Source organism: Panicum virgatum, chromosome 5K (assembly GCF_016808335.1).
Source record: "Panicum virgatum strain AP13 chromosome 5K, P.virgatum_v5, whole genome shotgun sequence".
Classification (NCBI taxonomy): Eukaryota; Viridiplantae; Streptophyta; class Magnoliopsida; order Poales; family Poaceae; genus Panicum; species Panicum virgatum.
Genome location: NC_053140.1, coordinates 23,694,336 through 23,838,514, shown reverse-complemented (window position 1 = coordinate 23,838,514; position 144,179 = coordinate 23,694,336). Strand labels below are relative to the sequence as shown.

At 44.9% G+C, this 144,179-nt stretch overlaps 5 protein-coding genes and 1 pseudogene across 16 annotated transcripts; 3 read left to right on the top strand and 3 right to left on the bottom strand.

The window, feature by feature from the left end:
• Window positions 1–35,040: 35,040 nt before the first annotated feature.
• LOC120709805 lies at window positions 35,041–50,211 on the bottom strand (annotated as a pseudogene).
• A 5,257-nt stretch (window positions 50,212–55,468) lies between these two features.
• Window positions 55,469–56,303, top strand: LOC120709502 (protein EGG APPARATUS-1-like). Its single transcript, XM_039995171.1, has one exon. It carries the CDS (start codon window positions 55,670–55,672, stop codon window positions 56,054–56,056), a length of 387 nt encoding a protein of 128 aa, XP_039851105.1. The 5' UTR covers window positions 55,469–55,669; the 3' UTR covers window positions 56,057–56,303.
• Window positions 56,304–62,058: 5,755 nt separating this feature from the next.
• On the top strand, window positions 62,059–63,095 carry LOC120709501. The gene has a single exon (XM_039995170.1). The coding sequence runs from the start codon at window positions 62,256–62,258 to the stop codon at window positions 62,853–62,855; it is 600 nt and encodes a 199-aa protein (XP_039851104.1). The 5' UTR covers window positions 62,059–62,255; the 3' UTR covers window positions 62,856–63,095.
• A 24,280-nt stretch (window positions 63,096–87,375) lies between these two features.
• On the top strand, window positions 87,376–120,235 carry LOC120709500 (uncharacterized protein DKFZp434B061-like). Of its 9 annotated transcripts, none has more exons than XR_005689698.1 (4): window positions 87,380–87,897; window positions 88,014–88,074; window positions 88,476–90,653; window positions 91,339–91,625. XR_005689698.1 is itself a non-coding variant. In XM_039995167.1 (3 exons), exon 3 carries the CDS (start codon window positions 118,842–118,844, stop codon window positions 120,120–120,122), a length of 1,281 nt encoding a protein of 426 aa, XP_039851101.1. In that variant the 5' UTR covers window positions 87,376–87,897; window positions 88,014–88,074; window positions 117,799–118,841; the 3' UTR covers window positions 120,123–120,235. The 9 variants fall into 9 exon arrangements, 2 of the variants coding, with proteins under 2 accessions (XP_039851101.1, XP_039851102.1); XR_005689699.1 differs by having other exon boundaries at window positions 87,381–87,897; window positions 88,858–90,653; XR_005689700.1 differs by having other exon boundaries at window positions 87,381–87,897; window positions 88,834–90,653.
• Window positions 120,236–123,215: 2,980 nt separating this feature from the next.
• Window positions 123,216–124,451, bottom strand: LOC120709499 (protein DMP10-like). Its single transcript, XM_039995166.1, has one exon. It carries the CDS (start codon window positions 124,437–124,439, stop codon window positions 123,591–123,593), a length of 849 nt encoding a protein of 282 aa, XP_039851100.1. The 5' UTR covers window positions 124,440–124,451; the 3' UTR covers window positions 123,216–123,590.
• Window positions 124,452–134,551: 10,100 nt separating this feature from the next.
• On the bottom strand, window positions 134,552–140,578 carry LOC120709498. 4 transcript variants are annotated; one of them, XM_039995162.1, is made up of 13 exons: window positions 140,384–140,578; window positions 140,155–140,236; window positions 139,994–140,058; window positions 139,846–139,920; window positions 139,504–139,584; window positions 139,248–139,403; window positions 139,059–139,154; window positions 136,856–138,957; window positions 136,542–136,750; window positions 136,323–136,444; window positions 136,205–136,243; window positions 135,875–135,940; window positions 134,552–135,740 (listed from the first exon to the last, which is right to left on the bottom strand). In XM_039995162.1, exons 1-13 carry the CDS (start codon window positions 140,537–140,539, stop codon window positions 134,862–134,864), a joined length of 4,128 nt encoding a protein of 1,375 aa, XP_039851096.1. In that variant the 5' UTR covers window positions 140,540–140,578; the 3' UTR covers window positions 134,552–134,861. The 4 variants fall into 4 exon arrangements, with proteins under 4 accessions (XP_039851096.1, XP_039851097.1, XP_039851098.1 ...); XM_039995163.1 differs by having other exon boundaries at window positions 136,323–136,447; window positions 136,548–136,750; XM_039995164.1 differs by having other exon boundaries at window positions 136,548–136,750.
• Window positions 140,579–144,179: the final 3,601 nt, after the last annotated feature.

Here is a 144,179-nt window from a genome sequence, read left to right as displayed (position 1 = left end):
CTGTAGATTAGTGCCAAACCAGAAATTGATCAACGAAAGTTACAAGGAAATGTGCCAAATCATGTACGATTCGTTGACTAGGCAAAGTTACAAATCCTACATATTCATACCATACAACTTTGGGTAAGCCTTGATCGACTCAAACCTCTGTTATATTACTAAATAAATACTAAGCTGTCTAATACATTTATGTATATATCCTATCTATATTTGCAGTTATCATTGGATTTTACTCATACTTTCCATAGAGACTGGCAATCTTACAGTCTTTGACTCAATGAGAAATCCAAAGTCCGCAATCCAACATATCATAGACCCCTTGAACAGGTAAGTTCAGTTTGCACAATCAAATCCTTTTTCTATTAATAACAATTCCTGAATATCAAACTTAACTTTGAGCACAGGGTTTGGAAAAAATTTGTGAAAAATAACAAAGGACGTGGTCAATGGAGGCCCGAACTGAACGTTAACATGGATTATCCGGTATGTTCATTCATAAAGACTTGTCTAGTTAAGTATATAACCCCAAATTGTTCTAAATTGACTAATTTATTTGTTTCTCCTTAAGTGTGCGAGACAACAACAAGGAACTAATTGGTGCGGGTACTACGTATGCGACTACTTGCACATCATGACTCCATGCGGGAAGGCTACTAATGAAGAAACGAGAGTACGTCCAAACCGTTCACTAGTATATTTTCATAATTGTACTAACGCACATAATGTTAATGCTTTTTTCCTAAATGATGGATGTCTCAAATGGGGGATGATTGTTACTCTACTGATCGGATCAACACCGTGTGCGAGCAGCTCGCCGGATTCATTTTGAACGAGATCTTGGATCCTAGAGGCGAGTTCTACCCCGACGGTCACATCTATAGAGGACTTCCGTCAACCTCCTGAGGGGACTAGTAGTTGGACGGCTAACATGACTTGTACATTTGTAAATATTTTTAAACATTATGCCTTAATGTTTGTAAATTTGTAAATATATTAGTTCATCTAATTAGCTTAATTATATGCTCGCATTTCACTTTTAGTTAGTTTCAAATATTCTCTGAAAACGAACACGAACGACCAAAGAACGTAGAGTACAGTAGAGCTTGAGTGCGTTTGGCAATTATAAAAGAATAAACAGTAATAAATATAACAAACAAAACTGGATTTGGGAAAAAAAAGGAAAAAGGTCATTGGTACCGGTTGGAAATACCAATCGGTACCAATGGGGCTGCCACCTTACGTCAGCGTGGCAGCCCCTTTGGTACCGGCTGGTATTTCCAACCGGTACTAATGGAAGCCTAAGGCACCGGTTGAAAAACCCGGTGTCTTAAGTCGAGGCCATTGGTCGCGGTTGCGGGGCACCGGTTGGGAAACCGGTGCCTTTGGCCCTTCTCAGCCGGTGCCCAAGGCCCGTTTTCTAGTAGTGACGTATTCACAAACTCTATGAGTGGCCAGCCTAAAACTATTCTAACTGGTATGTCCCAAGCCACGGCCATTCCTATCTTTTTAGCAATAGTATGTTTCTAATTCACCCGTTCTTTCGCTCCATCTGTAGATTAGTGCCAAACCAGAAATTGATCAACGAAAGTTACAAGGAAATGTGCCAAAACATGTACGATTCGTTGACTAGGCAAAGTTACAAATCCTACATATTCATACCATACAACTTTGGGTAAGCCTTGATCGACTCAAACCTCTGTTATATTACTAAATAAATACTAAGCTGTCTAATACATTTATGTATATATCCTATCTATATCTGCAGTTATCATTGGATTTTACTCATACTTTCCATAGAGACTGGCAATCTTACAGTCTTTGACTCAATGAGAAATCCAAAGTCCGCAATCCAACATATCATAGACCCCTTGAACAGGTAAGTTCAGTTTGCACAATCAAATCCTTTTTCTATTAATAACAATTCCTGAATATCAAACTTAACTTTGAGCACAGGGTTTGGAAAAAATTTGTGAAAAATAACAAAGGACGTGGTCAATGGAGGCCCGAACTGAACGTTAACATGGATTATCCGGTATGTTCATTCATAAAGATTTGTCTAGTTAAGTATATAACCCCAAATTGTTCTAAATTGACTAATTTATTTGTTTCTCCTTAAGTGTGCGAGACAACAACAAGGAACTAATTGGTGCGGGTACTACGTATGCGACTACTTGCACATCATGACTCCATGCGGGAAGGCTACTGATGAAGAAACGAGAGTACGTCCAAACCGTTCACTAGTATATTTTCATAATTGTACTAACGCACATAATGTTATTGTTTTTTTCCCTAAATGATAGATGTCTCAAATGGGGGATGAATGTTACTCTACTGATCGGATCAACGCCGTGTGCGAGCAGCTCGCCGGATTCATTTTGAACGAGATCTTGGATCCTAGAGGCGAGTTCTACCCCGACGGTCACATCTATAGAGGACTTCCATCAACCTCCTGAGGGGACTAGTAGTTGGACGGCTAACATGACTTGTACATTTGTAAATATTTTTAAACATTATGCCTTAATGTTTGTAAATTTGTAAATATATTAGTTCATCTAATTAGCTTAATTATATGCTCGCATTTCACTTTTAGTTAGTTTCAAATATTCTCTGAAAACGAACACGAACGACCAAAGAACGTAGAGTACTGTAGAGCTTGAGTGCGTTTGGCAATTATAAAAGAATAAACAGTAATAAATATAACAAACAAAACTGGATTTGGGAAAAAAAAGGGAAAAGGTCATTGGTACCGGTTGGAAATACCAATGGGTACCAAAGGGGCTGCCACCTTACGTCAGCGTGGCAGCCCCTTTGCTACCGGCTGGTATTTCCAACCGGTACTAATGGAAGCCTAAGGCACCGGTTGAAAAACCCGGTGTCTTAAGTCGAGGCCATTGGTCGCGGTTGCGGGGCACCGGTTGGGAAACCGGTGCCTTTGGCCCTTCTCAGCCGGTGCCCAAGGCCCGTTTTCTAGTAGTGACGTATTCACAAACTCTATGAGTGGCCAGCCTAAAACTATTCTAACTGGTATGTCCCAAGCCACGGCCATTCCTATCTTTTTAGCAATAGTATGTTTCTAATTCACCCGTTCTTTCGCTCCATCTGTAGATTAGTGCCAAACCAGAAATTGATCAACGAAAGTTACAAGGAAATGTGCCAAAACATGTACGATTCGTTGACTAGGCAAAGTTACAAATCCTACATATTCATACCATACAACTTTGGGTAAGCCTTGATCGACTCAAACCTCTGTTATATTACTAAATAAATACTAAGCTGTCTAATACATTTATGTATATATCCTATCTATATCTGCAGTTATCATTGGATTTTACTCATACTTTCCATAGAGACTGGCAATCTTACAGTCTTTGACTCAATGAGAAATCCAAAGTCCGCAATCCAACATATCATAGACCCCTTGAACAGGTAAGTTCAGTTTGCACAATCAAATCCTTTTTCTATTAATAACAATTCCTGAATATCAAACTTAACTTTGAGCACAGGGTTTGGAAAAAATTTGTGAAAAATAACAAAGGACGTGGTCAATGGAGGCCCGAACTGAACGTTAACATGGATTATCCGGTATGTTCATTCATAAAGATTTGTCTAGTTAAGTATATAACCCCAAATTGTTCTAAATTGAGTAATTTATTTGTTTCTCCTTAAGTGTGCGAGACAACAACAAGGAACTAATTGGTGCGGGTACTACGTATGCGACTACTTGCACATCATGACTCCATGCGGGAAGGCTACTGATGAAGAAACGAGAGTACGTCCAAACCGTTCACTAGTATATTTTCATAATTGTACTAACGCACATAATGTTATTGTTTTTTTCCTAAATGATAGATGTCTCAAATGGGGGATGAATGTTACTCTACTGATCGGATCAACGCCGTGTGCGAGCAGCTCGCCGGATTCATTTTGAACGAGATCTTGGATCCTAGAGGCGAGTTCTACCCCGACGGTCACATCTATAGAGGACTTCCATCAACCTCCTGAGGGGACTAGTAGTTGGACGGCTAACATGACTTGTACATTTGTAAATATTTTTAAACATTATGCCTTAATGTTTGTAAATTTGTAAATATATTAGTTCATCTAATTAGCTTAATTATATGCTCGCATTTCACTTTTAGTTAGATTCAAATATTCTCTGAAAACGAACACGAACGACCAAAGAACGTAGAGTACTGTAGAGCTTGAGTGCGTTTGGCAATTATAAAAGAATAAACAGTAATAAATATAACAAACAAAACTAGATTTTTGAAAAAAAAGGGAAAAGGTCATTGGTACCGGTTGGAAATACCAATGGGTACCAAAGGGGCTGCCACCTTACGTCAGCGTGGCAGCCCCTTTGCTACCGGCTGGTATTTCCAACCGGTACTAATGGAAGCCTAAGGCACCGGTTGAAAAACCCGGTGTCTTAAGTCGAGGCCATTGGTCGCGGTTGCGGGGCACCGATTGGGAAACCGGTGCCTTTGGCCCTTCTCAGCCGGTGCCCAAGGCCCGTTTTCTAGTAGTGACGTATTCACAAACTCTATGAGTGGCCAGCCTAAAACTATTCTAACTGGTATGTCCCAAGCCACGGCCATTCCTATCTTTTTAGCAATAGTATGTTTCTAATTCACCCGTTCTTTCGCTCCATCTGTAGATTAGTGCCAAACCAGAAATTGATCAACGAAAGTTACAAGGAAATGTGCCAAAACATGTACGATTCGTTGACTAGGCAAAGTTACAAATCCTACATATTCATACCATACAACTTTGGGTAAGCCTTGATCGACTCAAACCTCTGTTATATTACTAAATAAATACTAAGCTGTCTAATACATTTATGTATATATCCTATCTATATCTGCAGTTATCATTGGATTTTACTCATACTTTCCATAGAGACTGGCAATCTTACAGTCTTTGACTCAATGAGAAATCCAAAGTCCGCAATCCAACATATCATAGACCCCTTGAACAGGTAAGTTCAGTTTGCACAATCAAATCCTTTTTCTATTAATAACAATTCCTGAATATCAAACTTAACTTTGAGCACAGGGTTTGGAAAAAATTTGTGAAAAATAACAAAGGACGTGGTCAATGGAGGCCCGAACTGAACGTTAACATGGATTATCCGGTATGTTCATTCATAAAGATTTGTCTAGTTAAGTATATAACCCCAAATTGTTCTAAATTGAGTAATTTATTTGTTTCTCCTTAAGTGTGCGAGACAACAACAAGGAACTAATTGGTGCGGGTACTACGTATGCGACTACTTGCACATCATGACTCCATGCGGGAAGGCTACTGATGAAGAAACGAGAGTACGTCCAAACCGTTCACTAGTATATTTTCATAATTGTACTAACGCACATAATGTTATTGTTTTTTTCCCTAAATGATAGATGTCTCAAATGGGGGATGAATGTTACTCTACTGATCGGATCAACGCCGTGTGCGAGCAGCTCGCCGGATTCATTTTGAACGAGATCTTGGATCCTAGAGGCGAGTTCTACCCCGACGGTCACATCTATAGAGGACTTCCATCAACCTCCTGAGGGGACTAGTAGTTGGACGGCTAACATGACTTGTACATTTGTAAATATTTTTAAACATTATGCCTTAATGTTTGTAAATTTGTAAATATATTAGTTCATCTAATTAGCTTAATTATATGCTCGCATTTCACTTTTAGTTAGTTTCAAATATTCTCTGAAAACGAACACGAACGACCAAAGAACGTAGAGTACTGTAGAGCTTGAGTGCGTTTGGCAATTATAAAAGAATAAACAGTAATAAATATAACAAACAAAACTGGATTTGGGAAAAAAAAGGGAAAAGGTCATTGGTACCGGTTGGAAATACCAATCGGTACCAAAGGGGCTGCCACCTTACGTCAGCGTGGCAGCCCCTTTGGTACCGGCTGGTATTTCCAACCGGTACTAATGGAAGCCTAAGGCACCGGTTGAAAAACCCGGTGTCTTAGGTCGAGGCCATTGGTCGCGGTTGCGGGGCACCGGTTGGGAAACCGGTGCCTTTGGCCCTTCTCAGGCGGTGCCCAAGGCCCGTTTTCTAGTAGTGACGTATTCACAAACTCTATGAGTGGCCAGCCTAAAGCTATTCTAACTGGTATGTCCCAAGCCACGGCCATTCCTATCTTTTTAGCAATAGTATGTTTCTAATTCACCCGTTCTTTCGCTCCATCTGTAGATTAGTGCCAAGCCATGAGGGCTGCAATTTGCCACCACTATCCCAATGGTGAGGCATACACTAATGGAAATCGATGCATCAATGATGAACAGCTTTCATCACAGAAAGATCCAAATTCGTCGTGCAAAAAATCCTAGGACGAATTTGTGACGATTAATGATGAAATTCGGTTCGTCAAAAATGGAGCATCGAGTTAGGTCTGCCTTGATGAAACAGCCAAAATGTCACTAAAATGATTTTTTCAAGAGGAAAGGAAATTTTGTGGCGAAACAAATTTTGCTTCGTTGACGCGTCGTTGAAACGTCACTTGACGCCCGGATCCATGTGTGCACGTCCGCGCTGGCAGGCGGCATAGGACACGCTGGCACTCCATGTGGCTTCGTCCACGCTGGCAGGTGACGTGGTGGGCAGCACGTGTCCCAAAAGAGGGTATCGGCATGGCGAGCTGGTAACAGTCCACGTGGCGATATGAGCAACTGACACATGTCAGTTTGTTTTACGTCGCGTGTCATCTTCCAGTTTTTCCATGTGTCCTTTCTCGATTCGGCCATGGGTCATTCTCTCAGTGACCCACGTGTCATTTCCTTTTTTTTCCACGTGTCGTGTACCTATTGGTCCACGTGTCACTTTCGAGGTGCTGCACGTGGCGTTTCATGGATGTTCCATGTGTCGATTTCCGGTTGTTCCACGTGTCATTTTCATACAGGTGCACGTGGTGCTTTTGTCACAGAACCATTTCATCATAGAACCATTTCGTCCCGAAATGTTTACCAGGCTGGTTCAGGCTGGCGCCAGCCTCATTTTTATCATTCCATTCTAGCCCAGCCAACTATTTCAGCATAGCCAGCCAAACGAACTGCATTCTGTCACAGAAGAAATGATGCAGCAGGAAATTATAGAAAGCGAGCCACATAAGTTACAACGACATATAGTTCATCACACCACTACAGACAACAGATATATAGTTCATCACAACACAACAGATAGTTCATCGCACCACCAAAATAGTTCAGAACCCACAAGCATCGGATGTAATGATAGGATCAGGGCTGAGAAGAGACGCCAGCAATGCTCGACTGAAGATTTTTTGAAGGACGAGATGGTTCTCTTCCTGTCGCTTCTTCATGTCCTCATATAGTTGTTGGGTCTTCAGCAGCACTACCTCTGCTGCTTCAATCCTCTTCCTGACCTCAGCAAATTCTTTAGTGATGGCAGCTTCTTTTTGTTTTTGCGCAGCAAGTTCTTCAAGTAGCGCTTGTTCCGTAGCTGACGGAGGCTTCAAGGAGCGAGTGGATAAACCAGCATTCTTGAAGAAAGTGGAGTTGGAGCTGTCAGGCGAGATGACCTTGGAAACCACCTCAGCACTACTCAATGGAGCCTGCCCATCAGCTATAGCTTCTGCCTGTATAGTTTCCATTGACATCTACAAAATGGATAAATGAACTATTACTTTACTGATTGTAGTAAAAGAAAGTAGTGTATCAAAAATACTGGGAACAAAGGCAGATTGGATAGTTGCTACTAAATAGTGTTAACATGACACACCATAGAGTGAAAGGGGCAGCCATGAGCCATGCATATTAAAACTATATGATGCAGCATGTATAGAGCATTGGAAAAATGGTGACAAAAGCCTTGCAGAAACAATTAAAAGGCGTATTTAATCATGAAATTCTAACTGCGGCTAAAGAACTGGAATTGCAAATCTCAACAAAACTAGTAGAATCCTTGAAGAGCAAGGAATCATGCAAGGGGACTTACAACTAGTTCTCTAGCGGCATCACTCATACCATTCTTGTGGTTGGTATGACAGACTTTGAATGCTTCCACAGCATCGAGTTCTTCATCAGTTCCCTAACTGGCTCATGGGATTCCTCCCTGTTGACTTCACTGCCTTCGGTATCATTCTTCTTGTTATTGTGCTGATGGATATACCAAAATGGTGGTCAAACAAATAGCGAAACCATGATGATCAAGCAGGAATAACTGATAATAGGATTTGCTACATGTGTGTGTGTGTTTGTGTGTGTGTGTGTGTGTGTGAGCTCATTTCTTTAACAAAGCAAAATAATAAAAAGCTTCCATTACAAGAGTGTTGAGACTTACATATTCATGCAACTGGGCAACATAGCAGCAAGATCCTGTTGCTTGAGGCCACTTGACACATCCACGGTTTTCCTTGTTCTGGTCAGAGACTCCCTGCATGAGAAATTATGTCTTATCTAGTCGCCATCATACGTACATATTTCAAAGAACAGCAAGAGCAATTACCCTGTTGCGCATATTTGACCACTTATCAACAAGTTGAGACCACTGTGCATTAGTCATGTAGGTGACAGGAGAGGTTGTGGGGATCTCATTAGCAGGGCGGCCAACAAAATATTTCTTCTTCAACCTATACCGCCTCTGCCGTATGGCTGACTTGAATACACTGACACAAGCATCTTTTGTTGGCTTGTGGCTTGGGTCAATTGCTAACCTTCCCTGGTGATTAATTGACATCCGAGTTACATGAGGGCCATATAAGAGTTCAATGTAAAAGAGGAACTAGCAGATAAGCACTCACAGATAGCTTTCCCACGAAGCCATCAAAATGTTCTATATGTTGCTTGTATTCTTTCCAATGGGTCAAGACAGGAACTTGACCCCTAACAATAACACCAGCCTCTGATGCAAACTTGGCAGCTTGCATCGGATCATGCGGCCTTACGTTCCCCTCAGCAATAGTTACGGGCAACCTTCTCCCCATAGCTTTGGTCATCCTATCAAGCATAACTCCCCTGGTTGCTTCGCTCACCTTCCTCGGGCCACCTCTTTGTGTAGGTACTGCAATTCAAATTCATATTATTGATGAACAAGTATACAAACATTAGTGCAACAGTCTTGAGGGTAACATAACAACCAACCTTCGGATATGGGACAATCTTCAAGGTTGGGATTGCCCTCGGTCTCATCTTCATCCAGGCCGCCATCATATGCATATGACCAGTCCCGATTTTCTAGAACTGGTGTCGATTCTTCCTGCAGAGCATTATCATAACCAATACTATTTGCTGCCACTGGTGATATGTTTTCAGACACATGCTATTCAGGTGCTCCTATTATGTTCAGCCTATTCAGTATCCTTGATGAGCCTGCATTAACAACTTGTGCTGGTGGGATTGACCTAACCCTCTTGGATTGTCTGCCTCTAGGAGCCATGACAGCAAGTCTTTTCTTCTTCTTTTCAGACACCTTCCTACGCCGAGTTCGTATAGGGCCCTGTTGAATTAAAAAAACAATTGTTTAAATGAATAACTCAGAAGCAGTATTTTGTATTGCAGATATGTACTCCACGCACTAGTGTAGCTTCTATAGGCATTGGAAATTTATGTAATCCCGCATCCCGCCCCCTCAGCCAAGATATAAAATGCACCTCATTTGCTAGGGGTGTCGCCTCCTCTTCTAAGTCTGTATCGTCATCTCCATCATCAGGCTCCTCAATTTCAGGGATATAATCTGATAAATCAGACCCTTCACCCTGCCTAGCATTATTGCCAGAGCTCTTCCCCTTGGTACCTGAACCTCCCCCCTTTGAAATTGCTTTTTTGGTTGGCAACGAACTAAGAGTTGATGCCAGACCACTAAGGCCAAGCTCCTCAAATATTCTATTGTTATCCCTAATGTTGACATTCTGTTGCATTTCATAATCACAAGATGACTCTTAAATGTGCAAAATAGATTTTAAGTGTTAGTAACCTATGTTCAGAGTAGAGCAACCATAATTTTGTTGAAAAGCAGTCCAGAGTGCTGAAACACTGTGAGACCAGAGCATACAGTAATCCATAGCAAAAGGTACCCATAGAGAATAAAAATGTTACTTTTTTTTACTTCCCCTCCCCCCCTCTCTCTCTCTCTGTCCTGATCTTGTTCAGTTGGCTGTGCCTGGTGGCTGGTACTGATTTGTTGTGTGACAAAAGTACTTCTGGCTGGCTGGTGACTGGTGGCTGGTGGCTGGTTGCTGACACGAGGGCGAATACAGACCACTATAGGCTCCATAGAGGAGGAGGACGAGGGGAAGGTTTGTGCAAAGAGGATGGATTTTGCATACCTAGACCGGCCATGGTCAATCGTCGAGGTAGCTGCTCGTCGAAGGTATTGGCCTACGGAGGGAGCAGCTCCGGTGCGGAGGTAGTGGCCAACGGGGAAGCAGATCCAATGTGCCGGTACTAGCTGACGGCAAACCAGATCCGGTGCGGAGGTAGTAGACGACGGGAGAGTGGCTCCGGTGCTGAGGTAGTGGCCGACGGGGAAGCTGCTCCGGTGCGGAGGTAGTGGATGACGGGGAAGCTGCTCCGGTGCGGAGGTAGTGGCCGACGGGGAAGCAGCTTCGGTGCGGCGGTAGTGGCTGACGGGGAAGCAGCTCTGCTGCGGGGGTAGTGATGACAGGGAAGTAGATCTAGTGCGAAGGTAGTGGAAGCTCCGTCACGGTGGCCTTTGGTGCAGTGGAATGGGGAAAGGTGTGAGGTGGAGGCGGGGACTGATTCAAGGGGCAATTGATATAGTGCACGGGGGAAGATTGTCATAAATACCCTTGAGAGATGGGGTAGCGGTGTGCCTTTTGATTGAGGGTAGAAGGGTCATTTCCTGGAAATGGTTTCGACTTCGGTGGCGTATTTGCCGCCCATAGAAAATTTCGGACCGGATGCCCCACTGACCAGAGGACCCCACGTGTCGGTTCGAATTACATCCCAGATGAATGGTGCGCGCGATTGGCTCAAATCCAAAAGTGGTCCTATGTAGTCCATATTTCTCTTTTCAATCCTTAATAAAAACTTGTAACTGGTATTTCTCCCTCATACTAACTCGAAATTTAATGATTCTTTTTTGAAATTTTATATTAAATCACCCTCTTTTCATTAATTTGTGTTATCCCAAAGTTATATACTATTATTTAGATCTTGTACATATCGCGTAGTTTAGTACGCATAAGTACTTAAAAGAAACAACACAATTTTCAAAAAAAAAATGCAAATATAAGCTCATATTTGGCATTTGTAAGGTAAATACGACATTGTGTCCAAATTTGAAGTGTATATGAGTTCACATGTATTGTTGTGCTATGGAAACTTAAAACATGGTGTTGAGTTATAGGTAACCATGTGGGTGATGTACTCATTTTTGAACAATGTATGACCCAACTTTGTCAAAACCACTTGATTTTTTTTACAATATTATGAACCTACATTATGTTGTTGTATTAGTTTGTACGATTTTTTGACAAACTTTTGATTTTATTAATTTTTTGGTAGTTCCTTAGACATAGATGTTTGAATTACCCATACCAACCAATTGAATATTCATTCCATATGTAGCACTTAGCTTATGTTGCTATATATGATCCTGATTATAATTTTTCTGATATTTTATGGGTTCTATTGGAGGGACACGTAGTTCAATTTGAACATACTTTTCAAATTACTTGAAAGGTTAAACAGTCAATATTTAGACCGTTTGGTTAAATGGGCCCGAAACCTACCTTGGGCCTTTTTTCAGTCCAGTCCGATTTTTCTAGTCCAGTCCGATTCCTCGTGGCCATTCATCTGCCCATCGACAGCTGACGATTCAGATCCCAAGTACGGCCGCAGCAGGTTGCCGGCTCGGTTGCTGTTTTCTGGCGCGGGTTGACTTCTCGTGGAAGCCACGAACTCATTTATTCAAATCGGTTGATTTCTCGTGGAAGCCATGAACTCCTTTAAATCGACATTTGCAGGACCATCGGCGTCCTCACCATTTCCTCCACCACTATCTCGGCATGATGCATGGAGGTTTGTCGTCTCTCTCTAGGCGCTCGCACCACTCCGACAACGCCAGTGACCTCTGGCACCCGCCGTCGTCCACCGATGCATGCCGCGAAGGGGCTGCGGGCTCCCCACCGCGTTCCTAGCATTCTCCAGCGGTGGTAGCACCGTTGTAGCGAAAATGGCCTCTCATGCCATATTTCAATATAATGTTTTGGCGATTGATGACACACGCAACACTTGAACTAATGTGTTTGCTTAGATGATATACTCAGGCTTTTAGGTTCAAGTAATGACAAAGAGAAGAGAGGCGAAGCTAGGCCCGAAGGGCCGCCCCTACGGGGGTTCCGCTACCCGCAAAATGTACTCATCGGTGCAATGACAGAGATGGCCTGCGGGCTAGGGTTTGGCACCGGATGAACCGACGATAGGAAGTTTGAATACGTCGGTGCAATGGCAGAAGCAGTCCAAGAAAAATGCATACATCGGATGAACCGATGATGCACCGGTTAATGGCGTCGGTGCAGTTGTCCAGAGAGTTTGTTTTTCAAGGATCAGAGGACAGTTGCACTCACCGGTTAAACCGACGTTAACATTACATACACCGGTCGATTGCGTCGGTTGATTGCCCGTACACGTAACGGCTAGTTTTCAGTGGGCAGTTTAGTATCACCGGTTAAACCGACGATGGCAATTTGGGGAGCATCGGATTAACCGGTGTTAAGCACATTTCTGGCAGCTTTTCTCCAACGGCTATATTTGCTTGTGCTGCCTATATATACCCCCAAGGCCGGGTCATTTGAGTGAGATGGAGTTCAAAGAAGTATACTAGAGCTAAAGATCATCTCCAAACCACCATAGAGCTTCATTGTACATCATATAGGCTTAAGCACACTTGTTAGAGTGCTTAGTGCTTGATTAGGGATTAGTTCTTGCGAGAGCTCCCTTGAGAGAAGTCTTGCTGCGGCAAGCAAACACTTGTACTCGTCGTGTGACCCTCCGACTTGGTGTGGAGTGGCAACGACACTTTGTGCGGGGAAGGAGGCCCCTACTTGGTGTTAAAGCTCCAAGATAGTGAAGACGGTGCCGTGGTGACGCTTCGAGATAGACGGTGGCGGTGACCTCGTCTTTGTGACTTGGTGTCACTTAGCCTTTGCTTGTCGGGAGCCTTGGAGGCGTGGCAAGACGGTGATCAAGCGAAGAGACTTGGTATCACACTTGTTCTTTGTGAGCAAGTGGCCGTGGACGTAGGGAGGGACTTTGGTGTCCTAACCGAACCACGTTAAATCGTGTGTCTTGGTGTCTTCACTGGAGTTTGCATATCCTCTCCCTTACCGCTTTACTTACCGCATTACGTTTCCGCATTTACTCTTTCTTGCTTACCTTTACTTTCCTAGTTAGTTTGATTAGGATTGACTATAGGTTGCAAGTCTTTTGGGGTAAGTAGAGGGTAGCATAGATAAACCTTAGTCATAACTAGCATGTGTAGGACGTGTTAGGTTTATCTTATGCAATTAGATTGAGCCCTAGGATAGAAAAGCGATTAGCGACCCTATTCACCCCCTCCCCCTCTAGGGTCGGACACCCCGGTGATCCTTACAACCGTCCTCGTCCACCTCCACTGCTTCGTCGCCGCTCGGGATGTTGTCCTTGTTGACACAAAAATCAACACACTGGAATCCGAGCGCAAGTGTTCGCCAAGCTCCGGAAAGTCAACCAAGCGTGCCAGTCAATTTGACCTGTATTTGACAAGGAATAAAATAAAGTCAAATTCGAGAGCGTATCGGCTGGAATTTCGAATATCTCTCACACAGGAGTATCGGCAGGCTATGCCGATACAGATAACGACAAGAGAGTATTAAATACGTACGTGTAATAAATAAACGCGTCAGCAGAATTGGCCGATGCGAAAAATGACAGAATCAGCCTAAAGTAGCCGATTGTGTGTATGTAACAAAATCTAAGCTATAAATCTGTAACTCAGTTAATATAATGCTCAAAATAGATCTAAACTGGCTCTTAAGATAACAAGATGTTAATCCAAAAACCTAAAGCCGATCTAAGATGCTTCTAGCAAATAGATGTGATAATGGCCAAAAAGCATAGGAAAACCAACAAATCTAGCTGATATCGATAAATTGTGAATAAATCTAGACGGGACAACAGCGATACGCCCGGAAGTTAAAGCCTAGATAAACTCAATAACTTTTGAATAGATGTGAGCGATACGCCCGGTAGCTAAAACTAAAACTAAACCAGAGCGGGTGAATCAGCATCTTCAAGGCATATTCCTCTAGTCCATCGGACGGGCTCCATCGGCCGATTCCAACCTTGTTCATCTTTTGGTTTCTTTCAAATCGGCCACCTTCTTTTCATCAAAATCACCTTCCTTGTCACGTGTCTAAAAAACGGTGTCAACACATGCCCCCCAGTTTCGGAGTAATTTACCTGTTACTCCGAAATTAATGTCAATCATGATTACCAACATTCAAATAGATCTTTGTCTTCTAAACGGACGACACATCGAATCTCCATTCTACCCCCCGGGCAAAGGTTATAAATATCTCCGTCTTCCCCCTCGTTGGCATTTTTCCGGTAGCACCTCTCGCTCAAGAACAAACTGATTCCACCGCCATCCGCGCAGCTGAAGCACCCTCTTAGGGTTCGAAGACTCAAGCTCAAGAACCGCAAGCCCCAGCAATGGCGTCCGCTTTCGAGATCCCAGAGGTACATTCCCCCTTCTCATCTGCACTTTTACTTTTGATTTCCCTTCCAATTCCACCATTCGCATCTCTTATTTTCGCCTTTATTTTCAGAATCTTAGGGGTAATGCAATCATTCTGCTAGAAAATCAACCCAGCATGATTTGCTTAGGTCCCATGGGAAATCCAGATCCAACTAGCATAATCAATCTAGAAACCAACAGGATTCCTCTGAAGTCCTCTGATATGAACCTAGATTGGACTCAGGCCTTTAGATCTTGGCCGAGCGTCACCCCTGGGTGGAGGAATTGGTTCCACAGGATAGCTAACGTTTAGAGAACCAATTGGGAACAGTATGATATCGGCCAATGCCAGGATAGCTAACGTTTATAGAACCAATTGGGAACAGTATGATATCGGCCAATGCCTGAATTTATCTTTATCGGAGATGATTAGAAATGAGCCGATGCTTATATTGGCTTCTTACTTTTGGTCTGATGCTATCAATGCTTTTATGTTCAACCATGGGCCAATGACACCAACCCTAATGGATGTCGTGATGCTTACCGGCTTGAACATCCATGCCCCTGATAGACCCTTCCATCTGCTAGAAAAAGCCTCTTTTAAGATTGAAACAAAGAGCATCGGTGGATGGAAAGGGTATATCGGCAAGAACATTAACACCAGATCTGTATCTGTCAGAGAGGACACTGCCTTTCTCAATATGTGGCTTGAGAAATTTATCTTCTGTGGCAAAGCAGTTGGCCCAACAAACAACAATCTCAAGCTGCCAGAAACCCTGGCCACTGGCAATTCTGTCCCCCTCAGCAAGCTTCTCTTGGGGTCAGTCTATCATCTTCTCCATCAAGTATCAGTCAGACTCAGAACAAACCAGCTGATCACCAACTTGGGAGGCCCTTAGTGGTTCATTCAGTTGTGGCTGCATTTGTATATGCACAATACCATGGTGGTTGAGCTATCAGAGATGGAATTCCCATCAGAGAACTTCTCTGAAGAAGAAGAAACAATCACTCGTCGATGTATATCATTCGGCGAAGCAGCTATCATGATTGCCAATGACCCCAAGACTCTTGGTATAACTGACTTCTTCAAGTGCTTCTACAATGGCTTCCCAGAGACTTCCACTATTTGGTTTGCATATCATGATGAGAATACCAGTTATGAGCATCCCTTCAAATTCCAGCTTGATTCCTGGAAAACTGATGAAGAAGCCACCAAGATCATGAAAGAGATAATCTCCCCAAGAATTCTGCCAATTAACTTTACAAATGGTAAAGATGTTACCATTTATGAATTCTATAACCCATCAGTGGCAGCCAAACAATTGAGATTCGGCCAAGTACAACCTCTCCCTTTCTTTGCCGGCAAAGTCCAATTCAAAGGAGCTCTTAATAGCGCCCTCTCTTATAATCGGCTGAAAGACCTAGAGCTTGATGTAGACATGGCACTTCTGGCCGATTGGCATATTACACCCTTTTGTTATCACCCCCTTCACCCAATGGTGGTCTGAATGGCAAGAGCACATATTCTGCAGAGCCGCCAATCTCTATTGCATTGCCTTGAACGAGAATTATCAGTCAGCCGATAACGAGGTATAAAATCAAACCTTTTCCTCATGTTGCATTATAATATCCTTCATCTGTTTCTAACAATTATCTGAATAGGGCGATGGCATTGACCCTCCAAACATTAGCCGAAGCGGTCATCCAATCAATTACGCCCTGCCAGCCGATAAACCCAATATCGGCCACGACGCTCCGACTTTGATAGATGTGGCTGCTGGGACAAAACGCAAATTACCTATCACCAAGGTAACAAGCCGCAAGAAGAAGAAATCCCTAGGCCAATCTTCAGTAATGGCAGCATCTCTAGCAAACCCTCCTTCATCATCTTCAAAAGGTAATATCTTGAATCCTCTTGTGATCTCATTTTATCTGAACACTGATTATACTCTACTTTTGTAATCAAGATACTCCTGAACACCAATCTGGAGGAGAAGAAGAAGATTCTCAGAGAACGCCTCTTCACACGCCATCAACCATTTAGGTATTCATCAGATAATCAAAACTTTTTCATAATATTGAATTTCTGTCATCACTTTATCTATTTCTTCAGGTACAACATTCACCTTCGGCTCCCAAGAAATTCAAGGCCGATTTCCCACTGATACAGGTATAATTTCCAAGCTTGCTTATAATTACATCCTGCATATTTCTAACCATTACTCTTCAGCTTGCCAACCATGCATTATCTGAATCATTTGGCCAGCCAAATATTGCAATCTCGAGTTCTTCATCACAATCCTTCATCCCCGTTGGCTCCAATTTTGATGAGATACGCTTGAAACAAGTAAGCATTTTCCTTTTTGACTGATCTTGTCACTCTTTTGTCTCCATCGGTCATCTTAATCTTACCCTCCTTTCAGGCACAAGAATCCCCAGACAACAGTCTGTTTTCTTTTCAAATTGGAGCCATCTCCCAGGAAGAAGGAGAAGAAGCAACATCAGCCGGATCGGCCACGCTATCTGACGAAATTAAGGTCAAACTTCAGGAATCTCTTCATTTTCTGAACCAAGACATTGGCCAATTGATCAAGAATGCCCAGCTGATCAGTACCATCCTAGAAGAACTTGAGGGTAATCTCCTAGAAGCGATTAAAGATGCACTAACCCCTGCAGCATTCATCGAGAGTCATCGTGTGCAATTTCTCAAGGCCCAGAAACAACTCGCCGATCGCCTTCAGCAGAAGGAAATCATCAAGCATGGGGACAGCTCCAAAACTTTGGCAGAATCGGCCGTTGGTGAAATCAAATCTCTGAAGGATACCCAAGCCAGCATTCTGAGAAACAAGGTTGTGCTAGAAGCTGAACGTGATCATCTTTTGCGAGAACTCAAAATAGTAAATCAAGCAATAGACACTGCCGATCACGATCTCTCCCAGATCCCACCAGCCATCGCCAGACTCGAAGAAGATAAACAGAAACATGCTTGTGAAGCATATCAACTTCACAAGAGTCTTCGGCCGATTCCTGGCTCATCGGCAGACAATAGTCAAGTAATCGAAAACATTGACCAGATCCGCCTGCGCGCGATAAGAGTAATCCGGGAAGCTCTAGGATTACTATAAGAACATTCTATGTATTATAACTCTCAAAATTTGCAAACAATTGGATCTAACCCCAGAACTTGTCTGTTTATGACTTTTTTTGCTCTAAGGGCGACTCATATCGTGTCGGCCAAGTTACAACCGATGCATTCAACTTGCAATCGGCTTTTATATATTTTTGCACTAAAGGCAATACTCCTTAGTATTGGCTATAACTTACAAAATCCGAATGATGCTATAATCGGGCATATCTTCCATTGATCAAGACTCATCTGAAGAATCTTCAGTCTTTACTGATGTGACTTCATAATCAGCCATCCGAAATAAATCCTTCTCCCATGCTTGACCAGAAAGACAGTACATCCGATCATAACTCACTATATGAGCTTCAGCCGATGCCACACTAAACGACGAATTGGCAGATACTATCTCAACAGCATCATCAACCCATTGAATTAAACATTGATGCATAGTGGATGGAATACAACAATTGGCATGAATCAAATCCCGACCCAATAGTAAACTGTAAGAACCTTTGCCATTAATAACAAAGAAAGTAGTGGGAAGGGTCTTACTGTCAATTGTCAGATCAACGCATAATGCCCCCAAAGCAGGAGACACGACTCCTTCAAAATCTTTCAGCATCATATTGGTTTTCGTCAAATCGTCCTGGCTTTTCCCAAGATTGCGTAACATAACATAGGGCATTATGTTCACGGCTGCACCTCCATCAACAAGCATCTTTATGACTGGTTTTCCATCAACGAACCCTTTCAAAAACAATGCTTTGAGATGTTGCCTCTTTTCATCTTCTGGTTTCTCGAATGTTGCCGATAACGGCTCCAAATTCAACTAAGCCATAGCTTCTTCTAATTCTGGCTCGCAGTCTTCATCACATGTTGCCATAAACTCTTTCAGCATTACGAAAACCATATTAATTGGCGCAGCCGATGACCCAGAATCTTGATCATCATCGGCTCTTGGCTTAGCACGCCAGACTTGTGTCTTGTCTCCCTTCTTGTTTAGAGTTTGCTCTTGCTCTTCCTCTATAATCTCCAACTGGCGTAGCCTCTAAATACGTCGCTTCTGAGATCTGGTCAAACCCCTTGGACACCACTGAGGTTGACCTGAATGATCAGGCTCACGTTCTAGATCCCTTCGCATCGGCTGATTGTCTTGCACTCTAGCATCGGCCATCTGTTCCAGCCGATCGTGTGTGGGTACTCTTCTTCCAGCAGGATCACGTAGCATGGTCCTGCCCCCCAGTCAATCATGCATCGACACCTTTTTTTCCTAGCCGATCATGCACAGGTATGCATTCACGTTGATATGGTTCATCAACATGACGTGACCTCTTATACGATCGGCTGCCTTGACCATTGCATACGGGACAATCATATGCCGAAGGCAATGCCAACCCTTCTTCCCAATAGTAGACAAAGAAAGGACACCGCCAATGATCTTTCTCAAGACGTGCCTCTTCCTCTTTGCGTTGCTGCCTTTCACAATCACGCTGATACTTGTTCAATAGCATTTGGGATGTAACACGTCTACGCGGTGTCGATGAACGCTCAGCCTCATCTTGTGGACTCTTCCCTTTGACCTCATCAGCTGCTATCTGCGCTTTAGTATCAACAGCTCCAGATTTCTTGGCTGATGATGATGTCAGAATCTTGGCTTGAGAAGGACCTTTGTCCCTAGCTACATCCACCATATTTGTAGCGAACGGATGTCCGTCGATCTTCATCGTCTTCTTGGGAGTCTCAAACTTCAACTTCCCTTGCTCGAAAGCCATTTGAATTTACTGCCGGAAGACCTTGCATTCATTCGTATCATGCGACGTGGCATTGTGCCACTTGCAGTACTTCTTGTTCTTAAGCTCGTCTTCCGACGGGATCTTGTGGTATGGCTTTAGCTTGATCAAACCTTCGGACAATAACAAGTCAAAAATCTTGTCGGCTTTGGTGATGTCAAACCCGTAAGTTTCAGGCTCTTTCTTTCCGAACGGACGCGTCACCGGCTTCTTGCTGTTTTGTATCCACTCAGCCGATGCGACCGTCTCTTGCTCCTCTTTAGAATCATCATTAGCAGAGTATTCCACATAGTTATCTTCTTTTGAAAAGGTTTCTTAGACTCATAAGATCCAGTCTCTCCTATCATCCGACTCACGATCTGGCTAATGCTTTCAAACTCTTGCAATGCAGACTTGTCTTTAATGTGTGGCAAGAGCCCATTAAATACTGCATCGGCCAACTGCTAATCAGACAGAATCAGACTATAGCACCGATTCTTGACATCTCTGAACCTCTGGATAAAGGCAGCAACCAATTCGTCGTTTCTCTGTCTCAAACCAATCAAATCGGTCAATTTTAAATCAGTAATTCCAGAGAGGAAGAACTGATGAAACTGTCTCTCTAAATCGGCCCAATATAATATGGAGTTTGCTGGTAAGGTGGTGAACCAAGCAAAGGCCGATCCAGACAAAAACAAAGAGAACAACCTAACTCTGAGCGCGTCATGGTTGCCTGCTTCTCCCAACTATAGAAGGAACCTATTGACATGTTCCATTGTAGAGACTTCTCCCTGCCCTGAGAACTTTGTGAAGTCAGGAATCTTGTGTTTGTGTGGGAGAGGAATCTGATTGTAAGCCGGAGGATAAGGAGTCTTGTACATAAGAGATTGTTGCTTTGGCCTTAAGCCAAACTGCTCCCTCATCACTTCAGCTATCTTCGCGTTCGAATCAACTTGCTGATCATCCGCTGGCATTTGCTGAGGAGAAGCCATGCTTGCTGTATTTATCATCATTGCAAGCTGCTGAGCTATATGATTCATCGGTTGTTCAGCCGATTGCATCTGATGTGCCTGTTGAGCTACCCGATTAGGTGTCTGCTGGGTCACTGTCGGCTGTAGAGCCAATGGACTAGCCGATTGTTGACTAGTAGTATCCATGTATGGCACATTGACATATCGTAATTGTCCAGTCGCCTGATCATGGAAAACCCAGTTGACTCCTTTCTGTTGAGGAGACTATGAAAGTAGGATTTCTGTAGGAGACTGGGGTTGGAGCATAATTGCGAGACACTGCTGCGGGGTCATCGGCGGTGGTGCCGATGCAATGGATTGTGCAGCCATCTGTGGACTCCATGTGCCCTGTGCATTCAGCTGTGCTGCCGATGCATTCTGTTGGGATCCCATCGGCTGGGTGGCTGATGGATCATTCCGAGCAGTCATCGGCTAAGTAGCCGTTGCATTTGACTGCATCTTGGGTGGTGTAGAGAAGAAATCAGGAGGCATGCCATACTCAGTGGCAGAATTCCATCCTTTTGGAAACACGAAAGCAGACCCATCTTGCACAGATGTGGTAATAGGCAGAGTAGTTGAGTAGATAGGATCTGCTGTAGCCGCCGACGCTACAGTAGTAACTTGTGGTGGTGCCAACTATTACTTGTCCCTACCTGGCTATTTGGAGCTGACAAAGCTGCTGCTATAGATATTTCCAATGGTGTATACTGCATCTGATTTGGCTGCATGTAACAAGGACCCACGCAACCTGGAAACGTGCCTTCAGTAAAAGTCTTGACCACCGCGTTGTGTACCGTGTTGCCCATGACTGTTGCACCTTGATAAATGCATGTGCCACAGCTTGACTAATTGCATCTATCATCTTATTCTCACGCTGCGCTTCTGTCAACGGTTGGAAGGATGGGAGATTAAACTTCTTAATCACATCACCAGATCTGGTGACGCTGTGTGACTTGAGACATTCGCGTTTAAAATTCTCCACCCTCTCTTCATATTCCTTCCTTTGATCTTCTTTGAGTTTTTCTTCAGGAACAAGAACGTAATTTTCTTCACTGACATCAGATTTTTCAGTAACTTCCACCATGTTGAAACTTCCAGTCCCACCGGGCGTGCCAAAAGATGTGTTGACGCAAAAATCAATACACTGGAATCCGAGGGCAAGTGTTCGCCAAGCTCCAGAAAGTCAACCAAGCGTGCCAGTCAATTTGACCTATAATTGACAAGGGATAAAACAAAGTCAAATTCGAGAGCGTATCGGCTGGAATTGTAAAGTCAAAAAGTGCAAAGGAATTGTAAAGTGTTTGTTGTATTGGATGTGTATCAAGTTTTTCCGGTCCCTTACAACTGATATATATATAGCCTAACGCTATCGAGTCCTAGCCGATTACGGCAAAAATTACTTGACTATAAAGAAAAGACTTCCTAATTTAAACTATACTAAAATATTACAACCGAATCATCAAGATTTTCGCAGAGTCCGGGTCCTCTTCTCCTTCCTCGACTTCATCAGCAACTCTCCATCAGCCGAGCACCAGAGCGGGCGAATCAGCATCTTCAAGGCATATTCCACTGGTCCATCGGACGGGCTCCATCGGCCGATTCCAACCCTGTTCATCTTTTGGTTTCTTTCAAATCGGCCACCTTCTCTTCATCAAAATCACCTTCCTTGACACGTGTTCAAAAAACGGTGTCAACAGTCCTCCACGGTCAACATTCCTGCTGAGGCATTTGACTCCGACTCCGACATGCAGACGGAGATGGATCTGGACGATGACTACCAACGGGGCTATCGCAGAGCGGTACCCCGAGGCCTGCTCTGCGCATCATCCGCCGTGGTGATGGCACCATCCGGTGCCCTATTTGCCCCGGCTTAGCGAGCCGATGGACTAGGCCAAATGAGCTCAGGGATCATGTCGTCGTAAAGGCCAAGTCCCGCACCCTGAGGGAAGACAACAAGAAGAAGTACAGCCAGCACCGAGTCCTGGCTCAGAACAAGGATTGGATGTTGTGAGCACTATCACAGTGTGCACACTTAATTTGTGTTTGATTAGGAAATCCATCGGGATTTGATCTCCTTTGCTGTGTATGCGTTCAAATTAATGTAATCGTGTTGTCCAATTGTTTGTTCAATTAATGTAATCGTGTTGTTCAATTTTTGTTTGAAGACAGCTTTGTTTTAGTACAACTATGTCTGGATTAATAATTTATTTAGTTGTCATGACATTGTGGTACGATATTTAAGCTTATTGGATGGATATAATCATTACAAGAAATTTCGCATTGTGCAATAGCTTTGAACAGATAGGGGATGACAATTCAGGGATACAAACATTTCACAACTTCATTGACCATAATGTTGCACTAATTAGTAGGTCTTTGTTCTTCGCCTTAGCAAAATACAGAGAGGGGCAACAAGCCCATTGGTAATGTTTGTCTGGACTACGAATCGTAGAAGCATCTGGCCAGGATCCTGCGCTTGATGCCAACACGAAGGTCCTGTGCCATTTGACATATCTGACAGTTGACAATGCAATCAGGTAAGTTATAAATCAAAATGAGGGGTGCAGGAGTAGCTTATGAGAGGGATCCTTATGACATGCGGCGGCATGAGCTCTCCAACGGACTCGTCATCGTCAATGTCGTCTTCAATGGCATGCGGAATCACTGTGATGCCCTGAAAACGAATCTCATGCATCCCCTCAGCCTATGAGAAAACCATGGTCACTATACATATATATGGAACCAAGTTAAAGCAATAATTCACGAAGTCAAAAGCATGGTCCTTCTGTATCTAATAAGTCATGGTGCATTTGTCATTCCCAAGCTTAAGCAGCATGGTACATCAACGAATTTTGTACAGAACAATGCTACATGGTGAATCAATCAAATTAATCAATGAAGTAGGAGATGATGATCTTCAACCAATTCACAACAGCAGAACAAGCCTACAAGCCGACATTTCATGGGAAGGATAGTACATGATGCACAGTTCATTTGACAGATTCACTCAATCAGTCAAGCCAAGGATCCAAACTTCCTACAATTGAATCGCAACTCGCTTCAATCTGAACTACTCTCCCTACAATCCAATCTAAAATCGATTCTGTATCTATCCAAAGATGGGGTTTTTCTGAACAATACAAGGGGAATCAATTTAATAAGGCAATGAAGTTGAACAGGGTGAATCAATCTAATTAGGCATCGAATTTGAACATGGTGAATCAATCTAATTAGGATCCGAAGTTGAGCAAGGGTGCATGAAATATTAACATCGTTCTCAGGCAGGATCCGAAGTTGAGCAAGGGTGCTTGAAATATTATCATTCTCGGGCGCATGCGTACCATCGTCGGCTGCGTGCGCACCATCGTCGGCATTGGCGGTGACCTCTGGAATGTCCCCAATGGCGGTCGCATGCGCACCATTGTCGGTGTTGGCGGCGACCACCAGTGCTAGGGCCCGCGTCCTCGTAGCACTCCTAAGCACTCGCCCCGACGACGACGAGGGCGGATGCGGCTGACGGACTACTCAGGGAGGTGGGCAGATGACAAGCGGCCGCTGGGCGGTGCCTCGGCCTCGCATTGGGGTCGCTCGAGAAGCGACCCCACTTATCGCGCGCCTGCATGAGCGAGGAATGCTCGGTGCATTCCGCCATTGCTGCTGGGTCCAAAACAAGGACGCGAGGGGAAGCAAGGAAGGAGGCGGCGGCGATGGATTGGAAGACGAAGTCGCCGGCGACGGAGACGGAGAAAACCCTCTCCTCAATGGGACGTATTGGGGGAGAAGGCGAAAGGGGTGCGGCGGTTTTTTAATCTAATAAAAGGAAAGTCCATGCGCCAACTCAGCTAGTCCACTGACCGACAGGGGATTCTTGCCTCCTTGATGGTAAATCAACGCCCACGATCTGCAGTCAACCTAGGGTAGACTCAACCAAATGGTACCACCACCCACTCCGGCCAGAATCCCCAATCTTAAGCGGCGGAGGCGGCGGCGGCGGCGGCAGTGGCAGATCCTTGTGTTCCCGGACCCTTCCGCCCAGCTGGTACTCACCCTCCTCTACGGTTCCAATCCGGCTGGTACCCTAAATTGGAAGTAAGTCTCCTCGGCCCGCAAACATCTATTTGTTGATATGACTATAGTTTGGCAAGTGATAGCTTTGATTTTCCTCTAGTAGATTGTTGATCTAGTTCCAATTCGGCCACTCCGTCACCCTGATTTGTTTATGAAATTCAAATATCGAGATGGACAGAAATTGGATAACTAATGGCAGAAAATTCACACCATCCTACACCATTGGAGTGGAGAAATTCATGTAGTTTGTTAAGCAACGATCTCCTGAGCACGCCCATATAAGTTGCCCATGCACCCGGTGTCTTAACCAAAGTCGCAAGGCTCAGGCAGTTGTCCACGACCACCTTCTTCTATTTGGAATCTCAGCTGCGTATACAAGGTGGACTCATCATTGGAAATCTGCAATAATTGATGCAAATGTTGAGTTTACAGAGCAGATGCATCCACATGAATATGATGGGATTCATGTTTTGGAGGAACGCAATGTTGGTGACCAAGCAATCCCAGATCTGGAGATGTTATCAGAATTGTATGCAGCCGCATGAGGAGGATGGATAGTTCCCTAATTTTACTAGAGTGCTGAAAGATTTTAAGCGCACGCTTTGACCAGGATCTAGCCACTCAAGATTCTCCTTTCTTGTGAGGCTGCTCCATATCAAGTCGCGCTATCGAATTAGCAATACAACATTCAATGCAATATTGAAGCTGCTGTCCTATAACACCCGGTTTATAAAAGGACATAAACCAAGCAATCATATACGTGCCAGGATCAAGTCACACGTATATACAACAGAATGAACAGCATATCACAGCACATATCACGTAAAAAGATATAATAAAGCGAGTACGAATGTTATTTATTACATTAATGACGAAAATGTCTGGTACAGCGGAAGCGAAGTACAAATACGATAAAAGCTCTCCGAAGCTGAGCAGGGCGCCACAGGGACGTCGACTGGGAGACGAACGCCTAGAAGTCCTCGTAGTCCTGGTAGCGCTGAGCGAACTCCCTCGCGTCGGCAGGAACTGAGCAGCAGTAGCGGATCCCAAGAGGAAAAAGTAGAGAAGAGGCAAGGGTGAGTACACAACTTGTACTCAACAAGTATAACACAAACTATGAGGCTCTAGGTTGGCTGACTGACTGCATTAGCTTTTAAGTCTTGGCAAAATTTTATTAAAGCTATTTACTACAAGTTGATGAATTACCATAAACCCAGTTACATAGAAATTAATCAAAATTAATCATGTTACTACTGAGAACCAAACCACAACCACCAAGGTAACCCCGAGAGGCACCCCCCTCGTCGGAAGGAGATAACCCCACTAATCAAAAGGAGGATCTGGGCCGCTCATAACCGTGAGCACGGCTAGTATACCAGTTTTACACTCTGCAGAGGTTGCACATCTTTACCCACAAGTCGTGAGCTACGCTAGTTGTTCATCACACTTCCTTAGGTGAGATGACTAGCGACTCACTACGAGTCCATTACAAAGGACACGTTGGTAAGGTGTAACCGCTAAGGAATCAGGCTCCGCAACGATGGTAACCACCTCGAGGGGTACGCACACCAAGCCTCGTAGCCTGGCCACCATTGAAGCTCACCACCCCCATGCCCCGTCGGTAAGTTACTCCCGAACCAAAATGACCTAATTAGTAAGCCTAGACCGTCCCATTCCAGTCTTGTGGTAGCGCTGTTGTCCCAGGTTGTCGCTCTATGAACCGGTCCTTATGGAGAGTGGTCAACCAGGTAGTAAGCACCGTGCTGGCCCCCTAAACCATGTTTCTAACAAAACCAATTTTAACGAGACGTGAGCCACTCAAGCCACACAGAGGGCCACTCCCAGAATTAAGTTGCATATACTATTAATCAAATTAATTAAAAAGGACCATCATGTGTTATAGCGCGGCACCTAGCACAACTAACCAAAATGCAACCCAAGGGATATATATATAAAGGATATAAAGTGGCTAGGAAAGTCCTTATAGGCATACAGTATTAAAATGCAGTATGAAATTGTAATTAAAAGTGATAGGTTGTTCATGTTATACTTGCCTTCCTCGTACTGCTCCTGCTGCTGCTCAAAGTGCTTGGAAGACGGCTGCTCCGGGTACTGGTACTGGGGCTCCTCAGATGGATCAACGTCTACTCACGAACACATGGCCAAAAACAAGGCAACAACATAAACATACATGCAACCAAAAGCTAACACTAATAAACAGTACAACAATACATAAAAAACAGCACACTAAACTAGTCTAAAACTATTCTACGTGTTACAACGATCGCGTGGACATAAAGAACGCCTAAAACGGAGCTAAAACGCATATTCTAGGCCAAAAACAAGTTCTAGGGGCTTATCTACGAGAAAAACTAAGTTCCAGGGGGTTTTCTGCAAAAAACGAGGACTAAAACGTAATTAAACTAAAACTCTGGGGTCTAACTCGCAAAAAGACTAAGCCTGGACGGCGGGTTCAATTCTGAGAAAACTCAGGGGTTAAAACGCTAAAAACTGGGCTCATATGCACATACCTTTGCAAGTGATTGGACGGCGGGTTAATTCTAGAAAAACTGAGGGGCTCTTTAGCAAAATGGGCGGGCCGAACCAGTATGTTTGGATCTAGGCCGTTGGTTCAAGATCCGATGACTTAGATTTAAAGGAACCTAGATCTAATCTGGATCGTCAGGTTTAGATCGGGCGGCTGGGGTGAAAAGCGGCGCATGAGGCGGCGGTGGGCTGCCGCCGGCGACGAATCCCGTGGCGGCGGAGCACCGAGCTCGCCGGAGTTGGCCGTTCCAGCGATCCAGGGGGCCATTTGGGTTGCGGTCAGGTGAAAAAGGACGAGCGTGACACGCGTAACTCATTAGAGCACGCAGGGTGGCGGTTTTGTGCTCCGACGAGGCTCACCGTGGCGAGAGGCAGCCCTGGTTCGCCGGCGTGGGGTGCGCGGCCACCTAAAGGGTGTTACCGCCTGCGATTTTTAGTCCAAAATGAAGGGCAAGGGAAGACAAAGCTCACCGAGGCTTGGGTTTCAAGCAGGGAGGCCGTGCGGGGCGCTGACGTCGAGGTCCGGTGGCGAGGTTGACCCTGCGCACGCGGAGGAGTCTGTTGCAGGGGTCGGGGTCGGAGAAGGAGGGCCCGAGGAGGCTCCTGGCGCCGGGGCGACGTGTTTGCAGTAGCTCGCCGGGGTCGTAGCGCGTCGGAGCAGCGGATTCGTGGTGGCGCAGGTGACGTTGCGCGGCGGAGCGAGGCGAGCGGCGCTAGGGTTGGATGCGGAGGGGATGGTGGTGAGATGTGACGCTGAGGGGGGGGTTGGGCGTTTAAAGTAGGGAGGCCGGGGATCTTGGCTGGTGCTCGGAAAGGTAGGTGCGGCGCGGGGAAAACGGGAGGAGGAAGACAAGACCGACAGGTGGGTCCGGGGTGCAGCGAGGGGAGAGGGGCGACACGCGGGCGGTGAGCGGGCCGTGCGCGGGGTTGGCGACGCCGGGCAGAGAGGGGGGTGCGGGCCTGTTGGCGCTCGCGGTGGCTATGCTGAGCGCGAGCGGGAGTTGGGCCAGGCGAGCGGGAGGGAAAGGGAGTGGGGAAGTCTGGGCCGCGGGAGAGAGCAGACCGGGGAGAGAAGGGAGCTGGGCCACGGGGTTTGCTGGGCCAGGAGAGGAGGGGAAAGCTAGGCCCGCGTGGGAAAAAGGGTTGGGCTTGAGTGAGAGAAGTGGGCCACGGGATTGGGTTTGAGTTTGGGTTTTGGGTTTTCTTTCTCTTTCTATTTCTTTTCCTTTCTAATTCTAATTCTAATTCAAACTCAAGGCAAATGAATTCAAATTTGAATTTGAATTCACACAAGCACTCAACAAATAAAACAATGCTCCAGCATGATGCAACAACAAAAATTAAACCTATGATAAATTTTAATTACTTGAGGATCAAAATTAGATTAAATGAAAGTCTAAACACAATAAACCTTAGAATTTTAAATAAAGCCAATTAAATTTATTATTAAATACTGAAAATTAAATTAGGGTGTTACATGTCCTCAGCATTCCTTGACTCCAAATTACCTTCAACATATGATGATGCAAATAAGTATCTTCATGAAGCGGGCCTTGGATACGATGAGATCCATGTGTGCCAGAATAATTGTGTGTTGTTCAGGAAGATGTATGCCAACATGGATGCCTGCCTAAAATGCAAACAATCTAGATGGAAAGATAAGGATGGCAAATGTGTTTCTCGGAAAGTTTTGAGGCATTTTCCCCTAATTCCAAAGTTGAAGAGGATGTTCGCTTCAAGCCGAACAGCTAAGGACCTCCAGTGGCATGGGACGAGGCGCGAAACGGTTGAGAGTCAAATGAGCCATCCTGCAGATGGGAAGGCATGAAAGCACTTCAATGACAAGTACAATTGGTTCGCAAAGGATGCAAGGAACCTAAGACTTGTCGTGGCTACAGATGGTTTCAATCCATTTGCCAACTTCAGCACAACCTACAGCATGTGGCCAGTGCTTGTTATGCCCTTAAATCTTCCACCATGGGAATGTGTGAATCCTGCGAACTGCTTCATGTCGTTACTAATCCCAGGTCCAAAATCTCTAGAAAAAGATTTTTATGTATTCTTGGAGCCTCTTATAGAAGAACTACTTCAGCTCTCGAGTGGTGTCATGACATATGATGCTGCCAGTCGAACAAAATTCAACCTACATGCAGCTGTGCTTTGGAACATAAATGACTATCCGGCATTAGGCACCCTGTCAGGGCGGTACAAAAGGTTATTATGCATGTGTTCATTGCGACAAAAACCCATTGTCACGGCGACTAAAAAAGAAGATAGGGTACATTGGCCACCATCATTACCTGCCAACGGATCATGATTGGCGCAAATATACAAAAGAGTTCGATGGGAACATAGAGGAGCAGGGGCACTTGAAAAGTTCACTGCAGAGGAGGTTGCACAGCTACTACAAAGGGACAGCCATGTCCAGCCAGGTGTAACAGACACAGGGCTCAAGAGAAAGCGAGGTGACAAAGGAGAACGAGTAATTTATAACCGCAAATCTGTGTGGTGGAAGCCGCCATATTGGAAAGATCTGCTGCTGCCCCACAATCTTGATGTCATGCACATAGAGAAAAATATATGCGACAACCTCCTTGGCACTCTGCTAAAACTGGAGGGCAAGACAAAGGACACAGCGAGTAGCATGATAGATTTGGTTGCCATGGGCATACGACGTAAATTGCATCCTTACCAGGAGGGTCACGGGGTAAAGACTCTACCAGCTTGGTATGTCCTCAAGCCTGCACAACGAATTACATTTTGCAAGTACCTAAGAGGTGTAAAGTTTCTAGATGGGTTTGCAGCCAACCTAGGAAGTAACATTACTACAGATGGTTCAAAGGTCCAAGGCCGGATGAAAACTCATTCTTGTCTTGTCCTTTTAAAAAGAATCATACCTGCAGGCTTAAGAGGACTTGTGCGTCCTGATCTATATGAAGCAGTTGCAGAGCTTGGGAACTTCTTTCGGGAGTTGTGTAGCAGAAATCTTTCTATACATGTCGGCGAACGCCTGAAACAAGAGATCCCCCTGATCCTATGCAAGCTTGAGAAGATCTTCCCTCCTGCCTTCTTTGATGCGATGGTGCACTTGGCAGCCCATCTACCTGATGAGGCACTGCTTAGAGGTCCTGTACAGTATGGTTGGATGTATCCAATTGAACGACGGCTTGGCACATTGAAGAATCTTTAGGCCTGAAGGATCAATTGCTAGAGCGTACATAGAAAGTGAATTCTTGACATTCTATTCTTCGTACATGGACGATGATGTCGACGGACCTCCTGAATTTGATGGGCCAACAGATGGTGACACCTCTGTTTTCATGCATGGTGTTCGTCTTATTGGCAGGGATCGGGTACAGTACATCAATGACAAAACCTTTAAGTACCTTGTTTGGTATGTACTAAATAATAGTGACGAAGCCGAGCCATATTTGGAGTAAGTGTATATATCTTTTACTTGTTGCCTATTTTTTATATCCACACATGTGTTGACCACTGCTGATATATTCCTAACAATAATGTCTATATCCACACATGAGTAAGGGAAATACTATAGGCATTAAAGATGATGGACATTTCAAATCCATCAACATCAACTCATTTTGGTATAAGTCTGACCCTTTTATTCTCGCTACACAATCCACAAAGATATTTTACTTGCAGGATAATGATTTAGGCAACGATTGCCGAGTTGTGCAAAAATTTGAGCACGGGGGCATTTATGATGTGCTTGAGAAGGATGATTACTATTCCGATACGGAGCGTGCAGTGCATAAGAGATATGAATATGTTGCTGATGATGTGCACCAGCATGAGGATGCAGACGTCGTTGAAGCTTATTTAGCAGACCTTGTAATGGGAGATGCGGCAGATGATGAGGAAGACGAGGAAGAATATGAGGATGATGGAGATGACACTATCTTGGATTATTGTACTGACACTAACGCCAATGGAAATGGTGATGATGATGATGACGAGGATGATGATCTCTAGGAGTATGCATTATTATTTTTGGACGTGTCTCGTTGCCTGTTATTGCAGATTTCGACTTGTCATGGAATTGTTGTTGTACTGGATTTGCACACAGTTGTGTTCATTCATGAAATCAGCAAAAGATTGGGCTGTTCATTCATTATATTTCAGATACAATCTAATCTTCACCAAGTAAGACCTTGGTTACAACACTATCAGCACTGACTTCATTGGCGATTGCGTTAGCGGTTACATCAAATTGCACAACGAGATCGTCGAAGCCTGCTCGCCTTTCTCCTTCAGGGAATACAGGCTCCAAAAGGAGAAGATTGTGCCCGGTACAGGTTTGCGCCATAGCCAGAGCATTTGCAGCCCCTGCCGGACACCATGGGTGGCAATCTGCCTGGCGCGGTTGGGGATGTCCTGCAGGCGGTCCACCAGCAGGTCGCCTCTGGCGTTCACCGTGGTGGCGGCGCCGTTCACCGCTTGGTGGAGGGCCTAAATTTGTGCCTCCAGGGCTATAATTTCCATGTAGAAAAAAGAGATGTTTATTAATGGGAACAAATAATCTTCATGGAGAATCAATTATGCTCAAATAGAAGAACCGTACCTACAACTCTGCCATCGGCAGCGGACAACATCGCCCGAGCGGTGAAGGCCTCACCCTCGGCGGTGGTCAGGGCAGCCTGGGTGACCTCCAAGCAGAGCTGGAGACGCACAATCTCACGAGTTGCCTCAGAGTAGAGGTTGTGTCTCCCCTTCCACTAACGGAGGTAGCGCCGAGCGTCGTCTCTATTGTAGGAGTTGCCGGAGCCGCTAGAGAAACTTGCTGCGGCTGCGGATTTGGCGCCGCGAGCACCCCTGCAAGCCAAGCTGGCCATACAGATGGTCCTGTATAAACAGAACAGAATTATGGTACGAACATATACATGAGGCCATGCAGGATTAAGATCTTCTTAGCCTTGCCGGAGAAGGCGGGCACGGAGCGGCAGATTGCCTTCTGGAGCTCCATCTACTAGGCGCTTGTTGTTCCCACCCATGGGAGATTGAGATTGAGCGGCCATGGAGATTGAGAGACTGGAGGATGATAGAGACAAGAGCAGATGAGAAGGTATAGATTGATTTTCTCGATTTTCTCAGGATTTGTATTTATAACTGTGGTGAAATTGAGGGAGAAGGGATGCGGTCGCCGGCAAGTTCAGGCGCGGCGCGCGAGAAAATGAACCGTGATGCGGGAAGTGGCAAATGTCTAGGGCAGTGGTTTCTAGCGATCTCCAAACTGCCCATGGCCCATGTTCGAACCCATGTGGCAGCAGATTTTTTCCACCTTTTATGGACGTTCGCCACACATTTTTCCAATGCGGGCATGTTTCCTGGGCCGGATCGAGCTGGACCCCGGTTACACATGTAAATCACATTGGCCTGCTGCCTTGCACTCCTACACGTGGCTGCCAGGGACACAAACTGGACCAGTCAGCCTGCAACATGGCAGCCGGTCTGGTTCTATGACGAATCGCGATGATCATAGGGATGAGGAGTTAATTGGCACACCTTTTTTATGACGATATGAAATGTTGTTATGTGACGCGCGTTGTACTTTCATCATAGTTTAGTAGGGGCTGAAGGTTTCGGCGATGAACTGTGATGAAATTTCTATTTTCACGTGATGTGTTTTTACTTTCGTCACGGTTGAGCACTGTTCGAGGAATGTTGACGAGGACCTATGACGAATCTGGAATTTTCGTCATAGATGCGATCTGTTCAATGACGAAATTCAAAACGTCATACGGAAAAATGTCATGGATGCTACTATTTCTACTAGTGATAGGTGGTGGAAGTGGAACGTTCTTCAGAAAGCCAAGAAAGCGTTGGGTCCTGTTTATACAAAGAACTCGGGCTTCAAAGCTGATTACCATGAGCTCATTGACGAGGTTACATTGGTGGCCGAATTTGAAACAAGATGGGCAGAACTGATTGAAAGGTATGGCCTTCAAGAGAACCAGTTCCTTAACCGCAGGGGCGGAGGACCTGTTATGGCGAGCTATGGCGCTCGCCATATCTTGTTTGGCGCGGACACCCCTGCAAATAGCTGGTCCCCGCTTCCAAGCTGGCGTTCGCCCGCCATGGATTGGCCGACGAGGTCCTGGAGATAGATTCAAGGCTGCAGAAAACGATTCGATGAAGAAGAGAGGCAGCAGGATAGTGGGCCGTGGGCTCAGTAACTGCTTGTCTTATTTCGGCTTCTATTCTTGCAGCCCATGTAAACTTGTGGGTCTGCTTGGCGGTTGGGGCCGCAAGCCGGCGTGTGAGTGTGCTGCTAGCCGTCAAGTTCGACGTGAGAAAAGATGAGCAGCGCAGCCATCCTCTGTCCGCCGATGACGCAGCAGCACGCACATACGTGCCCCATACATTAGCACATTCACACTCCTAATCTCATGACTTTTTTAATCTTATTTAGTATTCCCTCCGGTCTTAAATATAAGTCGCATTTGAATTTTTTTCAAAACTTTGATCATTCGTCTTATTCAAAAAATGTATTCAAACACATAAAAAGTCATGCTCAAACTAACCTTAGTGATAAACCAATTCACAACAAAATAAATGATAACTTGTAAAAAATTTTAAATAAGACGAATAATTAGAGTTTTGAAAAAAAAGTCAACCACGACTTATATTTAAGACCGGAAGTAGTACTTTATTGCTTTAGTTATTTAATTGTTACTGATTGGCTGGTTAATTTAGCAAGCACGGCAATTTCACATTTATCGGATCACATCTTGCATTTACATGTGTATAGGTGTTTTTGTTTAAATCTTACTTTGTTGATTTAAGTTTTCAATTTCGCCATACCTCGATTTTCATCTGTCCTCCGCCACTGCTTAACCGTGCTTACGACAACAGGGCCATGTGGGCCAAGCCATATTATTTCTCTGACACTTTTTGTGCTGGCATGACTAGCAATCAAAGAAGTGAAAGTGCAAACCACATGCTGAAGACATATATCCCTAGAGGCGCACCCATGCACCTATTTGTTTCGCAATACAACCGCATGATAGAAGATAGGCAGGCCGAGGAAGAACGCGAGGAGCATGCCACAAAACAAGTAAGAAATGTTTTTTTATTTATTTTCACCGCATCTCAAGATTACTCTTTTTTTGTTCGCGCCCTTCAACAGTGTGACCAATTCTAAAATCCCACTAGGTTGCTCCAGCACTTCGTGTCGGGCTCCCACTTGAAAGGCACGCGGCCACGGTGTATACACGAAAGATGTTTGAGAGGTTCTCGAATGAGCTTTTCAGGAGCAGCGCATTCACTTCGATCGTAGGTGACAGCAATCATGAGCACCGTGTTCTTATTGTCTCATCCAATGGACTCATGGACAATGGTATTGCTGAGTACAATGTTGTATCAAGTCTAGACAGAGAGTTCTATTCATGTTCATGCAAGTGTATGAGCATGTCGGCATGCCATGCTGACAGCCATGTACCAGATAGGATGGAACCCAAAGAGGAGCAAAAGGGTCTTTTTCCCTTGCAGTTAACACTGTTAGGTGTTCATACTAACGGAAGTGCTAGATATGGAACAAAATTTTCGGTGCTGCACTCATAGGGAAGTTTTGAAGTTTGGGTGCTATGGAGGAAGAACAAGTTTTTTAAATGCTACACAGGGAATTTTCTCTTTATATTTTGGTTACTAAACATTTAGTCTTGCTTTTTGTTTTAAGAGAAACAATGGGCACCGCGTCTTTAGCAAAAAGGACGAATAACAGACAAAGAAACTAGCTGCCATCATCAGCTGGCTATTAGAGATAAAATTGAAGAAATGCTTTATACGATAACTATACAAGGCCACTGCTTCCTCATTTTCTCTGCAAATTTTCATCCTGGAGTTCCTCTTCCTAACAACTGAAACGTTGGTCCAACGACCAGCATCGGCATAGATGTTAGACAATGCTACTTTGGATGCACCATGTGTTTCATCGAGCTTTGCAAATTCTTCTACAGCTTTCTCTCCTAAGCCTACATTACCTTGAGCCCTTGCTGCCGAAAGGATGCTGCCCCAAAGTACCTTAGGGCTCGTTTGGAAGTAGACATTGAGGCTTGGAATTTGGAATTGGAATCGGCTACACCGAATGCCAGCTGTTTGGGTACTCACGGCATTGGAATTGGAAACTTACCTCAATAACGAGCCGTTCCGCTCCGTATTGGGCAGAATCGTGCTCCCTCGCATCGATCTCTCTCTACCTCTCATCCCTCCCTCGGGCGTGAAGCTCCAGCGGCCGGCCTTCGTCTCTCTGACGGCCATGGCTCTCTCCGCGCGTCGTCCCTCCACCATCGAGCCTGACGCCACTCCTCTCCATCCCCAAGTCGAGCACCGGCGCCGCTCCCCTCCGTTCCCAAATTCGGCGCCGCCCCCTCCATCCCCAAATCTGACGGCTCGTGCCCCCTTCTTCCCCATCGTCGGTGACCAAGTCAGGGCGGCGCGGCACAGGTGGCACGCTCGCGGAGTTCTCGGCAAACCAGGGCAGCGGCGTGCACGGCCTTCTTCGGCGAGGCGACACAACTCGATCTTCTCCAGCTCGCCGCCTCCTTCTTCACGGACACGCCGCCCCTCCCCTGCTTGCTTCCTCCCTCCGCGGCGAGCCCCGCGCCCCTCTGCCGGCGAGCCGCGTGGCGCCTCCCTACATCCCTCGGCGGGCAAGCCGCGCCGCCCTCCCTTTCCTCCCTCCGCGGCGAGCCCTGCGCCGCCCCTCCCCTGCCTCCCTCCGTGGGAAGCCCTGTGCGCGCCCCTCCCCTATCTCCCTCCGCGGCGAGCTCCGCGCCCCTCCCCTGCCTCCCTCCGCAGCGAGTTTCGCGCCCCTTCGCCGACAAGATGTGGGCGGCGCGTGGAAGCTGCACCCCGAATGAAGATGGCCAGACCGCCAGAATCAGATGCCACGGTATGGACATCCATACAAGAATTGGTATTCGCTGGCTTCTTTGATTCCATCTTGCAATTTCATCTACATCCAAACAGTCGCTTTGATATTGGAACCTAATATCAATACTAGACTGATTTGGTATTGAAACCAATTCAATGCCAAGACCTCCAATGTCGACATCCAAACGGAGCCTTATCAGTTTTAATGGGCATCACAGTGAGAAGCTGTTCTACCTCTTCCATGTACCCTGCTCGACCAAGAAGATCAACCATGCAACCATAGTGTTTAATTGTGGGTTGGATTCCAAATTCTCTCATCATGGACTCGAAATGTTGTTTTCCTTCAGCTACCATACCAGTATGACAGCATGCATTTAAAACTCCAATGAATGTAATTAAGTTGGGTTTAATGCCGGTCTTCTGTAATTGCAAAAACGGGTCAAGCGACATGTGTGCATAACCATGGATCATAGCATTCCAGGGAGAAATTGAAGAGAACTTATCACTGGCAAGATTGAATAACTGCACTGCATCAGCAACTTCCACACTTGGCATACATATCGATCATACCACCATTCAGGTTATCAGTAACCATGATTGATCTGTTGATTATATAGTCATGGGTCCATCTACCTTGATCCAAATGTGGCAGATTCTGAAACTGCTGATAAAGCACTCGCCACCGTGATCTCATTTGGATCAACACCAGCATTCAGCATAAAAAAAAAGAGCTGCGATGCCAAGTCTGAACATCCATTCAGTACATATCCAGATATAAAAGTACCACATGAAATGGTGTCCCTCTCAGGCATGTCATCAAACAGCTGTTGTGCTTCATGGATTGGATCCCTTCTCAATAGACCAGCCAAAAGAGCATTCCACGATGCTATATGTGACTTATCTGAAAATCTGAATTGAATCTGAGCAAGCCCATTAAGACCACTGCAACCATAGAAATGGATCACGGTCGCTTGCACAAATGCATGAGCATCAAGATCGTTCTTCAAAATAACACTGTGCAGTTGCTGGCCTTCTGAGACCAGAGAGTACCGAGCACATGCCTTCACCAAATCAATAAGCAATGCCTCATTGCCATTTGCATCTACCGCATGAATCCAATATGAGATCTGCATGGATATAACCATCAACCATTGTCAACCAAGATACCTCATCACGCTCTTGGATGCTCTAGAACACCTCTGCAGCAATTTCCATCATCCCTGCGTTCACATATCAATTGAGCATTTCATTCCAAGTGACTGTGTTCCTATCCGGCATCCGGTCGAACACAGCACATGCACAACAAAGATCTGACACCACTGCATAGGCATGAATCAGGCCGGTGGCTACAATGACACTCATCCAACCCCCCGCGCAGAGCAACCCCATGAGCCACTGCCACTATCATTGGTGCCCCATGGCGAGCAAATGCCATGACCACGCCGGCAAGGGCCACCTCATTGGGGACAACATCTTCAGCGAGCATGCGGCACAACACGGCCACAGAGCGCCCAGCGTGTCCCGCCCGAGAGAGCGCAGTGACGACCGTAGTGTACGAGATGGTGTCCCTGTGGCCCTGCAGCATATCCTCGAGCAAGCATTGTGCGCGTTCGAGGTGCCCCACTCGGGCCATGTCACGCACCCAGCAGCGTGGCGCAAGGCGGGATCCGACGACGACTACGTAACCTGGGGATATGCGTTCGATGTCGACACAAATGTGTAGGCGTGAGTTTGTGGGCCCACAGTGGCAGTACCTGGCCTCTGGGAAATATATTCCATGCCGTGTAATAGGTAAATCAGATTTGGATTACACATGACAAAACTGAGTTAAACTCTATCGGGGTTCAGGGTTCTTCCCCTTCCCCACGCTATCTCCTCTGTTTGCCGGACTTGTGCGTGCTCACGACGGCGGCGTCCAAGTGATACGACAATTGGTATCAGGATTTCGTTGTGCAATTGCTGGATTCCTTCGATTTGGATCGACGTTTGAGGTGCAATCGCCACGGCATTCCCTCAGCCTTCCGTGTAGAGCGAGTTCCGGTGAGCTTTTACTTTTGTTAGTTTTGGGTGTGGGTTGCTTACTGTGTTCCGTCAGACTCGATCTGGATAACGGGATGGGATGGGATTGCTTGACTTCTCTTGCACATCGCAGTGAGGTCGCGCCTATAATCCCCCCAATTCGGATTGGCTTGTGGTGTGAGCAACCAACCATCAATTCAAACACGTTTTCTGTTGGACGTGATGGAGGAGTACGAACGCCAGGATGCTTCTCATTGGGAACAGATGATGGAGAGCCTGGACCTGCTGTTCGCGCGCGTCACCGACATCGACCGCGACCTGTAGCAGATCCGTGCTCAACTCAAGCATAATGCAGAAGTCATGGCAGGTTATGGCCACGCTCAGGACATTCTCACGAAGAAGGTGGAAGCGATGGGTCAGGCGGTGGCCAAGCTGACCACAGATTTCATGCGTACCGAGGACGCGCAGCAACCCCCACCTCAACACCAAGGTCATTTTGGTGTGAATAGTCACGGCTGTCATCCGTTCAGTTTTGGGCATGTCAGTCAAGACAATCATGTTGGTGGTCGCAATTATACTCCTAAACTATCATTTCCACGCTTTGATGGCCAACATCCTAAAATCTGGAAGGACAAGTGTTTGGATTATTTTCAGGTTTGCAATGTGCCTAAACATATGTGGGTCACAACTGCTTCCTTACATCTTGATGATAATGCTGCTAAGTGGTTGCAAATGTACAAGTTGAAACATGGTTTGGGTAGTTGGGTTGAATTTATCCATGCTGTGGAGGAGCAATTTGGTTCAGATGATTACAGGTCTGCTCTAGATGAATTACTGGTATTGAAACAGAGAGGGACTGTAGAGGAGTATGCTACGGAATTTGAGTCCTTACAATTCCAAATTTGTATGCACAACTCTGGGTATGGAGAGCTTTTCTTTGTGGCACAATTTATCAAGGGCCTCAGACCTGATATTCAGTCAGCAATCCAAATGCAGTTACCTGACAAGGTCACCAAAGCCATTCTGCTTGCCAAAATTCAGCAAAAAATGCTAGAGAGAGGGAAGTACAAGGCTCAGAGAACATTCACACATGGGAATACCAGGTCATTATCTGCAGAAATGATTCTAAGCAGTCCAGTTCTACAAGTCCATTATGGAGGGAAAGACAGGAACAAGATTATAGGAAGGCTAATGGGCTGTGTTATTATTGTGCTGAGAAATGTGATGCAAGCCATGCGGAGAAATGTTCCAAGAGGCCAAAACCTCATCTTAATGGTTTAGCACTGAACAACTTGGATGTGAACTTGACTGATGACATTCTCAATCAGTTGGTTGTGGAAGATGCTCTGAACGAGAAATTCTGTCAGCTTTCTCTTAGTGCCCTGTCTGCACTAGACAATGACTCCTGCATCAAAATTAGAGCTCTGGTTCAGAACAAGGTCATGCTATTACTTTTGGACAGTGGTAGTACCCATAGTTTTGTGAGTTCATCCTTTGTGGCTCGGGCAGGTCTTTCCACAGTGCCCATTCCACCCAAGCAGGTGAAACTTCCTAATGGGGATATCCTGACATGTGACAGAACGGTACCCAAATTGACATGGTGGTGTCAAGGTCACACTCTCGCTGCTGATATGAGAGTGTTGGACATGGATGTGTATGATGGCATCTTGGGTTATGACTGGCTACAACTTCACAGCCCTATATATGAGCTATCATTGACAAAACAAGACCATTGAATTCAGTGTTGATGGTGCTGCTGTTAAGATTCAAGCAATACTGCATACGGCCTTGGCCATTTCTGAATCTCCCCTTACTCAGGTACAAAAATAGAATAAGGGCAATGACATCTGGGCTTATGCTCTGGTCACAATGGAGCCAGCAACTCCCCCTGACCCCATACCAGACTCAGTTATTCAGTTACTGTAGACATACAGTGACTTGTTTCAAGATCCCACAGCATTACCACCACAAAGAATTCATGATCATTCTATTCCCTTGCTACCTGAGGCTGTACCACCCAACTCCAGACCCAACAAGTACTCTCCCCTCCAAAAGTCTAAAATTGAGAGGCGGGTCACTGAATTATTACAAGCAGGCTTTATCACTCATAGTACAAGTCCATTTGTTGCACCTGTGCTGTTAGTTAAGAAAAAGGATGGTACCTGGAGGTTCTGTATTGATTATAGGAACCCGAATTCTATTACCATCAAGAACAAGTTTCCCATGCCTGTTATAGAAGAAATTTTGGATGAAATGTTTGGGGCCAAGTTTTTCACCAAATTGAACATGAAATCGGGTTACCACCAAATCAGAATGTTAGTGGCTGATGAGTTCAAAACTGCATTCAAAACACACCATGGGCACTATTAGTTCAAGATGATGCCCTTTGGGCTCACAAATGCTCCAGCTACATTTCAGTGCTTGATGAATGATATTCTTGGTCCTTTTCTGCGAAAGTTTGTGTTAGTTTTCTTGGATCACATCCTCATTTTTAGTCCAACATTGGAGAGCCATGTTCACCATTTGGAGTCAGTCTTCAGTAAACTCAGGGAGCATCAGTTGCTGTTTGAATCGCAGTAAGTGTTCTTTTGCTCAACATCAACTTGAATATTTGGGCCATATCATTTCAGATGCTGGACTAGCTACTGATCCCACCAAAGTTACTGTCATGATGAATTGGCCTGTACCTACAGCAGTCACAGAGCTAAGAGGATTTCTAGGACTCACTGGGTATTATCAATGGTTTGTTAAGGGTTATGGGCTTCTTGTAAACCTCTAACTCAGTTGCTCAAGAAGAAACAGTTCCTTTGGTCTGTCACAGCACAACAAGCATTTGATGCTTTGAAGCGAGCAATGACCACTGCTCTTGTGTTAGGGCTGCCAGATTTCAATTCACCGCTTATAGTTGAAACTGATGCTTGTGATGACGGCATTGGTGCGGTGTTAATCCAACACGACCAGCCACTTGCTTTCCTCTGCAAAGCCTTGGGTCCTACTCATCGGCACTTATCTATATATGAAAAAGAATCCATGGCCCTTATCATGGCAGTAGAGAAGTGGCGTCCATACTTGGAACTATAAGAATTTCTGATCAGGATAGATCATAAAAGTTTGGCCTACTTAACTGATCAGAACTTACATTCTGACATGCAGTGAAAAGCTATGTCCAGACTTATGGGGTTGCAGTTTAAGGTGGTATACCGACAAGACAAAGAGAACATTGTGGCCGATGCATTATCTAGAGTAGATCATCTAATGGCTATTCAGGCTATTTCAACCTCTCAACCCTTGTGGCTGCAAGAAGTACTGAACTCTTATGCAACTGATGAAGCAGCACAACATCTGTTAACTCAGCTGGCCATTCATAGCCCTGATGAAGTAGGATATACCTTGTAGGACGGTCTCATCAGACACCATGGCAAAGTCTGGATTGGTAATAACTCTGCTCTCCAAACCAAGCTGATCAATGCCTTTCATGCTAGCCCCATTGGAGGGCACTCTGGAATGAATGCAACTTACTACAGACTCAAAAATCTGTTCTCTTGGAAGGGTTTAAAAAGGGATGCTGATAGTTTTGTGAAGTAGTGCAGTATCTGTCAATAGGCCAAACATAGCAATGAACATCCTGCTGGCTTGCTACGACCACTTCCTATACCTGCAGGTGCTTGGCATGACATATCCATGGATTTTGTTGAAGGCCTTCCAGTTTCAGAAGGATACTCTGTCATTTTGGTGGTGGTTGATCGACAGACCAAATATGCCCATTTCTTGCCAGTCAAACATCCTTTTACTGCCCACAGTATTGCCAAGACTGTTCTGGATAATGTCATTAAGTTACATGGGTTTCCACACACAATTGTCACTGATCGGGATAAGATATTCTTATGTATCTTTTGGAAGGAGCTGTTCAAACTGCATGACACCCAACTTTTGATGAGCTCAGCATATCACCCACAAATGGATGGCCAGACTGAAAGAGTCAACCAGTGCTTGGAGATGTACCTACGCTGTGCAGTCCACGATTCTCCCAAAAAGTGGTGCCAGTGGCTTTCCCTCGCAGAACTATGGTACAATTCTACATTTCACTCAGCCCTGGGTTGTTCACCATTCAAAACTCTCTATGGTTATGAAGCACGGGTCCCAGTGGTGACCGAGGTGCCACCAGACACACAACAGTCTGTGGCTCAACTGGTTCTGGACAAACAGATGTAGTTGGAGAATCTGGAGGATCACCTGTCCAAAGCACAAAATCGCATGAAGATATATGCTGATCGATACCGTACTGACAGAGAGTATCAGGTGGGCCAACAAGTACTGTTGAAACTACAACCATATGCTCAACCTTCAGTCACCAATCGTCCTTATCCCAAGCTGGCATTCAAGTATTTTGGTCCATTCCCAGTTACTGAAAGGATTGGTGCTGCAGCGTACCGACTAGAGCTACCCTCCGATAGCAAGATCCACAATGTATTTCATGTTTCCCAGCTCAAGCCTTTCACACCAAACTATTCTCCATATATTCTGAGCTGCCCAAACCTCTAAACTTGGATATCACTACACTGGAACCGGCTGCAATCGTGGAGCGCCGGTTGGTCAAAGAAGGTAACTCAGCGGTACCTTTGGTACGTGTGCAAGGGTGTCATTTGCCTGCAGATTCTACTACCTGGGAGGATTGGTACGTTCTGCAGAAGCGTTTTCCATCGGTGCGTGCCTGGGGACATGAAAGTTCTTCGGCGGGGGGAGGTGTCACGCACCCAGCAGCGTGACGCAAGGCGAGATCCGGCGACGACTACGTAACCCGGGCATACGTGTTCGACGTCGACACAGATGTGTAGGCGTCAGTTTGTGGGCCCATAGTGGCAGTACCTGGCCTCTGGTAAATATATTTCATGTCGTGTAATAAGGAAATAAAATTTGGATTACACATGACAAAACTGAGTTAAACTCTATCGGCATTCAGGGTTCTTCTCCTTCCCCACGCTATCTCCTCTGTTTGCTGGACTTGTGCGTGCTCATGACGGTGGCTCGTCGCCGGCGTCCAAGGGATACGACAGGCCAGCGCCGTGAGGATGGTGTTCTGCGCGGTGGCGTGGTGGAGCGGCAGGGCGTTTCGTTGAACAGCTAGTGGGCACTGGCTAGGGAGGACGGGAGGCGATCGTAGAAGGCGAGGACAGAGTTGCGGACGAAGGCGTTGGAGGCGAGTGTGGCAGAACCGCCCGAATTAATCCGGCTCAAGTGCGCTAACTATCTCCAATAAGAGAATACAGGTTAACACGCACTTCAAACAGAGTAATCCGGCAGCGCTGTCGGGTAAAGTCCCGATGAAATAACCTACGGTTCGATCGAACCCAAAGCTTGCACAAAACTCACACGAAGGCGAGTCCAGAGATTACAACATTCCAAAATTTATTACATCATAGAGTACATCATAAATTTATTACAGACCAAGTTCAAATTAAGAAAATGCTTTTGAATCATAAAAGAGATCATCAGAGTTCTTTATTGCAGCGGAAATAAAACGATAGACTAGCACCGAAACAAGACGTCATGATGAAGTCCGTACATGGCATCAACCATAACCCCGAAGATAACACCTGAAAACAAAGCCACAAGTAAGGCTGAGTATACTAATACTCAGCAAGGCTTATTCGTCAATGGATATACTTAGTCCACTTAACTAGACATACGAGACTCTTTGGCTGGAGGGGTTTGTTTTGCCGGAAAGCAACTAAGAGTAGATCCATACTTTCAGATTTTAGCTTTTATAATTCTAGTTCAATTAACCATTCTAGGTGAGCATCTATATCTAAACAAGCATGTTAGAATAAACATTCAAAATACTTCTATATTATCATCATTATCTTCCACTTGTTACTCTATATGGCAAAAGTGTTAAGCAGTCTCATTGACCGTGAACGGCGGCCGATTCGAATCGAGTTTTTAACCTTGCAAGGCAAACCTAACACACACGCATGGAGAGCGAAGTCACCCACGCAACATTTTCCCTTTCTTTCTGGCTCGTGGATCAGGGCCACCCCACTCGACTATAGAGTACGGCTACTCTGCACCCGCATATTGGCCGCATGAGAATGATGTGCAATGTTCAAAGAGGGTGAGGGTAAAGTCCACTCCCCAGTCCAATTAGGTACTCTGCTTACCAATTACCATATTTCTCGGCATGTGGCTAGTACGTTCAAACGCTTAACAAAGGTACCACACACTGCACCTTATTACCTTTTTACTAAACCGACAGGGTCCCCTGATCCCGCCACAAGCCTTATGATTGTAGTATGTGATAAAACAGTCAGAACCTATTATCTCGCGAGTAGCAGGAAACCACTCGACTTTTACCGGTCCTAATTAGCAGAGCATCTAGTCGAGCTTAACCTCTAGTATTCAAAACATGGGTACCTAGGATCATGCATCTATGGTTTCAATCAACTCCTAAAAATTTAAATGCACAGATAAATAAATTACAACATAGATTGCATATAATTGAAAATAATAGGCATTTAAATGCACCGGGGCTTGCCTTCCTAGGCAAAAATTAGCCTTGGGCTCTTCCGAATATTGGTCCGGGTCTTCGGCAATTGAGTTAGATTAGCTTGAGCTTCATGTAGCGTTCTCGGACTTTGGCACCAACTCGTTCGTTCCGTCGACGAAAGTCGTAGCGTCTATATGAATGCAAAGTGTTCATGTTACAACATGGTACAAATTATATTTCTTTCCTTCACTATAAAGTTGTAACACAAGTTTTATTATAAAATTTCTTCATTACATTTTCTTGGTCAAACATTTATAGAGTAGTAATTAACTTGACTTAAACTCATTAAGCAAGGTTTGCTGTTTTTCCATTTTATCAATGTGCAAAAAATTCATTTTTCTTAACTAATCACTAGAAGAACAAGTGATGCTTATAACTAGAGTTATACATGGTTTCTGATGTTGAACTTTTTACACAAGGTACACCTCCGAGTGTTCTCCTTACTTTATAAATTTCAGCTAATTTGATGCAACAGATTAAACATGAAAAATAAAATAAACAGCTACTACTAGAACAAAGATCCATTTATACAGAATTAACCATACCATTATTGGTTCTCAAACTTTTACTAAATAATAATAATATGATATCTAGCATTCTGTAAATTATTCACATTTTTCCTATGCAAATTCCAGAGGCTATTAATTATAGAAACTAAAGCTATATTTAACAAGATCTAATTATCCAGAGTGTTCCATGATGTTTGTGAGTTCCAAAATTTTACCAAAACCTATTCTAAACATGAGAATGCTTCAGTAAAAATTTCAGAAGTTTTTGAATGCTAGAACTATTTATCTCGAATTAGTGCTATTATTCATGGATTAAACCAAGAGCTAGTGAAACATATAGTTACAATCGTTTTCTGGTCATGAACCTTTTATGTGATACTCTACTCAGTTATGTAAGCCTACCATCCCAAAATCATCCTTAGTTCATGTGTGGAACTCTTAGAACAATTAAGTCTCATTTTATCTAGTTTTAAATCCAGAGATAAAAACATTCATAATCTGCTCATGGCCATGTTGACAAAGTTGTAGATTTCATTTCAAGGATTCCAGAATAGTTGAGTTTGCATTTTTACTATTTTTCTACGAATTGTTATGAATTTTCAAAGTTCAAAGCTAAGTGTTCATGTAACTTTTGCTGTTTACCCCCTGGAATCCAGTTTTCTAATTACAAATAGGTCCCTGGCCGGACTTGGGAGGGGAACAGTGGAATCCTGGCCGGATTCCAGTGAGGCTCATCACCGGCGGCGAGGGAAAAGTGGGAGAAAAGCTAGAGGAGGCCGAGGGCTACCTGACCGTGCTTTCGGTTGGGGTTGGGGTAGACGGTAGCGGGCTGTCCACAGGCGCCAGTGGCCGGCGGCGGCTATGTCGGCGATGGGGTTCCGACGAGGTAGAAAGGGGGTGGCTGGGCTAGGGAGGTTCAGGGAGGGTAGGGGATTCCATTCAGGGGTTCGATTGGAGCCTATGGAGGGTGGATGAGGGTGCTCCACGGAGCTCAGGATGGCCGGCGGCCATGGAGGTCACGGGAGGTGTTCACGCGAGCAGAGGGGTGTCCAGGGAAGGTGTGGAGGGGCTTGACGCTGCAGGGGATGCGGCCGGGGAAGGGCAGACAGGGGTTCGGACTGCTGGGGAAAGGCCGGGACGTGGCCCTTGTTGCGCCGTCGCCGGTGTCGTGGCGGCGTCTGGCTTGGCGGGGCGCGTGGCGAGCTCGGAGGGCGCCAGGGAGGAGTGGTTTCGGACGAAACCAGGGGCGCGGAGGCGGGTTTGGTCGGGGGCGCGGCGCGTGGCCGGCTAGGTGTGACATCCCGGAAAGATTCACTAAAATTAAATAACGCGCTAAAATAATTTTCATCGTTGAGCTCAAAACCTTCCTAAACCCCTGAGCCCTAATTCATGAAACCTGTCCTATCAGATCTCCGCCGCGACACCCGAAATCAATCACTGTGTCATCTCTTTCTTTTCCTATTCCGTGCGTCGCGTACCGACGACTGCCGCGCCAAGCCCGACTGGCGCGCGTGCGCGACCGGCCGCGGTCGCCGCCGCGAAATCCGCCAAGCGAATCTCTCTCTTTCCCCTTTTTCTTTTTTCCATTCTTCTTTTCCTTTTCCATTTTTCTTTTTCTCTCCCCTCTCCCTCCTCTGCAATGCTCTCGCGCACGCGCAGAGCAGCTGGACGCCACCGTGCCCCTTGCGCCGGCCACCGCCTCACCCCGGCCGCTCCCTCCCCGCGCACGCCGGCCCCTGCTCCCAGCCTAGCTCGAGCTCTCACTCCCGGCCGCCTCCACACGCCCACGCGCGCGCCCCCGCGCACGCGCTCCGCGTGCCGCAATGCCTGCCGCGCCGCTCGCCGCGCGCCGCACGTTGCCGAGCCACTCGCCGCCACCCTCCCGTCCACGAATGCGCGCACGCGCTTCACGCGGCCGTGCCGCTCGCCGCTGCCGGCCTTGTCACATCGCCTGGCTGTGCGCGATACGTGCACTGTGCGCGAACAACGCCACCGCCTGTGCCGCCTCGACGCGGGGGCGCGAGCCAAGCTCGACGTCGGCCACAGGAACCGGCCACGTGCGCACCCCGCTCCTGGACGCCGCCCTCGATGCACACACCGCTCCGCGACACGCAAACACGGCCGAACACCATTAAGGCTCGCCGCGCCGCTCGCCGGCCACCACCACCTGCCCCACCCGCTCCACCGCCTTACTAGGCCTATAAAGAGGGCCTCCGCGCAGCTCTCTGCCACCGCAACCATCTCCACCACCACTCGCCCCTTCCCCAAGTCTACAGCGCCACCGCCACGGCCATAGCCGGCCACCTCTGCCCGCCACCGTCGCCCGCCCTCCACAGACCACCTCCGCCTGAGGTGAGTAGGGGAATCGGACCCCTCCTCCTCCTCTCCCTTTTCCCCCATATTCCAGGCCACCACCGAGCCCAGGGCCGCCCGAATCGGCCGGCGCAGAGGCTTCCCCTTCGCTCCTCTGTTTCCCATGGAGGGAGGAGGAAGAGGGTGGCTTTTTGCCACAAAACCCCCTGGCCTTCCCTCTATTTCCTAAAAGAACCCTCCCCTTTGTGTTTCTTTTGTTTAAAGGCCCTTCTACTTTTAGCTATTTAGGAAACTGACCCTCCACCATGCAAACTTAATATTAATTAGATCCCTACACCTTTCTAGTATGCCCCAAATATTTTCTAAAATTATAACCAAGCTCTTGCCATCTCATAAATAATTACAAACAAGTCCTTGACCCCTTGTTTAACCCCTAAACCTCTCTGTAACCTATCATTTTATGCGCCAAACAATCTCCGATCGACCTGAAACTTTACCACGCCATTCCTATTATAGTTTTGGCCATGGCATTAGGAAACCGTCCAGAAATATTACTCCTATCTCCATATCTCAATTTATTCCGATTCGAGCTCAACGATAAAACTTTTATTTCTTTTTTATTGATTGTGTGTTTGTTTGTACGCGTCGTAGATCACGGTGTGAACGAGGGAGAACCCGTCGACGAGCAGTACTGCAAGCAAGCGAATGAGGACCAGTTCCGCGACCCCGAGCCCGAAGGACAGTACTTCGACCAGGACCTCCTGGAAGGCTTTGAAGACGGCAAGTTCAATCTCATCCTTTGATGCATGTTTTATCCTAGTTTTTATAAACACAACCTATTGGGCTGTTTTATAAAATTGCATATGTTTTGGCTGCTGAAAACATGGTTGGATAGCCACTCCTTGATTTGTTATAACCATTCCTTGACCACCTAGATTAATGTCTGAGTGTGTTTTGTTTGGACGTTAATCGCTGCTAGAATGCTTAGGACCTTATACACAATACAACTGGTTTTATAAAGAAAATGTGTGCGTGTGTGGGAAGGGAGAAATGTGGAATTTCGAAAGATGAGTTTAGATGGGATGTATGGCATTTGTGTGATTTGCCGATTGGTGTGCTCGTGCCTGTGTGGTACAGCAGGGAAGAGAGATATCTATCTTGTCACAACTAAGAACCGAGTTGGTGTGTCATCTCACCTAACTCCACTATCGTGCAAACCACTCGACCGTTGAATGGGCAACGGCTTAGCATAAACCCCACAAGTTAGTCTGATAGCCATCAGGAGAGCTGAGAGCAACGGGTGATCAAGGAGAAGGGATTAGCTCTGTGTGACTTATGCCCCGGTTAAAACCTCTGTGATAGGTCAATGAACCCTTGGTGGATCCCGTGATGGCTAGTCAGGTCTAGCTAAGGTGGGTAATGGCTTTGTTGGGATCTGCACTGACACTACGGTGATCAAGCTGTGGTACCCCGCTTGTGGGTAAAGTTGCACACCTCTGCAGAGTTACGAATCTATTCGAATAGCCGTGCCCACGGTACTGGGCGAGTTACGGTGTGGTCACGCAACTAGTGTTTCTTTTGGGATGGGTTGGCGTGAGTTGTTTTGGAAAAATGTCCGGCAGTTGTGCCGTGTGCTACGGCGGATGAGGAGTCTGGTAGCAGTTTAAAACTTGGATCCCGTGTGGATCAACACTACGTGTTACTTGGGACAAGAAAACTTGCTTTGAAAATCCTTTCTTTTAAATGAACCCCTGCATCAAAATTTGCTTTCCGCAAATAAAACCCTAGCCTCATCATTGATTTACCCTGTGCATTATATTCTGTTTATACCCCCTCCGTGGGTGTGGTTGGATTTGATGAGTACGTTTGTACTCACCCCATTCTTAATTTTTACAGAGTAAGATCCAGACTTCGTTCCCGAAGACGTTGAGTAGAGGTTCCGTCCTGCACCCAACCTTGCCTGTGGATAGGGTCACCTGCAGGAAGTTCCGTATGGCGCAAGACTCTGATGACCCCCTCTTCGTAGTTAATATCTTTGTGTGGGTGTTAGTTGTTATCCTCGCGATAGTGGTGCTTCACTGCCCACTTCCGCGTAGAGTTGTACGGTGATGTACCATCTGATGTAATAAAAGTATTATCAGTCTCCTGGGGCTGATATTGTATCACTTTTAAGTCTTTTTTCATGAGGGGACGAGTAGCCGCGCAGGCGTACGGACGCTGCCGTAGGCAAGGTGCAGGGAGGAGGAAGGTAGGAGATGAAGTGGATGGCAATTTCGTAATTAACCCGAAGTTCAAGATCCAGTCTGTAAACTCAATTTTTCTGCTTTTTCTTGGCTTCCAATGAAAAACTTTTGAATACTAAAATTGTTCAAAATTTCAAGATCTACAATTTTCGTTTCATACACTTTTTCATTTGAGCAATAATTTAAAAGTTATAAATTTACTTGAAAGTGTACACACATATGCTCATACATATATACAATTGTTTGCAAAAATGAATTTTGATGTTTTTATTAATTTTTTTATCCTTTATGCATAACATTGGTTGCTAATCTATGTTTAGCCAAATTAAAAATTTGGGATGTCACAGCGAGGAGGCCCGACTTGGCGGCGAGCGTGTGAAGCTGCTCGCCGCAGCGTAGGCGCGCGGAGCGCTGAGGGATGCGACCAGGAACAGGGCCAGAGGGGCGCCGGCGCCAGGCATGTGCCAAGCCTGCCTTTCACTGCTTTGTGGCTGGCACGCAACGAGTGAGCATGTGGAAGGAGGGCGCCCTGAAAGTTGGGCTGCTCTATTGCGCCGTGGTGAGGGCGGAGGTGCCTCGGGCCTAGCGCACTAGAGATGAGCGCAGCACGGTGGGTGGGGGTGGGGTGGAGTGGAAGTCAGGAGGAAGCACCCGATGTATGTTTGAACGGCCCTGATGCAGCAGTGCCTAGATCTGCGGCCTAAAATCACAATAGCTGCCAGGTCCTAACTGCTAAAGTGATTTTACCAAGGCGACTTTGATCGAGCCCTTTCTGCCGATGTAACCGATCTACCAAAATTTTCAAAGGGCTAGGTGTGTTTAGATTCTATAAAAATTTGAACGAAATTTACTATAGTAATTTTTAACCGAAGATTAGAAGGACTGAACAAGATCTAATTATAGAACTAATTACACGGATGGACAGGAAATCATGAGACTAATTAAGCCTAATTAATTAGTAATTAGAGGTTGTTTACTGTAGCACAACATTGTCTAATCATGACCCAATTAGATTTAAATAATTCATCTCGCAATTAACACCAGAAGTTGTGGAATAAGTTTTGTCAGTTATTCACATTTAATACTCCTAATTTGTCATGTTTCCTTCGCTGGATAGCTTTTGGTGTCCGATATTTTATAGTTCGGAGTTGAGAACTAGACCATCATGCTAGCCGGAAGGGGAAATTGAACTTTTCCAAAAGAAATAATATGTGCCATTCACACGTGGCTAGCTAGGAATCTTGCTCGCATTTTTCTTCCACCATTGCCCGCTAGCGGTAACATTCTTCCTCTACCTACTAGCATGGATTAGTGTTGCCAAAAGTTCCTATAATTGACTGGTACGAGAGCTTTTTTTTAAAAAAAACTGACGGTGGGGAGACACACTCATATCTATGAATGCAAACACATATAACCATGCATATGAATGTCTCAACTTGATTATTAGAGTGGTTAATTTTGATATTTATGCACGCACATCTTGAGATTAAATTGACTAATCTTGAGATCGGTAAAGTCACATCAGATGTGGTTCTCTATCGGTGGCCAAGTTCCTATCATTAAAAGAATAATTAGTCGTAAATACCAGCTTCGGTATTGAAAGCTAGGCTGATGCTTAATGAAGAAGAGGCAAACGGGAAGATCTTACCTATATGATTTGTTTGGGTGAGTGCGAATCCCATTGAATTGATGGCGCTAATTAATTTATTCTCATCAGCCTCGGAAGAACAAGTTCTGTCCCAAATTTTCTCTCAATCATTCAACCTACATATTTTTTCAAGAACTTTCTTGGATAAGATTTCATTTACTCCCACCTTTTCAAATTATAATTCATTTTGTCAAGTCTAATTTTTATTATGAATCTAGATACGCACTATATCTAGATACATAGTAAAATTTATGTATCTAAATTTGCCAAAACCATCTATAATTTGCAACGGATGGGAGTAGGAGTAACAAGTATTACAACGCACACGGCCTCATACCAAAACGCAGAAGAAAATTTACAATGAAAGAAAAAAAATAGAACGAAATAAAGTAGGGGGAAAACGACATATTACTGTATACAAACGGAAACAGGCCATCTGGAGACAGGAACTGGCCGTTCAATTTAGGGTGTGTTTAGTTCCCCTCTTTTGGAATTTTGAAAAGGAAAATTTTCACCTTTGAAGTATTAAATATAGATTAATTAAAAAAACTAATTACAGAACTCATCTGTAAATTACGAGATGAATCTAATGAGCATAATTAATCCGTCATTAGTATATGTTTACTGTAGCAATTTAATGTCTAATCACGACCTAATTAAGTTCATTAGATTCGTCTCATGATTTACAGTCCATTTGTGTAATACGATTTTTTTTCAACTACATTTAGTATACCATGCAGACGTTTTACAAATCTTTTTGGAATTTTGAAGTTTGGATCTAAACAAGGACTTAGGGTGTGTTTAGTTGGTGTAAGATTTAGATTTTGATACTGTAGCATATTTCATTGTTACTTGACAAATAATATCCAATCATGAACTAATTGGGCTTAAAAGATTCATCTTGTGCTAATTAGTTAGACTGTGTAATTAGTTATCTTTTTCAACTCCATTTAATGCTCTATATATGTGTTTAAAAATTTGATGTGACGAATACTGTAGAAATTTTTTTGAGAAGGACTTATGTTCTTTCTGTGAGGCTCGTGAACATTTCCTTTTTTTTCCTTGTGGATTCTGCACTGCACCGATGACCGATGCGTGATATTGTCAGTCAATGGGTGAGTGGGGTACTTCTTAGCCATTTGCTTGGTACGTTTGTGTAAGAAAAGATTCGTTTGGAAAGCAATCACTGACTAAAGGAGATTCTATCTACCGAGTCTAATGCTTTAATCTTTTGTTCCTCAGAGTTGCACCCAGTACCCCACTCATCAACGAATGCAGGTTCGTCGTTGTCCTCTTGGCATTAACGTCATATCACCTTCATATGTTAAGTTTACCCCCTTCTTCATTCTTAAATAAATGACGTCTGAGATAATCTAATTAATTGAAAAATAAATTAACTAATTAGTTTCTCTTAAACTTTATTTATTTCAAAACAGAGGGACACTATTATTCCATCAATGAAAGTAACAATACCAGGACTTATTATACAACAAGGGTTGCATATGCTTATATTACTACAAATGATAAACACAGCGCTCATTGGATTTCCCAAAAGGAGTTCTAAACATAAGGTTTGGAGCTCATTTCTAGAATCCTAAATAAAACATAATGGGGACGAATGATTTATACGATACTATGTTTCGAAGTTTTTGTTATAGGAAAAGAATTCTTTTTACAAAAAAGAAGTATCTAGGAATTCAATCTTCGATACCGAATTTCTTCATCAACGTTTCCCCATTCTAAGTGCACTCTAAGAGCATCTCCAACAGCTTCTTCAAATCACACTAGCCAAATAGGAATTTAGCTAGTCATTTAGCTTTTCAAGAGGTGCAGAACGAACGGACTAGTGAAATTTCACTCTCCATATCCAACTCTTCTCTCTCTCCATCTCACTGTCACGTGGGCCCCACTCCTCCTGCTCCCATGGTCTCCATGGCGGCGGCGGCACCAGCGCCTCCTCCTCCTGCCGTCGTCGCAGTTGATTTACCGCCACCGCCGCCAACTCCTCGCCAGTCCGCGCCGCCGCGGCCCCGCTGCAGTCCACCCCGCCGTGGAGAACGCGCACGCGCTGATGCCGCAGGCCACCACCGCTAGATCCTCGCCTCAGAGTAGATCTGCTTGGCCCGGCCGCTCGCGCCAGCCAACATGCCACCACTGCTCCCTGGAGAGCCCCACGGTCCAGAGGAAGGTCGCGTCGCCTGCGGGCCTCCAACTCGCGAGCAGGGTAGGAGGAAACAAGGAGAAGAAGCCATGGATCCGATGCTGCGGCGGCGGCATGGGAGCGCGCAGCGGAGTGCGGGGCGGGATGAGAGGAGGGGGAGCGGCCGATGGAGGAAGGTGCGGGAGCGTGGGACCTGCGAGAGGAGGGGATAGTGAGGGCGACCAACATGACAAAGAAAAACGAGCGGAGGCTCGTGGATTGCGAGCGAGATAGTGACCAGTGGTAAATAGAGAGCCTGTTGGATCCCATTTCTCTTCAATTTTGTTACTTTTACCTATTCAACTCTTTTTACAGAGTCCATTGGAGTTGCTCTAGAAAAAAGTAGGAAGCTTCCTCTCTATAACCTTCTCTTGCACGTTTCTTGCCCACCAGGAGTGTAGCTAGGATAGAGAGTGAGTGTGGAAGGAGGCAATGGTTAGTGCTTCTCGTCGTGTGACCTCGCTATAGAGGTAGAGTGCCTAAGCAGCTCAATTTTGTTTTTGATGTGAAGTATTACTCATCGGCTAGGTGAAATGATATGTAGATGACCAGGATGATACGATCTAGTTGGTCTTTAGTTGAACAAGATCGGCTAGGTTTTCAGTCTAATTAATTGTGGGCCTAATGAACTAAGCGTATCTTAATTAAAGTTTTTCGCGATGGAACCTGCCCATTCAAATTCGAGTTCGGCATGGGTGCATGTATTTTTTCTAGATTTATTTCAGAATTTAACCGGCACTATTTTTCAGTGGCAACATGCCCATCGATAACGAGGCTCTAGTGGTGACTTTATCAATCTTAAGGATCTGCCAACTTGGTGCTCATAGAAGTAGAGTTGCATGCATGCATTTATAAGGGTGAGTGTGCTTGTTTTAGGATTTAATCGGCGCTATTCTTTCACTGTTAGGTGATTATCTGTCGACAGCGAGCAGGGGTGAAGCTATAGTGTAATTAGGGGGGGTGCAAATGCACCCAAAAAAACAGTGATCATGTCCAATTTCTCGCCATATTTGCACCCTCATGACTCAACTCTATACACCCACGAGGCAAATACACCCCCTGACTATGGTTTATAATCCATATTCACAAATGTTTTATAATTTATTATCACTTGACTATGGTATTCAGCACTCCATGTCATTTAGTGCATGTTAATTATTCTACTGATCCCAATTATTTTGCATATACGCTTGCTTACTGTATTCAGCACTAGTTCGCCATAGGTGGATATTATCCCTGGATCCACTACTGGCAACAACTGTACCTTTTCGTAATTGAGGGGCAGAGATCTGATAAGTGAATCTAGTGACATCATTCCAATGTGGAGCAGGGTCCGCTTCAAATTCTCTTAGTTTTTCATTACTGTATTAGTTTTGTTTAACCGTGAAGTAGGCAAATGAAACTGTAGGAGTGCTACAGTACATCGATCGCCGTTTCTTTTGGGGTTAGTGCTTATCTTTCGAGTGGTTAGTATATTGATCACTCTGTTCGGCGGCTCCAGCAGCCTCCAGCCTAATAGTATTTTCCTCTCACACCGCTCCAGCACCAGCTTCCAGCCACCAGCCAGCCAATAATATTTTTCACTCATACCACTTCAGCCACCAGCTCCAGTCCAGCGAACAGAGAGTGATTCGAACCGGGCTCCTCCACGATCGCTAATCAAATAGCCCGGCTGAGTCATCCATTGTACGATCGTGCATCCACTCGTCGAACGTTGGGACCCAACCCACTAGAGTCACGGTCACTGATATACTAACCAGCTTTGCTTCTACAAAGCTGAATGCTTTCGTCGCTTTCTTTCTTTTCTTTTCACAAAGTTATTATTTCTATCCATAAAGATTTGAGTTGGGAACTTCAATATGAATGGACAGGTTCGGATCGGGGAACCAAGCTTTGATCAAAGAATACAGTAGTGTTCCCGTACGGACACCGCTGGATGCCCTTGTCTACATAAACGCGGCCTACTCTTTCCGCTTCATCTCCCACTCCATTATTCTCCAACATCCACCATCCTCCACCCAAGAAAGAAAACAAATCCTCCACCCAACAAAGAGAAGAAAGATCAGCAGCAATGCACCCGCGCGACCTCATCGGAGGCCTCGACCTCGCCAGGCAGCAGGCCACCAAAGCCATGGTCTCCGCCGTCTCGCTGGCCAAGCCAGCGGCAGGCATCGCGGGGTCGGGGGTCGGCTTCATGAAGCGCCAAGCGACGGCCATGGTTTCCAGCCGTGACCGCGCCGTGAAGACCGCGGCGATGGTGGTCGGGGGCGCCGTCGGCGCTTACTTCTTCTGGCCAGCGGCGGCTGTCCCGGCCGCCGCCGCCGCCGCAGGCACGATGAAGGCGCCGGGCGCCGCGGGCTTCCTCATCTCCCGCGTGGCGTTCCAGGCCAACCCGCAGCTCTACTTCCAGATCCTTCGCACCGCCGGCGCTGCCGCTGCCGCTGCAGCTTTCGTGTAGTATATTGAAGGCAAGCTACGTCTACTACGTGCTGCCCGTCGTGTCGATCTGGTGTTTGTATATGTTTAATCTGCTCTTTGCTCGCGACGTTGTGTTATGCAAGTGGATCGAGCTGTTTCTGGTCAGATCTTGGACTAGCATGTCTAGACCGTGTGGATCTTTAGTTCCACTACTACTAGCTAGAATTTCTGTACTAGAACTCGTGATTTGCTTAATAATAGTATTATTGTACTAGCTCGATTTCTCATTGCACCCACATTGGGAGGCTTGACATTGAATTGGGTAGGGTTCAGTACCAAATCAGACTAAGCGTTGAAATGGATTCAACCCCAAAGCGCCTATTTGGTTGTAGATGAGTGGCATGGAGGGCTGGCGGCGGATGGGAGCAGAGCAGGAGCTCGGTGGAGGATGGTGTGGGGGAGCGTTATGGCAGGCTGGTGGCGGCAGAGTGGAGCAGAGCAGGGGCGCTGGAAAGTGGCATGGCCGCGTATGGGAGGAGAGCAGGAGCTCGATAGATGAGCAGCATGGAGGAGCGCCATGGCGGGTTGGTGCCTTGGCGGTGGCAGGGGCTGACAGCAGAGGGGAAGGGAGCAGGCGAGCGGCGTCGAGGAAAGGTGAGAGACGCAGGGGATTATGAATGCCGCTAAATACGAAGGGTTCAAACTTGCTCGAGGGGGATGATGACCCTTCGTCTTCACAAAAACAAAGGATTTCTTTCGAGTTGCTCTCTTCAAAAGTAGCAGATTTTGCAACCTTGAAGAGAATGGGTTCGGATGATATGAATGGAGATTCATGCATCATCTCCTTGAGCAGGTTTCGCTCAGGAAAATACTTTGTCATAGAATTTTCTAAGCAAGAGATAGTGACAAAAGCGGTTTTCCAAAGCTTTTTATCTAGACTCCCTTGAGATGTGAGAAATTTTCAAGCGAGGAGCCTAGGAGAAGATCAAAATCGAGGATATCGAAGATATGAAAATCTAAGTTGACCTCAATTTTGTCTATTATGAGTGGCATGGAACTTGCAACCCCCGACATTTATAGATGTGTCCCAAGGGACAACTCTTTAAGAGCGTGTCGGATGGTCCACTGCTAGAAAAACGCACATTCGTCCGCGGCCGTTAGTACCGGTCACGGTTTCGGCCGGTACTAACGTGCAAATTTAGTACCGGGTCAAAGAAACAGTGCCCTTGGGAGCCGTTTAGTATCGGCTGGTGGCTCCAGCCGGCACTAAAGTGCGCCACCGACAGCCCCCGACAGCCGCCTGGAACGGCTACTGACAATTTAGTACCGGCTGGAGCCACCAGCCGGTACTAAATTGGCGCCAGGAAACTTAGTACCGGCTGGTGGCTCCAGCCGGTACTAAATGGGGAGCTTTAGTACCGGCTGTAGCCACCAGCCGGTACTAATGCTCCCACTATAAATTGGGGCTTCTTCCTCCCCGAGCCGAGCCAGCGCCCATTTCACCAGAGAGCTGGTTCGAGCTAGGTTTCTTCTCTCATATTAGAGTTGCGCCGCCATTATTTGATCCATTGTTTGTGTGATTTGGACTCATTCAAGTGCGCCAAAGATTTGCAACTTCGTCCTCTCTTCATTGATAGTCTTTATTCTTCGTTTTATGCTCTATAGTTAGAGAAATTTGTGACTTTTGGAGACAGGAACTGGCCGTTCAATTTAGGGTGTGTTTAGTTCCCCTCTTTTGGAATTTTGAAAAGGAAATTTTTCACCTTTGAAGTATTAAATATAGACTCATTACAAAAACTAATTACAGAACTCATCTGTAAATTACGAGATTAATCTAATGAGCCTAATTAATTCATCATTAGCGTATGTTTACTGTAGCAATTTAGTGTCTAATCACGACCTAATTAGGTTCATTAGATTCGTCTCGTGATTTACAGTCCATTCGTGTAATATGATTTTTTTTTCAACTACATTTGGTACACGATGCAGACGTTTTACAAATCTTTTGGAATTTGAAGTTTGGATCTAAACAAGGCCTTAGGGTGTGTTTAGTTGGTGTAAAATTTGGATTTTGATATTGTAGCACATTTCATTGTTACTTGACAAATAATGTCCAATCATGAACTAATTGGGCTTAAAAGATTCATCTTGTGGTAATCAGTTAGACTGTATAATTAGTTATTTTTTTCAACTCTATTTAATGTTCCATACATGTGTTCAAAAATTTGATGAGACGAATAATGTAGGAAATTTTTTGGGAAGGACTTACGTTCTTTCTGTGAGGCTCGTGAACATTTCCTTTTTTTCCTTGTGGATTCTGCACCGATGACCGATGCGTGATATTGTCAGTCAATGGGTGAGTGGGGTACTTCTTAGCCATTTGCTTGGTACGTTTGTGTAAGAAAAGATTCGTTTGGAAAGCAATCACTGACTAAAGGAGATTCTATCTACCGAGTCTAATGCTTTAATCTTTTGTTCCTCAGAGTTGCACCCCAGTACCCCACTCATCAACGAATGCAGGTTCGTCGATGTCCTCTTGGCATTAACGTCACATCACCTTCATATGTTAAGTTTACCCCCTTCTTCATTCTTAAATAAATGACGTCTGAGATAATCTAATTAATTGAAAAATAAATGAACTAATTAGTTTCTCTCAAACTTTATTTATTTCAAAACAGAGGGACACTATTATTCCATCAATGAAAGTAACAATACCAGGTCTTATTATACAACAAGGGTTGCATATGCTTATATTACTACAAATGATAAACACAGCGCTCATTGGATTTCCCAAAAGGAGTTCTAAACATAAGGTTTGGAGCTCATTTCTAGAATCCTAAATAAAACATAATGGGAACCAATGATTTATATGATACTATGTTTCGAAGTTTTTGTTATAGGAAAAGAATTTTTTACAAAAAAGAAGTATCTAGGAATTCAATCTTTGATACCGAATTTCTTCATCAACGTTTCCCCATTCTAAGCGCACTCTAAGAGCATCTCCAACAGCTTCTTCAAATCACACTGGCCAAATAGGAATTTAGCTAGTCATTTAGTTTTCCAAGAGGTGTGGAACCAACGGACTAGTGAAATTTCACTCTCCATATCCAACTCTTCTTTCTCTCCATCTCACTGTCATGTGGGCCCCACTCCTCCTGCTCCCATGGTCTCCATGGCGGCAGCAGCACCAGCGCCTCCTCCTCCTCCTGCCGTCGTTGCAGTCGATTTGCCGCCACCGCCGCCAACTCCTCGCCAGTCCGCGCCGCCACGGCCCCGCTGCAGTCCACCCCGCCGTGGAGAGCGCGCACGCGTTGATGCCGCAGGCCACCACCGCTAGATCCTCGCCTCAGAGTAGATCTGCTTGGCCCGGCCGCTCGCGCCAGCCAACATGCCACCACTGCTCCCTGGAGAGCCCCACGGTGCAGAGGAAGGTCGCGTCGCCTGCCCTAGCAAGTGCGAAGGTCAAGAGCGCGGACGCCGCTGCGGGCCTCCAACTCGCGAGCAGGGTAGGAGGAAACAAGGAGAAGAAGCCATGGATCCGATGTTGCGGCGGCGGCATGGGAGCGCGCAGCGGCGTGCGGGGCGGGATGGGAGGAGGGGGAGCGGCCGATGGTGGAAGGTGCGGGAGCGTGGGACCTGCGAGAGGAGGGGATATCGAGGGCGACCGACATGACAAAGAAAAATGAGCGGAGGCTCGTGGATTGCGAGCGAGATAGTGACTAGTGGTAAATAGAGAGCCTGTTGGATCCCATTTCTCTTCAATTTTGCTACTTTTACCTATTCAACTCTTTTTACAGAGTCCATTGGAGTTGCTCTAAAAAAAAGTAGGAAGCTTCCTCTCTATAACCTTCTCTTGCACGTTTCTTGGCCACCAGTGAGTGTGGAAGGAGGCAATGGTTAGTGCTTCTCGTCGTGTGACCTCGCTATAGAGGTAGAGTGCCTAAGCAGCTTAATTTTGTTTTTGGTGTGAAGTATTACTCATCGGCTAGGTGAATGATATGTAGATGACCAGGATGATACGATCTAGTTGGTCTTTAGTTGAACAAGATCGGCTAGGTTTTCAGTCTAATTAATTGTGGGCCTAATGAACTAAGCGTATCTTAATTAAAGTTTTTCGCGATGGAACCTGTCCATTCAAATTCGAGTTTGGCATGGGTGCCTGTATTTTTTCTAGATTTATTTCAGAATTTAACTGGCACTATTTTTCAGTGGTGACAACATGCCCATCAATAACGAGGCTCTAGTGGTGACTTTATCAATCTTAAGGATCTGCCAACTTGGTGCTCATAGGAGTAGGGTTGCATGCATGCATTTATAAGGGTGAGTGTGCATGTTTTAGGATTTAATCGGCGCTATTCTTTCAGTGTTAGGTGACTATCTGTCGACAACGAGCAGGGGTGAAGCTATAATGTAATTAGGGGGTGCAAATGCACCAAAAAGAAAAATAGTAAAACAGTGATCATGTCCAATTTTTCACCATATATGCACCCTCATGACTCAACTCTATACACCCACGAGGCAAATACACCCCCTGACTATGGTTTATAATCCATATTCACAAATGTTTTATAATTTATTATCACTTGACTATGGTATTCAGCACTCCATGTCATTTAGTGCATGTTAATTATTCTATTGATCCCAATTATTTTGCATATACGCTTGCTTACTGTATTCAGCACTAGTTCGCCATAGGTGGATATTATCCCTGGATCCTCTACTGGCAACAACTGTACCTTTTCGTAATTGAGGGGCAGAGATCTGATAAGTGAATCTAGTGACATCATTCCAATGTGGAGCAGGGTCCGCTTCAAATTCTCTTAGTTTTTCATTACTGTATTAGTTTTGTTTAACCGTGAAGTAGGCAAATGAAACTGTCGGGGTGCTACAGTACATTGATCGCCGTTTCTTTTGGGGTTAGTGCTTAGCTTTCGAGTAGGATATATTCGGACCGGGCTCCACCACGATCGCTAATCAAATAGCCCGGCTGAGTCATCCATTGTACGATCGTGCATCCACTCGTCGAACGTTGGGACCCAACCCACTAGAGTCACGGTCACTGATATACGAATCAGCTTTGCTTCTACAAAGCTGAATGCTTTCGTCGCTTTCTTTCTTTTCTTTTCACAAAGTTATTATTTCTATCCATAAAAAAATTGTAATCAAACTAGTTTAAATATGACTAATTTTATATAACTTATGTATCCGGATAAGTTTATTATGAAAATATATTCTATAATTTATCAAATGATACTTTACTTATTTTATATCATCAATATTATTGTTTTTATATAACTTTAATCAAAAGTTCAACGTTTACTTTTTGACTTGTCCAAAAGGCAGACTTACATTATTTCGTTTCGTGGACGGAGCACAGCGACACCGATATACAAAATCTAGTTAGATTCTTGCTTGTTGCTTCTTTGGAGCAAAAAGCGATTTTGTTGAAATATTTTTGGATCGGGGAACCAAGCTTTTTTTTTGAGAGATCAAAGGATGAATTGTATTATATCAAAGTTGAGTACATCATTAAGTTATACAAAGCACTCTCAAAGTACTCACGCACTAAGCTGCTCCAAATCTCAATCTCAAACTTGTGTAAAAAATTAAGTAGAAGGTTACACGGGCATATACTTAGCAAGCAAGCTGAGAAGAAGCGCCCAAAGAACGGCGACCAACATCACTGTAGGCTGGAACGAGTACAATTTTCTTCTTCCTTGTTGTGTCTTTCTTCTTCCTTGTTGTGTCTTTCTTCTTCCTCTTTCTGCCACCGATGAAGAAGAGAGACAGACCTTAATCTATCCAATCCAAGACTGATCGAAATCAACTCTGGGACAGACTTATTCTCATACGCCTTTCACCATGGTTGGATCTAACCACGACAAATTGGAGAAGTGGCCAGAGAAAATTATTTCACAATGGGGGCACCATCCCCGCCTCAATGACACCGTAGATGCCACCACCTCATTCATTGGAGCCACCATGGAGAGATCCAATACATCATATCTCTTCACCGTTGTCGGAGAGAAGAAGGAGAAAACAAATCTCCCATATCACGAAACGCGACATGGAAAAACCCTAACCTAAACTCTAAATTCGATCTATTAGAAACTATTGGAAGAAATTGATCCTACTCCCTTCCAGAGGTGGAAAGGGAGGGGAATCAAACGGCCTTTGGACGACGCGGGGGCGGAGCAGGCGAGCTGTTCACTTAATTTGAGTTGGGAACTTCAATATGAATGGACAGGTTCGGATTGGGGAACCAAGCTTTGATCAAAGAATACGGTAGTGTTCCCGTACGGACACCACTGGATGCCCTTGTCTACATAAACGCAGCCCCTCGGCCTACTCTTTCCGCTTCATCTCCCACTCCATTATTCTCCAACATCCACCATCCTCCACCCAAGAAAGAGAACAAATCCTCCACCCAACAAAGAGAAGAAAGATCAGCAGCAATGCACCCGCGCGACCTCATCGGAGGCCTCGACCTCGCCAGGCAGCAGGCCACCAAAGCCATGGTCTCCGCCGTCTCGCTGGCCAAGCCAGCGGCAGGCATCGCGGGGTCGGGGCTCGGCTTCATGAAGCGCCAAGCGACGGCCATGGTTTCCAGCCGGGACCGCGCCGTGAAGACCGCGGCGATGGTGGTCGGGGGCTCCGTCGGCGCTTACTTCCTCTGGCCAGCGGCGGCTGTCCCGGCCGCCGCCGCCGCAGGCACGATGAAGGCGCCGGGCGCCGCGGGCTTCCTCATCTCCCGCGTGGCGTTCCAGGCCAACCCGCAGCTCTACTTCCAGATCCTTCGCACCGCCGGCACTGCCGCTGCCGCTGCAGCTTTCGTGTAGTATATTGAAGGCAAGCTACGTCTACTACGTGCTGCCCGTCGTGTCGATCTGGTGTTTGTATATGTTTAATCTGCTCTTTGCTCGCGACGTTGCGTTATGCAAGTGGATCGAGCTGTTTCTGGTCAGATCTTGGACTAGCATGTCTAGACCGTGTGGATCTGTAGTTCCACTACTACTAGCTAGAATTTCTGTACTAGAACTCGTGATTTGCTTAATAATAGTATTATTGTACTAGCTCGATTTCTCATTGCACCCACATTGGGAGGCTTGACATTGAATTGGGTAGGGTTCAGTACCAAATCAGACTAAGCGTTGAAATGGATTCAACCCCAAAGCGCCTATTTGGTTGTAGATGAGTGGCATGGAGGGCTGGCGGCGGATGGGAGCAGAGCAGGAGCTCGGTGGAGGATGGTGTGGGGGAGCGTTATGGCAGGCTGGTGGCGGCAGAGTGGAGCAGAGCAGGGGCGCTGGAAAGTGGCATGGCCGCGTATGGGAGGAGAGCAGGAGCTCGATAGATGAGCAGCATGGAGGAGCGCCATGGCGGGTTGGTGCCTTGGCGGTGGCAGGGGCTGACGGCAGAGGGGAAGGGAGCAGGCGAGCGGCGTCGAGGAAAGGTGAGAGACGCAGGGGATTATGAATGCCGCTAAATACGAAGGGTTCAAACTCGCTCGAGGGGGATGATGACCCTTCGTCTTCACAAAAACGAAGGATTTCTTCCGAGTTGCTCTTTTCAAAAGTAGCAGATTTTGCAACCTTGAAGAGAATGGGTTCGGATGATATGAATGGAGATTCATGCATCATCTCCTTGAGCAGGTTTCGCTTAGGAAAATACTTTGTCATAGAATTTTCTAAGCAAGAAATAGTGACAAAAGCGGTTTTCCAAAGCTTTTTATCTAGACTCCCTTGAGATGTGAGAAATTTTCAAGCGGGGAGCCTAGGAGAAGATCAAAATCGAGGATATCGAAGATATGAAAATCTAAGTTGACCTCAATTTTGTCTATTATGAGTGGCATGGAACTTGCAACCCCCCGACATTTATAGATGTGTCCCAAGGGACAACTCTTTAAGAGCGTGTCGGATGGTCCACTGCTAGAAAAACGCACATTCGTCCGCGGCCGTTAGTACCGGTCACGGTTTCGGCCGGTACTAACGTGCAAATTTAGTACCGGGTCAAAGAAACAGTGCCCTTGGGAGCCGTTTAGTACCGGCTGGTGGCTCCAGCCGGCACTAAAGTGCGCCACCGACAGCCCCCGACAGCCGCCTGGAACGGCTACTGACAATTTAGTACCGGCTGGAGCCACCAGCCGGTACTAAATTGGCGCCAGGAAACTTAGTACCGGCTGGTGGCTCCAGCCGGTACTAAATGGGGAGCTTTAGTACCGGCTGTAGCCACCAGCCGGTACTAATGCTCCCACTATAAATTGGGGCTTCTTCCTCCCCGAGCCGAGCCAGCGCCCATTTCACCAGAGAGCTGGTTCGAGCTAGGTTTCTTCTCTCATATTAGAGTTGCGCCGCCATTATTTGATCCATTGTTTGTGTGATTTGGACTCATTCAAGTGCGCCAAAGATTTGCAACTTCGTCCTCTCTTCATTGATAGTCTTTATTCTTCGTTTTATGCTCTATAGTTAGAGAAATTTGTGACTTTTAGAAATAGTGAGGATGAGTATGATTTCTTTAATTTATGCAATGATTTGAGATATATAGAACCGATGACTTGAATGTGGGAGTAGGTTTATTGGCTAGGTTGAATATGAAAAATTTATAGACATATTTTTCAATCATTTTCTATATATTACAAATGACCGTAGCACATTTTTTATTTTTAGATTCAGATGAGCATGTGGATAGTAGAAATTTTTAGAATGAGTGTAGACAAAATATGTTATTGTAGTAGATATAACCATAATGTGGATAGTTAATTTTTTTATAATGAACTGATGAAAGAATTATAATATATTTTTTTATTATGAATTGATTATTTTGACACTCTAGTGATGTATTTATTCAGGCTCACATTGAAACTATCTATAAGGTAAAAAAATCTTTATTTCGAAACAAGTATACGTCGTTAATCTCCATCCAATAGTGATGACACTACCTTTCGGGGAAACACTATGCGCTATATGGACGTCGTTAATCTCCATCCAATAGTGATGACATTACCTCTCAATTAATTTATTCAGGTTTTTTGATTGAGAATTAATGTGATTTTGCATTATTCAAGTAGCATGGTTAATTAGTTTGGTATTTGTTATGTATTTAGTTGCATTATTTTGGCACTCTAATGATGTATTTATTCGGGCTCATATGGAAACCATCGAGAAGTTTAAAAAATATATGTTTCGGATCATGAATATGTCGTTAACCTTGATCCTGCAGTGAAAACACTGCTAGTCGGGGCTAGCATCGATATCCACGATACGGTGCGGTATATATGAGGACGTGATGAAGGAGTACGGTCTTGGTCTCAATTATGAAATCCACACCTTTCGAGCCAGTTAAGAATGAAATTATCCGGACCAAGGCCGTACTCCTTCATCTAGTCCTATTGTACCGCACTGTGTCCTTCATCTGGTACCATTCGTCCTCGCCAAGGATGTGACGCAGGTTTTCTATGTGAAGGACATGGCAAGCAAACCTAAGAAAAATCAAGGCAAGTCCGACGACGAGCCAAAACGCCACATAGTTCTTTCAGGAAAAAGAAAAATCGTTGGAGTTGAAGACATTTCGGACAAGTCAGAAGACTTTGATCAGTTTGACGACCGTCCTCCATTCTCTATCGATGTTGACCCTAGCATCCTGTTGTCCAAAGAGGACGTTTCTTACTTGCGCCTCGATCATGATCAAGGGACATTTGTAAAAAGAAAGGTTGTCAACGTTCCATTAAACAATGATGTGTAATCATTATGTTATACTTTTATGTTCATGTAACCAAGTGATTGATGTAATATATTTGAAACTTATTTTGAACTCAATATGATGAGTTCAGAGCATAAACCTACAATCGATTTGATTCTGAAACTTATTTTTTCATTTTTTTATGCTTTTGTATAATACTTTAGACACTAAAACACTTTTGACACACTAATATAACAAATTTTGATCTCAATACGATAAATTAAGTGCTTAAATAATAAATATATGCTTTTGTATAATACATTAGACACTAAAACACATTTGACACACTAATATAACAAATTTTGAACTCAATACGATTCATTAAGTGTTTAAATATTAAATATATGTATTTTTATAATACTTTAGACACTAAAACACATTTGGCACACTAATGTTACAAATTTTGAACTTAATATAATAAATTAAGTGCTTAATAATAATAATGTAATTTTGCATGGTGAGAATAGTACATATATCTTGTTTTTAATCATTTATTGAATTTTATTGCACATAAAACATAAAACGAATTACAAAACAATTACAAAACTGGAAAATCCTTTTGGGAGTTTAGTACCGGGCCATAGTTGCAGCCGGTACTAAACTGCCTCCCCAATTTTTCCCGCCTGTTGGGGACGTTTAGTACCAGCTGGTGCCATGGCCCGGTACTAAACTGCCCAGTTTCGTACCGGGCCGTGGCACCAGCCGGTACTAAACTGCGCAGTCGGCAGTTTCGTACCGGGCGCAGCCATGTCCCGGTACTAATCTGCCTCCTCTATATAACCTGGGGGACTTAGCCGTTCGTCGCCATCCCCCCCCCCCCCCGACGAGATCGATTGAAGCTGGCCGCCGCCCGTCGCCGACGCCGCCACCGCCGTCCAGCCCCCTTCGCGGGCGTCGCCCGAGGCCCTCTGCGCCGCCATCCTCCGCGCCAGCCTCCTCTGCGCCACCCTGCACCGCGGATGTCGGCCCCGCGCCCTCCCGCGCGCGCTGCCGCCGCCCGTCGTCGTCCCCTCTGGCGCCGGCCTCCTCCCCCGCGCAAGCACATCATCCGGAGGTGTCCTCCGTACGCCGCTGCCCCTCCGTACACCGCCGTCCATCCGTACGCTGCCGCGCAAGCCCTTCGCCGACGCTGCCTCCGTCGAGTCTCTCCGCCGCCGCGCAAGCCCTCCGCCGCCTCTGCGCTCCGTCCGAGCCCCTAAATGAGTTCGTGATCTCACGAGCTCACTCCCCGTACAAACCGCACTCGAAAAGAGCCCCAGACGGCCGATTTCGGCCAACGCCGGCAAGCCGCCGCCGCCCGCACTACCGCGTCACGTACCAGCCGCCCGATCGATCCAAGGGTCCAGATCTGTCCCAAGCCGAGTCAACCAGCCAATTGCCGGTCAACTCTGGCGTTTTTGGAAAAGAACCCCTCTGGTTTTCTAAAATCAACCCGCCGTCCAAGCCTTTTAAAAAATAATCCCAGTTTAGTCATTTTCTTTATATTTTAGCCCCTGTTGGTTTAAACCTTTACAAATAAGCCCTTAGCACCTTGTTTTAGCCATAACTTCACCGTTTTAAATCCGTTTTCAACGATTCTTGCGCTCACGCGATCCTTGCAACGTGTAGAATAGTTTTATACCCTCTTTTTTACTGTTTATATTGTTTGGAGTACTGTTTCTTATTTGTTGTATGTGTTTGCTTGTATGTTCTCGTGTGATGGGTAGACGACGCGCCGTTCGAGGGTCAACAAGAGCAAGACTTTGAAGACGCCGTTCAGCAGCAGCGTTTCGAGGAAGGCAAGTGGCCCCTTTATCATACTTTTGTTAGAAATTGATACGCAATAGTGAAATTGTAGAAATTGTAGAAAATTTGTAGATAAATTATAGATATGTGTTCAATATATAGTAAATTTGTTGAAATTTGTACAAAATTTGTAAAAAATTGTAAAAACTTGGTAGATATATACATAGAAAACTTCATGTCTTTACGGGCTTCACATTTATATCTTGTAGTAATTATGGATATTGTACAAAAATCTTGAATATTGTAGAAAACTTCATGTCTTTACGGGCTTAATATTTATTGTTTTATTTGGTATTTTTGAATTGTGTATTTTATGACATGTATATGATGTAAATTTGGTCTTGTACAGCTTTATCTATTGAATTTGTAATTTTCTTTGTAAATTTTAGGGTGTTATACTATAAACAGGTGAAATTAGTAGAAAATGGTAGAAAATCTTAGAAATTGGTGAAAATTGTAGAAAAATAGTTGAAAATCTTAAAAAATTCAGGGCACATTTTATAAAATTCTAGGGCACATTGTATATAAGATGTATATAATGTAAATTTTATAAATTTTGTCCATGTATGCGTTGTACGGCTTTATTGAAGGTGCACTTGTAAATTTTTTATACATTGTCAATTAGTACAAAATTGCATATAAAACATATGTTGATTCACATAGGAAACGAAATGGAACCCTTTCACCGTGATGATAACTAGGCCTTTCTTGCGGACATAATTGGTACGGGCACACACCACAACAAAGAGGATGGTGCTGAGGATGATGGCAGCCAATACCATAACGATACTGGCGATGGCGATGATAACCAGACAGAACAAACGACTGTGCAAGATGATAGAGCAGAGGTATATACAATTCGTGCTTATATATATAAACATACGCATTAATTCTGTATTTAAGTACAATGCGTACTAAATACATATTTTTTAGGCATCCGGATCGATTAGGAAACCAAAACGGAAACGAGGGTCGAAGAAAACCAAAACGGAACTAACGGTGAACCAAAGTCTCCGAAGGGTGTGAAGACGACGGTGGTGAATCAATGTGGATGTTATGTCAGGGACCACATTCCCATTAGCTTCAAGCTATGGAAGAAAAGTAAAGCCACAGATATCGATGCTGACGTCGTTCCCGAGACCGAGAAAGAAATGTTATGGGCAGATGTCAAATGACACTTCACCTTTCCGGAGGACAAAGAACAATTGTTTAAGGATTGGGTCATGAAGAAGATGGCTATTGCTTTTCATATATTCAAGAAAAATTTGAACAAAGATTATGTTAGAAAGGGACTCACGCCGGACTTCGAGAAAAACTTCAAGAATCAACGTCCTTTTTGGGAGGCATTCGTGCAGTACAAGTCGTCCGAGGATAGCGAGAAGAAGACAGCCCAAGCCAAGGAGAATGCGAGCAAAAAGAAGCACTTCCATCATCTTGGGCAAGGAGGATATGTGTGACATCCCAGATTTTTTTAAAATACTAAGCAAGAAATAATAAACACATAATCATGCTTAATAAGCAAGAGCAATTCAAATTATGTATTTCTTTTGGGAAATAATATGTGTGTGTGTTTGAATATGCATGTGTATGTATGTTTATGTGTATATGAAAACATGTGAGAAAATGAAGTTTTGCACATGAAATGACGAGTTTTTCAAATCACAGTTGTTAAACGTTTAAATTATCTTTCAAATTGTCACAAATAGGTTTTCAAAATAAATTTTAAACCGTTGCTTAAATGGATTTTTGCCCAAAACCAATGTTATAAGTTTTCGAATGACGAACAACTTTCGTGTTCAAAGTTTTTCGAGTCGCCACACAAAAATGGGAGAAAAATTTGAATTTCGAAGCGTATAGGACCTTTTCAGCTGCACTCAAGTTTCAAATTATATCTTTCAAACGATGCTTTAAATGAACTTTTGCCTAAAACGAAAGTTGTAGATCTTGAAATTTTAAGCAAGTTTGGTATTCAAAAGTTTTTCATTTGAGGTCACGTACAAGAAGAAAAATTGAGTTTACAAACTGGAGTTTTGAACTTCGCGTTATTTACGAAACTGCCCTCACTCTGTCTCCCTCACTCCTACCTTTCTGTTCTCGCCAGCCGCGCGCAGCGCCCCCACCCACTCCACCTCGCGCGCCCCTGGTTTCTCCTGAAACCGCTCCATTCTGGCACCTTCTTCGCACGACGCGCGTCCCCGATGCCTGGCAACGCGCCACGCCGCCCACGCCGTCGTCGACAGCCGTCGCCTCGCCGTCGCTCTCCCTGGCCGCTTTAGCCAACCGTCGAAGTCGTTTTCGATTTTTCTTCTCCTCTTCTCGCTCCCTCACTCCCCAGAGCCCCGAACTCCCTTCTTCCCTACACCCCGAGCGCCGCCGCACGCCATGGCCACCACGCCGCCGCCTAGCTCACGCGGAGCCCCTCCTCCGCTCGTCCTCGCCCCCAACCAAACCCCTAGCGAGCTTCTTCTCGAAGTTCCGCGGCTCCTCGGCCCGGCCATCGCCGCCCAGACCCACTGGAACACCGCCGCCGCGAGCCATGGCCGCCGCCCCTTAGCAGCTCGCCGTGGCGCCGCCCGTCCACTCACCCATGACCCAAATCGAGTACCCCAATACCTTCCTGGCCTCTCTGTGAAGCTTCTCAGCCCAGCCAAGCCGCCTTCCCCTCACCGGTGTGGTGCAGCCACGACACAGGGCCGCCGCCGGCCGCCGGCGCCCGCGGACAGGCCGCCACAGGCCACCTCAGCCCCCACTGAGACCATCTACAGGTGCGGTTCGAACTCCTCTCCCTTTTCCCCAACTTTCCCCTCGCCGCCGGGGCCGAACCTCGCTGGAAACGGCGCCGTTAGACCCTCCCCTGTTCTCAGTTCGTCCAGGGACCTCGGGTTAAAAGAAATGAAAGTTCAGGGGTTAGAGTGAAAAATGACATGAACACTATTGAATCCAAATCAGTGAACTTTTAAAAAGCCTAGAAATTCGAAGAAAAATCATAAAAATGCGAACTAAAATGTTTTGGAATCCTTAGATCAAAACCTACAACTTTTGTTACACCCACTTTTGCATTTGACCAATAGTTTTATCTTTATATTAAATATTAGTTGTATCCACATTTGTATGTATCTCAAGTTCTACACATGATCTTTACGTTATTTTTGGACAGTGTGCTAAACCCTAGATTAATAGATTACTGTAAAAATTTGAGGACATTTTGACAAATCTAGCTATAGGTTTCATTAGATCTTGGTTTATGCCTTTGTTATATAGAATTAAATGCACAGGGTTCTATGCCAGTTTTCTTGAGCTGAAATTTTTACAAAAGCCTTACATTTGTTTCTAGATGCTATAGAAAAGTTTTGGGAATTTTTAGTAAAGTATAACTAGTCCTTTCGTTTTATTCATGAATAAACTTTGTAAATCAAAAACCCTAGTTTCCTTCATTAAAAAAATCTCATATTTTGACTAGAGCTTGGTTTTCAGTACATGAACATGCCTGTAAAATTTTAGCCACTGAAACTTAGTAGTTTACTCTGTAGATTTTTTTAGTTAGATATATGCCTAGAAAAAGAATCTTAATTCTCATGCTTGCTGTGTAGCTCTTTTAATCCTGAAAACTTTACCACAAGCTCATCTTAAGAAATCTAACCTACTGGTCAAATTTCATTACCAGCACTTACATTCCCTAGCCTGGAGAATTATTTTTATGTAGAAATGCTTTTTCTGTACTTATATAAAAGAAAAACAACACACCCAGCTCTTTTATGAGTTAGTATAGATAAAATTCCTACTCTATAAATGACTGCCCAGTAAGTAAGAAATGAAAGGGTCATTTTCTTGACTTGAGTTTTATTGGACTACAACTTTATCGTGAAGGAAAAATAATAACATCTACATTGTTGAGCAACTCGGAACTTTGCATTCATATATATGCATTGTTGCATTTCATTTAGGTACGATAGATGTACCACGTGAAGGATGTGATGTTGGAACCGAGCCAGAAGACGGTGAATGGTGGACAAGTCTAGAAGATGGACGGATGGATCCCGATGTGCACGATCGAAGGAAGATGCTCGCCGAGCACTTATCCTCTAACTAACACTGACCTAGTGTTAATCCCAGGCAAGCCCCGAAGCATGTCCTATCTATTTTAAATTTATACAACTTATTATTGTTTCTATCTACTTGCGCATTTAAGTTTACAAGAGTTGCTTGAAACCTTAGCTGTATAATCCTAGGTACCTATGCTTGAACACTAGTATGTGTAGGTCGCTAGATGGCTAGGCTATTGGTTCGGTAGAAATTGAGTGATTTCCTGTCACTCACGAGAATTATAGGAGTTGAATGTCTACTACATACTGCAACTATAAGGCTCACGGGCGGGGTTGTGGTACTTGTGATACCCCGTCTGTTTAGTGAAAATGGATAAGGCCGCAGTGTGTGGTAGTGGTGGTTAAGCTTTTGAACGTACTAACCACATGCCGAGAAATATGGTAATCGGTAAGCTTAAGTACCTGATCGGCTCGGCGAGTGGACTTTACTTTCACCCTCTTTGAACGTTGTTCTCATGCGGCCACATGCGGGTGCAAGAAGGCTCATGACCCGGCGTCGTACCGTGGCGTGGATTCTTGTAGTCGAGGTTGGTGACCCTGATCCACAACCCGGAAAGAAAGGGGAAAAGTCATGTGGGTGACTTGGTTCCCATACGTGTGCGTTAGGTCTGCCTGGCCAGGTTAACAAATTCGATTCGAATCGTCCGCTTCTCACGGTTTGGGACTGCTTAACCCTTTTGCCACATAGAGTAAGAAGTGAAAGATGATGATGATGAATATGGTTGATTGGATTATAAAAGATAATTGTTTTCACCATGTATGCTATTGGATAGATGCTCACCTAGAATGGTTAATTGAACTAGAACCTGAAAGCTAAAACCTGCAATTAAGGATATACTCTTACTGCTTTTCGCAAACCAAACCCCTCAAGCCAAAAGCCTTGCATGTCTAGATAAAGGGCTAAGTATACCCTTAGTCGGGTAAGCCTTGCTGAGTATTAGTATACTCAGCCTTGCTTGTGGCTTTATTTTTCAGGTGGTACATCTGAGGATGTGATTGATGTCATGTACGGGCTTCATCATGACGTCTTCTATCGTCGCTAGACTATTGTGTATTTTTCTGCTGCACTTGAACTTTGTTGTCTTTTTATAAATTCAAACTTGGTTTGTAATATTAATTCAATTTCATACTCTGTGCTGTAAAATTTGTGGAATGTTGCATTCTCTGGACTGCTTTGTCGATCCTATTCAAGTGGTTTAATCGGGATTTTACCCGACAGCACTGCCGGATTACACCGTTTTAAGTGCGTGTTAACCCTGATTGTCGTTTTGATGATGGTTAGCGCACTTAAGCTGATTAATTTAGGCGGGACTGTCACAGCTGGTATCAGAGCTGCAAAGCATACTCCAGCGAGTACTACAAACCTTAAAAACCTGTTTTCTTAAAACTTAATCACAAAAATCGCATTTGCAAATGCGTTGGTCCGTTAAGGATTGTGCCTAGTTCGTAAAGCCCTAGGGGAATTATGGGATGTTACTAGGTGGCTATCTAACTTATGTCATTATATATCTGACTTCCAGCACTTTACATTTCTGTCAAACCTTACTTTTGTGCACAATCAACCCTTAAAGTCTGTAACGACGCACCTACGCTAAGGTAAGAAGGTAAGGATCCTCAGTCAGCTGAGAGAGTCTGACCTTCCCGTCGGTGACGCGAGCCGAACGCTGCCCTCAAGCAGTGGCTTACTTGAGGTGCTGCCAATATACCAACTATCGATTGACTATATTAGGAGTAAAGTATACTCAGTCAGCTGAGGGAGTCTGACCTTCCCGTCGGTGATGCGAACCGAACGCTGTGCTCAAGCAGTGGCCTACTTGAGCTGCTGCCAATATACCGACCATCAGTCGATTATATTGGGAGTAAAGGAACTCGTGAATACGCTATCTCGGTGGCGTATGTTAACGTTGGCCATACGGCGGAAAATTGTATGGCTGCCGTTTCTATAGTGAACGGTAATGTATGGGTGAATATGTGGGCAACTGCATATGTGTTACCCATGTGGCGTAGGACACATGGGGGCCGTTCGTGAGTGCTGGCACGAAGGGTCCAGTCGTGAATATTTATATATATATTTATGCTGTCAATTCTCTGCAGGTACGCTAAGCCCGATTTCGATAGGTTAAGAACGAATAGAATTCGGTTAAATATATATAGGGAGAGACGTAATTTGTGCCAAGCCACCAATGCTAACCCCGTAAGTCCAAAGCTATTTGGCAGTTGTTTTGTTTTGTGAGGACGTATAGGACATGCATGCATCATGACATATCTTGGTTTGGTTGATCGCCTTTCTTGTTATATGTTGTTTTATTAAAATATGTTGCTCTTACCTGAATGTCATCCTAGGTTTTCTGTTGTAGTAATGCGACCGACGTAATATGCTAGTTCAATCTTGAGTTGAGAGGGTTCTTTTGTAAGTTAGTGGCTTTGGATCTTGTGTGAACTTTACCATTGATCTTAACCTGCCAATCGATCCAACTCTTGATCCATGCCTTGAATTTATTCCAACAAAATCCTTGTTGCTTTTCCTTTCGTGACTAAGCCTTGGTTTTTGTCAACAAAGTCCTTCAATTCATCGTTCAATGACCGGTTTATCCTTTCTTGATGTTGTAATCTATATTGCAGGCTACCTTGATTCCAACATTTAAAAATTTGTATTTTCATTCTTGCTCAGTTAATTTTGGATAAATTAAAAAAATTATGATAATAACTTTTGGAAATACAGTTCTTGATGCAACAATCATGCATCACATCATTTCATGTCAATGGTCAATGCATGGTATTGCATCGTCATCTCTAACCTATCTTGCGGTTGCTGGCATGGGTTGCTGCTCTTGATTTCTCTTGTGGTAGTGTTTAGTCACATGACCATGATGCCACGACGGAACCTAGACTCTCGTGTGCGCTGCAGCCACATGATTGAGCTACTAGGAGCGCGCTGGTGTCTAGGTATGTGTGATGTAACTCATTGCAATCCCCTTCTATGCAACCTTACTAGTGTCCTAACCTCTAGTCCTTACTCAAGGGTATAGGGCTAACGAGTTTTAGTCGCGGGAAAATGGGGACGGTATGCGCATTGTATTATGTGCATCATCAACTTATCCATATGCGCATCATACTTTATGCCTCTCCTACATGCATACGTCAAAGAACATTGTCATCGTTGCATCATGATGTCTGCATCATTGGTCCAGCATCATGGCAATTGCATCATGTCATATTCACCATTTCATTCGCATGGAAAATTTCATCATTGCATTGCACTAGTAGTGCAATCATACATCTCGAGGATGCATCATTCTCATGGTCATTGAGCATATGCATCTCCCGTCATACTGTTTAATTTAATCAACTGTTTGAGCAAGAATGTCCTTGAGCAAAAACTCACCTTGATATCTTTTCTATCTAGATTCACCACCAGATTGAGAAATTGTTTCTTCCAGGACTTAGATCCTCTCTTCTTTGCAAAATCCTGCTATATCTTAGTACTAGAATAGTCCACTGATCCTTTCCAGCCGACTTTGGTGGTGATTGTGTCCACATATGTTATCCATTATCCCTCACGGCAAAAGCTGAAACCCTGGAGCTTTTTAGTGTGCAAAAACAATTGATTAGTTCACACAGTGGCACGATTAATCTCTACCACTCATATACCATACCTTGTATTTGGATCACCTCTTTGCTATCCATCTTTTCATAATGCTCGTCCATACATTATTTCTCTATACTACCCGGGGAATTCTGGTTAGAGATATGCTCGGTAGTGGTGTTATTATTAACGACTGGCAATGCTACAACGAAAATGAGGGCCTTCTGTGGACAACCAACACTAGGTTCTATTACTCGGCACGCGCAGGTGTCGCGTGAGCCTCCCTCAACTCTGCCTCTATTGTTTGTCTGGAGATCTATATATCGGATCCCAAATCGAGTAAGCCTTCTTCTGAAGACGCGAAGAGGATAATCTTCGAAGGATCTGGTGATGGATGTAAACGTGGAAAGACTCCAAAAGGGTGGTAGACAAGGGACTCTGTTGATCTGTACAGATGCCCAAGCAATCTAAGCCATTACCGTTGGAACAAGAGAGTATAAAACACGCAAAGTTGGACAAGTTACCAATCAGACAAAATCATAGGAGATATCGTGTTTCTTATACCTTACTTCTTAAACTTTCTCTAAGTTCCCCATTCTTATCTGCAAAGGATCATATCGTCAACATCAACCTTCTCTATCGTGACTTTGTCCTGTTGGCTTTGATGGTTAGTCTACTCCTCTTTCCTTGAGAGTTTTTCGTTCGGAATCTCGGGACGAGATTCTTTTTAATGGGGGTAGGCTGTGACATCCCAGATTTTTTTAAAATACTAAGCAAGAAATAATAAACACATAATCATGCTTAATAAGCAAGAGCAATTCAAATTATGCATTTCTTTTGGGAAATAATATATGTGTGTGTTTGAATATGCATGTGTATGTATGTTTATGTGTATATGAAAACATGTGAGAAAATGAAGTTTTGCATATGAAATGACGAGTTTTTCAAATCACAGTTATTAAACGTTTAAATTATCTTTCAAATTGCCACAAACAGGTTTTCAAAATAAATTTTAAACCGTTGCTTAAATGGATTTTTGCCCAAAACCAATGTTATAAGTTTTCGAATGACGAACAACTTTCGTGTTCAAAGTTTTTCGAGTCGCCACACAAAAATGGGAGAAAAATTTGAATTTCGAAGCATATAGGACCTTTTCAGCTGCACTCAAGTTTCAAATTATATCTTTCAAATGAAGCTTCAAATGAACTTTTGCCTAAAACAAAAGTTGTAGATCTCGAAATTTTAAGCAAGTTTGGTATTCAAAAGTTTTTCATTTGAGGTCATGTAGAAGAAGAAAAATTGAGTTTACAAACTGGAGTTTTGAACTTCGCGTTATTTACGAAACTGCCCTCACTCCGTCTCCCTCTCTCCTACCTCTCTGTTCTCGCTGTGACGGCGCCTGCATGCCGGCGCCGGGCAGGTGGCCGGCCACGCGCAGTGCCCCCATCCACTCCACCTCGCGCGCCCCTGGTTTCTCCCGAAACCGCTCCATTCTGGCACCTTCTTCGCACGACGCGCGTCCCCGATGCCTGGCGACGCGCCACGCCGCCCACGCCGTCGTCGACGGCCGTCACCTCGCCGTCACTCTCCCTGGCCGCTTTAGCCAACCATCGAAGTCGTTTTCGATTTTGCTTCTCCTCTCCTCGCTCCCTCACTCCCCAGAGCCCCGAACTCCCTTCTTCCCCGCACCCCGAGGGCCGCCGCACGCTATGGCCACCACGCCGCCGCCTAGCTCACGCGGAGCCCCTCCTCCGCTCGTCCTCGCCCCCAACCAAACCCCTAGCGAGCTTCTTCTCGACGTTCCGCAGCTCCTCGGCCCGGCCATTGCTGCCCAGAACCACTGGAACGCCGCCGCCGCAAGCCATGGCCACCGCCCCTTAGCAGCTCGCCGTGGCGCCGCCCGTCCGCTCACCCATGGCCCAAATCGAGTACCCCAATACCTTACTAGCCTCTCCGTGAAGCTTCTCAGCCCAGCCAAGCCGTCTTTCCCCCGCCGGTGTGGCGCAGCCGCAACACAGGCCGCCGGCGCCCGCGGACAGGTCGCCACAGGCCACCTCAGCCCCCACTGAGACCATCTACAGGTGCGGTTCGAACTCCTCTCCCTTTTCCCCAACTTTCCCCTCGCCGCCGGGGTCGAACCTCGCTGGAAACGGCACCGTTAGACCCTCCCCTGTTCTCAATTCGTCCAGGGACCTCGGGTTAAAAGAAATGAAAGTTCAGGGGTTAGAGTGAAAAATGACATGAACACTATTGAATCCAAATCAGTGAATTTTGAAAATGCCTAGAAATTTGTAGACAAACCATAAAAATGCAAGCTAAAATGTTTTGGAATACATAGATCAAAACCTACAACTTTTGTTACACCCACTTTTGCATTTGACCAATAGTTTTATCTTTATATTAAATATTAGTTTTATCCACATTTGTATGTATCTCAAGTTATACACATGATATTTATATTATTTTTGGACAGTGTGCTACACCCTAGATTAATAGATTACTGTAAAAATTTGAGGACATTTTGACAAATATAACTATAGGTTTCATTAGATCTTGGTTTATGCCTTTGTTTTATAGAATTAAATTCACAGGGTTCTATACCAGTTTTCTTGACCTGAAATTTTTACAACAGCCTTACATTTGTTTCTAGATGCTATAGAAAAATTTTGGGAATTTTTAGTAAAGTATAACTATTCCTTTTGTTTTATCCATTAATAAACTTTGTAAATCAAAAACCCTAGTTTCCTTCATTAGAAAAATCTCATATTTTGACTAGAGCTTGGTTTTCAGTACATTTACATGCCTGTAAAAGTTTAGCCTCTGAAACTTAGTAGTTTACTCTGTAGATTTTACCCGACTGCTTTGTCGATCCTGTTCAAGTGGTTTAATCGGGATTTTACCCGACAGCACTGCCGGATTACTCCGTTTTAAGTGCGTGTTAACCGTGATTGTCGTTTTGATGATGGTTAGCGCACTTAAGCCGGATTAATTTAGGCGGGGCTGCCACAATATGCATCGGCGATTCTGAAATGGCAGAAGATCGAAGATGATCTCGTTGCCAGCGGAATCGTACCGGCGACTTTCAACTGGCCGTTGCGAGCAAAACATTACTTCTACTCTCATGGAGGCTCATTGAATATGGAAGATGGGTCGTTCGTCACTAGCGATTCCATAAGGGAAGCGGCCGACAGGCTCGAAGTGGCACTAAAGGCCGTGTCCAAAGGCAGCTTCAAGTCGGACAAGGAGAAAGACGAGCTGACGTACGCTCTTGGCACACCGGAACACACAGGACGTGTGCGAGGTATGGGCGTAGTTCCATGGAAGCATGGCTTCAGTGGCGACATAGAGACGTATCGAAGCCGGCAGAGAAAAAAGGCTGAAGTAGCAGAGAAGGTGCGTGCCCTAGAAGAATGGGTTGCTTCGATCGAAGGTGCACTTACAGCTAGCCAACAACAGCCACCAGAAGCCATATCAACGGCTCAGCTGGAGACTAGCCCCATCGGCTCGCAGCGTCGTAGCAGCGTCGCTTCAACGGAACACCCAGCCGCAGATCGAGAGGAAGCGGTTGCGGAACATTACCCCGTGGACGACATCGCCGTGAGGACCCCCTGTGAGCTTCTATATCAGCTCAGGAAAAAACTGAAAGTAGTCGCTCACGGGGTTGCTGAAGTCCCCGTTCAAGGCGGGACAATCCATGGCATGGCGATCCCAGAAGGATATGCTAGAGTCATGGTTGACCGTGTTAAGAATGGATGGGAAGACCTCGACCTGGAGATCCCTGGAGGCGATGGAGAAGAGGAGTTAGGACAGGCCCTCCACACTTGGATCTGTTGGAGGAAACAGTACATAAGAATTGCAGGAAGGGATCCTAGCCCGTCTCCGAGGTCACCGCCAGCTGCTCAAAGGTCTCCGAGGCCAAGTGTGGATCCACCGTCACCGGCCGCTGCCTAGGACCCCAGCGTTAGTCCATCGCCGTCACCGGCCGCTTCCGGGGAGCCCAGTGTTAGTCAGCCTCCGCCATCTCCTCCCCCCCGCAAAGAAGAAGAAATCTGCTTGGGTGCCGCCACCGCCACCTCCAAGGCCGAAGAAGACCCAAGCACGAAAGAAGAAAGAGAAGCCCGCACCAGAGAAGTCAGGTTACGAAATGACTCCAGAGGAATTGACTGCTTGGGTGCAAGAAGACGTGCGCAAGTAGTTGAAGCCAAAGAAGCCTCCGCCAAAGGAACCATGGATCCAGCAGCGAAGAAATTCTATCTATCCATGATGTGCCAACCAAAGCCTCCACTGATGTCGGACTATGACCGCTCGATTACAAAATCATGGGAGAAGAAGAGTAATCGGAGGTACAACCAAGTCCCCCAGCTCGGCAAACAACCCAAACAAAGCGTACCCCCTCTAGTAGTGCTTTCAAAAGAGGATGAAGCTACTGCTGAGTTTGTCAAGGAAACGAACCTCACAAAAGCTCAGCTCCTAGGTCTCGAAAAAATCCCGCTTCACCAAGGGGCAGGAAAAAAACCATTTGTACTGGGGGAACCTCTGATGTGGCCAGAGTTGATTGACACCCTACCAACAAGAATGCGTGAGTTACATCAGTGGTACTTGAAAGTATGTGCAGAGGGGTATATAATGCTAGCTGCTCGAATTAAACATACCCATTTCTATCGGGGAATGGATGACATTTGGATTGATTTTGACCATTTTTTGTTTCTATTCCATCAAGACGCCCTAAACAAGTCCCTTGTCAATGTATGGTCTATGTAAGTGTTTTCTGTCAATTGTATACTCTATCTCTACTAAGTCGTTTAGATTTCTCATTCCCTCCTTTTATTTGTAATCGTGCAGGATGAAAATGCAAGAATGCCGGAAGAGCGGGATTTACAATGTTGGCTTCATAGATCCAAATGTTATACATGAGGAGTTGGTACGCAAATATCCTAATCGGACCGAGAATAATTTAGTCATGTCCTTGGAAGGGCAGCACGATCGCACATTCATTCTGTTGCCGTACAACTTCAAGTGAGTCCTTTCACTTTTTGAGTCACTTCAACTAGCCAATAAGTGTATATATCTAACATTTCTTGTATCCATATGTATGTATCAACAGTTTCCACTGGATCCTACTTGTGATCGAAATCGATCGGTCCCGAGTTACTGTGTGGGACTCCTTGAATAAGCCACCAGAATTATATCAAAATCTCGTAGACATCATGCAAAGGGCATGGTCTCGGTTCCTCAAAACACAATTAGGAGTCGCGTCCACACCGACTGAGCTTCAATTCAACTATAACAAGCCGGTACGAATATCGCACATCTACTTTCATTTATTCAAACAGCATGAATATTCCATAACATGTATATATGTATATATGTATATAGTGTTTGAGACCGCAACAAGGAACCAACCTCTTCGGATACTACGTATGTGAGCACATGCACTTTTTTTCAGAGAAACCAAGACGGCGACACAAGAAAACTTCAAAGTACGTATAACATTAGTAACAGTTTCTTGTATCTAATTCCATGCAGGTACTAAATTAAACTATTGGTGTTTATTTGTTGTTGACAGATTTGGAGACTGAAAGAGAACCTCATCGAACCGGAAAGAATCAGGGCAATTCAAGAAGCACTCTGTGGATTCCTGTTGGATGAGGTGATAAATCCAAAAGGTGAATTTTATTCCGATCTAATTATAAGTGTGGCTCGAGCTGATAAACTCAACAAACGCCGCAAGAAGGATGCCGGTGCCGATGACGATGCAGATGATTAGAATTATTGAAGAATTTGTCGGAAAAAACTTATGAGAATTCATACTTGTAAATATTATTGTCTTTTATCCATGTATGTATATAATTTCTAACATTTCTTTTATCCATGTATGTATATGTATATATTTTTTTTATTTGCTTTGCTCCATATACAAATACGAATTCTAGATACGAGTACGAGTACGAATACACAAACCGCTGCGAGTACGACTACTAATACTAATTAATTGAAATGGAAAGGAAAAAGAACAAATATAAAGCATCAAAAAGAAAAAAAATCGTTTAGTACCGGTTGGTATTACCAACCGGTACTAAACTGCTCGGCCTAGCTGCTGGCGTGGCCAGCAGTTTAGTACCGGTTGGTGTTACCAACCGGTACTAAACGGGTTGTTTAGTACCAGGCCAGCTGACTAGTACTAAGTGCGAGTGCACTTAGTACCGGAGGAGCGGTACCGGTCGGGAAACCGGTACAAACCGGGGGTTCCCGACCGGTACTAATGAGAGATTTTCTAGCCGTGGTCATAGCGTAACATTGCCCAGAAGAGTGTACGCTAAGTGCCACTGCAAAACATTAACCTCCATGATGGGGTTAATGTGGGCTTTTACAGTAGTTCCCCTTATAGAACAAGGAGTGATCATGGAGGGTGAACTAATCCAAATTTCTTCAGAAAAGCATTTCACTCCATCTGACCATTCCTCTCTCATGGTCTCCTTGAGTATTGCTTCGGTAAGGATATCGGGGGGAGAAAGAGGTACCGTAGGCCTAAGAGAAGGTTCTGTCAAGAGATCTCTAAATTGATCGGTGTGGACAGAGGAAGGTTCCTTTCCTGAATGGGCATCTATGAGATTCGAGGTGTTTCTATGGTTTCCCATTGATTCATCCTCAACTCTAGAAGAGAACTTCGGGGGGTGAATTTCTTCTCCCGGTGATGTACCTGGTTCGGGTGAGGTTTCTAGAGCTGAATCTAAGGATGTGGAAGATGAATGATTGGATTTAACTACTAGAAGATTCTCTTGTTTCGACTTGCATATTTTCCGGAGGAGTTCGGACATGATCGTGAAGGCGATAGAATCTATGATATCATATAAGAATTTCCTACCTTCAGCTAGAGTGATACGGGGAAATGATCCTCCGGAGACAATGTCGAGATGAAAGGCGGAGTACTTGTCGAGGCCCTCATAAAAGTTGTGAAGCAACAAGGATTCGGGTATCGATAGTACAGGTCCTGATTCTATCAAACTCAAGAATCTGTACCAGACCGCTCTAATGCATTCCCTCTCATTATGTTGGAAAGAGCGGATATCCCTATGTAGAGCAATGATACGGAACATCGGGAAGAACTCAAGACAGAACTTGTCTCTAAGCTCATCCCAGTTGCCGTGTATACTGCCCTACGGTATACATGTACCATTGTTCGGCCTTTCCTATAAGAGAGAAAGGGAACAATTTCCACTTAAGGGTATCTTGTGTCATGCCTGCAATGGCAAAAAATGAACACCGCTGCTCGAAATCCGACAAATGGTGGTATGGGTTTTCACTTTCTAACCCAGAGAAGGAAGGCTTCCAAACTAGAGTGATAAGATCGGGAAAGAATTCATAGCCGGATGTGAGAATTATTCGTGTAGATGATGGTGGCTCTGGGAACTCCTCCCTAGGGGCAGAGAGGCTGTGAAAGGATGGCTTCTCCATGGGTAGCGGGGGTAAAGATAGAAGGAAGAAAACTAAAGATGATACGGGATAAATCCCGTAGGGTAGAGAGGCTTTTAAAGGATAGCTCCTCTATGGGTAGTGGGGGTCATGGTAGAAGAAAAGAAAAGTAAGAGGACGACTAGGTTTGAAGAAAGATACATCAACCGTTCCCGGCAACGGCGCTAGAAAGCTTGTTGGGTATTTTAGCGTCATGAATAAATCTGCAAGATCACTGATACCGTTGTAGCTTTTACTTCAGAGTATTGCAAGGGTTATCGAATCCACAGAGAATGTGTGTGCACTCTCTTCTATTCTAATCGGTCCACAGACACACCAAGATAGGTAGAGGGGTAGAGAGGATTCCTATGATAGTGCTACTGCTGAGTTAAAGGTCGATCTCTCGGGCACAATACTCGCTTCGGGCACCGGCTTACAACTGGTCTGCCAGTCGACTCCGGCCAACAGCTCTACACTATATCCGAACGTGGAGAATTACGAAGGACCAATAGGGCTGTCACCACCTACGACCTATCTCTAACAAACCATGGGATATAAGGCAAACGAAGGATAACACCTAGTCTAGACACCATGTCTATGCTATTAATTACTACTGCAGTCTAACTACGTATGACGTCCCGTAGCAAACTACAACACTCTTTATGAATGCAGAGCGACGAACCCGCGACTAAGAGAACTGATCTCACTCAACAACAAGCACTAATAGCATATACTCTACCAAGTATAAAACTAGAGATAGGAACCACGAATACTTACTAAACCCCGAATAATGTAGCAGCATCCGTAGAGGTACAAGCTGGGGCAGAGTACAAAAACGCCGGCACTTCTCCCGAACTACTCTCTCACTCTTGTAGAGATACAAAATGGTGAAGAGCGTCGAAGACCGGCATCCCTCATGAGTACCTCTACCCTCTCTCTATTGTAAGACAACTCTAAACCAAGAGAAGATTTGAGAGAGCACTTGGATGGATGTCTTCATTTGTCCTCCCTCCTCAACCATTTATAATAGGGAGCCAAGGGGTGTTCAGCCAAGAATCAACAGGTCTATCCCTTGGAACTAATCTTGGGAGCCAGTGAGGAGCTGCCACGCGTCAAAGATAAAGGCGGTAGGGCCCATGGGCTTGGTCGGCCGACCGTCGGCCGGCCCCGAATCGGCCCATCTTTGGTATTTAGGCTATCCTGGTGTCCCTTGTCCTAATCCCATGGGTCACGACTTGTCCTAAGCTCGTTTGCTTGGGGTCGTTCACAATTTTAGCGTGGCCTTTAGCGCCCCCCGGTGCAGCTCCAACTCCGCCACATTGGTACTGCACAAAGGGGTACAATTTCTTTTAGAGGCATTTGTGTTCTTACCCCAACTTTGAAGTGTAATTGGGACTTTGCCTTTATTTTTTGAACTTTGTGATTTTGCCTTTACTATTCACAGTTCAGTGCGATTTTACCCATAGTCAACGGTCAAAACAGGAGCAAATACGCAAAGATTAAGTGTAAAATTGCAATGACTTGTGAAAAATAAAGGGCAAAATCACAAAATTAAAAAAATAAGAACAAAACCACAATTGCACTTCAAAGCAGGGATAAGAACACTAAAAAAACCTGTCTTTTACCACACCTAGTGCAGACAGCCTAAGAGGTCGGAACCGCGGCAGAGGCTGCAGCAGTAAGCTTTATACCGCTTGGTATTGAAGTTTACCTATACCAATTCTCAGACCATCTTTTATTTCAAAAAGAAAAATTCTCAGACCATTTAAATAGCTGAAACTGAGTGCACCTAATGCCAATTCTGAATTCGGTCCGAACTTCAATATTTACGTTCAAACGGAATATGTGCAAAATAATGTGTAGAAGTACTACTAACTGTGGGCTCTAAGAGTTTAATTTTTTTTCTTCTACACAAAGATCAAAGTCGTAGTAATCTTTATGAAATGACTTACTGATATTTGCTTTTATGAAATTATATTTCGAACCGTATGCGAAGCAAACATGTCCAATATGTGTGCGTGTTACGTCCCGCCTCCTCAAGGCTGGGCCTGCTTACATCTGGCAGTTTTTTAGAATATAGGCTGTCCTCACAGATCAACACAAGTTTTTTTTGCACACTTTGTCCTCACACATGTGCTCCCGGAAAGAACTTCCCTGTTGGTCACCCGTCCCAAAATTACTCCGGGCCAAGCACGCTTAACTTCGGAGTTTTTTGGAGACCGGCTTTTGGAAATAACCTCGGAGTTCTTTGGAGACCGACTTCCGGAAAAAAAATTGCAACTTATTGATATAAATATCCTATTAATTCTATTAAGCCTTGGGTCGGGATGTTTTGGGAGCACTCCACCTCACAGAAAAAAATAGCTCCACTCTACCAGCTTTGTACTTTTTGGTGCCCCAGTCCACCAACTGTAGAAAAAAAAATAGAGTTGATATACAAGTTTGGCTGATTGCGGTGCTCCAGCTCCAAAAACATCAAGTCGTGTTGTGAATAGTCCATTTTACCAAGTAATGATGGGAGCCTTCCCTTCGCGCAGCACAACTGAGGAGTAGAAATCTCGATAAAGTTGACACAAAACATCTCTCCAATCTCTCACACTTGTCATACTTGTATACAACCTCTTTGGGGGCATTTGAGAAAGCCACAACTTGCTTGTAGTAATTTTTTTCCATTTAAATAGCAAATCCTAGTATAATCTGAGGTCGAGCATGCTTAGGACATAATCTGTAGAAAATTTTATTTTTATAAATATTTCTTAACAAAAAGTTAGAGCATCTCCAAGAGTTTGTCATATTTTACTTGGCATATCTTGTTTTGCCAACTTCTAAAAAGATATGCCAAGTAAAAAAAGAGCTTATCTCCAACAGTTTGGCATAATTCACTTGCCAAATCCAGATCTAATTTACATCAGGAACCCTGAGAGAGAAACAAAATTATATTTATGACCTTCCACCTCTTGAAAACTTAAATCAGGAACCCTTCTCTGTTATTTATTTCTTTTTTCACCCTCCTACCTGACTAGAAACCACGATAACAACCGCGCGCCGCGCGCGTATATTTACGCGCTGGAGGCTGGTTTTTCCCAAGTTGCCAAAAATTGCCAAGTCTTTTGCCAAACTGTTGGAGGATTATTTTTAATGTTTTTACCAAAAATCAAAGATGGCAACTCGATTTGCCAAACTGCTGGAGATGCTCTTAGAAAATTTAACTTGGAACATACCTAAGAGCATCTCCAAGAGTTTGCTATATTTTACTTGGCATATCTTGTGTTTTGCCAACTTCTAAAAAAATATGCCAAGTAAAAAGAGAGCTTATCTCCAACAGTTTGGCATAATTCACTTGCCAAATTCAGATCTAACTTACATCAGGAACCCTGAGAGAGAAACAAAATTATATTTATGACCTTCCACCTCTTGAAAACTTAAATCAGGAACCCTTCTCTGTTATTTATTTCTTTTTTCACCTTCCCACCTGACTAAAAACCACGATGCCAACCACGCGCCGCGCGCGTATATTTACGCGCTGGAGGTTGGTTTTTTCCCAAGTTGCCAAAAATTGCCAAGTCTTTTGCCAAACTGTTGAAGGAGTATTTTTAACATTTTTGTCAAAAATCAAAGATGGCAACTCGATTTGCCAAACTCTTGGAGATGTTCTAAGTTGATTTATGCATGGTATGCCATGCTTTTGCAAACCTAATCGATAGCTAGAGCTTCTTGAAAGCTGCTAATTAAAAAAAAATCTCTAGCTGTTTATGGCCAGTGGCGGAAGGCTCGGTATGGCGAGGTATGGTGCTACCCATACCTTAATTTGCCCCCAAATACCCTTGCTAATAAACCTTCCCATCTTAGAATCTACGGCCACCAGGGCGCCATGGCGGTGGATTCCGATCTGTCCTGAGCTGAGAGATGGAGAAGCTCTACTGATTAACAAAATTGTTATGGGCCTGCGGCTTGTCTCTGTCTTTCACTACTACAAAAACGATTTGTAGCAATGACTCGATTTTTTTAGAGGTGAAAGAGATTTTCGTCATTAGCTCACTTCGTTTATGACGTTTTTTTAGGGCCAGACACATTTTAATGACGATCAGAGAGTGTTCGTCACTAACACTAAATGAAAATCGTCATAAACAATTTGACTGCTGCACCGTGACGCCTTGTTTATTGTCATAGCATTGCTCGAGCTGTCGTCACTAATTTGTGATAAACCAAATTTGTCAAAAGTTGAAGTCCGCTTTTTTATAAAAAAGATATAAAAAATATTGCAGAGTTGTGCCACATGTCCGGTGGAACCCATTTTTGTTTTATTTTTTGGAAGAAATTCAAATATGTGGGTCCCACCTATCTTTTCATTTTATTTTATGGAAGAAATTCGGACATAAGCAGCCCACCTGTCAGAATTGAATAAAGTTACTCGCCGGCTGCAGAATGGAACCCAAAACATCAACCATAACTATTGCAGCAAGCAAGCTGTTATGCCTTCTATGACGGATTTATATTTCATTCATTGGAAAAATTATTGAAACTTCTATATAAAAACACTTAGATAACATGTTACTTGTAAATAAAATTTATAATATATAATATGCTTTTTTAGTAATTTACTTAATATTGATGTCCTTATTAGTTGAAAATGAAAAAATAAAATCGCACAGGGCTGTTACTGGTCCAATAAGCCTGAAGGCCCATCCTGGCCAAACCTGTGGCTTGAAAAACCCTTCCCGAACCCTACGCTTCTCGCTCTGCCTCCCCTCCCCTCCACTCCCTCTCCCTCCTCGCCGCCGCCATCTGGCGTGGGCGGCGGCCCCCCGCGCGCAGCGCTGACTTCGGCCGGCTGGCGGCACGCCGGGCCGCATCACGGCCGGATCGAGCGGCGACAGCGTCCCCCGCCATCCCACCCATGGGATAGGATGCGCCAGTGAGGGAGGCGGCACATCTGAGGAGTCCACCGCCTAGTAGTACTCCAAGCGACTGCTTGAGGCCCCGTCTACTGTCCAGCTGCGGGCTCCCGTCCCTGCCGGACGGCCACCTCCCTTTCTGCTGCAAGATCCCGTCCCTATCGCAGCGCCCGTCTGCCCAGCGCCCACCGAATCCATTCCCTGCTGCAGCCGTCCGCTCGCCGACTTCCGTCCCTACCGCGGCCGTCCGTCCACCGGGTCCCGTCCCTGCCATGGCCGTCCGCTCGAAGCTCCAATGGATTACGAGTCAACTCCTCTGACGGTAATTAAACACCCATCTCCCAAATCCCTATTGCGCTGATGTATGCTCGATGCTTTCAATCTTGGATTTCCTGGTTCATGGAAATCTTGTGATTCCTGAAACTTATGTACGTGCAGGGTGGAGTCCTCTGCTGATCCAGGTGTCTAGAAGATAAGTAGAGTGCACTAAAGCCATCAGGTATGTTGCAATATCTATGTAGTCAAATGCTTGCTTCTGATGTGTAAAGCTGATCCATGTAGTCAAATGCTTGCTCCAGATACATGATTTACAATTATCAAGGGAAAATATAAGCACTCAAGGAACTACTAGCATTCGTAGAAGATATGATGAAACAGTTCTGATACACACACATGTTCTATAGGCTTGAATGCAAGGAGCTGTTATGTTATGACAACATTTTTCATTTTTCATAGCTGTTTTGCTTTACTGAAATATAATATGCTCTACAACTAGCAACATTTTTCATTTTGTGATTCATTTCTGTCTGGAAATAGAATTGGAATCTGATTACTCAAATCAAATTCATTTCTTACATCCAAACATTTTTTATAGCTGTTTTGCTTTGTTGATGCATTTAGGCTTAAGCGGAGCGTGGCTAGTTTGATGCTGAAGTGGGAATGGTGTGCTCTTCGTGGCTTAGGCTTTATGAATTAATTTGAGCGGTATCTTTGCTCTAGATTTGGTTAGTTGGATGCCGCACCACTCTGTTAGTTAAATTATTATCTGGTTTAAACATGCATTCTCGTGTACAAGGCTGACTATTGTTTATGCCATGATTGAATTGATGCCCTGAGTGCTTTTCGCTGCAAAAGTATTTGTTCTACAAGATTATCTAGCAGTCAGATAAAGGGAAGTGAGTTAGCCCAAGCATCTAAAGTTAGATGTAGTTCACAGTGTCTCAGATATGTCGTTTTTGTTTGAGGATAAATCATGTAGGAGATGATCGTATACCTGGCGCAGGAGCTCGTCCGCGCCTGCTCGACATGCCAGCGCAACAAGACGCAGCGACCAGCGGGGCTGCTCCAGCCCCTCGAGGTTCACTCCCAGGTGTGGGCGGACATCTCGATGGACTTCGTCGAGGGACTGCCCAAGGTCGGCGGGAAGTCGGTCATCCTCACCGGGGTGGACTGCTTCTCGAAGTATGCGCACTTCATCGCCCTGAGCCATCTGTACACAGCTTCGTCGGTCGCCCGCACCTTCTTCGACGGCATCGTTCGGCTCCACGGCTTCCCGACGTCCATCGTCAGCGACCGGGACCCAGAGTCTTCACGAGCCACATGTGGTGCGACCTGTTCAAGATGGCCGGCGTCCAGCTCCGCTTCAGCACGGCATTTCATCCTCAGACGGACGACTAGTCGGAGATCATCAACAAGGTGCTGGCCATGTACCTGCGATGCGCCACGGGAGACCGCCCGCGAGCCTGGGTGGACTGGCTCGCGTCGGCAGAGTACTGCTACAACACCTCGTACCACACGTCGCTTCGGGCGACGCCGTTCGAGGTGGTCTACGAGCGGCCCCCGCCGGCGCTCCAACCACACACCGCCGGCGCGGCCCAGACGGACGCGGCCGACACGCTTCTCCGTGACCGTGACTCCTTCCTCGCCGACGTCCGCGAGCGTCTTCTCCAGGCTCGTCAGCACGCCAAGCACTACTACAACGTTCACCGCCGCGAGCTGGAGTTTGCGGTGGGTGATTGGGTCTGGCTCCGCCTGCTACACAGGCCGACCCACTCGCTGGAGCGTCGTCCCAAGGGAAAGCTCGGGAAAGCTCGGCCCTCGCTACGCAGGTCTGTTTCAGGTGATCGAGCGCATCGGGTAGGTGGCTTATCACCTGCAGCTTCCAGAGGGGTCGCGCCTCCACAATGTCTTCCATGTGGGGCTGCTGAAGCCCTTCCACGGCGACCCCCCTGCGCCCACGCCGCCATTGCCGCCCATTCATGGTGGCAGGGTGGTATTGACTCCGGCTCGGGTGCGGCAGGTGCGCCTTCAGCATGGCGCTCGGAGATCCTCGTGGAGTGGTAGGGGCTCCCTCCAAATGATGCGACCTGGGAGCCACGGGAGTCCTTTGTCGAGCGCTACCCCGACTTCCAGTTCGAGGACGAGCTGTTTCCCGAGGAGCGGAGAGATGTTATGGGCCAGGCCCAGCCGGCCCAGACGCCTCAGGCGCAGCCGCCCCAACCGGCGCCGCACAAGTGGCTAGGAGGGCCACGATCTATTTCCTTAGGGGTCAAGTTTATTTCCATAAGTCGCAAACATTTGTAAGTTAAATAGGGAACTCGGGATTGGAAACAGGGAGGCTGAGAATTGAATCTCAGTTGGCCTCACGGGGCCATCTCATCTCGCGACTCCCTCTCCCTCGCGCGCCCACGCTCGCACACCGCCGCCACCGCTCACGCCGCCCTAGCAGCCACGGCGACTATACGCCGCCGGCTGCCCAAGCCTCGCCCTCCTCCTTCACATCCCTACAACCTTCGCAGTCGTTCCTATCAATAGTTGTCCTTTGGACTTAGGAGATGAACTACCAATGGTAGAAGTTATAGTATATTGTGCCAGTTTCTATTTTTGTTACCATGAAACTCATGACTTGCTCAAAATTTTTGAAGTAATGGCATTCACATGTCCTTCAAATCAGCACACAAGCAAAGCCTGTGGAGAAAATGAAAGCCGGGGGCACTTACCACATTACAGTGAAATGAAATATTCAAAAACAGGAAGATATATTTGACTATGCCATATCTGATGATGTATTACAATCTGGTGAGCATTTATATGCTTCATTTTTTGATAGCACAAAACCATGCAAGTTCATATACTTGAGCTCTACTTTAAACTGTTAAGACACTTGCTAAAGGATGTAAATTTGGAGTCCAAATGTTATCATGTTATGATTTTACATTGCAATCATTTATTTTTTCTTGGAATATAGCATAAGAACTAAATGTTTGCTTCCAAGTTCTGGGTTTCTTATATCCATCGATAAGATTCGTGCAGCCCACCACTGAAGCATTAGAACTTAATGTTTGCTTCTAAGTTATGGGGTTCTTATAGGCATAGATAAGATCATAAGATTCGTGCAGCCCACCACTCGTTCTGGGGTTTTTATAGGCATAGATAAGAACTGAAGGCAGTGAACATTTATATTTGTGCTTGCAGGTTATATTATTAGGAAAGAACAAAATGTTGGATGTAAAGATTATTGGTTCAGCTATTCATGCCCAAGCTTTAGTCTGTAGCCTGATGAGATAAAAGGTTCCTGTGCTCATACAATTGACATGCAGTTTGTTCGTGCTTATCAAATTTCATGGTTATACAGCCACATGCCATAGTGTTGCTATTTCTGTCATTGCCTAAGGATGCACTTCTGTCATTATCTAAGCAAAACCATGTGTCTTCTTGATAGCAGCCTAAAGAAATTTTACTTACTATAGTGCTATTTATGCAGGAAGATGTGCTTCATTAATTGTAAAGTACCAGCTTCATATTCTTCACAAGATGTTGAAGTTTGATGAAATTAGCAATAAGGGGATCAGATCCTGCTGTTTTCTTGAGAAATGAACTTGTGCATGCAAAATGTTTCCCTACATAGCTATTTTCTCCTAAGTGGATGCTAGAAAATTCGCTTTGGGAGATTCTGTACATCTATTTGTATTGTCTAAGTTTAAATGTGTGAATGATTCTTGTTATAGTCTAATATATTGCAATAAGAGTTATTACATGAAGTAATGTGTATTATTTTGTGACAATCTAATTGCTAAAAAAAAAGTGGAATGTAATGTAGGCTCAAATTAACCCACCATATGGGCCTGCTAGGTCATTAAATATTTGGTGACGAATCAAACTGTCACTAAAATGCTGCCACATCGGATTCAAATCATCACGAAAGTGCTGCCATGTCAGCTTCACCTCACCGCCACATCATTCGTGTACAAGGTTTTGTGACGTTTGAGAGATCTTTAATGAAGAAAAACTGTCGTCATAAATTAGTGACGATGCAAGAATCGTCACAAAATTTATGACGAAAAAATTTGTTTTCGTCGCAGAAGACCTTTTATGACATGGTATATGCGACGATTTGATTTTCGTCACGTAAGCGTCACAGATTATCAAAGATGACGAAAATACCACTTTCAGTGACATAAATGAAACGTCGCAGAAGCTCATATGTGTTGTAGTGACCAAAAAGTCACTCGTTCCTACAAATGGGACGCGGGAACTATAGAACTGAGCTGCCCCTCAAATGTCATTTATAGGGGGTGGCTCACCCCCTCAGCCTCTCTTGAAAATGGGTGCGATTTTAAGGGGCAGGTGGGGGGGGGGGGGGGTGAGCTGCCCTTACAAATGACATTTTTAGGGGCGGCTCACCCCCTCAGCCTGGGTGCGATTTTTAGGAGAGGGTGGGGAGTGAGCTGCCCTTACAAATGACATTTTTAGGGGCGGCTCACCCCATTGGCCGCCCCTGAACGCACCTAAAAATGCTCCCATTTTCAGGGGCGGCTGAAAGGGTGAGCCCCCCCTAAAAATGTCATTTATAGGGGCGGCTCACCCCCCCACCCGCCTCTAGAAATGTCTATAAAAATTTGTGCTTCTTCCTCCTCTCGATCCCCCATTGTTTGTTCGGGAGAGGAGCTCCCCAAGATCTAAAAAAAGAAAAAAGAGGGAAAGGTTTTCAACTCGATTTCCTTGGAGTTTGGGGCTCTATGAGGTATGTTGACGCTAATTTCTTGTCATTCCGATCCTAAGCTCTTTTGTTAGATTTGTGGCTCAAATGGAGCTGTCTTTATCTCTAACTAGCTCTATATCTCCATGGTGTGGATTAGCCATTTAAAACACGATTTGCCTCAAACTTTTGGATGGAGTTGTGCTATTTTAGTAGGAGAACAAGATTATCCAATCATTTGGACTAGATCTATATATTTTAGCCCCATTCCTATGTAAATTACTTGCTAGATCTATGGAGGAGAGAGAAGAAGATTTATTTATTTTTCCTATTTTTACGCACATGCATGATAGAGATGTATATTTTTAATGGCATTTATGGTTATTATCCTTTGAGAAAAGATTTTTTGTTTTTTGTTATTATTTACATAAATAGTTGCTTGTTTTATTCTATTTAAACTATTTGTTACTGTTCAGAGATGGATAGGACATGGATGTACAATGCAAAAAGGACGGACGCCTATTTCCGAGGGAGCTTAATAAATTCATTCATGTTGCAGAGAACCACACAAGAAATGAGAAGACACAGTTCATGCCTTGCCCATACAATGCCTGCAAGAATTTGAGAGTATTCAGTAACCCAACTACAATCAGATCGCATGTGATAAAGAGTGGTTTTGTTAAGGACTACACGATCTGGAAGGAACATGGAGAGACAGATGCTCCACCTCTGGCGGATAATCTAGTGGATCATATCGTACAAGATGAGGATTTTGACAGAATGGTTCATTCTTATTTCCATGGAGATGATGATGGTGTCGAAGATGATGATGGTGTCGACGATGATGATAATTATGGGGTTGGTGGATCCCGTGGTGATGATGTGGACTGCCCCATGGATGGTGATAGTAGTGATGATGAACTTGATGATGGTGATTTTCTTAGACAGTTGTTGCGCCACACCAAAGCATAAGTATTGGTTGCTAGTGCCCGGGGGTTAACTTCAAGACGGTGAGAAAATCAGCGGAGGAACTTATTTATGATCGATCGAAGGGATGCCCGAAACACTAGATCGTGCTTGGTTTCATACTTGAGCAGTTGACTCTGAAGGCTAAGCATAGCTAGTCAGATGGTAGTTTCAATGATCTGCTGCGTATCTTGGCTTGGTTGCTTCCAAAGCCAAATAAAGTGCCAGCCAACACATACCGAGCTAAGAAGCTTGTTAGCCCATTCACGATGGGTGTGGAAAGAATCAACACATGTCCAAATCATTGTATTTTGTATCATGGGGATACTTTCAAAGACTTGAAGAAATGCCCCGTATGTTCTGCAAGTCTGTACAAAAACAATGTTTGTTACTGTAGCGATGACAATCAAGATCCATCCGATGTGAATAAAGGAAATGTGGCGAAGAATAGTGTTGCCTCGGTTGAGCCAGACGAGGCTGCTTTAGGCAATTCTGAGAAGCAGAGAAAATTCCCGCAATGGTTATGTGGTATCTCCCAATTTCTGATTGTCTGAGGCATTTCTTCTCGAACCCAAAAGATGCTGAGCTGATGCGATGGTGGGATTCAGATAAGCGTAAGAAGGGTGACGGAAAACTCCGACAACCAGCTGATGCTTGGCAGTGGAAGGAATTTGATGAGAAGTACTATTTGGAATTTGGGAATGACCCGAGAAATGTTCGGTTTGTGTTGAGTATGGATGGAATGAATCCATTTGGTGAAAGAAGTAGCACCCACAGCACATGGCCAGTGATACTGACGATGTACAATCTGCTTACATGGTTGTGCCAGAAGAGGAAGTATCTTTTGCTATCCGTCCTTATACAGGGCTCCAAGCATCCTGGCATCGATATAGATATTTTTCTTGAGCCTCTGATGCAAGATATGGAATCTTTATGGAAGGAGGGTATCACTATCTTTGATGGTTTTGCACGACAGTCCTTTAATCTAAGAGCCATTATATTCTTCACCATCCATGATTACCAAACATTGTTTGTCCTGTCAGGACAGATCAAAGGTAGGACAGGATGCACGGTGTGCGTGGATGATACCATATGGTCTTTCCTTGAAGGTTCTCGAAAGGTAGTTTACCTTGGGTACAAATGATTCTTGGTGGAAGGATATAGGTACCGAAGTAAGAAGTTCTATAATCATTTTGTTAGCAAGCCTGAATTTCCTTCTGCTCCATTACAATGAGGCGGGCACTATATTTTCAATATGGTCCGAAACATCCATATCATTTATGGGAATAAGAAGGAAGATGGGAAGAAGAGAAAGAGAGATAAGGCAACTTATCGATGGCGTACCATTCAAGAAACAGTCCATCTTCTACAAGTACCTGCCGTATTGGGAGGTTCTTGAGGTCCTCCATGCAATCGATGGTATGCACCTAAAGAAGAATGTGTTCAGTAACACAATTGGGCTCCTCCTGGGGACAACAGCAAAAACAAAGGATACCTTGAAGTCACGACATGACTTGGTAGCCATGAAGATAAGACAAGATCTTCACCCTGTGAAAAAAGGAAATGGCAGATATGAACTCTAACCAGCTAGCTACAACTTGACACGTGATGAGAAGAAGGCAATGTGCGAGAGCTTAAGAGGGATCAAAGTCCCAAGTCGTTTCACGTTGAACATAAGGAAACTAGTCTCGATGAAAGATATGTCACTATGCATCTATAACTGTCATGATTGTCATGTGTTGCTGACGTTGTTCCTCCTGATTGCAATCAGAGCGATCAAGCCAGTATATGTAAAGATGGTAATCATTCGATAGTGTTACTTCTTCAATAGAAGTTCACAAAAGATGATCGATGAAGATGAGTTGGAGGATCTCAAAGAATTCATTGGGGAGACTATGACGCAGTTGGAGATGTGCTTCCCTTTGGAGTTTTTTGACATAACCGAACACCTAATGATTCACATGCATATAGGCACTTGTGAAAGGCCCTTGTTTGGTTTTGGTAATTGAGTGACAACTTAGGTGGACTAATAAGTGTTTATGTTGAGATACACAGGAAATTAGTCCACACAAAGACACTAGTATGAGCAACATGTGCCATGGAGAAGAAATGGCTAAGAGTTGATGCTATGCTCATATAGTGTGATCGAGGAGCTCATTGCATATGAGACATGACATGGAGTTATGTGACCAAAGTGGAGAAGATCAAGACAAGGCTTGGCTTGATGGACCGGTTGCAATGGAGAAGGGCAAGTCAAGGCTTTGAAGCAAGGGACCGCGAGGCGGTGAAGCTTGGGCAAGATTTGGCGCCGATGGACCGAGGCAACGGTGAAGAGCGAGCAAGGTCAAGATCGATGGACCAAAGAGGTCATGTGATGATATAGAGTGAATCATATCATTCAAGGAAGATCAAGCCAAAGTGTTGACTCATGATGATGATCAAAAGGCTTGATGGAGTTTGGTGCTTGTGTGGCATCAATATTTGGGAAGATGAAATGGAATGCGCAAGGCAAAGGTATGACTTGTAGGGCATTTCATTTCACCGGTCAAAGGTTGTGTAGAGAAGTGCATGACCGGATTTAGGATAGATGGCCGTACTATCAAGAGGGGCAAACTTGTTTGCATATCGGTCATCTAGTGCCACTTGAGTGATCTAACATTGCGATGTTGCTAGGATCGAGTGGCGTGGTGAGATCAAGTGAAAATCCTTTGAAAATGATTGTGAAATGCTAACACACATGCACATGGTGTTGTTCACGTGGTGGTGTTGGCACATTTGCAAAGGAGAAAGAGTTGGAGTTGATGTTTATCAACTTGGGGAAGCAAGAAAGGCCTTTCGGTGTTCTTTGGAGATTAGGTTGGCTCTTGGAGTGAAATACTGCTTTGATCCATTGTGTTTTGGATCAAATATTTAGTTGGGTTGTGTAGCCCTCTGAATAAGCTTTCCATAGAGTCCAAGATCACCAAATTTGGACATCGGAGCTAAGAGTTATGACCGTTTTACCGAGGTACATTTCTGCTGGAAATAGTCCTGCGGACGGTCCGCTCCTGGGGGGCGGATGGTCCGCCGTTATCTCGGATGAGCTCATGCAGAACCGTTTTTGGCTCTGTTGGTGGTCCAAAATGAACTGCGGACCGTCCGGTCCATGGGGGCGGACGGTCCGCCTTTAAAAGCTGAAACGGGCGCAGAAACTTGGTAGTTCTGTCTTGGGTGTCCAAATTATACTGCGGACAGTCCGGCCCTTGGGGGCGGACAGTCCGCCTTCTACTGAAATTTCTGGGACAGAAACACTATGGTTTTTGTGTGTGCTGACCTTTTGAACGGCGGCCGGTCCGCCCCTGGGGAGCGGACAGTCCGCCGGTCACTTCCAGATTTAGTCAGAGACGTTTGCAAATCGGTTGGTTCGAAGTTTTTTTTACCGCGGACGGTCCGCCACAGGGGTGCGGACAGTCCGCCCGGGGCTCTAACGATAGACTCTGACACATAATCATTGCAGTTCTAGCCGTTGGTTTTGAATGGCGGACGGTCCGGTCTTTGTGAGGCGGACAGTCCGCGAAAACTCTGTTTTCACGGGATTTGAGTGTAACAGCTAATTTGGGGCCTCCCTCTATAAATAGAGGGTGTGGCCGGCCATTTGAGGTTGCTGAGCACCTTAGGGACTTGGTGTCCATGTGTGAGAGTGCTTGAGAGCCCTCTACTCGCTCTAACTTGATAGTAATCATCCGATCGAGTGAGAGAGCGATTCTAGTGCGATTGCTTTGAGAGATTGCATCGAGTGGCACTAGGTGATCGTGTTGCAAGCCGGTGTGCTTGTTACTCTTGGAGGTTGCCACCTCCTGGACGGCTTGGTGGCAAGAGGCTCCGTTGAAGCCCGCGAGAAGATTGTGTGGTGCTCTGGAGAAGAGATTGTGAGGGGTATTATGCTCACCCCGTGGGAGCCACGAAGAGCAACTCTAGTTGAGCGAGACGTGAAGAGCAACAAGTGGTCCGGCCGGATCATGTGCTAGAGCTCGGTGTGAGCACTCCACGTGGGAGAGTGTGACTTGAGAGTCACCACTAGCAAGAGGATCGGCGGCAACCTTGGAGCTTGTCTCAACAGGGATTAGCTTGGTGGCAACCAAGTGAACCTCGGGATAAAAATCACTGTGTCAATTTTGTCTACTCTTCTCGGTGGTTTGCATTCTCCAAATCACAAGCCTTGTATTTACATTCATCTATATCTTGTGCTTGTGTAGTTGCTCTCTAGTGTAACTAGTTAGCTTGTGTAGCTTAATTAGTTGCTCTTGCTTAGATTGTGTAGCTAAGCAAGTTGAGCTCTTGGATTTGGATTGTGTATCCTTGTCCTTGAGCATCTAGTGAGCTTAGGTTTGGCTTTGTGCTTTTGCTCATTAGAATTGTGTAGGAGCTCCCCCGGTTTGTGAAGTACTAGTGCTTAGACTTGTGTGGCTTGGCATTAGAATTGTTACGAGAGCTCTTGCTAGCTTGGCACTCCATTTGTTTTGTGTAGGATCTTTTTGGAGGTGCCTTAGAGTCATAGTTAGAGGGGTGAAGTCTTGTCTAAGCGAATAATTTCAATTCCGCATAAGTTTCGGTTAGCCGGCGCAATTAGTTTTAGAAAGGACTATTCACCCCCCCTCTAGTCCGCCATCTCGACCCTACAACTTGGTCTACTTTACCTACACAAAATGTGAACGTATGAGTGTTTTATGTCCATCCTCAACAACCGGTACATACTGAATCGTGCTCATCTTGGGGGGTCCATGATAGAGGGATACAATACTGAGCAAGTCATCGAGTATTGCCTAGATTACCTAAAGGATAACATGTCCCTTGGTTTGCCTATTCCAATATTTTTGGGGCGGTTGGATGGTGTGGGCACAGTGGGGAGGAAAATCTTCATCGACAAACATTTCAAAGGTGTGCAACAAGCACATTATATCATCTTGCAGCACCTCGTAATAATGACACCTTTAGTCAATCAACACTTGAGAATGATTCGTGCAGAAAGTAACAGCTGCTCGGATGATTGGATCATGAGATAGCACAACCGTCGACTGACTACATGGTTGAAGGACCTGCATCTACCAGATGGGGAGACCTTGGAGGAGGAAACGATCAAATGATTGGCAGCTGAGCCATCTAGCCAGGTCACATAATGGCAAAGGTATGATATTAATGGATGTCTATTCTATACTGCCGCCAAGAACAAGAAGATCGTGTCCCAGAATAGTGGTGATCGTATTGTGGCCTTAGACGAGAGAACAGTGCAGAGTACAACATATTTTGGTGTCATAGATGATATATGGGAAGTGCACTATGGTTCTAATGTACAAATCCCGATGTTTTGATGTCGTTGGGTGAAACTGTGACATTCGGCCCAATTTGGATGTGGCCCAGTTGTTACGAGAGCTCTTGCTAGCTTGGCACTCCATTTGTTTTGTGTAGGATCTTTTTGGAGGTGCCTTAGAGTCATAGTTAGAGGGGTGAAGTCTTGGCTAAGCGAATAGTTTCAATTCCGCATAAGTTTCGGTTAGCCGGCGCAATTAGTTTTAGAAAGGACTATTCACCCCCCTCTAGTCCGCCGTCTCGACCCTACAAGTGGTATCAGAGCCGAGGTCTCTCATTTGTGGTCCTTACCGACCGTAGAGGATGGCGACTTATGGGCTAGATGTTGAGTGTCCACATATTTTTGATGGCGCACACTTTGCACGGTGGGAAGATTTGATGATATGCAATTTTAAATTTATTTGCCCTCGAATGTGGTGGATTGTGGATGTAGATTTTTCTCATGTGTTAGATGAAGGAAATCTAACTCCAACACAAGAGAAATGCCTAGATTTAGACATCCAAACTACTAACATCTTGTTTAGATCTTTGCATAATTGCATTCTTGGTGAGATCATGGACAAGGAAACCGCCCATGAGATTTGGAGTTGTCTAAATGAGAAATATGGGGCGGCCTCCGATGATCATGATGATTATAAGACCAAGGAGGAAGTGCATGAGGATGATGAGCACATCCATGACATGGTGGTTGTGGAAGATTGCTCACCTCATGGTCAAGTGATGATGATAATAATCAATCTACAATAAGTTCACTTGACATGATTGATGATGATGATTCAAGTGTTGCAAATTATGATTCTACTCCAAGCATACTTGATGATCAAGTTGGCTCATGTACGGATGATATTGCTACGTCAAGCTCATCCCCATCTCCACATTGTTTCATGTCACAAGGTGACACAAAGGTATCAAATTGTAATGTAATTGATCTTAATTCATATGATGAGCTCTTGAGTAGATATGCTAGCTTGACCAAATTATTTGAGGAAGTGTTAGCCAAAACAATCAAATTTGAAAAAGAAAACTCTTTTCTCAAAGACACATGTGAACAACAAAAACATCTACTTTATGTCATAAGTTGTTCATATGAGGAGCTAAAATTGACTCATGAGGAGCTTAGTGTTGCTCATGAGAATTTGGTACTAGACCATGCTTTACTCACTAACAAGCTTTCTAGTAAAGGAATTAAAACTAGTGAGAGCTCATCACATGGGTCAAAGGATCAATTGCAAAATATTGCTAACCCTTGTGATGTAGGCAAGAAGCATGTATCCACCTCATGTGATGATTTATTGTCTATACCATGTACTTCAAATATAGATGCTTGTTCTTCTTCTACTATGTAATATGAGACTAACCTTGTAGAAGAAAACAAAGAGCTCCAAAGTCAAGTGAAGTATTTGAGCAACAAGATAGAGAGATGGACAAAATCAAAAGTCACACTTGAAAGCATAATAAAAAACCAAAGAAGTTTCGGTGATATGAGTGGCATTGGTTCAAACAAGAGCAAAGCCAAAGGCAAGAAATGAGACAAGAATAAATATAATAGGAAGATGAAGAAGCAAGAAGAAATGAAGCTATCTCATTTCATGTGCTTTCAATGCTATGAGATGGGACCTCTTGCAAATGGTTGCCCCAACAAAGAAAAGCTCAAGTTGAAGAAGGAAGAAGAGAATCTTAAACATGTCAAATGCTTCAAGTGCCGCACTTGGAGTCACCTCACCTCAATGTGCCCAACCAAGCAATTGGTGAAGCAACAAGAACCTCAATCAAAGCCACAAGTTGAGCAAGAGAAGGCACCCCAACCTCAAGTCAAGAGCAACCATGATGATCAAATTGATGACTTGAAGATGATGAAAAAGATAACAAGAAGGGGTGGCAAGGCAAGAGCAAGGCATCCAACTCATATTCAAGATGCCAAGATGTTGAGCAAGAACAAGATTCAAGAGAAGAATCCACATGCTCACATCAAGTGCTATAGTTGTGCAATATTGGGTCACCTAGCTTCGGGTTGCCTAAACAAGCTTGAGAAGAAAGCTCAAGCAAACAATGAGAAGCAAGGCAATGAGAAGCATCAAATGAGTAAGGAAGAAAAGGCTCAACAAAAGAGAAGATGCTACTTATGCCGGGAAAGGGGACACATGGCTTATTCATGTCCCTTAGGTAACAATTCTAAGCCTATTTCAATTGATGCAAATATTATGCTTAGAAAGGATGGTAATGGTACCTCATTTGTTACTATTGCAAAACATCCCGCTATTCATACTAAGGCATTGCCAAAGTATGTTGCTCCTAACTTGAGAGGACCCAACCTAGTTTGGGTACCATCAAAACGTGGATGAATGTGTGTAGGTACCAAAGGCATTGGAGGCTTGATTCAAATAAAATTCATTTTTTTGATCTTATGATTGAATCAATGAATTGAAGCTTATGAAGTCCAATGTGCTTTCAACATACAAGTGCAATTATCATGTTGTGGGTGATTCATTGAAAATATTTGATGGCTTGCAAACTTATTTGTGTTAAATCTTGCTTTTGGATGAAAAATCTTTTTGCAAATTGAAAAATGAGCTAAATGTCATTTACTTCTCAAATGTGGCTTGAAAACTAGTACATATGACATTTTGTTCTTATGTGCACTCTTTGCTTCAATTTTTTGATTTTTCAAAGCTTTTATGGGCTATTTATGAGTTTCCTTGATTTTACTTGTTTTATTTTTTATTTCACATTCTTACTCACTCATATGAGTCTTTGGATGGTGTTCATGCTAGTTTTGAGATTTTTGGAATTTTATTTGAGCAATAATCCCAATTCAAAGTTGAAATTTTGAAAGTTGGCAAAATTCTGGGCTGTCTGAAATTTGGTAGCGCGGACGGTCCGCGTGTAAGAGGCGGATGGTCCGCCAATCATGAAGTGTTTCACCAGATGCTCTGATCAGCAGAAAATTGCAGTGCGGACAGTCCGCCCATGGACCGCGGACGGTCCGCCAGATGCACCGGTAAGCTTCAGTTACACCGATGATGTGTCCACTATGCAAGCGCGGATGGTCCGCCAAGTATCTGCGGACTGTCCGCCTGAGATAAGTTGAATCTGCTCAGCAAAGTGATAAATATTGGATTGATCTTGAAGCACTTAAATTTAAAGGTCCTCAAGTTGGAATCATCTTTACAAGTGGTTGAGGAACCTGAGTTTGGTTTTGAAATGATCTAGAAGCATGACGAGTATTGGGTACATGGCCATTTGATTGAGAAGTATTTTTGGCACACTTTTGGTACTCAAGTTGAGAATCAAGATCAACCTTAAGTAGAAAGAAAAGGACTTAGAGCAGACTCCAAAATTACTCATCATGACAAGTCCATTGTTTGATCAATCAACTAAATTCATTTCAAGTGTCAAAAATGGTTCTTGGAGAGATCACTTCTCTCTGGAGAGAGGCGAGCCGCCCAAGAGTGGGATTGACAAGCAAGGTGCTTGGAAGGCTAACATAGAAGTGGTTATCTAGAGTCATTGAAGATGCTTAGTTGAAGATATCAAATGGGTTGATCAAGAAAAGCAAGTAACACCAAAAGTAGAGATATTCATGAAAATTCAAGTGATATTCAAATGGTATTCTCTCATGCAAGCAAGGATCAAAGAGATGAAGCAAGCCAACCACAACAAGATAATGCATTTGATGATAAGTGATATTCATTTCATATGGGTGAAGAATGGTTTTCATATTGGTATTCATTGTCCTCACCAAGCTATTATAATTGGACTAACTTGATAGTAATCATCTGATCGAGTGAGAGAGCGATTCTAGTGCGATTGCTTTGAGAGATTGCATCGAGTGGCACTAGGTGATCGTGTTGCAAGCCGGTGTGCTTGTTACTCTTGGAGGTTGCCACCTCCTAGACGGCTTGGTGGCAAGAGGCTCCATTGAAGCCCGCAAGAAGATTGTGTGGTGCTCCGGAGAAGAGATTGTGAGGGGTATTGTGCTCACCCCGTGGGAGCCACGAAGAGCAACTCTAGTTGAGCGAGACGTGAAGAGCAACAAGTGGTCCGGCCGGATCATGTGCTAGAGCTCGGTGTGAGCACTCCACGTGGGAGAGTGTGACTTGAGAGTCACCACTAGCAAGAAGATCGGCGGCAACCTTGGAGCTTGTCTCAACAGGGATTAGCTTGGTGGCAACCAAGTGAACCTCGGGATAAAAATCACTGTGTCAATTTTGTCTACTCTTCTCGGTGGTTTGCATTCTCCAAATCACAAGCCTTGTATTTACATTCATCTATATCTTGTGCTTGTGTAGTTGCTCTCTAGTGTAACTAGTTAGCTTGTGTAGCTTAATTAGTTGCTCTTGCTTAGATTGTGTAGCTAAGCAAGTTGAGCTCTTGGATTTGAATTGTGTATCCTTGTCCTTGAGCATCTAGTGAGCTTAGGTTTGGCTTTGTGCTTTTGCTCATTAGAATTGTGTAGGAGCTCCCCCGGTTTGTGAAGTACTAGTGCTTAGACTTGTGTGGCTTGGCATTAGAATTGTTACGAGAGCTCTTGCTAGCTTGGCACTCCATTTGTTTTGTGTAGGATCTTTTTGGAGGTGCCTTAGAGTCATAGTTAGAGGGGTGAAGTCTTGTCTAAGCGAATAATTTCAATTCCGCATAAGTTTCGGTTAGCCGGCGCAATTAGTTTTAGAAAGGACTATTCACCCCCCTCTAGTCCGCCATCTCGACCCTACAACTTGGTCTACTTTACCTACACAAAATGTGAACGTATGAGTGTTTTATGTCCATCCTCAACAACCGGTACATACTGAATCGTGCTCATCTTGGGGGGTCCATGATAGAGGGATACAATACTGAGCAAGTCATCGAGTATTGCCTAGATTACCTAAAGGATAACATGTCCCTTGGTTTGCCTATTCCAATATTTTTGGGGCGGTTGGATGGTGTGGGCACAGTTGGGAGGAAAATCTTCATCGACAAACATTTCAAAGGTGTGCAACAAGCACATTATATCATCTTGCAGCACCTCGTAATAATGACACCTTTAGTCAATCAACACTTGAGAATGATTCGTGCAGAAAGTAACAGCTGCTCGGATGATTGGATCATGAGATAGCACAACCGTCGACTGACTACATGGTTGAAGGACCTGCATCTACCAGATGGGGAGACCTTGGAGGAGGAAATGATCAAATGATTGGCAGCTGAGCCATCTAGCCAGGTCACATAATGGCAAAGGTATGATATTAATGGATGTCTATTCTATACTGCCGCCAAGAACAAGAAGATCGTGTCCCAGAATAGTGGTGATCGTATTGTGGCCTTAGACGAGAGAACAGTGCAGAGTACAACATATTTTGGTGTCATAGATGATATATGGGAAGTGCACTATGGTTCTAATGTACAAATCCCGATGTCTTGATGTCGTTGGGTGAAACTGTGACATTCGGCCCAATTTGGATGTGGCCCAGTTGTGGCCCATGAGTGATGCGTGCACATGTTTAGTATCACCTTTCTAGTTGAGTAAGGGTGGAGCCAACTTATAAGCCTTTGTCACTCGAAAGGTTTTGAGGTGTACAGCCATGGATTCACGATTGTTGACCTCAACAATATTGGTTATAAAGACGACCCATGGGTACTTGCTTCACAGGTCGCACAGGTACTCTATGTAGCTGATCCTGCAAAAAAAGACAAAACACGTTGTCGTCCCAGGAAAACAAGATATCATAAAAGTCGAGGGTATCAAAAATTTGGAAGAATATAATCAGTATGATCAAATGAATCTGTTCACAGACCTACCACATAAAATGAAGATTATAGAAGCAGGAATCAGAAAAGACGAGAAGCCGTGGGCGCGCAAAGATGGCGAATCGAGAATTGTTACCGCTTAAATGTCTCATTCATTTATGTATTCTGAAAGTTGTATAAATATGCGACATATTAATGTGCAGTAGTGTTTGTATTTTGTCACACCTTACTATAATGATGACACCTTGACTAATTCTGAACAATTCTATTCATTTTGGTTTCAAAATTTTTTTTGATGTGTTTTACTATTTTTTTTATTTAAATCAATTTTGGATTAATTATCCCGGAGTATCCGGGCTAAAACCCGGAGTATCTGTGTCAAAATCCGGAGTATTCGGGCAAACTGTTTGGACATCCGTTCAATTTTCCCGAAGTATCCGGAAAATATACCGGAATATCGGGCATTTTTTATGTGTTTTACTATTTTTTGAATTAAAGTAATTTTTCGATGTGTTCTACGTAATTTGGAAAAATATTTTTTGGGGCAGGTGGGGGCCTCACCCGCCCCTACAAATCGCCCCTACACATCATTTCTCAAATTAATCCAAAAATTCATTTAATTCAATTTTTTGCAAAACCTGTGCGCCGTGGCCCAGCACACCGCGACACCCTCCCCTTCACCCTGTCTCTCTGCCATCACGGACCCACCTGTCAGCCACAGCACTGTGTGCCTTTCTCCTTTCTCTCGCCGCCTCTCTGCATTTCGTCCGACGCCGCCCGCTCCACGCCCCAATCAAGCTGTTGCAGCTACCTCCATCGATGATCACTCGACACGAACGCTCTTTGATGACACACTTTGTTTGGAATAATGTGTGCCGCTGATTTTGCTCCGCTTTCTCCATTTGTGCGCTCAGCACACGCTGCACAATTAGGCTCTCATAGCGGTCGGCTTCAGCTGCATTAATATGTTCTTCCGAGCAGCCCTCACTTCCTGCATGGTCAGCCGCAAGCAATGCAAGTATATCTTCTTCAAGTTCACTAGTAGATGAGTACTCACCATCATTTTTGACCACCAAAACACGCTTGCTTGGGCAGTCACGCATGACATGTCCAAATCCCTTGCAGCGGTGGCACTGAACATCTCTTGTTCTACCTGTGGATGCCACCGATGAAGTGGTTGCAGCAGGTTTTTGCGTTGTCTTTGCTGCTGAATTTGCAGGGTTGTCACGAGGCTTGTCGCTAGAAGGTGGGGCTGCTATTCGAGCTGACGATGAATAAGGTGCAGCAGCACGTCCAGTTGATGGAATGCTTGAGCGGGGCTGTGTGGAAAAATTCCTCCCTGCAGAAATGTTAGTCCTGGTACTTGCACGTCGTCCCTGCACTTCCCTTTCAGCTTTGCAAGCAAGATGGAACAAACGGGTTATGTTAGTGTACTCTTTATAAGCAAGGATGTCCTGAATTTCCCGGTTTAACCCGCCCAAAAATCTAGCCATAGCAGGTTCCACATCCTCCTCTAAATTGCAGCGTAGCATGCCCATTTGCAGCTCTTGATAGTATTCTTCTACACTTTTAGTACCTTGTTTTAACAGCTGCAGCTGGTTTAAAAGATCACGTGCATAGTAAGATGGAACAAATCTAGCCCTCATGATCTGTTTCAAAGCATCCCAAGTTTGTGGCATGTTATTAGGATTTTTCTTGCCATGTTCTATCCACCAAACGGAAGCAAAATCAGTGAATTCACTAGTTGCAGCCCTAACACATGCATTTTCAGGAAAATCATGACAAGTAAACTTTTGTTCAAAAGCCATCTCCCAAGTAAGATAAGCATCCGGATCATATTTACCATCAAAAGAGGGTATCTTAAATTTTATCTTACTAAAAGTAATGTCATTGTTATGTACCTCATGTGGACGCTGTCCACCCATACCTCGACGGTTACGACGTAGACGTCGCTGGGCTTGATCCTCAACTTCGGTGTCAGCAGCATAATCAGCACCTGAATTTTCTGCGCCGTCATCATTCTCTTGGCCACGTCCTCTATGCTGATCTTTCATCTTCGCGTGGAGCTCATCAAAGCGCCTTAGAAGAGCAGCGAGACTCTTGTCCACGCGAGCAACCGTCGTCTCCAAACCTGCAAGCTTGCTGTTGTTGGAAATCTGTGCGGCCTCCATTTGCCCAATCTTCTCATTTATCACCTGTAAATCATTATCAATTCCCAAGGTGTACTCCCTCACTTGCTTTTGAAAATGCTGTACGAGGCCTTTGGTGCGAGGTGTAAGCAGGCCTCCACCATCCTCATCCTCACTCCCTGCACCTGCCATGGTGAGCTTGCAGCAAACAAAGTCACAAGAAGTTGCCTACCAACTAAAGGAAATAGGTGGTGGAACACTATATGTTCACTCACACTTGTCCATTCAAGTTCTTACATGTTCTTACCAAGCAAGGTAGGAGGTGTCGGCAGCCAGCAAGAACAACACAAATGGTTACACAAGCACAACCTCGTGATGTAGTAGATAATTTGTGGAGCTATAGGTGGCTGCAAACAAAACAAATCAAGGTACAGCTAGAACCACATTAGTCAAAGCAAGTTGAATAGACATTCATTGATGGTCCTATGCTGGTCCTAGTGCCAAATCAAGCTAGAGACGTGAGCCTGAACACAAATGTTGTCACACACCAAGACAGCAAGGAATGCAAGAAAACAACAGCTCTATTCCCTTCACTTTTTTTTCTCTTCTCTTCTCTTTCTTTTTTTTTGCTCTTTCTTTTTCAGGGGCTAAAACTCTTTTGAAATCCCAACAACCCAAACAAAGGGATTGCTGCACACAACTCCTTTGAAATCAGTTCCAACGTCTCAACTTTCAGACAGCAGGTCGCGAATCTCAAGTGGTATTGCGACGCGCTCAGAAGGAGTTAGGGGGCAAATTTTGATCTGTTGGAAAGAACACGAGATAAGCTTTCCAGATTATATTTAAACATTTGAATCGGACATGTAACACAAGATATAGGACTGTTTTCTTCCAGTGCTCAGATCTGGGAAGATGGATTCGTGGTGGCAGAAATGACAGCGGAAATATGAATAGATTTGGTGGATTTCGTGGTGACTAAAACGTGACCAGAACTCAAAACTCTAAAGATTGAACCACTAAGAACCAGCAACTAGCCCAAACAATGCAACTGAAAACTCAACAAGCAAAGAACTAAGCAGAACAGCAAAACCTCAAACTTGTTGTTGGGATTTTCCGATCTAGCCTATTTTTGTGTAGTTTTCTGGACTGTAGGTAAAGGGATGGGTAGAATCTCTCACCGAAAAAAAACCTTGCTCTGATTACCACATGATGGAACCCGCTGGGGTTTGCTCCCGATCTTTCGATGAGAGTGGGGGATAACTCGATTTGAGGAGGATCGACGTTGTGCTGCCCGACTACAACACCACAAGGGCTGCGCTGCGCCTTAGCGACAGTTACACCGCCTCCAATTTGTGTTGTTCTTGCTGTGCCAAGAACAACCTTGAACCTGCAAGCAATTCGAAGAACAAGCAAGAACAAGTGGACAAGCAAACAGCACACAGACCTTGCCCAAAGGATAAATCTGATACACACGAAGTTGGGGTTCTGAATCAAGCAAATCGGGTGGTCTAATCGACACACGCGCTTACAAGGAAGTAGCAGTAGCTAAACTTACAACCAAACAAAACCCAGGTCTCAAATGGTGGCTGCTGGTGGTTTATATAGGTGGGGGAGCAGCCAAGAGGCGTGGGGGGGTGTAAACCCTAACTTAAAATGGGCCCCTAGTGGGCTGAGCTAGATACAAGGGCCTCAGCCCAAGACTGGAAGACTGAACGTCATTTTGGCGATTTTGCTTAGCTCCTTTGGAATTTCATCTTGAGGTTGGATCCATCTGAAAGTAGACTTCAGGAGCTTTCCAACAAGTACTCATGGGCTTCAAACAATATTCGGAGCTAAGAGTTATGGCCTTCCGAAGTTGTCCCTTCCTGGAGGTCCGAACTGGTATGGTCCGATCTGATCATCCACACTCGCTTTCTTGTCGTGTTTGCTCTCCCTCCAATCTGGTTCATGTCCCAAGTTCCTAAGAATAAGAAAAGCATCACAAGAATTTAGTAGTACCCCATTCATGGATGATGGTTTATGGACAGCGAGGAACGAGTTTACCTGATAATTTAGCTCTCGTGCACGAGCTCTTGTCATTGGTCCTTGCTGCGTAGTAGGCATGGGTGTATCGTTGGGAGGGATGTCCTCATCATCCTCCCCTTCTTGCATTTGAGTCGTCCTCGACTCAAGTTCATCTTCCTCACCCAAATATGGTTTCAAATCTGCAATGTTAAATGTGGGGCTAACCCCAAAATCTGCAGGCAACTCAAGTTTGTATGCATTATCATTGATCTTAGCTACAACTTTAAAAGGGCCATCAGCTCTCGGAAGCAACTTTGACTTCCTCAAATCAGGAAACCGATCCTTTCTCAAGTGCAGCCAAACCAAATCACCTGGTTCAAAAGTGACATGCTTCTTTCCTCTGCTACTAGCAAGTTTATATTTAGCATTTATGGTTTCTATGTTCTCCTTTGTGGTCTCATGCATTTTCAACATCAACTCACCACGTTGTTTAGCATCAAAATTCAATCTCTCAGAAGTTGGTAGAGGCAGCAAATCAATAGGGGCTCGAGGCACAAAACCATAAACAATCTCAAAAGGGCTCTTTTTAGTAGTAGAATGTTGTGAACGGTTGTAAGCAAACTCAACATGAGGCAAACATTCTTCCCACATTTTTATGTTCTTTTTCAAAATAGCCCTAAGCATGGTAGATAAAGTTCTATTCACAACCTCAGTTTGTCCATCAGTTTGGGGATGACATGTAGTGGAAAATAGCAGCTTAGTACCTAATTTAGCCCACAAAGTTCTCCAAAAATGACTAAGAAATTTTGCATCACGATCTGAAACAATTGTGTTTGGCACACCATGCAAACGAACAATTTCACGAAAGAACAAATCAGCAACATGAGTAGCATCATCGGTCTTATGACATGGTATGAAATGTGCCATCTTAGAAAATCTATCCACAACCACAAAAACACTATCCCTCCCCTTCTTTGTTCTAGGCAGTCCTAAAACAAAGTCCATTGAAATATCCTCCCATGGTGCATTAGGAACAGGTAGAGGAATGTACAAGCCATGAGGATTAAGGCGTGACTTAGCTTTTTGGCATGTTGTGCAGCGAGCAACAAATCTCTCCACGTCCCTCCGCATCTTGGGCCAAAAGAAATGATTAGCAAGGATGTTTTCTGTCTTCTTCACACCAAAGTGTCCCATCAGCCCTCCTCCATGTGCTTCCTGTAGTAATAACAAACGCACGGAGCTAGCTGGAATGCATAGCTTGTTAGCTCTAAAAATAAACCCATCAGTTAGGACAAATTTGTTCCAAGTTTTCCCCTCCTTACAGTTCAGCAACACATCCTTAAAATCATCATCATGAGCATATTGTGCTTTAATCGTTTCCAAGCCGAAAATTTTGCAATCAAGTTGGGACAGCATAGTGTAACGCCTAGACAAAGCATCAGCAATGACATTCTCCTTCCCTTTCTTGTGTTTGATGACATAAGGGAAAGATTCAATGAATTCAACCCATTTAGCATGCCTACGATTTAGTTTTGCTTGACTTCGAATGTGTTTTAAGGACTCATGATCAGAATGTATAACAAACTCTTTGGGCCACAAATAGTGCTGCCAAGTTTCCAAAGTTCGAACTAAAGCAAGCAATTCCTTATCGTAAGTAGAATAGTTCAAGCTAGGTCCACTCAATTTCTCACTGAAATATGCTACAGGCTTACCATCTTGCAGCAGCACGCCACCCAACCCAATTCCACTAGCATCACATTCAAGTTCAAATGTTTTATTGAAATCTGGAAGTTGGAGCAAGGGTGCATGAGTTAACTTATCTTTGAGCACGCTGAAAGCATCCTGTTGAGCTGCAGCCCAAGTGAAGGTTGTACCCTTCTTAGTGAGTTCATGCAATGGGGCTGCAATGGTGCTAAAGTCCTTCACAAAGCGATGATAAAATCCAGCAAGTCCTAGAAAACTTCGCACTTGGGTGACCGTTGTGGGAACCGGCCAGCTGTGAATGGCTTCCACCTTGGCTTGATCGACTTGAATTCCCTGCGGTGTCACAACATAGCCAAGAAAAGAGACTCGATCTGTGCAAAAGGTGCACTTCTCAAGGTTACCAAACAAACGTGCATCACGGAGAGCATCCAAAACAGCACGCAAATGATCAAGATGGTCTTCTAGTGATTTGCTATAGATCAGAATGTCATCAAAATATACCACAACAAATCTGCCAATGAAAGCGCGTAAAACTTCATTCATTAATCTCATAAAAGTGCTGGGTGCATTAGTGAGACCAAAAGGCATGACTAACCACTCATATAGACCGAATTTAGTTTTAAATGCTGTTTTCCATTCATCTCCTAACTTCATGCGAATCTGGTGGTAACCACTACGCAAATCAATTTTCGAGAACACAATTGAGCCACTCAATTCATCAAGCATATCATCTAGCCTAGGGATAGGATGACGATATCTGATTGTTATGTTATTAATTGCTCGGCAATCTACACACATGCGCCAAGATCCATCTTTCTTAGGAACCAAAAGGACAGGAACAGCGCAGGGGCTCAGAGACTCACGCACGTAACCTTTGTCAAGCAATTCTTGCACTTGGCGCTGAATTTCTTTAGTTTCTTCAGGGTTGGTCCTGTATGGTGTATGATTGGGCAAGGAGGCCCCGGGAATAAGGTCAATCTGGTGCTCAATCCCACGAATTGGTGGCAGCCCCGGTGGCACCTCCTTTGGAAAAACATACGCATACTCCTGCAAAAGGTTAGTGACAACAGGGGGCAAGGAAAGAGGTATGTCCTGAAGTGAAAACAAGGTTTGTTTGCAAATCAAGGCATAGCAAACAGTAGTGGTAGCATCAATCTCATCTAAATCAGATTTAGTAGCAATGAAACATGCCCCTTTCAGCTTGATCTCATTTCTGTTATCATGAACAGATTTGGCACTTCTCTTTTTGTGCTTCTCAAGTTCGTTGGCCACAATTTGATTTTCACTTTTAACCTGTTCCTGATTCTTCATTTTACTAGCTCTAGTAAGTTCATCTTTTAAAATTGCTTCAGGAGACATTGGATGCAACACAATCCTTTTATCATGGTATTGGAAGGAATACTGATTTGATCTACCATGATGCATAGAATCTTTATCAAATTGCCATGGCCTTCCTAGCAGAATACTACATGCTTGCATTGGCACAACATCACATTCAACAACATCTTTATAGGATCCGATGGCAAGATTAATTCGCACAAGTTTTGTTACCTTTGCCTTACCGGTGTTATTCAGCCATTGAATGCAATATGGATGCGGGTGTGGTTGGGTGGTAAGTGCAAGCTTCTCCACCATGTCGCTGCTGGCCAAGTTGTTGCAGCTACCTCCATCGATGATCACTCGACACGAACGCTCTTTGATGACACACTTTGTTTGGAATAATGTGTGCCGCTGATTTTGCTCCGCTTTCTCCATTTGTGCGCTCAGCACACGCTGCACAATTAGGCTCTCATAGCGGTCGGCTTCAGCTGCATTAATATGTTCTTCCGAGCAGCCCTCACTTCCTGCATGGTCAGCCGCAAGCAATGCAAGTATATCTTCTTCAAGTTCACTAGTAGATGAGTACTCACCATCATTTTTGACCACCAAAACACGCTTGCTTGGGCAGTCACGCATGACATGTCCAAATCCCTTGCAGCGGTGGCACTGAACATCTCTTGTTCTACCTGTGGATGCCACCGATGAATGGTTGCAGCAGGTTTTTGCGTTGTCTTTGCTGCTGAATTTGCAGGGTTGTCACGAGGCTTGTCGCTAGAAGGTGGGGCTGCTATTCGAGCTGACGATGAATAAGGTGCAGCAGCACGTCCAGTTGATGGAATGCTTGAGCGGGGCTGTGTGGAAAAATTCCTCCCTGCAGAAATGTTAGTCCTGGTACTTGCACGTCGTCCCTGCACTTCCCTTTCAGCTTTGCAAGCAAGATGGAACAAACGGGTTATGTTAGTGTACTCTTTATAAGCAAGGATGTCCTGAATTTCCCGGTTTAACCCGCCCAAAAATCTAGCCATAGCAGGTTCCACATCCTCCTCTAAATTGCAGCGTAGCATGCCCATTTGCAGCTCTTGATAGTATTCTTCTACACTTTTAGTACCTTGTTTTAACAGCTGCAGCTGGTTTAAAAGATCACGTGCATAGTAAGATGGAACAAATCTAGCCCTCATGATCTGTTTCAAAGCATCCCAAGTTTGTGGCATGTTATTAGGATTTTTCTTGCCATGTTCTATCCACCAAACGGAAGCAAAATCAGTGAATTCACTAGTTGCAGCCCTAACACATGCATTTTCAGGAAAATCATGACAAGTAAACTTTTGTTCAAAAGCCATCTCCCAAGTAAGATAAGCATCCGGATCATATTTACCATCAAAAGAGGGTATCTTAAATTTTATCTTACTAAAAGCAATGTCATTGTTATGTACCTCATGTGGACGCTGTCCACCCATACCTCGACGGTTACGACGTAGACGTCGCTGGGCTTGATCCTCAACTTCGGTGTCAGCAGCATAATCAGCACCTGAATTTTCTGCGCCGTCATCATTCTCTTGGCCACGTCCTCTATGCTGATCTTTCATCTTCGCGTGGAGCTCATCAAAGCGCCTTAGAAGAGCAGCGAGACTCTTGTCCACGCGAGCAACCGTCGTCTCCAAACCTGCAAGCTTGCTGTTGTTGGAAATCTGTGCGGCCTCCATTTGCCCAATCTTCTCATTTATCACCTGTAAATCATTATCAATTCCCAAGGTGTACTCCCTCACTTGCTTTTGAAAATGCTGTACGAGGCCTTTGGTGCGAGGTGTAAGCAGGCCTCCACCATCCTCATCCTCACTCCCTGCGCCTGCCATGGTGAGCTTGCAGCAAACAAAGTCACAAGAAGTTGCCTACCAACTAAAGGAAATAGGTGGTGGAACACTATATGTTCACTCACACTTGTCCATTCAAGTTCTTACATGTTCTTACCAAGCAAGGTAGGAGGTGTCGGCAGCCAGCAAGAACAACACAAATGGTTACACAAGCACAACCTCGTGATGTAGTAGATAATTTGTGGAGCTATAGGTGGCTGCAAACAAAACAAATCAAGGTACAGCTAGAACCACATTAGTCAAAGCAAGTTGAATAGACATTCATTGATGGTCCTATGCTGGTCCTAGTGCCAAATCAAGCTAGAGACGTGAGCCTGAACACAAATGTTGTCACACACCAAGACAGCAAGGAATGCAAGAAAACAACAGCTCTATTCCCTTCACTTTTTTTTTCTCTTCTCTTCTCTTTCTTTTTTTTTGCTCTTTCTTTTTCAGGGGCTAAAACTCTTTTGAAATCCCAACAACCCAAACAAAGGGATTGCTGCACACAACTCCTTTGAAATCAGTTCCAACGTCTCAACTTTCAGACAGCAGGTCACGAATCTCAAGTGGTATTGCGACGCGCTCAGAAGGAGTTAGGGGGCAAATTTTGATCTGTTGGAAAGAACACGAGATAAGCTTTCCAGATTATATTTAAACATTTGAATCGGACATGTAACACAAGATATAGGACTGTTTTCTTCCAGTGCTCAGATCTGGGAAGATGGATTCGTGGTGGCAGAAATGACAGCGGAAATATGAATAGATTTGGTGGATTTCGTGGTGACTAAAACGTGACCAGAACTCAAAACTCTAAAGATTGAACCACTAAGAACCAGCAACTAGCCCAAACAATGCAACTGAAAACTCAACAAGCAAAGAACTAAGCAGAACAGCAAAAGCTCAAACTTGTTGTTGGGATTTTCCGATCTAGCCTATTTTTGTGTAGTTTTCTGGACTGTAGGTAAAGGGATGGGTAGAATCTCTCACCGAAAAAAAACCTTGCTCTGATTACCACATGATGGAACCTGCTGGGGTTTGCTCCCGATCTTTCGATGAGAGTGGGGGATAACTCGATTTGAGGAGGATCGACGTTGTGCTGCCCGACTACAACACCACAAGGGCTGCGCTGCGCCTTAGCGACAGTTACACCGCCTCCAATTTGTGTTGTTCTTGCTGTGCCAAGAACAACCTTGAACCTGCAAGCAATTCGAAGAACAAGCAAGAACAAGTGGACAAGCAAACAGCACACAGACCTTGCCCAAATGATAAATCTGATACACACAAAGTTGGGGTTCTGAATCAAGCAAATCGGGTGGTCTAATCGACACACGCGCTTACAAGGAAGTAGCAGTAGCTAAACTTACAACCAAACAAAACCCAGGTCTCAAATGGTGGCTGCTGGTGGTTTATATAGGTGGGGGAGCAGCCAAGAGGCGTGGGGGGTGTAAACCCTAACTTAAAATGGGCCCCTAGTGGGCTGAGCTAGATACAAGGGCCTCAGCCCAAGACTGGAAGACTGAACGTCATTTTGGCGATTCTGCTTAGCTCCTTTGGAATTTCATCTTGAGGTTGGATCCATCTGAAAGTAGACTTCAGGAGCTTTCCAACAAGTACTCATGGGCTTCAAACAATATTCGGAGCTAAGAGTTATGGCCTTCCGAAGTTGTCCCTTCCTGGAGGTCCAAACTGGCATGGTCCGATCTGATCATCCACACTCGCTTTCTTGTCGTGTTTGCTCTCCCTCCAATCTGGTTCATGTCCCAAGTTCCTAAGAATAAGAAAAGCATCACAAGAATTTAGTAGTACCCCATTCATGGATGATGGTTTATGGACAGCGAGGAACGAGTTTACCTGATAATTTAGCTCTCGTGCACGAGCTCTTGTCATTGGTCCTTGCTGCGTAGTAGGCATGGGTGTATCGTTGGGAGGGATTTTCCCCATCTGCCGCCACCACCGGGAGAACAAAGGGAAGAGAGGAGGAAAGAGGGAGAAGCCAAGGTGGAGGGCAATTGCCGCCACAGCTCGAAGCCACCGTCCAACACTAGGCCGAGGAAGAAGGGGACGCCAAGAAGAAAGGAGAAGGAGTTCGCCACGTGCAGAGGGAGAGGACCACGCCGCCGGAGCTCCCTCACACCAGCACCCCCGTATGACCCCATCAATGGAGCTGCGCGCCATGGCACGGCCTCGACTCGCCACCGCTCCGCACCCTTCTCCCTCGAGCACGCCGGTATGCCCGAACACTGTCGTGCCCCTGTTTTCCCCTTTTGCTGTCCGACCGCCTTGTGCCACCGTAGCGCCGCCATACAGGCCATAGGTTCCCCCATCCCAGCCTTTGCTTGTGCAGGTGCCCTCGCCGCCTTACGTTGTGGGAAACCCGCAACCGCCGTCGCCGTACCCGCGCCCGTGCCGCCCAAGCTCGGCATGGCCATGCCACGACCCTAGAAACCAGGTGCTCGTTCGTGCGTGCGCAACCAAACGTCAAGGCAACGCCTTTCACTATCACCGCAATGTGTTCCACCGCCGTGTGAACCCTGTCTGCCTTGGCCGAGCCTCGCAGGAGTGGAGCCGCTCGTTGCCATGCCTCGCCGTGGTCGTGCCTTGCACGACGGCCGCGTGGACACGCCATACCACCGCGAGCCTAAGCCTGGCCTGGCCTCACCCCGCCACCATCACGCCTAGCCTCGCCCCGGACCTGCAAGCTCGAATGTGGCCGCGCCGCAACCATGATGACGCGCGCGGCGCGTCCAAGTCCAAAGGACCATTCGTCGAACAGCCTGAGGGCACAGTGCCTCACCCTCACCAGATCACAAACACACACACGGCAACACCAGACAGAGCTGCACCGGATCCGGCTCGGTCGCACCGGATCCGCCCTCTCACTGACATGCAGGCCCCGCTTGTTAGTGAGGGAGGAAAACCCGCCTCGCAGGCCCAACCTGTAAGAGAGAGTGAGAGAGAGGGAAGCCAAGTGGGCCGGCCTATTTTTCTAGCGAGCCGAGCCGGCCTATGAAGCCGAGCCCAAGCCAATCTGCTGAGCCGACCTGAGCCAGTCCACCATAACGAGTTGGGTCAGATCGGCCGAACCGAGCCGGCCTGATCTGCTTTGAGCCCGCGACCAGCCACCCTTTTCCTTTTTCTTTTTCAACCTAGCTGACATGTGGGGCCATTGACCCGTGGACCCGCTGACTCGTTGACCGTTGACTTGACACTGGCGTTAGCATCATCCATGCTGACCCCATCCAGACGCTACCACGTGTCAGCCCGTGTGTTTTCCTTATTCTGAAAATCCTTTATTATTTTTAGAAATAGATTTATTCTTCAAAAATTCATGATAGTCTTGGCGTGAGTGAACATCCACCATATATGAGGAGTTGGTGATTAGGGCTTTTAGTTGGGGGCGAGCGACTGGCTAGGGATGAGTGTTTGGGCTCATCCTAAGGAGTACCTGTGGCGGGTGCAGGGTTTAGGAGATGATGAGGACATGACAAGTATGCATATGTCCAAACATGGTGAATGGCGTGAAGATGAAGGAGACCTACAAGGTTTTTCAAGTCGAGTAGAAGGCCCAAAGATTATCCGGTTCGAGTCCCCAAGGTGGAGGCCCAAAACAACTCAAGTTCAAGTCCACCTCGGAGTCCAGGAGCAACCCGCACCAAAAATGATGCCCAGGTCGCATACAGAGTCCGTTTTGGACGTTCTTTACATGGATGGAAAGATAATTTCAAGGAACTTCCAATGGCGCCAGTTTGAGGCCCAAATTCATTAGGCGTCAACAGGAATCGTCGAAACAATGTGCCATGCAGAATCTGCCAGGGCGCTGCACCGCCGTCTTTTAGGCTGTTGGCCCATGTAGCGTGTCAGGACAAGTGGCCCAAGTGGTGGACGTCCCCCTTGGCCACCACCAGCAACCCTAGGACGTCCCTTAGGGTATAAACTCAGTAGCCGCCGCCTAGAATGATTGGGTTTCGTTTAGCTCTTGTGTTTTCCTTCGAAAAACAGAGATTGTATCGTTGTATCTGTGGCGACAAGTCCTTATACATTGATCCAGGGCCCCTGTTCTTGCTCTCCTCGACTGTGTCGATTAGTCCTTCCGATTTGAGTGCTTGAACTCTTCTTGTGATTCGCTTCATCCATATTTGCAATTATCAAATTGCGTGTTTACCCTTTCTTGCTTGTATTCTTCGATTCGCTTGCAGGAAAAGCCTTCTTGGTGAGGTCAATCAAGTTTGTGCTTGGTTGGTAACCAACAGAGCAGTGATGTATCGGTTGCAGGACTTTGAATTATGTCTGATTAGAACCTGGATCGCCAACGTCGAGTCTCCACCAATCGAATTTACCCCTACCTCTCGAAAGATCATCGCGCGCGGCTCTATCAAGTGGTATCAAGATTCCAGGTTGCCCATGAGGTATTGTCGTGTTTTCCCCTTTAGATTCATTCGTGCTCATCACATATAGTCCACAAAACAGCCCACAAAAATATTTGTTCATCGAGTTTCTGCTGTCCTATAACCCCTTTTGAGTCCAACAATTTTTCAGTTCAGCTTGCTTTGCTGAATTTTAGTCCCTCGTTGTGTCATTGTGTTCGTCGTGTCTAGATTTTGTTTGTGGTCTAGTGCCAACTCTTGCTTTCGATTTGCACACAGCATAAGTTATAAAGTGAGAGAGAAAAGATTTTTTTCTATCACCAGATTTAGTTGCTACATTTATTGGAGAGGACAGTCTGAATCGCTTGTATTTGGTTTTCATTGTTTACTCATAGGCAAAAGAGAAAAGAAGAAGGCAAAGGTGCAAAAAAAGAAGAAGAAAAAGCCACACCAAAAGAAAAAAGAGAGAACAAAGAAAAGAAAGAAATTCAGAAGTGCTTGCATCCTTTGTGTCCCTTTGCAGTGCTATATTGTTGCTTGCTTGAACTAAGTCCGAGACGAGTTTAGGCTGGCGACATAGACTAGCTTGGGACTACTTTTCAGTCTTACAATTCGAAATTGAAATAATTGCTATTCCTTGCTATCATATTGTGCTTGACCAAAGTTCCACATATATACTTTTGTCAGCACAGTTTCACCTTGTAACTGTTACACCCAAGCTTGACAACTGATTGTGCCGCCTGTTGGCTTTCGTAAGAACACTTACAAAACGGTGGTAAGCCGCTTGAGATATTGCATTCCACTTTCACCACCACCCAGTAGTTGCTAGTTGATAGAGACAATACTTTTGTGTTGTCTTTTGCTGTCTTCTAACAATGACAGGTTGTTCATATCCACAGACCTATGATGGTATAGGTGCGGACAAGTACATGGAGTGGGAGATTGCCATAGATAACATATTTGCTACTCGCTTTATGTGTCCAATGAGGAGGGTAAAAAATGCATCCAGTATTTTGAGACATTTTGCTTTATCTTGGTGGGAGTCTTTAGGTCCATTAGATAAACCTCATACTTGGGATGACATGAAAATTGTTATGAGAGAAAATTTTGTTAATCCATCTCTTGTTATTAATTCAAATGATGAGGTGCATCAATTAGATAATTCTCTTGTTATTCCTCCTACTATGCCTAAGCTTTTGCAGGATCATTTACAAAAGAGCGAGGATGACGTGACAGAACCTGAGGTGCTCACAACCTCATGTGCAAATTTAGAACCATCACCTAATATAGCCGCTGCACAAGAGAGCAATGGAGATGCTACACTCACGGAAGGTGAAAGTTCTCTAGATGTGCTGAAATTTTCCACCAATCATGCTATGATGGAACAACTATTAGTGGAACCATCACTTGATTTTTATTTGTCACAAGATGATTTGCTTGATATTCCCTGTGACAAAGATGACTTACATGATCATGAACATGAGAGCACAGAACCACCCACTTGTGCTGAATTAAAACATGTTAATTATATTGGTAGTTGCATGAATGAGCTAAAACTAATATCTTCATTAAAAACTTTGGGTTACATTGAATTTGATGTTTTGTGTAATCTTAGTGATTTGGAGGAGCAACTTTTTCAACATGCTGAGTTGCCATGGTGCCCTAGACATACATATCATGCTATTGGCAAATATGACAACAATCGAAAATATTTGATACATCGAGTTTACTTTTGTGCAAATCTGAATTTTCCTTTTGTTGTGCAAGATTGTAATCAACTAAATGGATCCAATACTACTGATAGTTATATGCCATCTATTCCTATGCTAGCTTTTGTTAGTACTAATCTTTTGCAGGATAGCGTTGAAAAGGATTTTCTTGTCCAAGATCATGCGCATTCCGATCAAGGAGCCTGCAGGATCAGCTTCGAGTACAATTGGCGCCGAGGATGGCTTTTCTTTCAAGAAGGGGAGAATGATGAGGACATGATAGGTATGTATATGTCCAAATATGGTGAATGGTGTGAAGATGAAGGAGACCTAAAAGGTTTTTCAAGTCGCCAAAGCTTATCTGGTTCGAGTCCCCAAGGTGGAGGCCCAAAACAACTCAAGTTCGAGTCCACCTCGGAGTCCTGGAGCAGCCCGCACCAAAAATGACACCCAGGTCGCATACGGAGTCCGTTTCAGACGTTCTTTATATGGATGGAAAGATAATTTCAAGGAGCTTCCAATGGCACCAGTTTCAGGCCCAATTTCATTAGGAGTCATACCGAATCTGGGATGGGTTGTTTCTTAGCGGAAGATAGTTATGACCGGGAGTCCGGGATGTCAGAATGGCCCAATTCAGGTGATTGGCAGATGCTATACTTTGTTGATGCTACGCATAGGAAATCCTAGCCTTATCCGTTGGCTATTATTTATACCATAATGCATCCACCTAAAGCTTGCATACAAATGGTGAGGTGAACCTATCCCATCCTTGGGGATAGTTTGGTAGATGCAAGATCCGTCTCAAAGGTCGATGACGACATTGAAGGAAGGATTAAGGACGACTCATGCTTTTCTCAAGTTTGCCTGTGGAGGAAGGACATCAAGATGGAGGATGCCCAGAAGCCAAGCTACCGCTTCTGTGTTTTGTTTGTTTACTTTTAGCCCAATGGGCTTGTATCAGGAGTTTTTGTACTACAATCCGCTGGATTATGTAATAATCAAACCCTTGTTGTGTTTCATCGAGAAGTACGATTGTGATATGTAATTGAAATGAGTTATGTATGTGATAGCTACTGATTCAGGGACTATTACGACGATACAGGGAGTTGGGTTCTCCCTTCAGGAACCCGTTTTGTTTCAACTAGTAGCGGTCCTAGGGAGGATTAGGGGAAAAACATGTATTCAATGTGCAGTTTAATGATGTACTCTAATGATGATTGGTTTTCATATAGTTTAATTTTGTATGCATAAGAATTTTCAGTTACCGAACATATTCGATGTCTCGATAGTCTACTAGATTGAATGATAAAAATTGGTGGGAATGCAAATTGCAAAAAATAGTAGAAAACGTAATCAAAACTTTCAAATTCGAATCGATAATTTTTTGGGCAGGCGAAAAAAAAATTCAGGATCGGGTAAGGTGGTGGCCTGTCCTTGGAAATGGATTTTCAGGAGCGAGTCACACCCCTAGCCGCCCCTGTAAATCCATTTTTAGGGGCGAGTCACACCCCTAGCCGCGCCTAAAAATCTATTTTTAGGAGCGGATCACCCCACCTGCCCCTACAAATGCATTTTCGGGGGTGGGTGAGGGGGTGAGCCGCTCCTAGAAATGAGTTTTTAGAGGGCGGTTTCTTTACCCGTCCCTGAAAAAAGTATTTTTAGCAGCGACAAGTAGCAACGATTTTGCTACTCGCTCCTTGAAATACGTTTTTACCCGCTCCTATAAATGCTTGTTGTAGTAGTGTTTGTTGTTATAGGCCAAGCTTCGTCCACTTAATGAGTTAGATATAATGGGCTAGCGGCCAGCGTGGAGCCTCTGCGTGCACATGGCAAGCGGGCAAGCATACATTCAGTACGGGCTTTTCTTGGTTAATTTAGGTGCTAGTGCTTATGCCACCGTGCATTTTTTTCATTGCTTGCATGGTTGATTTAAGATTTTTTTGGTTTGTTTTATCTCATAATCTTAATTCATACTTTTGTTGGAAGGAACCGGAAAAGTGAGAGAATACGATATATAGTATACATACTAACATGCACCTTGTCGATCAGGTTAAAAACCACGAATTGCGAGCCATGATCTTAAGTGTAAAGGAACTTCGGAAGAGAATAAAGGGAGCCAATGCCAAAGTGAAAGACACAAATTGTAATTTGCAAAATTTTGCATGGAAAATTGACCCAGATCATTATCATTTGTTTTAAGCTTGCCTTGTTTTCTGCGCAATCAGCTCCGCGCGCCATACCTTGATTTTATTCGTCATCCGCCACCGTTTATGGCCACCATATTATGTGGTAACTTGTATACAGCTAATACTTTTCAACCATCATGAATGGCAACAAATCTCTACTGTGAATTCGTAACTGCACGACGTGGTCCACCTTTAGTTTCCTCCGCTACAAGCAGTGATGTGGAAACGCAAGATGCAGGAAGCGTCGGTGTGAACACTGAGGAGCTCTCGATCGCTAGTGCCCGTGAGGCCGGGTGCGAGTGTCTTGCCTTGAATTCCTCGCCGTCGCCCATCCCCCGGCGCCGGGTCGTCGGAGGTCACTGTCCAAGGACGTGCGTGCGTGCGTGCACCGTGTTTTAATTTCTTTGTATCAACGGAACGGAACGGCCACGAGTAAATGGGCGCACAGTGCTTGTGTGGACTAGCTAGTTCCTGTTGGACCGAGAAATTAATTAAAATCTGTAACGTACGTCTCTTACGACGGTGGATGCCGGCGCGCCGGCGCCACACGACTGGCCCGTATAGTTGGCTGCTGGGCCGATGCCGAGGGCATTATTGGATGAACCTCTGCACGGCAACAACGAAGTATTCTTTTTTTTTTGTCCACCGATTTCCAGTTTTCGCTGCATTTCGTTTGAAATCACGGTTTCTAGTTGGACGTTATAATTCGATGCACCCTCTCGATTATCTTATCCCTCAAACTGTTCCTTATTTTTTTAAGCTTTTCTGTATACTCGCAGTAGTCGCAGCGTGGTGTGTGCCACGTATGATGCGACCAAAACCCACCGCAACACACAATCACGTCTCCAGTGTGTGCTTAAATATGTGCCACGTCCCACGCAAACTGATGATTTGGTGTGAGTGCTCCAACACGCCAAGAAGCTAGAGCTCACAGCAACGAAAACTGCCTATCGGTTGGCTGTTGATATCAGAAGCGAATTGCATGTAATGTAAATAAAGATGCCACATATCACACCTAGAGTTTATATATATCTTCAGAACAGATAGTTTTTTTAGAAAAAGGGGTGCAAAAATCTTGTTATGTAACACATACTCCCTCCGTAGTCGGTTCCATAAAAAGATCCTGCATTGGAAAAAAAACACACAAATAATGTAAATCTAGAGGTTGGATCTCAACCACCTGCCTAATTAAGTGATCAGATTTAAATTGCATGTCAAAACTAATGGCATGTGGCAAACAAAAAAAGGCATGAGAGTTTTTTTCACACTGCCATTAATCTATCTAGAAAAATCTAGAATTGCACTCTTCATGGGATGGAGGGACTATATGCTCCTAAATGAAGCCGTGTTAAAGAAGCCAAATATATATATGCTATTAAGTATTCAATTTATCCACAAAAACACAAGGTTTATTACACTGATATCACTTGTCGACCATTTTTTTTATCTTTAGATTCACCATTTCTTGTACCAAAATTTCACAAACATGTACTATATATTTATGTACGAAAAAGAATTTACCTATCAAATCAAACATATACCTAATTACCTATATACACGCAAGTACGATATACCTATTTTCCTGCAAAAACGAAGCACAAAACCAACAAATTTACCAGTAACAAACTACGGATCATCATGTACATATATTCTAAACTTTGAATTGTGTTCGAGTCAACTGTCCTATATGAACCGGCCGGATCTGAAATACTGAGTAACCGGCCGCGCATCATGCCTTCTGACGAGGAGTTGTGTCGTTGTATCCGATGCCCTTCCTTTTGGTCGGGAAGATCAAGAAGACGAAGCTCGACAGGAACGCCGTCCCCAGAGGCAGATTCTTCAGGAGCTCGTTGGTGTTGGCACCAGCGTTAAAGAAGCACCTCTGCAGCCCGACGTCGCTGAACGCCACGGTGAGGAACACCACGGCGGTGAAGAAGGCGTGCACGTAGTCCAGGGGGCGAAGCCGGAGCTTCTGGAGCTCGCCGAGCGCCCACTCCCTCTCTTCCTCCTCCCCAGAGAAGTTGAACACGTTGAACCCGTGAGGCGTGGCCACGCCGTAGTAGAGCTTGCCGTCGCGGCCGACGACGCTGTCGGTGAAGGAGAAGAAGAGGGAGAAGGCGGCAAGGACGCCGACCAGCACGGCCGTGAGCCACTTGTTGGAGGCGCTGCAGTTGCCGTGGTTGGTGAAGGACGGGGACAGCGCCTGGTACGCCAGCACCGTGCCCGTCGGCAGGAGCTGCGCCAGGTTGGACGCGGTCGCCATCACCTTGTCTGTCGTTGTTCCGGCGGAGCTCTCTGCCGCCATCGGCATGGTTGGGGGTTCATCGGTTCCCTTAGGTGTCGGCGGTGCTGTCGCGTTGGTCTGCGAAGAAGGCATCTGGATCACGATGGCCGGAGGAGAAGACGATGCCATCGTTATAGCACTACTATCCTTTGGTTTTCTCAGAGTGATATGGTCCGTTCTTGAGCTGCTTATATTGGTGAATATAATCCTGGATCGTGGAATAATTCCATTGTTGGCGCGTTGATTTGTATACTTCATTCGTAGGTGTGTGGCTGTGAGGAAGGCGTTGCACATGCATGGACTTCAACTCTTCACGCATGCGTGTGGTCAGACAGACACAAGATGAAATCTTGAATATATACACACGATGTTTTCTAGTTAGGTATCCTACTTGGAATTTTCTCTAGATTTTTAATCCGTCATGAATTACCAACTTGCGCGGCCTGCGGTGACTTGTAATCTAGAGAAAATTCCAAGTACTAAAGAGATGTCATACTCTTAAGGTGAATACCATACTTTAGGATTTTCTTTTGACATGGATATATTAATATTTTCTGGTTATAAACAAAAGTACCGTCACAACTTACGTGTATTGTATAATATATTACACTTTTTACAAATTCATTTTTAGCACTTATGGCCGACGGTGGGCGGACTTGTGGCCGACGTGGATGATCGGTGTCCTCAAGCCGTCCGGAAAAGAACTGCCGCTAGTGGACGGACCGTATGCGCTGATGAATAGATGGCCGGCCCTGGAAAGTCCATGTCCATCGGCTAATATGGCTGCTGCTCTGTCGTCGCCTGTGCCTCGTGCTCACAGGCCAACATGGAGACGAACGGCATGCCCTTTGTCCGCAGTCCACACATCGTACTCGGCAAAGCTAACCGCAGTTTCGTCTCTGGTTCCTTTTTTCCCGGCCCCGACGATATTTCTTGTAAGTCGTTATCGAAGAGTCCCAAACACCATTTAAGCAAGTGATGATGCCGTGGCAATCCCCGTTGGACATGAAGTGTTGCGTGGCAACCACGGGGGGTGAGCATGCCTCATAAAATAAATTTTCTCACAGGAATACAGGATATACATAGCAAGGAGACGTGCGGAAGAGAGGTTGAATTCTCGCATGTCTGCATCTCTCGCTGCACTATATGTTTTGGCAAATAAAATTCCAATCTAGCTGTTTCCACTTCCAAATAGGGTGCGAGAATTTGTGTTACTAGGAATCTAAACTCGCACACAAGCATGGTGAGAGCGAGCGAGCATGATTGGTACTTTTGAAAAGCTATTAGAACATTCAAACTACATGCATCATAATACGAAAGCACCACATCTAGGTGCAAGCACATCATCAATGCAATATAAGTACTGCATTTGAATCATAAATATTACAATACATGGTCGTCTCCCCGAGGCAACTGGGGAAGCCCTCACCGCCGCGCCCCAGGCCCCCTCCACCGGTCCCCAGAGTGGCCACTGGCACCGGCGGCCAGCAGTGGCCCCAAGTGGCATCCCCTGCGGTTTCCCTTCCCTCTCTCCTCTTCCCCGCCTAATTTTCCCATGGACTCCCTCCCCATCCTCTGCTTGGACGTCGAATCGAAGCTCCTAGTGGCCCAATCCGCGCATCTCGTGGCTGGATCTGCTCAGATCTGGCTGCGGGCATTGTCTTCTCCGTCATGGTGGTGCAGCAGCCTCCAGTCGCCGGCTATGCCCGCTAGTGCTACTCTGGGTCGCCGAGTTGGGGTGGAGGCTTGTCCTCCACGAGCCTCGCCGGATCTGGTCGCTCGGCAGTAGGGTGAGGCAGCCAAATTGTATGGTGCTGCGAGGAGACGAGCGTGGAGCAGCTCGTGGTAATGAGGGCAGCTGGTCCTTCGATAGTTCGGCACTGTCGCTCACCGGCTTCGATCTACCTACTAGCCATGGCTAGCTGGTCGATCTGAGGCACGCTTGCTGCAACAAGGTTTCCTCCACTGCGCTCGGCGAGTTGAAGGGCAAGAGGAGTTTTGCCAGTTGCTAATGTTGCTAATGTCGCTACTACAAAAAATGATTTACCGCGACCATTTTTAAACACCTCTGAGGCGGGCAACAATTTCATCCGCCTTGGTTTTTAACGCCTACGATTAACCGCGGCAGTCAATTTTATTAACCAAGGCGGTCATAGTCAACTACCTCACAAAATTGATTAACCAAGACGGGCATTTTATTTACGGAGGCGGTTAAAATACCCTCCTCGATTAATTATTTATGGAGGCGGACATGTATAAGGCATCTGCCTAAAAAATTCAGGCCCAACCCAAATCCAGTCAGCAGCCCACTACCGCACTCAAATATAAAACAAAACCCTAACCCTAACCCTAACCCACTATCGCCCCTCTCCATCCCGCGCCGCCCTTGCCTCAGTCCCCATCCTGTGCGCCCCCTCTCTCATCTCTACCCCCCACCCACCACTCCGAGCGGCGCCCCTCCCCCACCCCGACGACAATGGTAGGACCCTTTCCCACCCCAACAATGGCGGCCGCGCTCTTACCATACCCCGACGACGGCGACGGCACCCATCCCCAACCCCGATGGCGGCGGCAGCGGCACCCCTCCCCCACAGCGACGGTGGCATCGGTGCTCCTTCCCTACCCCGACTACGGCGGTGGCACCCCTCCCCAACCCCGGCCCGATGGCGGCGCGAGGCCACGAGAGCAATAGAACCTCGGCTCAGAGCGGCGGTGTGGGAGCAGCGCGGCTTGGCGCGGAGCTGCGGTGGCATCGAGGGAGGCGCGGCGGCACCCTCTCTCCTTCCGGTGGTGGCGGCCCGGCACGTCCTCCTCCTCCACGGGCTGGATCCAGTGTCGTGGACACCAGATCCAGTGAGCAGGGGCCAAATCCGGTGAGCAAGGGCGGGATCCGCCCTCCCCCATCGGCAGCGGCGGCTTCCCCCATGGATCCTGTGAGCTGCGGCGACGCGTGGATGGGCTCGTCCGGCTTATCCATGAGTTTTTTCTTTTGTTTATTCAATTTACCGAGGCGGGTATGGAAACCGCCTCGGTCAAGCCATGATTAACCATGACCATGCGTCCAAGGCGGTTGGGCCTGCCACCTCAAAAAATCATTTATGACCGCCTCGGTTAAGTTTTTTGTAGTAGTGCATTTAGTTTGTGTGGGGAGCTTTGTGCGAAATCTATGCACGACTTTGTGTTGGTGCAGACAACGACGACGCCCTCGGCTGAGAGCGCCGCTCATCTTCTTGGTGGCGTTGTCATCGAGCTCTCCTAGATTGCAATCTTCGAGTGAAAACTCAACTCTGGATCCTACCAGACGGGTGACGTCATCTTCCTTCTTGAAGGTGTCATTTTGGAGGTTCATCACCAACAGTCCAACCAGGAATTTACCAGGGGTTCTGTGGTTGCTACGTGCAGTCCCCTCCTCCTCGCTCTTCTTAGAAGATATTGGCGCTTGTTGTTGGTTGTTGTCATGACTTGGCGAGTGTCCTCCTTTGGCGCCTCTGCTTCATCGATGCTCTTCTTGTTGATGATGCCAATAAATCAAATGACAGGTGGTGTTTCCACCACTTTCGGCATTCCCCTTTGATGTTTCCTCCCCTCAGATAGCGTTGGGTGGTGATACGTGGAGCCTGGATGTGCTGTAGCTGTCATCATTAGCTTCAAGGAAGGTCGTCATATCCGATGGGCTTTGTCTTGCACGTCCCTCACCACCCTTAGTCCCCATTCCGCTGGGTGATCCCTCAGATGGAGGGCGGTGGCGGGGCGGCGTAGCTATGAGGGGTGGTGCAGGGTGCAATGGTCATGGCGCAAGCGGCAAGTACGTTTGTCATGTTTGTTCAACGGTGGCACTAATTGACGATTGATAGTAGTTTTTCAACTTTCGTCTTGACTTGTCTTTATTTTGTTTGCAAGTTGTACTCTCTTCTCACTGTTGTACTCCATTATATCCGGTGCTCATGGCCTCTCTCTCTTCCTTGCTTTGTATCTTCAGGGCTATGCCCTAATCATGTATTGGCACTTGGCACCCTCCATTCCTGGCTCTGTCGGTATTATTCCCTAATCATGTATTGGCGCTTGGCGCCCTCCATTTTCGGCTTTGCCAGTATCAGTGGAAAATTATTTAGGTGGGGACTCTCATTCCTGCAGTGACCTCTCAAAAAGTAAATAAATATTACATCACATACGTCCGAGCATCAAGCTATCCTAGCCATTAGGAGTCTGTCCGTCATCAGAATAATGAATATTGCAAGACATCCTATCACCAGGCTAGCAGGCTTTCCTATGCATTAGGTGTTTGTCCGGAGTCTCAATCATGAAAGTGCTAACCATATGCAATTTCATACAAAATTAAGAAATATTAGAAAGTGCTACATTGGTATAGTGAAACAGATCTATGTTGATTACAAGCTGAAACTCTGTATTCTGATAAGATGCAATGATCTAATCATGCTCATCTACAAGACATAATTAAAATAAACCATGAAATCCAACAAAACCTAACACACATTCTTTGCTTCCAATTAATAACTGAATTCAACTCCTGTCAATTCTTGGCTTGCAATCCGAAGCCCTCTTGTCACAGGGGAGGCGGCGGAGCCAGCCACGGACTGAAGGTTCAATGATGTGCTACTGATTGATTTTGGCCCCATCATCAGCGAGCACTTGAAGCGAGGAAGGGGGCCCTGGGAGCGAAGGGGAGGAGGGAAGGTGTGATTTAGCCGGTGATTTGGTTTCTGAGTGAGCACAGGAATCGACTGAGCTCTGTTCCACTGTGTTGTGCCTGCGCGCGCCATGGAGTCCTTCAGCTTCCTCAAGTACCTACGCGGCGGCGTGGTCGCCGGCGCCCAGCATAAGACCCGCCCAATTTGACACCACTTTAGGCAAACCTCCGGCCATCAACCTTTAAATTAGAGCTAACACAACTTCATCAACCGACATGACATTTGCCTAAAATAACATCAAACTCGGTAGTCCCAGTACATGCCCAGGATTGAGCACATGCACCGTTTACAAAGATATGTCAACAAAGAACCATAAAGAGCAATTTTAAACATAAAGAAGTACAACAAGTAAATATAAAGGAGTACAACAAGTAAATTATTACAAGTTCGATATAGGAGAGTCCAAATTTAAAAATAAAAAGGTTCAACAATTCAATTCAAGTCTTGGTTCAAGTGAAAGAGAGATGAATAATAAAGTTTAGTGTCTTGTCATTATTTCCCAAAAGAACCCATCTCGAAGCGGATAACGATAATCGCAACAAAAGTAACACTGTCTTGCTCAAGGGCTCCATCACAACCGCAAGGACCTACTCCTCTCCCGCACTAGGATCGGCGGGGTAGAAGTGACAAAAAATAACCTCTGGCTCACCTGTAATTTAGTTTAGAAAGCAACATGAGTGGTACTCGCAAGTCTTACGCAATTTAAATAAATAAGGATCATGAAAGAGACTCAAAAAGAGGTTTTAAGGTTAAGTAATTATTGTGCAATCATGAACTCTCTAACCAACATCTAGCTCTCTAGCAAAATTAATTAATCTTGCCCAACAACCCACAACTCAAATTTTAATTGATTGAGATTAAACCAAGTAATTGACCATAGAAGTGCCATGAACCATAAACACCATAACCGAAACTTTTTACGAAGAGTTCGTTGGACAAAGAGCTTACTCATAACCGAGAGCGCAGGAATTTGAATTGATTTGAACCTTTCAAGGGTGCACTTCTTTACCTACTCCCTCCTTAGAAATTATAAGACAAATTAATAAGAAGGTAAAATGACCATGTTTGCCCCAATATATTATCCATATTTGACACTAATTGATTCTTGCATGCATATGCACTTTCTAAATAGGGTAGGGTGACTTACTTTTTGGGACAAATTTTGAATCCCAGGATGACTTGTATTTTGGGACGGAGGGAGTACACGACACAAGGACCATGCGGCTCACCCAACCAATCACGTTGGATAAGGGAGTACTCGTGTCAACTGTTCCCAAAAAAAGACTCAACCCTTGAACATCACGCTTAGCGTACGCGGAGAGTTACCTAGGTCCACCGGGGACATCCCTAAGCCTCTCTACATAGTACCCTTGGCCACGTATTTAGGACCATGCATCAGACCAAATCTAGAAGGTATTTGGCTCATGCTTTCCATTAATTCGGATGTGGTAGCACGATAAAAGTTGCTCAAAACCGAGGTCATCCACGGACGGTCCTTAAACGACTCAAGAGGACTATGCCTCCAAGACTCCTTTCTTTAGGCCCTAACATTCTGCCCAAATCATGAAACTAAACTTTCAACATAACCAACCTCTCCAACATATCCTAAACCAAGGTGTGCGATCAAGGGTAACCAAGTGGGTGTAATGTGTTCCTAATCCAAGAATTTCCTTTCAAGTTATATACCAAATCTAAGCATGGCTAAGCGTCTAATCAAATAATTAGTTCTAGCTACAAGTGGCAATGACATGGATATAACAAAGCAAGGAAGGTAAATGCATAAAAGTAGGTATAAGAATGCAATACAAAACATACTATATATATAACCCAATAATACCCAAATGAGATAACTAAATCAAATGAATTTGAATAGCTACAAGGGGTCATTTTTAGCTACTTGCCTTGGTTTTCTTCGGGGCCAACAACAAACTCCACACCGGGCTCGGGTTCAACAACTTCGACGGGCTCGGCGTGGGTTCGTTCTCCAACAATAAGGAGTCCACTATAATGCATCAATGAGATGCATGCATTAGTGTGATATCATGAATTTTGCAAAGATAATATGTCATGAAGAATGAATGGCACACATGCGATGATACACAAACGTAAACACACGCGATGACAAATGATTACTATTGTAAATGCAAACAAGAAAGCTATAGCAAGAATTAAGAAATGAACATACATTGCAAGCATGAAACATAAATTAAATTGATCATGCAGAGGACAATACTAGGAACTCATGAAAATTGGATTTGCAGCAAAATAATTTTTCTAGAATTAATCATAAATATATCAATTTTCAGCTACTCTAAACAAGATAAATCAAAAGGACATGCAAAAGAGTTCAAACAATTTCCATAAAATTTACACAGGAACTAAACATGTAAAAAAGCTACCAAAAGTGGTTTTGCCATTTTATCATTTTTCAGCAATTATTTATGCAATAAACAACATTTTAGACAGTAAGCACAAAATCGAGATGAAACCCTAACAAACATGCAAGAAAGTTGTACCACTGGAAAGAACATTTCACAAGGAGTCTAGCAAAATTTGGTTTGTCATTGTTAGAGCAGCACAAAAATTACTAAGCATTTAAATCACTTTTGCAACATTAAATTATAAATACATGTACAGCAAGATACCATGCAAAACAATATTTTTCACAAGTAGATCTAAGCAAGAGGAACCAAACAAAACAAGTTTCACATTTTTCTGAGGTCCACACAAATTTCTACGCAATTTACGAAATTGCTACTCAACAAAAACACTTGAAAACGATAGATCTAAAGGGGGGCAACACCCAGCCGGTGACAAGCGGGGCCCAGAGGTCAGCGGACCCAGGCCCGAGTCAAGGCAGGCCAGGGGCCTTGACTCGCGGCATGGCGCGGACGGCGCGGCGGCGAACGGCGAGCCGCGGTGCTAGCGGAGGAGGAGCGGGAGGGGCCAGGGAGTGCGCGCATGGCGTGGTCCCGACCAAGTCGAAGCTCACCAGAGGTTTGGACGGAGGGGAGTCGCGGCGACGGGGCGGCGCGGCGAGGACGAGCGGCGGCGGCGACGGAGCTCCATCGGGGAGGACCTGCGGAAGGGCTGAAGGGGAGAAGGCCGGGTGAGGGCCAAAATCAAAGGAGGAGGGCGATAGGGAGGTGCTGCTGCGTGGAATCGAACCGGGGTTCGCTGGAGATGACGAATCGGCGACGACCAGCGGCGAGGAAGAAGGTGGCGGCGGCTATGGTGGAGGTATGGGAGAGGGCTAGGGTTTGGGGCCGAGCTTGGTATTTAAAAGGGAGGAGGAGCGGGCGGCCGGTGCGGCGCCCCGGCAGGCCGCGATCACGCTGGCCCAGCCAGTGGCTGCCGGCGTGGCGCTGCCACCCTTACTGCCCAATCCATGGGTGAGTAGGCACGGGAGAAAGGGGAAGGGGTGGATGACCAGTGGGCCCGGGCGAGAAGAAACGATTGAAGTTTGAAATTCGAAACGAAGGTGTTCCGGGCTCAAAGATTCACAATATTTTTACTGGAGCTACATAAAATCACCAAGAACACAATGCAATAAGAATCACTTGAAAAACTTTTGTAGTTTGGTTGCAGCAAAAAGAACAAAGTGATTGCTTTTGCAATTTCCAAGAATTTTGTAGCTCGGCTCGAAAGTCAAAATCCTGCAAAAATATTTCTAAATCAAAATTTGAAAGCTAGTATTTAAATAAAATTTTTGGAGGCCAAGTTTCTTAACAAAATTTAAATTTCCATAACAAACACGAATTCAAACATACACAAAATTGAATTTAAATCAAACCACACATGCACATGCACATGATCCTCTATTATGCCTTAATGATGCTCATGACGATGTTGTTTAAATGTTGATCATGTTTTTACAATTGGGGTCGTGACACCCAGCGCGCGCCCCTGGCTGCACGACCGTAGCCCCGTTGGCGTGCGAAGACGTCGGTGGCGGAGGAGGTCGAGCGTGCGGCGGCAGGGGTGTCGAGGACGACGCGTGCTTTTTCGACCTGGAGGTCACGGTGCCCGACGACGAAAGCGCCGTGTCCGACGCAGAGGAGCTGGTCGAGTTCAACTTCGCCATGGCCAGTGAGGACCTCGCGTCTGGCAGAGGCGAGGTGGTGGCCGTCGTCCGCAGGGTTTTTTCCCAACCGGTAACCCCAAACCGGAGCACTCCGGTTCCGGTAAACCGGACCGGTTTGACCGGTTACCGGTAGAAACCGGTCAAATTCAAATTTGAATTCAAAAAACTCAGTTCAACCGGTTCGTACCGGTATACCGGTCGGTTAGACCGGTTTACCGGCCGGTTTGACCGGTTTGAATTCAAATCCAAATTTAAAATCGCATGTGTAACCGGTTTGGACCGGTATATCGGCCGGTTAGACCGGTTTATCAAGTGGGCCTTAATGGGTTGTCTTATTTTTTTCTTTTTCTTTTTTGTTTTAACTTTAAATGTCTGAAAAGTATGTTAAACGAATGAATTTTTGAGAAAATTTGACACCATTAGATTCGTCGCACCTTGAAGTATTTTTAGGAATTTTTTAGAAATATTTCATTTTTTTGAATTCAAATTTGAATTTTGAATTTGGGCCGGTTCGGTACCGGCCTAAACCGGAACCGGACCGGACCGGTTTGACCGGTAACCGGTCAACCGGTCAAACCGGACCGGTTCCCACCGGTAAGAGGAACCCTGGTCGTCCGTCGACGACGCGGCGGCTGCGTCGGCCGGCGTGGAGATGGGCGATTTGGAGCGGAGAGCGCGAGGTTTGGCGCGGACTGACTGGAGATTTGGCGCGCGGGAGCATGGGAGGGTGGAGGCTGCGCGGGAGCATGGGAGCGGGGGAGTAGCAGATTCCAGCAAAGAAACGAGGGTCTCACCGGGTGTCACCAGCTTGGTAACCGAGCCGACACCGTTTCGTCACCATCTCATCTTTGTCCTGTTACACTTAATTAGCTTGCCAACTCAGCAGATTTGACGTTTCAATGCTATAAAACTCTTACGAAATGCCCACTGAGACTGACCTTAGGGCAGTCCCAACTCAGACTCTACCATGGAGTCTAAGCATTCTATTTATTGTGTTTTGCTGATGTGGCAGTATATTTATGAAAGAGAGAGAAATCAAGACTTCAAGTCTTATTTAGACTCCAAGTCTTCACACAAATCAAGAATGAATGTGAGAGAGACAAATGGGCCATATAAACCAAAGTAACATACTTTGCATTGGGAAGTATAGTTTTTTGTGATAGAGTCTTTGAGACTTAGACTCTATGAGTGGAGTCTGCATTGGGACTGCTCTTAGGGATGGAGGGGGTATGATACTCCGTAGTAGGCATACTCCTTGAAATTTTCAAGATTTGACGTGCTCTGTCCAAGTTGTGGCCTGGATGATTTTCAAGAACTTAACTGGGTTTTTACTTCTAGTAGGTCTATGGAAACAAAAGCTGACGTTTTCATTGTGCCTTCTTCAAGGAAACGTGCATGTGTGTGTTTTTTGTGCGATTAATTTCCTAAGAACTTTTTTGCCGTGGTACTATTTGAAATATCATCAACTTTTATTCAACATCCTTAGAAATATTTATCAGTAGGAATTTATATCTGGTCAACGCTCTCCGTTTGATATGGCAGCATTTTGTAAACTGTATTTTTGTAACAAAGTAGAAAACATAACCAGACCGGAGGAAACTGAACCAGAAAAATGATGCAAGGACATCGAGAATTTTAATCAGTTTCTGACGATATATGTCTTTCCCTTATATATGTTTCAAACTAAGTACTTACTCATGAACCATGAGGCGCTAAAGTTTACAGACACCGTAATAACTACCTGATAAACCGTAAAAAAAAGTATAGGACAGTACCATTCATTAACACCGAAACAAACAATGAACTTCTCACATCAACTACTGTCAGTAACGAAATTTGTATGCTCTACTCCCTGTATTGTATTAGTATGTAACATGCATGAATGAAGGAGCGCCAGCCAAAACCACACTAGGCATCACAACATCACCACATTCCTTGCGACGGGAACTGGAAACCGAGAGGCATGGGGATCTGAACCGTTGTGCTCGTGACATTGCCATCAAAGTCCATGCTCCTGGAGCTCACCTGGGGCCTCCTAATTGGTTGCAGCTCCGGTAGTGTGTTCGAACCATTATGCAGTGGAGGGCTGTTGTTAATCTGCCTGCTGAAAGACGGTAGATCCCACTGGTAAACCACATTGCCCATCTGTGTGCAAACCTGGCGCCACTGACTGTAGTTGCTTGTACTCATTCTCGCACCATACGCGTCACTGAACCATGGTATATCACATCTGTATCGCAAGTACTGATCTGATGGAAATTCCTGGCACCACTGGCTGTACCTTGCAGTCTTTCTCATACCGTACATGTCAATGAATCCTGGGAAATCATGTCGGTATTGCAAATACCGATCCATCAAAGCTTCCCGATTCAACTGGTTGTATCTGCTTGCACTGAATCCTACTATATCTTCTCTGCGTTGCAAGTACTGATCCAGGGAAACTTCCTGAGATGGATATACAGATGGAAATTGGTGTGGATTCGTTGCAAATGGGTTACAGGCAAATGATGAAACCTGGTCCTGGAGATACTGGCCAGTATACTGCTGAGAACCTGGTAGATGACTCGAATTCAAGAAAAATACTTCTGGGCTTTCTAAGGTCAATGGTTGTTCTGTCAGTACCAACTGCTGAGTCAATGGCTGCGGAAAAGTTGCATGAAAATCTGGAAGCTTGTTCTGGAAGGTACAGCCTACATTTTTGTCCATGCTACTCAGCAAACTATTCGCAGGAGAAGGGGAGAACATCTGGTATTCTGCATGTTCTCCAGAAGGGCAGCCTAGATGAGAGACATCTTGGGATTGCTGAAAAAGGCAAAGCCATACGAGCAAATGGTGAAAGCAGCATGTGCGAATATGAATAGTAAATCATATGCTTCAGTGTCCCAAATGCGAAAAGTCAAATGCACTTTCTAGAGTAATAGTATTCCTAAGCTTACCTGTGTGAGTTCAGATGATCCATTACAGACTTCATCGTTGCAAAGGTTGTACCCCTCACGTTTCATCTACATGGATGATGCAGAATTGGTAAATGAAACTTAAATTTTACCAAATGAGTATCATATTTATAATGATCATAAATGTTTGATGACTGCTCATTCCCAGATTCTAAGGAAAAGAAGATGGGTACAAAATTTTATATACATTTCATAAACAAGGAGTCATAATATGGTTTAGAACCATTAAGCAAACTCATATTGCCAAAAATGTAAAACAGAACAGGCTAACTTCGGTGTGGCAAAATAGTGACTGCTTTGGAAAATGCTTACCAGTAAAATGAATTGATCCACAAACTTTTCTGCATGACACTGCAAAACACCTTACAGATTAGACAGAAATCAAGAGGTAACATAACCTTATGATACAGCCCAATTAAGTAGTGCTCACAGAAGTTGGTAGAGTAGCAATATGAACTTGCTCATCTCCATTGATGGCTCCCACAGTTATTTGATGATCCAGTGGTTCAAAGTCAAGCAAGCAAAGTGTGTACTGAGATTTATCAATCGAACCTGCTGTGCATGATGACCTTTAGGAAAAGAATGGGTATTCAAAGAGAAATTTGATTTATATAAAAAAACATGACTCTACAAAAGAAAAAAAAAACACCATTACAGGAGGAATACTGTGAAGGGTGGAAAGTAAGTCTTCTAATCTTCCAGGTTCTCGTAGCTCCATTGGGCACATTGCATGTCATGGTTTCATCCCTCATAACTGGAGTCTCGCCAACATTCTCAAACTGAAAGAATTCACATGGTGGTAATAACCAGGATGTTTCAAGAACATCACTTTTAGCAGCTTTTTCGTTCAGTCCATGCCTGCAGAAAGATAATCAACATGAGCAGTGCTATCATATCTATTGCAACGATTTCATAATAAACTAATGATAACATAAAAGAAAAAAATGTACATCAAAGCAATACCTCTGGGTAGTCTGGATGACCTCAGATATAATCTTTTCAATATCAGGTTCGCCATTAACACCACCAGTAATAGCTGGCTCTTCTAAGCTTCTGTTCTCACAGGGCGGTTCAATGCGAATATCAAATTTCTGCTGCCTTTTCCCATTCAAGTTGAATTCTTGGTTCATAGAAATGGTACCTGTGACCTTTCTATTCAGAGCCTTAAGTTGGTATTCTGTCGCAGCCTTATCCTTACCAGGTTCACAAGCTACCTTGCTTGAATTTGCACTGAACGAGGTTACAGAGGGTGTTCTGCTATCCCTGGGATCTGCCATGTCATAATTTTTTAGGTCCACAACTGGGACCTCGTGACGCTCAATCAACCTTGTATGCAATGATTTAACCTGTTCAGGGATTTTCTCAACACATAGATCGCTTGTGCTCAAGGATATACGTGGATGGCAGCTTGAATTCACTGACAAGGGCGCCTTTTCCTGGACTTTCATGTCCTCATTGCCTATTATCTGACCTACATTAACCTCAGCTTGTTGTCCTTTTGGAGAGTTCAAATGAAACACATAATTATTTGAAGATCCTGTTGACTTATCTCTCTTGAAATTTTGAGAACTCAACTCATTTCTGTTTGGAGGACCATGGTTTTTGGATCCATGCCTTTCATTCAACAATTTTAAAGACTTCTTTCTCTTCTGTGGAACTATTGTCACCCTTCGCATTTTTCTATTTTCACGATCAACCTGTGAAACTGTCACCTGTGGCTGCTCTTCATTATCAGGAGTTATTGATCCAGCTTGTTTTCTGTCACATAAGGCACGGCTGTTTGTAAGGGTACAAGGAGATTGAAGAGCACTACCAGGATCAGATTCTACAATTGATTTGGTATTATTAACATGGACAGATGATGGAAAATTCAACGGCCTGTTGTTATACATAGCAGTTGGCATGACTTTTAGAGCTGCAGTCTCACTGCATACTGCTAAAACTTTGCAGACATTGAATTCGTTTGGCTTGCAGCATTCAGGAGCATTGGCAGAAATATTGAGAAGAGACATATCTTCAATTTGCTGTCTTCCCTTATCTAGTTCTAGATCAATGTCCAATTGACTGCTAATGCCACCAGTAACAGCTGGTTCCTCAAACCTTCTGTTCTTACAGGGCATGTTGACCTGAGTATCAAAACTTTGCTGCCTTTTCCCTTCCAATTTAGTTTCATGGTTCAAAGAAATGATAGAAGTTTCAGAGCCCCTTTTCTTTGAAGCAGTACCTTGGGATTTTGTAGCAGTCTCACAGACATTGACATCTACCATATCAGAATTGTTCCGGCCTAAAATTGGGGCCACATGACGCTCATTCGACCTCTTATGCAACAGTTTAACATTTTCAGGGATTCTGTCAACACTTGGATTAGTTGTGTTGAAGGATGTACATGGATCCCTTGGAGGCACTGAAAAGGGCACCTGTTTCTGCACTTCCATGCTCTTTTTGCCTATTGTCTGACCTACTTTAGCATCAACTTGCAGTCTTTTTGGAGATCCCAGATCAGGCACTGTTTTATTTCGAGAAATTGTTGACTTATGAAGTCCTTTGCAATTCTGAGAAGTCAACGCTCCATTTTTGTTTGGAGTGCTGCATTTTTTGAATTCATGCTTCTCATGCAGAAGATTTGAGGGCTTTTTGGTCTTATGTGGAAGAACTGTCATCCATTGTGGTTGTCCAGTTTTACGATGAGCCTGTAAAATTTCTACCTGCGCTCTCTGTTCATCACCCTGAAATAAATGATCAGGAGCCATATCTGATGCACATTGCATTCTGTCACACAAGGCAGAACTGTTTGGAAGGGTAGAATAAGATTGAACCATATTGTTAGTATCAGAACTTGCAGCTGATTTGGCATTGTTAACATGGATAGGGGATGGACAGTTAACTGGCAAGCTGTCCAATAATCCACTTGGTGTGCCCTCTAGAGCTGCATTCTTGATGCAAAGTGTTGCACCTTTGCAGATATTGAATTCCTTGGTCATGCAATCTTTAGGAGGATTGATAGACATCATAAGAACTGAGGTATCTTTATTATGCTGTCTTCCCTTATTTAGACCCAGATCAATCTATTTTGCATCGTGTTTGGCACAAAATTACATAAGAAAATTTAGTTTATGAGCTGAGCAAAGTACTGAATTAGAATCCATAAAGTTGAAAGATAGGGTACCTTCTTAGCACTTGAATTGCAAAGCATTTCAGGGCAAGGTGTAGGGTCCAAATTAAGTCTGGGTTGCAAAGCATTGAGGATGATGGACTCGGCAGTCTGAAATATGAGAGACCAAAATAAACCAGGCCGGCAATTGAAAGTAATGGTGATATAAAACCTTGCATATCACTGGTTTAGAGAAGTTCTCACTAATTGATCATGATATGTCCATGCAGCATCTGCAATGGAAGACAGATCTTTCACAACACATTCAGTGCCCAACCTAAGATGGACTCTATTAACCCTTGGGAAGTCATGTCCTGAATAATCATCAACATTGCAGAAAACCGATCTGTAGTCCCTCACCTAGTTATTGGACAGTAAAAGGAGACCACACTCACCTCAGTATACATACAATGACACAAATATGCTAAAAAGTTGCAAAAAATGTACTATTTTGGCTAACCTCACACAAAGTCGATCCATTTTGGAATTTGCAAGGGATATCGTGTAAGATGTCCTGAGGCAAGAAGCCATGCTCAATATCCTGCAAGCAGATATTGCAATCAAATAATGTATACACAAGCAGCTGCAACAGTAATAATGAAATAATCAGGCGACTGAATTTTGAAAATTTGAGTTAGCTGGTAAAAATGTGAAATGGCAGGCAGAGCTTCTTGATTCAAGAAAAGAACACCAATAAACCTTGATAAAACTCATAGTAGTTCTGACAACATTGTCCTTGTTGGAAGACATTCATAATAATAATGCACTAGATACAACAGCCAGAATAAACACCAGTACTTACAGAAAGCAAAGCTCTCGATGCCCTACTGTATGGCCGCTTCTTTGGATCATCACCAATCAGATACAAAAGCATTCCCTGCACACAGAAACCAACATCCGCAATTTGAAACTGCATGCGGCAAACAGGCAGTTGCAATAAACATACAGACCTTGCCCGGCTCTCCGACTGAATACCCATCGGGAAACAGGTTCAGTGCAAAGGACGGCTCAAGATCTACAGCAAGAGAGCGTTTGCACAAAAGGTTCCAAAACGTAAGGAAATTGGGCCGGAAAAGGAGTATTACTACTGGGAATTCGTTAGTGGTCTCACCTGATTCGGCAGGAATAGTTTCATTGCTGTCAGTCAATTCCGATCGAGCAGCGATTCCAGCATGAAGCCGCGAAACGGCAGCCTACACGATCCAAGGAAAAAAAAGCAATTAAACCATTCATTAGTATAACGCAGGAGGGTATCCAGGACGAAGACGCTGTCGAGAAGACAATCATCATAGACGATGGCGATGGTGGGGGCAGAAATAAGGTCAGGTGAGAGAGCTCACCTCGCACGGCGGATAAGGCGGTGGGGGCGGCACGTAAAGGAATGCCGCGGCGTGAGGGCGCGAATCATCGCCCGCGTGGATGGAGGCGGACAGCGGTACCAGCGGCGGCGGGTGGACACGGCGCCCGCGGCGAGAGAGCCTGAAGGAGACGACCATCGCGCACGCCACGGCGGCGGTGGGGGAGGTCGAGTTTTGCTTTTGCGTTGGTTGGGTTTACAGCCGATAGAAAGAGAGGGCGCCATGAGCGTGGCCCGTGGGCCGTGGCCGTGGCCCGTGAGGTGAGGGAGGGGCTAGTGTCAACCCGAGAATCCTATGGCCCTGTTTGGGATTTTTTATTTTTTTTATTATTTTTTCGATTTATCAAAAATATATGCCGAAATTTTTTTTTGCAAAAATGTCACCCAGCCGCCGGTTCATCCGGCGGAAGCGAGATACTGCCGGTCCATCCGGCAGTAGGTACATAACGCCGGTTGAATCGGCGGTAGGAGGCCGGCTTGATGGGCCGTGGTGGGTAGGGAACCTACCGCCGTTTCAACCGTCGGTAGCTGCCACTTACTGCCGGATGAGCCGACGGTAGGTACCTACCGCCGGATGAGCTGGCGGTAACCACCGCCTATTAATGCCCCAGCCGGCTCCTCGCGCGCTCGCTCCCCCGCGCCGCCGCCCGCTCGCTCCGCCGCCCGTGTCGCGCCTCGTCAGGGCCGCAGCGCGGCGGCGGCGGCGTGCGCCCGGTCCCCGTGCGCCGGGGTTTGGCCGGCCGGCGCAGCTCGGCGGCGCTCCCCGGCCGCCGCACCGAGGCAGCGCTCGCCACCTTTGGGTTGCAGGTAAATTTTAAAATTTAGTTTTATTAATAATAGTTGGTAGATTAGCACTAGGAATATTAGTGATTTGGATATATTTTTAGGTGTAGAAATAGTTTTAATAAATATTAGTGATTTAAATATAATTTATTTTATTATAAAATCGTAGAACATAAAATTGAAAATATTAGTTTACATATGAATATTATTTTACATATAAATATTAATGAGTTCAAATAGATATATTAGTCTCATAGAAATATTATTAATTGATATTATATTACATCGAAAATCAAAAACCTACGAATATATGTCAGTAATAGAAATTCTAGAGAAACAATTAAGATAGATGTAAAAATAGCATAAATATTTATTAGCGTTGATTAAATTCTAAGGACGAGTAATTATTGTCGTAAATGTTGGCAGGCATATCAGATGATTTGTATTTTCAAGTGTTCTATGGGTCAGGAGAAGTTAGATATGGTACTGAAGGGGTAGATTTGTCAGAGTTTAGCTCGATCACAAAAAAAATACCCCGAGCTAGAGAGAGGACTTGGATTTCAATATCCAATTGGCTATTTAAGGCTTTCGGCCTTAATCGAGATGAACATGAGATCTCTGTCATGGCAGTGGTCAGTCGAAGGGAACTAGTGTTTTGGGAGCTATTGCCGCTTGAAGGGACGCAAAATTGGAGGAGTTATGTCAATATAAGTAGTAGCAGAGGTTTACCGCTTGTGTTATTTGTTCAAGCATTCGAGAAGATTAGTTTTAGTACTGAAGCGGGTGGGGATCATGAAAGGCAGGGAGATATAATATCGGAAGATACCGAGACGATGCATGAACCTCATGAAGAAAGTGATGAACTCGAGATTGTAGAAGATGATAGACATGATGCACACGAACCTCGTCAAGCAACTGGTCAGGCTGATGAAGGGGAAAACATTCCAGAAATAGTTGAAGAGTTTCAGAGAGAGGGTGAACAACAGCACAATGCAATGAATGATGATTCCTCGGATGATGATGATGATTATCATGTCCCACACAACTGGTCCGGGTATGATTTTTCAAAATTAAGTGTAAATGAAGGTGAAGCGGTCCCTTGGGAGTATAGGCAAAATGAGGTATGCATCGGTTCGGTGTATGCCAACAGTGACAATATGAAGGAAGCTATAAAACATTGGACCACTCTCTATTTGCAAAGACAGTTCAAAGTTGTCAAAAGCAGTCCGAGAACATATGACGTGCGTTGTGTGAGAAGCGAATGCCCTTTCAGGGTGTACGCTTCTATGGGCAAGTGACAGGATTTCTGGGAGGTCAGAAAAGTTGTGGAGCACACATATCTACTTGAGCAACTAGAACCACAACACCGGAACCTCAGTGCAGGTTTTATAGCTAACTACATGTACCCTTTGATCGTGGACAATCCTAGTTATGAACCTAAGTCAATTATTTGTGCTGTTGAGGAGGAGTTTAAATATAAAATTAGCTACAACAAAGATTACAGAGCGAAGCAGAAAGCGCTGGATATGAGGTGGGGAACATATGAAGCTTCGTATCACAATATTCCGGCACTACTGCACACGATGTGCCTTAAAAATTCTGGTAGCTACTATGACTTGAAAACGTATCCATGTGCCCAGAAACCTGGAAAGCAGGTACTCCAACGGTGGTTCTTGGCCTTGGGCGCTTGCATTGAGGCGTTTCCGCACTGCCGGCCAGTCATTTGCATAGATGGGACATTTTTGACGGGAAGGTATAAAGGCACAATCCTCACAGCTATTGCAGCTGATGGCAACAGGCAATTGTTGCCTTTGGTAATTGCCTTCGTGGAGAAAGAATTAGTGGATACTTGGTATTGGTTTTTGCAGAGGGTCAAGCAGATGATTGTCAAAGATGTAGAGAATGTGTGTTTAATTCATAATCGTCACAAGGGTATATTACAAGCAATTGATGACATACAGAATGGTTCTACTGAGCGTCGTAGGACTGCACTTTGGCCGGACCTAAAGAGTAGGTGGTGCATGAGGCATATGGGGGCAAACTTTCATAGCCAATTCAAGAACAAAACCCTTATGAAGCTGTTTAAGCGGTTATTCAGCCAGAATCAGGAAAGTAAATTCAACTTCCTATGGAAAAAGTTGGATGAGCTGACAAAAAAACAAACGGCCGAGCTAGCGAAGAGACCTGTCAATACAGAGGAGGACGACCAGGTCTCGCTTGAAGACGTGGGCTTGGACGGTCCGAATGTCAGGCGCAAAAGGAGAAGGGTAATTAAGACATTCTCGGAGTGGATTGAGCACGAACCAAAAGAGAAATGGGCTTTACTATTTGATGAAGGAGGTGCTAGGTACGGTTTAATGACTACGAATCTCGCCTAGGTATACAATTGGGTGTTGCGTGGTGTAAGATCATTGCCACTTGTTGGGATCGTCGAGTTCTTCTTGTATCGCACTTGCGAGTACTTTAGAGACCGTTACGCTGTGGCACAGAAGGATATGGTCGATAATCGCAAAGTTTACGGATACAAGATTATGGAGTATATGGAGGCAGCTTTTAAAAAGGCCCGTTTACACCGGGTGACTCCAGTTGGCTCTATGGAACGTCGGTACGAGGTGATGTGTAGGGACAAAGCCCGAATGGGGGGGCCGGCGTGAGAAGCATGTGCAGGAGTGTGTTCTCCATCCCGATGCTTGTATTTGCTCATGTCATAAGCCAAAGCTGCTGCCATTTGGATGACTTGGAGGCACGATATTTATGGGTTCCGCATCCTGGGAGACTTCATAACTGATCCTGGACATAATGCAACTTACATTCCGGATCTAGATCCAGAAATATTTCAAGGGGTGGGCCGACGCAAAAAGAAACGCATTCGGAATAACATGGATCGATCGGAGGCTGGTCGAGACGTGCGCCTCTGCTCAAAGTGCCATGAGACGGGTCATACGTACAAAGATTGTACGGCATTGAGTTATGGTGGCTGCACAGAAGGAGCGGGC

Excerpts from the sequence above, each read along its gene's own strand:
- LOC120709500 (XM_039995167.1), top strand. The coding sequence starts at position 118,842 with ATGACAGGTTGTTCATATCCACAGACCTATGATGGTATAGGTGCGGAC.
- LOC120709502 (XM_039995171.1), top strand. The coding sequence starts at position 55,670 with ATGCACCCGCGCGACCTCATCGGAGGCCTCGACCTCGCCAGGCAGCAG.
- LOC120709501 (XM_039995170.1), top strand. The coding sequence starts at position 62,256 with ATGGACAGGTTCGGATTGGGGAACCAAGCTTTGATCAAAGAATACGGT.
- LOC120709498 (XM_039995162.1), bottom strand. The coding sequence starts at position 140,539 with ATGGTCGTCTCCTTCAGGCTCTCTCGCCGCGGGCGCCGTGTCCACCCG. Across the intron at positions 139,155-139,247 it reads GGACATATCATGATCAATTA|ACTGCCGAGTCCATCATCCT; the intron begins GTGAGAACTTCT and ends CTCATATTTCAG. Across the intron at positions 135,941-136,204 it reads TGGATCAATTCATTTTACTG|ATGAAACGTGAGGGGTACAA; the intron begins GTAAGCATTTTC and ends TCATCCATGTAG.
- LOC120709499 (XM_039995166.1), bottom strand. The coding sequence starts at position 124,439 with ATGTGCAACGCCTTCCTCACAGCCACACACCTACGAATGAAGTATACA.